The 138,700-nt window shown below is 33.9% G+C and overlaps 8 protein-coding genes across 10 annotated transcripts; 5 read left to right on the top strand and 3 right to left on the bottom strand.

Annotated features, from left to right (window-relative positions):
• The first annotated feature begins 24,580 nt into the window (after positions 1-24,580).
• On the top strand, positions 24,581-26,554 carry LOC142608057 (E3 ubiquitin-protein ligase PUB23-like). The gene has a single exon (XM_075779765.1). The coding sequence runs from the start codon at positions 25,031-25,033 to the stop codon at positions 26,243-26,245; it is 1,215 nt and encodes a 404-aa protein (XP_075635880.1). The 5' UTR covers positions 24,581-25,030; the 3' UTR covers positions 26,246-26,554.
• Positions 26,555-42,118: 15,564 nt separating this feature from the next.
• On the top strand, positions 42,119-42,884 carry LOC142606282 (uncharacterized). The gene is made up of 2 exons (XM_075777662.1): positions 42,119-42,605; positions 42,766-42,884. Exons 1-2 carry the CDS (start codon positions 42,119-42,121, stop codon positions 42,882-42,884), a joined length of 606 nt encoding a protein of 201 aa, XP_075633777.1.
• Positions 42,885-49,065: 6,181 nt separating this feature from the next.
• LOC142606281 (uncharacterized) lies at positions 49,066-49,719 on the top strand. The gene has a single exon (XM_075777661.1). The coding sequence runs from the start codon at positions 49,066-49,068 to the stop codon at positions 49,717-49,719; it is 654 nt and encodes a 217-aa protein (XP_075633776.1).
• Positions 49,720-53,945: 4,226 nt separating this feature from the next.
• On the bottom strand, positions 53,946-55,454 carry LOC142607919 (E3 ubiquitin-protein ligase PUB24-like). The gene has a single exon (XM_075779587.1). The coding sequence runs from the start codon at positions 55,316-55,318 to the stop codon at positions 54,080-54,082; it is 1,239 nt and encodes a 412-aa protein (XP_075635702.1). The 5' UTR covers positions 55,319-55,454; the 3' UTR covers positions 53,946-54,079.
• A 9,406-nt stretch (positions 55,455-64,860) lies between these two features.
• LOC142606280 (uncharacterized) lies at positions 64,861-66,210 on the top strand. The gene is made up of 3 exons (XM_075777660.1): positions 64,861-65,193; positions 65,356-65,642; positions 65,772-66,210. The coding sequence occupies exons 1-3, from the start codon at positions 64,861-64,863 to the stop codon at positions 66,208-66,210; spliced, it is 1,059 nt and encodes a 352-aa protein (XP_075633775.1).
• Positions 66,211-66,228: 18 nt separating this feature from the next.
• Positions 66,229-67,075, top strand: LOC142606279 (uncharacterized). The gene is made up of 2 exons (XM_075777658.1): positions 66,229-66,575; positions 66,763-67,075. The coding sequence occupies exons 1-2, from the start codon at positions 66,229-66,231 to the stop codon at positions 67,073-67,075; spliced, it is 660 nt and encodes a 219-aa protein (XP_075633773.1).
• A 7,956-nt stretch (positions 67,076-75,031) lies between these two features.
• LOC142605605 (uncharacterized) lies at positions 75,032-96,271 on the bottom strand. 2 transcript variants are annotated; one of them, XM_075777029.1, is made up of 7 exons: positions 95,643-96,271; positions 95,495-95,559; positions 95,327-95,392; positions 93,433-93,678; positions 85,746-85,907; positions 76,444-76,533; positions 75,032-75,577 (listed from the first exon to the last, which is right to left on the bottom strand). In XM_075777029.1, exons 1-7 carry the CDS (start codon positions 95,879-95,881, stop codon positions 75,381-75,383), a joined length of 1,065 nt encoding a protein of 354 aa, XP_075633144.1. In that variant the 5' UTR covers positions 95,882-96,271; the 3' UTR covers positions 75,032-75,380. The 2 variants fall into 2 exon arrangements, with proteins under 2 accessions (XP_075633144.1, XP_075633145.1); XM_075777030.1 differs by lacking the exon at positions 85,746-85,907 and having other exon boundaries at positions 95,643-96,110.
• Positions 96,272-111,593: 15,322 nt separating this feature from the next.
• On the bottom strand, positions 111,594-115,980 carry LOC142607557 (BEL1-like homeodomain protein 1). Of its 2 annotated transcripts, XM_075779094.1 has the most exons (6): positions 115,700-115,980; positions 114,199-115,249; positions 113,266-113,645; positions 113,037-113,097; positions 112,066-112,877; positions 111,594-111,939 (listed from the first exon to the last, which is right to left on the bottom strand). In XM_075779094.1, the coding sequence occupies exons 2-6, from the start codon at positions 115,090-115,092 to the stop codon at positions 111,936-111,938; spliced, it is 2,151 nt and encodes a 716-aa protein (XP_075635209.1). In that variant the 5' UTR covers positions 115,093-115,249; positions 115,700-115,980; the 3' UTR covers positions 111,594-111,935. The 2 variants fall into 2 exon arrangements, with proteins under 2 accessions (XP_075635209.1, XP_075635208.1); XM_075779093.1 differs by lacking the exon at positions 111,594-111,939 and having other exon boundaries at positions 111,987-112,877.
• Positions 115,981-138,700: the final 22,720 nt, after the last annotated feature.

The following is a 138,700-nucleotide window of genomic DNA, read 5'->3' as shown; positions in this document are numbered from 1 at the left end:
CAACTAACCACCTGTGACTTATTGTGAAAATGTTGCGGACGTAGCATCTCTCAAAAAAGAATATTCCTATAATACCGGTTATGCATAGGTCAAAGTTTTACACACTTTTTCCATTATCCTTTACTGTTGACAGTGTTGAGGCTGCTAACAATTTGTAGGAAATCAATTAGTGAATAGATTGGTTGAAAATCAACATATTTTTAGTAGCCATTGGAAAAATATCTAGGTTTAATTTCAAATTTTCCTACTCGATATGACGTGAGAAGTCAAATGAGTTGCCTCGTGTATGGAAGAATTACAAAAATATTTTTGGACTATAAATATAAAGAAATAATAAACGTACTTTGTGGACCAAGATGCGCTATTTATGGACACTATATATATATGGTTGTGTGAGTGATACGTGCATTTGAAGTGCACACCAATTTTCTTTGTCCTTTTTGTAAGATATTGAGGTGTACATAATAATAATAATAATAATAATAATAATAATAATAATAATAATAATAATAATAATAATAATAATAATAATAAATTTGATGTAATAAAGAATTTTGGTGAAAAATAGTGTAGAATTGGTATTTTCTTTCCGAATAAAACAAATGAGTAAAATTTACTTTGATCGGTAACTTTCATTTTTGTTGTTGATATTATTATTATTTTTATTTTTTCCTCCTATGCTCCATAATAATGATGATAAATTAGCCATACAGTCATTAAGACATTCATGTACATTTATTTTGACAAACACTTTTTTTATACAAAAACACTACCATTTTTACTATACAAAAAGGCACTGAATATGATTGGTGTTAGAGTGATATTTGGGACACCGCAAATTTTGTGATTGGTGTTAGAGTGATATTTGGGACGCCACAAATTTTGCTATTTAACCCTTTCAAGCAAGTTGTCACCAATATTAGAGACGCTACAAATGTGCTTGGCGATGTGAATCTATGCTCCATATTTCTCTGGGTTTTTTCTTTTTCTTTTTTTGAGAAAATTTTTTCTTTTGTTTTGTATTTCAAACTAGACACATATGTGTAAAGTTTAATTTATTTAGTAAAATTTGTAATACATTCTTATTACCAATATTTCTTTAGTAATACAATGGAGAATGAGTTTGATTAATTAAATTCATAATTGGGAATCCAAACCGGAGAGTGATTGGAAGGATTTCATGGGCGCTCTTTTGAGAACGTATGGGACAAATATTCAGGACAAAAAAAGACGCTGTGACCGGATGATGACAGTTTCATTCTGATGCTTTTCTAATACAATAAATAAATAGATATAAAGGGGAGAAGATTGACGCTTCATCGGAGAATTTACTTGAAAATGGAATATCAGAGAAAGATAATTCGAAGATAGTGGAAGACACATTAATTTAAGTTTTTATTTTTATTTTTTTACGAAACATTAATTTAAGTTAGTTTAGGCCTTCTATGCTTTTCTAGACCTTCTCCATCAATATCTTTGCCCCTTTTCATTTTCTTCTACTTGGTTATCCCAATTTTAAAATTTTGATCTTCCTCAAAAAAAAAAAAAAAAAAAAAATGAAAATTTTGATTAGCACAGCCGGAAAAAAGGATATATTATATTATTACTAGTTTAAAAAAAAAATTAAAAGTTAGAATATTATTACTATATTTTTTTTTGAGAAACAATATTAATTGTTACTAGTTAAACTAAATATATCTAGTCAAATGAGAAGGTATTTATACCCAAAAAAATATGATGCAGCTTTGTTGTGGTCTTCCAAAATATTAGTTCGGGTTGTATAGAAAATCATAAGTTGTGGGTTTTGGATATACATTACTGTTAGTACTTTCTTTAAAACTTTATTCTTTCTTTCTTTGTAGGTATATGTTAAAATATTTAATATTTTCAAAAAAAAAAAATAGTGGGTTAATCTTACATTGAAAAATTAGTGTAAGTTAAAACCTTGTGCTATGTATCCAAAAATTAGGCTCTTTTGGATATATACCATTAACTAACCAATATATATTTTGGCTTGATGAGAAAAAATAATCATTATAAAGTGGATGCTATAAATTAAAATTTTATCTTATGTATTTATAAAAAAAGAAAGAAAGAAAAAAATCATAACTCGTACAACATGATTCACAATGTTCCGCTAAAAAATTGAATTACAATTGTCTTACACCTTCTATAAGTCAACAGGAATTTGATTGTGTGAGTCAACTAATTAACGAGCTAATATGAAATCAATTGGAACATAAAAATACATGAAAAGGATAGAAATAGAGATTGAAAAATAAAGGAATCGATATATGATGAAATTGTTTATTTGTACGTACATATATAGGTAGCCCACTCTAAGGGATGGATCGATTCGGAGTTGACTCATTGAAATATAAAATGATTACCAAGGAATCAGAATTTTACTTTGAAAAGTTATTATATTATTATTACTATGGCCATGGATCACGAAATTTGAACATTAATTAAGTTCTTCAACATAAAGTATGCATCATCATTGTGTAGGGTAGTAACCAATCAATTTGGACCAAACTCTATTTCAAAAAAAAATTTGGACGACCAAACTCACCCTACTTTCCTTTTTCTTTTCTCTTAAAGACATACTAGCCCCATGCATTGGTATAATTTACTGCATTAATAGCCAACCAACATGTAGGCTTGTAGCACTTAGTGATCAGCATTTGGTCATAATTAATATCATTGCTATCCTTTAATTATTCCTTAGGATTCCGTCATCATATGCAATTATCTTTGTTTAGTTATAAAGGCATTGGATTAGAATGCATTACTACTAATGGACCCAATTGTTGGAAAAGGAAAGCTAAATTGACCATTTGCAACTTTGTTTTTAAGAAAACAAAGAGAAAAAAGAAGACCCATATGCAACTTTTCTTGAGTTTTCTTTTACCCATAAAAAGGTTTAAAAATAGTGGATAGTGTTTGACCTACTATTGGGTTAGGGTTAGGGATATGAGGGAGAGTTTCAATGGCCTTCAGAATTATATACAATTTTTCTTTGCCTTTAGCAACAATTCCCATATCCTTGTTTGAGCGTCAAAACCTGAAAAGACAATGGAACAATACTTCAGCCATTTTGTTTGAACTTTGAAAAAAAACTATGAGTAGGATTCGATTTCGATTAACTAGCTAGGATTAGTTTATTTTGGGAATACTAAGATTGAGTTGTAGACTGAATTCACTCAAAAATCACTATCTAGTTTAAGTTAAAGTAATAATAACTTAATAAGTTACAAACTTTAATTAAGGGGGGAAAAATGTGATTAGCAATTCCTAATTAAACACGACGACTTTGCATTGACCAAAAAAAAAAAAGCAACCATACCACCACTACAACCACTACCCGCACAACAACGGCACTACATTGACTGCACTTTTGCCCATGACCCCACCACAATATTGACAATTTTTCAACCCATCATTACAATTTTTCTAGTTTTATTTTATCTTTTTTTATTAGATTTCACAAAAAAATTTGTTCATACTTTACAATGCTCCATTATTGCTATTACATTTTGAAAGAATACATTTTTTCTAGTGAAAAAAACAAAAAAAATTAAACACATCTGCATACTACAGTTGAGAGATTTTTATTTGCGTGGAAAGGTTAAATAAAAAAAAGAAGAAAAAGAAACATATAATATAATATATAGATTGTTATCTATATATTTATTAATTTTTTTGAGACGAAGGTAAGCCATATTGTTATTTTATTTTATTTCTAAAGAATGATCATGATAATTTATTCGTTGGGGGGGGGGGGGGGGAGGGGGAGATTATAGTCCAAGTGAATATATATAATTTTAAACAAAGTGTCCGTACATAGTTTGATTTCATTTTCCATTTTGGTTAAAATCTTCAAGCCTCTATATTTGTTCACTAAAAATAACTTCTTTTTTTCAATTTTAGAGGACCTTCGACTTGCCTAATTCTTCACCAAGAAAGAATCGACATGTGTATTTGAGTTTGGGAACTTTCCTGTGCTTATTTTATTAGTAGTTTTACTTGTTTTGTTTTTTCAAATCGAGAAGTGGTTAACCAAGAAATACTTTGAGGTCTCTTTGTAAATGTATTAAAATAGTTAGAAGCACTAACTCGTGCAATGCAAGAAAATATTTAACAAAGTATTTTTTTATCTCTTTTATTTATTTTTTATATATGGAATTTGATAATTATAATTATTATTAATATGTTTTGTTTATAATTTTTTTTACATCCAATTTTTAATTTTTTTTTCATTTAAAGAAATCACGGCTTTGTAATTTTCTAATGGAATGTTTAAAGATAGATAACTTGCCAAATTTCATATTAAGTAGATATTATTTACACTCTAATGTGTTAACTCATGTTCTACTTATAATCTTAAAGTATAAAATTTCTTAAGTTTAAATATATTTTTAATATGAGATTTAACAGGGGCAGAGCCACATAGCTCCTTTGGGGGCGGGGGATGATCCCTCCAAAATTTAAAATTTCTTCTGTAGTATACATGGCAAAATGATATGGGTACACTAAAAAATTATAACTAGCCCTCCATTTGTTTCTCAAAGTTGTACTAGTCCAATAGTTTAAAGAAACTTGTCCTCAAATAAAAAAATACTTGACCCCTTCAATTGTCCAAACACTTGTAATTAATCTAATAGTCAATAGCTACTCTCTCCAAATAGTATAGATGTTAACCTATTAAACATTTCAAAACATGACTTTACTTTTCTCCCTGACAAGGAAACTACAGACTACAAGTGCTTTTGCTTGTTTTCCTCTATAGTGTTGCCAACTCATTGTTTATTTCTTATCAATTCATCTCATCCCAATATTCTCAACATAGTCAAACAAAACCATCAAAGTTTGTATTGGTGTTTAGATTTTTAAGAATATGCTTTGTTTATTAAGGCAGAGTTGTTCATTTTTTCTATAGTTATATGATAGTATATTACTATATTACATTTCTCTTTTAGTTAGTATATCATAAATTTATTTTTTTGGGTTTGAAATTAGGTGCCAAATAATTCATTAAAAAAAATATATATATATATATATATATATATATATATATATATAAGAAAATTTTAATAATATGAATAATGATGGGTTGATAATGCTTAAAATAAAAGCAGAATTTTCAATAGATTTATGAATTATAATTTTGTATCAACACTATAACTCGGCCCTCCAAGCGAACATTCCTGGTTACACCCCTAATTGTTAACATCTGATTATTTTAATAGTATATGTGGAGCATATAAGAAGTTGTGAGCTTCTCAAAAAATACCTCCATATATAAGAAAGTTATTTGGTGATGTAACACTAATAAAAGTTACACACAACCCCCCACCCGCCCCCGCCCTTTCCACACGCATGCACACACATATTGAAAATTTGTATGCATCTTATTATGCATATCATACGGAAAGGAGGAAAAATATGTATCTTGTTCTTATGACATAAGAACACATACTATCTTTGAATTTTCAATTAGGGTTCAAAGAAAACTTACCTTGATGCAATAAACCTTAAATAAAAATAAAATTCTAGCAACTTTGATCTTGAGATCTCCTTGATCTTCACCTTAATGACCATGAGGTTGGTCAAGAGTGTGGGCTTTCCTTGTTGAGATATTAATAACCCTGCACTCTACAAGATAGAGAAAGCTCTTTTCTTCTCCTTTTAGTAGGCGTGTAGCTCCACGTAGGTTTTTTCTCCTTTATATTATTTAATACTTATAACACATAGAGACTCTCAATAATATATTGCTAGTCCACGATGGGCTTTAGTATATGCGGCTTGAGATGAGATTAAAGGAAAAAATAATACCCTAGCTTCAATGGGCATTGGGTCTCTTGATATCTCATTACAAGCCTAGAGTTATTGCTAACCATATTTTATTGCATTATAAAAATATGGCTGCACTCTCAAGACTTTATTAAATTGATTTTAACCCATAGTGAAACAAAATTATAAAATACTGTCACTTTGTAAATTATTACATCTTAAGTCATTGGGTCCTAATTTAATCTCATGATTGTTATTATATTCTTGAAATCTAGATTTATGAAATATAAAATTTAGTAACTACTTATTAAAATGGTTGGATCTAACACTATGAATAATCTGTTCGTATTAAACCTATCTCAAAGGGATGTTTCAAGTCTCAAAACGAGATTATGGGTTCTTTCTTGAGAAATAGTGTTTTCACAATACTACATGTGATTACCTTACATATTGAGCTATTGAGATCTCACTCCGGCATAAATCAAAACAATAAACAATTCATGCTTGAGTTCACCATCCTCTTAGGATTTAGAGTTGATGCGCATAGTAGTTATGAGATTGTTTTTTCAAATGATTGCAGTTAGTAGAATAACATCTTATAGTGGTCTAATTCAGTGTATCTTAAATACACTAACATATCAATTAGAAGTCTTTGCTTTCATAATTAAGATGGATCATCAAAATTAATATGTTATAATCTAAATAGATAAGATGCACAATCTCATTATAGACTATGAACTAAAATATTTTGAGTTTACAATGACTTATGATTTATATTTTTTCGTATGCAAAACTTATTTCCATATCTAATTCACAAATAATTGGATTTTAGGGCACTAAATCAATTAGGTTCTAGGATGCTAGCTAATCCTAACAACACATTCCTTGCTGTACCCCATCCATTTACCCTTCTCTTATATCTCTTTAAATGATACACCCATTAAAAATGGCAATTTCTATAGCAACCTAATAGAGAGCAAATAGGAATTAGACACATGGTAAGGTGCAAGAAACTTTTCTTTTTGAGACCACTTCTATGCATTCCTCAATAAACAAATGTCATAAAAAGGGAGACCATGCGTGATGGAAAGAAAGCATATGGTTCTGTCTGTGATTCCCACTTGCAGTGACGGGACGAAGAGAAAGAAATAAAAAGATGATATTGGATATCTAGTAGGAGAGGCGCTTCATATGGTTATAAAATTATTATGTAATTTTCCTATGACACTCTGTTTGTTTTAGCATTAGCGTTTTCTGGAAAATGGTTCATTTTCCAAAGAGTATTTTCTGGAAAACTATATCATTTTTTAGTGCTTAGTAATGACCTTAAAAATGAGTTTGAGAATGTTTTCTGGTGTTTGGTATGCAAATTTTTATTTTTTATTTTTATATTTCTTGTGTAATTTAAAACATGTGTATTATGTAAACCAACTAATGTAATCAATATAAAAAAAAAAACCAATAATGAATTTGGTTTTCATACTAAATTTTTGACAATAGATACAATCAAAATTAGTTGTCAAATTTTCATGATCTCCACCACTCATCTTGCTCATATATATGGACAGAAACGTTCACATACACACACACACACACACACACATAGGAGTGGCAATTCGTGTTCGCGTGTCAGGTTCGTGTCGTGTTAACTCATACATATTCGACTATATGGGTTAACACTAACTCGACATGTTTATTAAACGGGTCAAGATTTTTCAACCCTAACACAACCCATTTATTAAACGGGTCAGTCGTGTCGACCTGTTTATCTGATTTTATCAAAATGAAGAAAAACATTTATGGAAAAACAAGCAAATAAATATTTTAAATATAAATTTTAGAACTAATGAGTAATTATATCACAAATAATCATTCAAAACTAAAGCATATCTCAATATCATAAATAATCAATCACTATACGTCGAAGAAAATAAACTACAACAACTAATAAGTTTATATACCTATAGTTTAAATGGTATATTAGTAAAATTTCATTTAATTAAACGGGTCAGACGGGTCAAACGGGTTCTATAGGTTGAACCCTAACCCAACCCGTTTATCAAACGGGTTCATCGTGTCAACCCGAATATGACACGAACCCATCAAGCCTTAACCCATAACCTGCTAATTTCATGTCGAGTCGTGTCGGGTTTGCGGGTTGTGTCCAATTTTGCCACCCCTATACACACACACACACACACACATATATATCAACCATTTGTCTATATACATAAAATTGACAAGGGAATACATCTTTAATAAGTGCAAATAACAATAACTTTTAATTGTCTACTCTTTTTGCTGGTATACTAATTGTCTACTATAGTCAACCACAAGTCTTTAATATTACTCAAAATTATGTATTAATATAATGTATCTACACAATATATCATCACTACATAGAATCTGCATAATGTATCTATCAACAAAAAATATTATCCTATGTAAAAGCAATTTAGAGCCATATAGGCATTGTGTTTAAAATTTTCGTCTTTTACTTCATTCATTCATTCTTTCTTCTTTTTTATTTTTTATATTTTTATTTTTTTAGCACTTTTATGTGCAAAAAAAACTTCTACATAGAATCCATCAAACCAAAATTTTCTTAGAGAAAAAATAAAATCAAGTTTGAAATTCAAAGTAAAGAATTGAGATTTTGGTAGAGAATAATGAAATAATTACCGCTGTAAATATGTTCTCTTTTGCAAGTTGGTAGAGAGGAATGAAATAATTATTGAGCAATGAGGGGAAAAAATCTATTCAGAAAACTATGTTATAAAGGAGAAGAGAAATATGGAGAGAGTGAGGGAGAGAGATCTATGGAAGAGGAGAGACCAGAGTTAGTGACAGTGAAGGTATGAGGAAAGAAAAAGAAAAGGGAAGAGAGAAAGAGTGAGAGAGCGTATTGTGAAAGAGAGATTGTTTTCCAATTTTTTTTTTTTTGGAAAACAACCTATAAAAAAAAAAGCTTTATTTTTATTAGGATTTTTCATTGACTAAAGATAATTTTCTGTTGACTAGTTTTTTTTTTGTGCTACCAAACACTGAAAAATGTAGAAAACTATCTTTATAGAAAATTTTCTAGCAAAACAAACAGAGCGTAAGAAGCAACTTCTTACAAACGCCATCACTCATGCATAATGTATATCACATACCCGTATGGACATCCGTACTTTGGGGGACTACGACATTTTTGGCCAGGTTCTTTTGCCATTTTTTTGCTGTTTTTTGCTTACTTTATCTTTATATACCAAATGATCAAAAGCTTGAGGAAAGAAAAAAAAAAGAGCATTTGGTCACTTGGTCTTTTACCTTTCAGTGTCCAGTACCATTGGCTACCATACGTTAACTGATCTTTTTGAGAATTTTTTGGGCCTGCCATCAACATCAATGATTAGATCATGTACCACCGTTGTTCATAATTAAAAAAAAAGAAAAAAAGAAAAGTACCACCGGCCTCGTTATCATTATTAACGTACAATATTATAAATCTAATGATACACCAAATTTCACAAATAATAAGATAGCATGCTATGACTAGACAATTGGAATACAATGTGAGATTGTATGAAAGTGATTTTACACTAATTACAACTTAACATATTAATAAGTTGCGAAAAAAGTCGTGAACTATTTTGTGTCTTTAACATTGTTCCTAATATTTATTGTTGGGATACTTTTAGATGAAATTAAAGGATTATGGTGTGAATTTAAAATTTTCGAGAGTTATTAAAATTATGGATGTTAGGTTTAACATTATGGGTGTTTGAAAGCCTCAAAAGAGGGATGCTAGCGATACTATGCATTATGAATTTTATTCTCTTGTATCTCACATGTTATTTGGATTGCAACAAATTACACATAAAACTAGTTAACATTCCTTATTGGGTCTCACCTACAATAATGGTCATGCAAGTTGTTCCCCCCCCCCCCCCCCCCCCCATTAACTAAACTCTCAACATTTCTACTACTAGTTTCTTAGTTCCTACAGAATATTGAGATCTAATCTCTCAATGGTTCAAACAGTAATGAGTTAGAGTTCATAAAAATCTTAAATTTTCAAGAATTAAAAATACTATAATATGGAAGTGGGGAGACTATAAGACCAAGGGCAAGCCTTTCTTTGGATAATTATTAATTGAAGTTACACAATAGATTTATCATTTCCTCTCTCTAAATATATTTTAATAAGAGCACTTTCATCAGACTAGTTAAACTAGCGCCTTTAGTTAAAAATTCGACTAAACACCAATAAAAGCATCGTGCATCAGCCTCAACAATTTGATATTCTCAAATAACAAATGAACAATAACTCAATACCTCTATTGAGGTTACTGTACTCATCAACAAAGTTAAATTAAAGAATTAGTTTTTTTATTGCCTTCACAGTCTCTCTTCGTCTCACTCTATGCCTTGTTGGATTCAGCTAGTCTCGATGGCGGTTGTGTTTGATCTGGGTTTGATATTTGACAATTAGATCTAATTGGGTTGATGTTTGATTTAGTTGTGTTTGCTTGATTTGGAATTGAAAATACAAATGATATTTGGAAAAGGAGAAAAAATTTAAATAAAATATAAATAGAGTATTGAGTATTGCCGTTGGTGTATTTGTATGAGAATTGCTAGTTAGCTAAAGTAATATAAATATAACTTTTTGGACCAATTTAGTTAAAATTGAGTTCAGTTTGATACTAAAATCTTATTTAGTAACTGTAGTTAAATAACGAAAACTATTATTTAAATACCACAATACATATTTTTACATATTTTTTTATCTATCCACGCATAACGTTGCTAAATTTTTTTTTACAAAACACAACCCTAAATGATCTAGGATGTTCTGCTACTTGTCGAGGAGCTATCTTCTATATCTTCTTCTTTTTCCCGAATTCTTGGAAGAGGTAATTTGATTAGACATGGCTCCAGTGCATTAAATGACTTTATTTCCTTCATTACACGTAAGTAAGGCCCATTTCAAAAGCTGTGACCCAAAGCTTACGTAGGCTCATGTGGTTTGGGAATTCTTTTCTAAAGATATTATCATCTTTTAACGACTCTCTGCCACTGTTTCATGCACGTACGGCTACCGCCCCACAAGCGCAAAGTTTTTCCATTGGTTTACAGTTTTTATCATCACATCAGAAAAACATAATTTATGAGCAACTAATCTAAAAGTTTTTCTATCTGCCTTAATTCATTAATTCAATAACTTCTTCACACTGAACCAAAAAGTAAGTTCCCAGCTTTTAGCTTTCGATGATCTACACGTAGTCATTAGTCATTGGGATTATGTGTCTCTAATAGGGGTTCTTGACCAGCTCTAAAATAATGGGCCATGAATGAAAATATTGGTGCCCTACCATACAAAAAGAAACTAAAGTTTATTCATAAAGACATGATCATCAGGAAATCCCATGATGCAAAGGCTAGATCTCATCAAGCTTTCAAAAGCATTTAGTTTTCCATTTATCTCCCGAGAGGCCTCAACAAATGCTACGTGAATCATACTTTTCTCAAAGGATTAATTTGAATGATCATGAGGAAAAGAACATTTTTGTGCATCAATACAATAATGTCTATTAGCATAAGACTAGTCTTGTCCAATACCCTATTTCATATACTTTGCCTCGAAGGGAAGCAAACATTTTTTTGGAGTTAACCGGCTAATAATTTCATTCTTCAAAATAAATAAACAAAAGAATGATCTATTATGAAATTTGATATTTTAATAATTAAAAATCTAATAATTTACATGGGTCGGTTTGTATTCAAATCTAGCTGATCCAGTGTTGTATTCATTCAACAAGTAGTGTGTAAGCAACATGCTAAAAAAGTGTGATCATGCGTGTTTAATTTAAAGTATTCAAAGGCCAATGGCTTATTGGTTTAATGGTTAAAGAAAGTTATATAACTGTAAGGTTGCAGATCAAAACTGTTTAAAATATATCAACAACATAGGTTAGGTGTTGAACAATCAACGCATGCATTACTCTGCGCATGGGTTCTTAATCAATGTAGGATAATTTGATCCAAAAGTTTAAATAAAAAATCTAAATCCAATGCGAAAAGCTCCAATAATATGTTGAATAAATTCATATTTATGAGGATAGTGGTTTTTTAAATGAGGGGACGAAAGTAGGAGCAACACCTCTCCTTTCTAGAAAAACAAACTTTTCGAGAAAATAATTTTTAAATTGAAAAATCTTTGGAAGGAAAAGATGGTATGTGAGAAAGAAAAAGGGTTGGGAAAAAAGGGAAATATTCGCAACCAACAAGTGTTGCTTTATGAAGCTTTATAATAAAGGTTTAAAAACCACCTTTATTGTTCATTTGTTCTCATTTCCAGAAGATCTCTTCCCATTGTTAACACTGATTGATTGGATGATGTATCCGATGGCACAGAAAGAAAGAAAGAAAGAGAAAACGAGTGGGGAAAAAAATGCTAGAATATGTTTGGACAAATTCCATTTTCCATGTACATGAACAATATTTTTGGAGCTGGCCAATATTGCCTATGAGGGTTTGACACATGGTGAAGTGGGATTTGGACACGTATTAGGTAGCTTGAGCTAGGGGCCTTGTGTTATAGTGGTCCAACCGTCCAAGCCCTTTTAGCCCTTTGGGGGACTTTGAAACACAACATGATGGTGAGACCAGCGGTGCATATGGGTTTGCCTTTTCAATCAATGTGGTATTGTATTGGTAGCCAGCCTTGCAAGAATCTTGGTATATTCTTAGGGTTGGGTTTGTACATGTCCCTGGCGTACACGTGTGCATGCAGGCCTTTTTCTTCCATCTTTCTCTGATATGAATAATGATTAAATGAATTACAGGGGATCCTGTCTGAGAATTTCTGAATATTACATAAAGTTTGTTATTCCCTTGGGCCTTCCTTGAGGGAGTATTTTGCTGCATCAATATCCATTACTATCTTCTTTTCTCTGTTTTTGACAGGAGATTGATACCCTTATCTATCTCCAACTGGTTGTAGAATGTGGGGTGACTATTTTTTTGGGTGAATTTAATTTGCAAGTTGGATATTTCGATGAAAATATAGATCTCTGTGTTTTTAGCAGTTTAACACATTGTTTTTGCATGCCAATTATTGGAAAAGATGGTTTTTGCAAGCCAGCTATTGGAAAAGATGGGATTGGAACTTTAATTCTTATTAGAGAGGTACTCCCTCAACCTCCTAAAAAGAAAAAGAAAAGAGAAGCAACAAGAAGAAAAGAATGGAAAAAGATTATAATTCTGAAATGATTAATTTTTTTTCGTTTTGTTTGAATAATTTTCTGTGAATATATATATATATATATATATATATATATATATATATATATATATATATGTATATATTGTTTAAGCTTTCATTAGTTTTCTTTTGTAGGCAATTAATTTGGATGGTCATGGTTAATATATTGAATGTATCTTCAACTAGCTTTGCATTTTTTTTTCTTTTTTTTTACTTTTCTGCTTTTGATTTTGTTTATCTTATTATAGGGTAATTAAATTATACTACTATCTCTTGAGATTTATCAAAACGATAGTCTCCCAATTGTTTTTATAAATGACTCTCCTTATAAGGTTTTTATAAAAAAATTCTTACCTAAATTATGGAGGAAAAAAATACACTCCTGTTTCTTGAGATTTTTATAAATGAAAATGATACTCCTTGAGGCATATTAAACTAAGTAGGAATCTTTTTATAAAGATAAAATATTTTATTAGAGAGTAACAATGTGAGACGACATGAATTTATTTGATGTATTTATAAAGATTTCAAGAGATGAGTGTTATTAATTATACATAAGTTTAAAAAAGATTATCAATTTGATAATGAGATTTAAAAAAAAAAAATTGTTTTTAACTTTTTAAATTTACCCTTTTCACCTGCAAAGGATTTTTTGTTTGTCTAATTGATTTTTATTCTGAAGATGGCTCAATACAGTAGTTCACACTTTACAGTGGTCTATGGTGAACATTTATTAATAGGACATTTTTTACCTTTTAGAACTTATTTTATGCTTGGAAGGCGTAATTCACACGAAATGCTAAGAAAATCCAAAAAAACACTGTCCTCACGTTTTGGCTCAGGTGAAAGAAGTGTATCTTATTCCAAAGAAGCATTCTGTATAAGACAAATTTTAATGGTTTTCCAATTCATTGTGCATATCCTCGCACATTCTTTGGTGAACAGTTGTTTTGAACTAGTGTACCTATTATATAAAAAGATTACAGGGTATTGATCAATCAAAAGTGGCTGCTATTGTAGCGTAACAAATAGAATTTACAAAAGAATTATATATATAGATTTATCATTATGAAAGAGTTGATGATGCAATTACAGTTGTATCAAGGTACAAAATGGGTCACACGCAGTAAACTTTTAGCATTTATATATAAAAAGATTACAGGGTATTGATCAATCAAAAGTGGCTGCTATTGTAGAGTAACAAATAGAATTTACAAAAGAATTATATATATAGATTTATCATTATGAAAGAGTTGATGATGCAATTACAGTTGTATCAAGGTACAAAATGGGTCACACGCAGTAAACTTTTTAGCACTTATATGTATCCTATGACATTCGCTCTTGATAATAACTCTTTATCATTAGACCAAAACACCAATCAGCTTTTGGTGTAGGCGGAGATTGAATCCTAGATATCTTATTTAACCATAAGAGACTTTACCAGTTGAATTAACTGAAATTCACATGAGAATTAGGATACCCTTAAAGACTAAATTATGCTGAACACATATTATTCGTGGTCGATTGGCTTGCATTACATATATCTCTATGCAACATAGCATTTCCAAAGCTTAATAAATTAAACAGTTTGCCGACACTAAGAATGGATGACCTCACTTTGTTTTTTGGGATCAAATTGTATGATTGACTTTCGGAATCAATACAAGTCGCCTCAGAAAAGTTCAAAAATAAATAAAAAAATAAAAGGCATAACACTATCAGTGCGCAAAACACTGAACCATATACATTTTCCACCATCTTTGTTGGTCCATGAGGATTTTGGTTTTATGTTTAATCCGGTTTGGACCCGACGAGAGTTGACCTGGAAGCATTATCAGGCTTAGTTTATAGAGTGGAGGTTTGAGTCCCCTAGTAGAAATTTCTGGTCTGTTTTTGGGTTATAAATTTGTCGCTTCAGAATTAGGGTTTGATGTACTTTACTGTCACTTTTATATAGTATTCTCTCTGATATAGTGATATTTGCTACAACTCTGTGTAAATAGATTTATGGTCAAACCACACAAATCTTTGTGTTTTGTAAATGTTCTTTTCTATTTTTTACTTCTCAAAGATTTTTAAGGGATTTGAGTAAATTCCTATAAATATTAGCGTAATCAAAACAAAGTGGATAGAGTTCCCCATTACGTCAATAAGAGAGAGAAGAAGACTAGAGCTGAATTGGGGCCAGACCATGATCATATGTTGGGGAAAAATTAAACTTACAAAATCCATTGCAGATATCAATTGGGATTAGCCGCTACTACTGTTAGAACATCATCCATAAAAACAACGGTTGAGTGGCGAAAAAAATGGAATTACGTACCATAAATCAAGCCTATGTTTCCGAATCTTACTCAATGACCTTTTTACTCTAAACTAGACAAGAAAGCAAAGGTTGTGGAAAAGCTTTGGGGTCGGTGTGGAACATGGTTTGGGGGGAAACAAGACCAAGCAAAGGATATGATGTGGTTGGATTTTTGTCTACCTACTGATCGCCAATATGTAGACGTAATTGTGAGCTATGAGACTGCTTAGGAATTTGGATGAGACCCCACTAACTTTGTTTTGTTGGGCTTATGGGGCTTAATATCCCAAGAAGCTTGCATGTCTATTACATTTCTGTGTCCACTGTCCAGAATCCAAATGCTCCAGGGGACAAGGCAAAGGCTAGGTGCAAAATCCAAGCCAGCCCAACCATGACATTTTTAACGGATTAGTTGGATTTGAAAAAAAAAATTAATTAGTATTAAAATTTAGAACTCTTGTTTTAAATTTGGACTGATAAAGAAGATTTCAAGTGTCACTAAAATGTCTAGTGAGTGGAGGAAAACAATCATATGGTAATGCTTATTTACAAGAATATGGAAGATATTCAAAACATTACAAAGTGCAATAGAATAAAGCTTATAATTATGAGTCACATAATGACATTTTGAAATAGATATCGGAGAATAAATTTGGTTCTATGTACAGTAAGTTATTTTTTTTTTACTTAGATGTCTAATGGAAAAATGTAGAGAATCCTGTCAAGATCTTCATATGATTTTTATTCACCTAAAAAAGATATATGATAGAGTACATAAACAGCTTGTGTGGCGTGTTTTAGAAAAGAAAAGAGTTATTTTAAAGTATATTAAGTTGATTAAGGATATGTATGATAGATTTGTAATTAGTTTGAGAACAGGTGGTGCATTACATCTAATTTTCCTATCTCTATGGATGTGCATAAAGGAGCAGTAATATATTTGTATCTCTTTGCACTAGTGATGGATGAGCTCATGACTAGATTGTTTCAAAATAAAGTCTATTGATGTATGCTTTATGCGAATCATATAGTTTCAATGAATGAAACTACACATGGAGTTGTGTCTTTTTTGTATGTTTGATTATTTTAGAGTTGGGGATTGTTATTTGAGACTCGGGCAATTGCAAATGATATAATTAGTAAATACGTCCCTCCCAATGTTAGCATATTTTATTGTTTAGGCAAAATTACAGATAAATGATTTAAATAATGAAAGATCCAATATTTAAAAATTGTATCTAGAATGAATGGAAAGATAGAAACACGACCTAAAGCAAAAGTAGTATTTATATTATTTGTAATTGAGACTAATTCCCCTTTAGATAATTGAATGATTTTTTTTTATGTAGGCTTTTTAAAGGTAAGTGAGCAATGACCAATTCGAGGACATGCTTTTGCAAGATGACTAAACACCATAGAGTAGTAGCACTTTTGAGGCTTCCATGTATACTCCACCTCAATTGTAGTCACCCTTTGTCACTCCTCCCTCAAGAGTAAATATGACCAATTTAGTCACATTTTCATTCATTTGGAATTGATCTAGTCCTAGACAATTAAACCTAATTTCAACTATTTTTCCTAGAGGTCTAGAGAAAGCTGCAATCAAAATAAGAGATGTCTCCGGTTCCTTTTTCAAGTGGCTACCATTTGCGCGTGTCCCAAGAGTGCAAACCCCCTTGCATATCTCCTATTTGGTTTAAGTTTTCTCTTTCTTCACGTCTTTTTTTTTCTTCTCAAAATTATTAAAAATTTGGAGAGATGCTTTAGAATTTAAAGGATTTCAACTAAATATAAGTAAACAGATAGAGGATCTGTTTGAAATTTGCTTATTTTGCTGAAATTAAATTTTTTTTTGCTGAAAGTACTATAAATAAAGGTAAAAGTTAATTGAAATAGTACAATGAGACTCATGAATAGTACTAAAAAGTGTAGTGAGGCTCATGAATAGTAGAAAAAATAAGTTGAATAGTAAAATAAGTTGGCAAAAAATAAGCTAGCCAAATGGACACAGAGTATGTGGAAAGTAAGTTTAGTAACACTAGAAACAATGAAGAAGGATTTGTAAAACTTGATGTTCAATAAATACTAAGAGTACCAACTTTTGATATCTTGAATCAATAATTCAAAATGAAGAGATTGAAAAGGATGTGAGTTATAATAAAAACTCCTAATAAATAAATAGTAATAATAATAATAATAATTTGTGAACCTATAATTAATCTTATCAATTGCAATTTAAGTAGAAATTATTAGGTTCATTTTAGATTGAGTCAACAATGGGTAAGCTTGATCTTGAAGGTTCACAATAAATTATTAAATTCCATAATGATGCCCCATCTTCTTTGCATAACCTTTTTTTTGTTTTTTCAAATTTGTTTTTATAGAATTCCAACTTATGTACGTTTCTGTTCTATGATGATTGTTCTTTATCATCATGCCAAAACACCAATCAGCTTTAGGTGTAAGTGAAGTTTGAACTCCAAATTTCTTATTTGACAATAAGATATTTACTAGTTACATAACCTTTTAAAAACTAAGCTTGCTGGCCTCAGCTGGTTCTATCATCTATGTTAGCCATGGTTGTTGCGAAGCAAACTCTGTTGCACAGTACTCTTTATTCCAGTTTGCTTTGATGATGTTTTTTGGATTGAAGACTCACCTCCTCCTGCTATGGAGACTTTGTATTTCAATTTGGCTTATATTTAATCATAAATAAAATTGTTGTTCCCGTTTCAAAAAAAAAAAAAGTTTACTTGGCTGAATATTAAAAACAAAACCAAAAGTACCAGCCAGCTTTGGGAAGCCCCTTCCGACGATTCTGACCCAATATTTTCTGCTCCAGTTCGACCAATTCAAATATTCCATAATGAAACTGGGCCTTGCATATTCTTCCAATCTAGGCCCAAAATCTAACATTTGTTTAGAATTTTTTTTTTTAAAGAAACAAGAACATACAGGCAACTATATATGCAAAAAACAGAAAAAAGAAAAGAAAAAAGGAATGAGGTTCTAATATAAAGATTACATGCTTCACTCAAAAGTCATGATAACTATTAACTTTTAAAAAAAGATGAGACAAATGATACTATACATAATACACTTTCTTAAATAATGTGAGACAATTATCAATTTTTTTATAGAAATATACACACTTTTTCAAGCAAAAAAAAAAAAAAAAAATTGATATCAATTGTATCTCCTTATAAAAAATTTTGGGTGAAGATAAAAACCAAAAGTGAATTTGTTTTTAGATCTTGTATTGTCAAATTATTCATTACATTTGGTGTAATTTAATACACTATCCTCTTATATAAAGATGGATATCATATGTGGATTTACACATAGGGCCCACACTATATGAAAAGAGGATATAATCCGCCGAATGTACTGAATAATTTATCGTAGCAATATGTCAATTACCATGATCACTAGTATGTCAGTAAGTTTTAAAACAAATTGAGTTCAATTTATCGTTCTCAAAGACTAAATTAGCGAGGGAGTAGCATTTTCACCAACGAAATGCATTATTTTTCGATAATAGCACTTTAGCTTGGGATGTACTATGTAAGTAGTAGTTCTCACATGAGTCAATTTGCATTGCATTATTCTCGTCACCCAAATTCTTTCCAAGATTAGAGGACGAGTATTCGTATGGGTATTCCAATTTTTACTACATTGTACTTATAAACTGATACGAAAATAGCAGTGACCTATTCAAGTATTGAGTTTATGCCAAAATTTCATATTCAAGGCCAAATTTACAACCCTAAATTAAGCAATTATGTGCCTTTTTCAATCAAAACTTTTAAAATTTTCTAAGCCATGCTTGCTATTGAAGTTTCTAGGGCATGGCAAAAACCAAAAGGCATTTATATTGAAAACTTCGGGTACAATAATTCTATTTTAGTCCCACACAAGCTAGGCACTTGTTTATGCTATATGACATGCTTTGATAAAATTTGGTAAACGGTTCAGGTCAAGTTAATCAAGCAATATATGGATTAGAAATGGGTCATATTAAACAGGTTGTAAGTGGGTTGGATTGATCAGGTTATGGGTTGATCGTATTTTTCAAGTGAATAATGATAATAATAATAATAATAATCATCATCATCATTCATTTGTTTTCCTAGCTTTCAATATAAATAAGAGAACAAATAAAAAATTACTTAGAAATAAAATTTAAAAAATACATAAAATTTTAAGTTTACAAAATCCATAGTTCACAATCACCATAAAAGAATGAAAAAAAAAAAAAAATTGTTGTGAACCATAAATACTAAATGTGCTTGTGAAATCGTTAAGAATGAATATACATACTGTCTTATCTAAGTTTGATATGTGGGGGAAAAAATCACTTAAAAATGGGTTGGGTATGGGTCAATCCTTTTTTACTTTGAGTTAATAAATATGCAGGTTGGGTTGGGTATTTTCTTTTTTGGATGAGGTCAGGTTATCAAATTCGGTTCCAATTTTGCCAAGTCAAAATATGTGAATGTATAAATTGTACATATTTGAATTTCAAATTTTTTTGAAAAAAACTTTTGATGTCATTGTCCTCCGGGCTAAAATATCAAGAGCTATAACAATTCAAAATAAAAATAAAAATACAAATTGTACATATGTTTCTTTTGGGAAATTTAAAAGAATTCATTGAACTAGCAAAGTCACATAAGAGATATATAGATCAAATCCCACTTATATAAAAAATAAACTTCTTTATGTCTTAACATGATGGCAAAGAATAACACCATAAGTTTTAAATCTTATCGTTTCAAAAAACAAAAACAAAAAGACATGATGTACGTAGAGGCATGATTGTCCATGGGTTAGCAGATGGACTGTTTGTGGTTATAAATGGGGCTGAGGAACGTTAGTGCTTTAAATGTTGTGAAAAAATGTCTCAGGTCAGTTCCTTGTATGTGCAAATCACAACACTATCAGCAGTTTTGGTTGACCTCCGAAAAATGATGTGGGTGAAAGTTGCACACACATTGAAGGGTACCTCTTGTGGATTGTGGTCCATGTAATTTCCGGCTTTGATTAATTAGCAACTTTTTGAACAATTGGTTTCTTTATTCAAAATCCAGTGTAAGGGGTTAACTTCAAGTCGCCGAATTCAGACTGAGCTTGATGAGGTTTACTTGTATTAATTATTCCTTATAGACCATTAGTTTTGGAATATACATATATATTTTGGATACATCGATAATTGAGGAATTTGATTTAAAATATCTCTTAAAAATATCAAGAAGTACCAACCGGTTAAAATACAGAGTTATTGAGCTAACTATACATTAAACGCGTTCCAAGTCAATTAAGGTAACAGACAAATCTTTCCCACTCAAATATTATTCCATTTAAATACCTTATTATAAATCGGTTGGTGTGTCTAGATCAAGATTTGATTGCGTTAAGCTGCCACATACAATAACTTTAGTAGAATAGTTTTGAAAATTTTGTGTATTTTTAATTATGACCCATAAAAAATAAGAAAAAACCAACAGCATGCTCTAGGATTCCCTGCATAATTAATATAATTGAAGTTTGAAGCTTCCCAGTACATCATGGTCTGGCCTGGTCTTGCACTCTTACGTTGACATAGCATGAGGAAAAATAAACAAACTAGCTAAATAAATATACAAATCAATTAAACAAAAATAAATGCTGGCCATTAATATATATGAAGCCAGTCTCTCAGTATTCCAAGACGTACAGCCCGAACCCACCATATATAAGCTTTCTCGTATCTTAAGCTAACACCGCTAGCTGTTTTGACTGCCATTAATATGTACCCAAAGCCAACGCCTACCCCACACGATGCTCAGCCTTTCCCTTCATCCATGTGAAACCAACGTAGGAAAGTGGGCGATGTTAGTAATGGTTATGCATGGAAGGAAAAAGAAAAAGGATAGAAAAAGAAAGGGAAAAGAGAATTTACCTTTAAGGAAGGTTCATCTCATTATGAATATGTTACTGTTGACACACACGTTTTCGGCTTTCAAAGGTCTAAGCCTGAACCTAGCAGCTTTTTTGTTTTTGGGTTGAGAATCTGAACCTGGCTAGCAGCATTTGATTGTGGAATATGTTACCTATTTGAAATTATAATATTCATTACCTCTTTCGGTCTTTCGAGTCCTCTTCTTTTTCCTCTTACATTTTTGGGTTATAACTCCAATCATTTTTCATAACCTTGAGTGATTAGATTATTGTAATTAGTAATTACTGATTAGGTTAAATTCAGGTCAGAACCTATTTGCTCCATTCACGTCACTCTCATGGAGCAACACGCTCTTATTTAGAACTGTCCAGAGTACCTGAAAACCCGCCAGGATCGATCAGCCCAACTAGAACTAACCCGTCACGGCCGGACCGACACCTCTGATGGGTCGGTGACGGGTCCTAATCTTCAGAACCCAACCCCGGTGGGTCGAGTAGCTGGTTTCGTCCTCAAAAACCCGATCTACCCGACCCGCCCTACAAAACCTCAAAAAGTGGCCGAAATCCGGCGACGTTTGGGCTTCTCAACTTTGATCCAGCCACATTTTGGCATTCCTTTACTCAGATCCACTCAAATCCTCACTCAGATATGCTTAAATCCGGCGAATCTAGGCCAAATCTACTCAAACTCGGCCAAACTCTGGTAAGCTGGACTCTAACTTGGCCTAATCTCGTTAGATTTCATCCAATCTTGGCTAGATTTCCATAGATACGAAGGAATATCGGCCAAATCTCGTTAGATTCGGCCAAATCTGACGAGATCCGACCAGATTTCAGCCAAAATCCAGTGAAATCACAAAACCCGAAACCGACCGATTATACCCGAAACCCGATACAACTCGACCCGGTTGATCTGAAACTTTCGGCGGGTTGGTTGTGGGTCGAAATTTTCCCCACCCGAGAAGGTCGAGTCGAGTTTGGGTTGGGCACAAATCCGACCCAACCCGTGGACACCCCTACTCTTATTGGGTGTGGTGAGTTGGAAATTAACAAAATTCTTCTCTAAATCAAGTGTGATGGTTTATAAAACCATCAACATTTATTTATTTACAGAATTTATTAAATTATTTTAAAAAATCACATGATTTTTTTGGTTGTTGCATCTCAATTTGTAATTAAGCTCTTGAATCAATTAAAACATCAATTAAGTTTGGACTAAACAACTACAACCACAATGAAAAGCCAAATTTGAAAAATAAGCAAATAGCACAAAAACACCATATTTGGCGATGAGGTGAAAAACTAATAAAGAACCAACTCCAAGGAAAAAAACTCTCCAAGTGTAGCTCTACCCCAATAAGGAAATCCACTATATAGAGAGAAGTTTTACAATCTAGCTAGTTCATACCCATGACCCTAGCTCTACTTGATAGACAAACTTACTAATGTCAACAGAAAATAGCTATAGACATTCTGAACTCTTTGTATATGAATCCTTTCTCACAAATTAACCTCATTCATGATCACAATTGGATCCTTTGACTGACTCCAATGATCCTCTTTGAAGGTTTGATCTCTGCAACAACAATATTGAGACTATAGACACAATGACTTTAGCTCTTGGTCACCAAAACAACAACTTTGTTGTGTATATGGACTTTTGAACTCACGAGTTAATTAATTCTAGGTTTTGATTTTCTCTTTGTGAAGAACATGACTGTAGCCTCCAAAATCTCTAAATAGTTGTGCTTATAATAGGGTATGAAAACCTAAATAACACAGGCTTTAATGAGAACGCATTGAATTCACTTTTCACAATTCTTGATTGATCAAGTTTTAGTTAAAGGGTAATCATAGCTTTTCTTTTGGTTGATCAAGCATGATAGTCGAAACCTTGAATAGCTCTCTTCTTTTGATAAAAATCTTGGACTTTTTGAATTTGCTCACATTACAAACAAAAACAAATCTTTTGTATCACTTTTTGTGTTTGATTTTATGTTTCACCAATTACAACTTCTCATATGTCTATTTTTTTTTTCCATTTTAAACTTTGATTATTTTATAAAGAAAGTTAAGCAAATACAAGCTTTAATGAAGAACATGACTGTAGCCTCCAAAATCTCTAAATAGTTATGCTTATAATAGTGTACAAAAACCTAAGGGTCTGTTTGGTACATGTGTTTAAAAACTGAAAATTGTTGTTTGAAAACATTTGTGAAAATACGTGTGGGTGAAAAAGTGTGTAAAAATACGTGTAATGTTGTTTAAAAACTAAAAATTGTTGTTTGAAAACACAAACCAAACACCCCCTAAATAACACAGGCTTTAATGAGAACACATTGAATTCACTTTTCACAATTCTTGATTGATCAAGTTTTGGTTAAAGGGTAATCATAGTTTTTCTTTTGGTTGATCAAGCATGATAGTCGAAACCTTGAATAACTCTTTTCTTTTGATAAAAATCTTGGACTTTTTGAACTTGCCCACATTACAAACGAATACAAATCTTTTGTATCGCTTTTTGTGTTTGACTTTATGTTCTATTGATTACAACTTGTCATATATATGTTTATTTTTTTTCATTTTAAACTTTGATTGTTTTATAAAGAAAGTTAAACAAATACATGATAGGTTGTAATTGGTGGAGTATAAAGTGGAACACAAAAAATGGCACAGAAGATTTGTATTCATTACAAACTCAATAAGATATTATGAAGTAATGAAACTTGCCACTTTAAAATCTAACATTAATGTCTGAAGTTTTATAATTTAACTGGATAACACTTCTTAATATTCTATATTTAAGGTTTAAATTCCTAAGTCCCCAACAAGCAAGTTAAAAAAAAAAAACACTTACATAAATAAATTTAAAAAGTGAGTTAAGGTTAACAATAATGACAGGTAACGGTAATCAAGTTAGTCAAAGACGAAAGTCCTATATTTAAGCTAATTCCAAACTCCCATGCGTGATACATGTTACCAAATCGCTATAAATTGACCCAGTACCTTTTTTTTATGAAATTAATTAAGAGTAGAATTTATAAGCCGATTCCAAACTTCCATACGTGATACATGTTACCAAATCGTTCTCAATTGACCCAGTACTTCTTTAATTGAATTAAATATGAATAGAAAAATATAGCTGCGGCCAAGAAATGCGTGGAAGCCCCGTTTTCCCCGTGAGAAGCTGTCGGTACCAGCTACTGCAACATCAAGATCTAGAACCATAAACAATGGCTATCTACTACTATTAATGTTTTTGGAGATACTAGAAAGTCAATAGCTCAATACCCAATTGCTTGGCACTCTTTGCAACACCGACGCTTCACCCAATATGCCCATTCTTTCATTCATACATTTATTATCTCCTCAGTAAAGTCTCAGTCCATTTATTTGAGCTTTAATTTCTTCTTCCTAAACTTTGGAAAAGGTCCTAATTAACACACACACCCTCTCTGCCTTTCAATTTCCGTGTGTTGACTTTCCTATAACGAACAGCTTTGTATAGCATATCTCCTCTTTTTGGTATAAAAGCCTTAACACAATTTGAGGTCGCATAAATTCTTGCAAGTAATTTCTTGTCCTTCTGCTTTCTTTGAATCCAAAACCATTTATCATTATTGGCCAAACCTTTCAGCTTATAATTATTATCCTCATCTTCTATTGAAAACCACTTCCTATTTTGTCTCACAATTATACTTGACTTTGAAGATCCAAAACGTACAGGCTTGTCTGAGATGGAAGAGATTGACGTTCCTGCTCATTTTCTCTGCCCGATTTCAATGCAACTTATGAGAGATCCGGTCACCCTCTCATCTGGGATAACTTACGATCGGGACAACATTGAAAGATGGTTATTTTCTTGCAAGAACAACACTTGCCCGGTAACAAAGCAAGTTTTGTGTGATACGGAGCTTCTTATTCCAAACCATACTCTACGCCGGTTGATCCAAGCATGGTGCACCCTCCATGCTTCTCAAGGTGTTGAACGCATTCCAACCCCGAAGCCTCCAGTGGACAAAGCCCAGATCGTCAAAATCCTCAACGAGGCAAAGAAGTTCCCAAATATGCAACTCAACTGCCTCAGAAGACTTAAAAGCATTGCTTTTGAAAGTGAAAGGAACAAGAAATGTTTAGAGGCAGCTGGTGGAGTTGAATTCTTGGCTTCAATCATAGTAACAGAGAATGGAAACGATGATATAATGATAACTGAAGCAGCTGTTGATGTTCTTTCTAATCTTAAAATCTCAGAAACAGATCTCAAGAATCTCATAAACAATGATGGTGAATTTGTGGAGTCTTTGTTGCAAGTTTTGAAGCGTGGAAACTATCAATCTAGAGCATACACAACCATGTTGTTGAAATCCGTTTATGAAGAGGCTGATCCGATCCAATTGATCAGTGTCAAATCCGAGTTCTTCTCTGAAATAGTACGCGTTTTGCAAGACCAAATCTCACAGCAAGCCTCTAAGGCCGCATTGAAGCTTCTTGTGGAGCTTTGTCCATGGGGAAGAAACCGAATCAAAGCTGTCGAAGGTGGTGCAGTTGTAGTCTTGATTGAGCTCCTTATTGAGGCATCAGAAAGGAGGGTGTGTGAGCTTGTGCTTGTTGTTTTGGACCAGCTCTGTGGTTGCGCAGAAGGGCGGGCGGAGTTGTTGAAGCATGGAGCGGGTCTGGCGATTGTGTCAAAGAAAATTCTAAGGGTTTCTCATGTGGCAAGTGATAGGGCAGTAAGAATTTTGTCCTCAGTTTCTAGGTTTTCTGCCACTTCTAGGGTTCTTCAGGAAATGTTACAAGTGGGTGTTGTATCCAAGTTGTGTTTGGTTTTTCAAGTTGAGAGTAGTTTAAAGACCAAGGAGAAAGCTAGGGAGATCCTCAGAATGCACTCTAAGGTTTGGAAGAATTCTTCATGTATTCCTGCTCATTTGGTTTCATCTTATCCATCTTCTTGATAATAGCTACTTTCGTGTACATAATGGAAATTAGTCGTGCAGAGGAAAATTAAGCTGCATGTGAATTTCTTGAATCATATACATATGGCTTTGAAGTGGCGTCCTAAAAAGAGAGAGAAATGTTTGAGAAGCATCTCGGCTGTTTTGTTTATTTTATTTCAAATATATATTTATTAGATTAGATTAGACATCAATTGTAATTAGAGTTTTAATTCAATAAGGATATAAAAGTGTTTATTTACACCCTCCAATATCATTGTGTCATATTAAGGTCAAATACATACAATCACACCAATGTTGCCATGTTTTACCCAGTGTGAAGATGCAACTTAAACAAGTCGATCTGTGATAATTTCGATCGTCATTAAATCATTCAAAATCTAGGTTTCGGCAACTTGTTGATCGAGGTCCAATCAATCAAAAAATGTTGAATTTGAATCTAATGTGTTTTAATTGAAGTTGGTGTCATGCTCTTTAATCCCTACCAAGTCTAATATATAGACTCTTGTGTTGTATTCTACTTATGTTGGTTGAGAGAGGCAAAAACTCAAAGCAAATAGAGAGAAAAGTATAGCCTCCATCCCAATGAACCCGCTAGTACAAAAAGACATATTTCCTTGGGCGTGTATCGATTAGTGATCAAGAAGTTGAAGTCACAAACTTAGCGTGTTAGTGCTGTAATTAAATCTTTGAGAGGTTCTTGGAGTTGGTTAGAGGTTCCGTTCATGAACGTAGATGCATCATTTGTGAAGGTATTCATATATCAAACAATCTAGAGAGTTTGAAGCTGTAAAAGGTTTCTACGATAAATTTATCTATTGGGTAGAGTCTAGGATTAGAGGTTTTAATCTAGATTGTAAAATTCTCTTGATATATTGTTTTATCGGGGTAGGCTTCATTCATAGTGGTTTCTTCCTTAGAAGCATTTTTTTTTTTATCAGTTTTTCACTTGACCACTATATCATGTGTTTATTGTTTTATTTGGTTATTACTTTATAATATTGTGCAAGTTAATATGTGATAATTGATGAAATAATATAGTTAATTATTATTAATAATTAATCTAATAATCTGCTGCTTAGTCATTTTAGAGTTGAAATCGGTCTTTTCATATAACCCAGTTACTCAAATTAATTACATATGATAAGATATATACACAATTTTTTTTCTTCCTTATAGACATCATAGAATTTGAAGAATATAACATTTTCTCTATAATGATTACTCTCTATCATCAAACCAAGATATTAATGATTTTCTTTTAGTGTAGGTAGTTTTTAACTTAGGTCACTTGTTCAAAAGTAAGAACACTAAGTGCAATCACAATTTTTAGAACTCAAATTTTATTACATAGTATTGGATATAATATAACATAATATATATTTTTTTGTTGGAGCAATCTTTACCAATAGGCCAAGACACTAATGAGATTTTTAGAGCTCAATTTTAATTATATATATGATAGAAATTTGGAAGTTATGGCATTTCCTTCTAAATGATTCCTCTATATAATTAGGTCAAGAAACTTTCTTTTTTTGGCAGGATTTGAAGTTAGACCAAGGCACCAATGAGTTTAATTTTTTTTAGTGTAGGTAAGATTTGAACCCAAGTTCTTTATTTAAGGACAAGAACACTAAACGCAACCACAATCCCAAGAGACTTATGGGTTTCTTTTTGGTGTATGCATTATTCAAATTTTAGAACTCAAATTTTATTACATTGGCACACACGCCCACCCACCTTAGAAATTGAAACTTGTATTCTCTTTATTATCAAACTCAAAAAAATTTCTTTCTTTTTAATTAATACAAATTCTCTGTATCATTTTTTGTGTTCCACTTTATGTTCCACTGATCACAACTTGCTATATATTTATTTATTTTTTCCGTTTTAATCTTTTGCTATTCTATAAGGAAAGTTAAACAAATACATGACAAGTTTTGATTGGCGGAATATGAAGTGGAACAAAAAAATGGTATATAGAGTTTGTATTCTTTCTATGAGATATTTACGCTCTGTTTGTTTCAACAATGATGTTTTTTAGAAAATGAGTTTTTTTCTAAAAAACATTTTCTATAAAACTATATCATTTTCCTATGTTTGGTAACAACTTTAATTGAGTTGAAAAAAATTTCTTAACTTCCCTTATTTAGCTTGTTGTGAGATAGAGTTGTTTTCCAAAAAAATTTAATGGAAAACAATCTCTAAAAATAAGCCATACTTTTTATGTTGACCAAAGATAGTTTTTCTTTAACTCATCTTTTTTTTATGCAACCAAACACTGAAAAATAAGGAAAATTATCTTTACACTAGGTTTTCCATTGAAACAAATGGAGCGTTAATGAATTGAGCTAACAAACCATAAATGACATGCACAACAACATTAATACTCTTGAGCTCCTTCTCAAAAAAAAAGAAAAAAAGAAAAAAAATACAGCGTTACTCTTTTGCTGGGGTATATACTACAAAGAAGAATGAAAAACCCCTAATTTATATATACTAGTAGTAAACTTAAGTGGTGAGAAAGAATATATAATTATTTTGTGTGACAAAGTTTGGTTTTAGCCTATGGATTGCAAGCTCTTTATGTTATTAACACATATGTCAAATTTGGTGTCAGTCAGATATTATTTACTATTTGATTCATAAACTTATTTTTTATACATAATTTAAAACTACAAAAACTTGAAATTTAAATATTTGATTAATGACATAACTATTAATCTTTGATTTTTTAGAAATTTTGCAAGCATAGAAGATATAAGAAGAAAATATAATCCAATATTGGATTTGTCAAATTTCATATTCTATAAAAATATATTAAGTGAAGTTATAGCCTTAGGCTACAACCAAGTTTGTAACTAAATTTTTTCTATGATTTATTCTCTAAATTTTATTGTATGTAATTTGTTCTGCCTAAAAATTAAACAATTTCTAAAAGTAATTTCTATTTCTTTATTTTAACAATTATATAATCTTATATTTTTGGAGTTTTTTGAAGTGGTCCATATTCTTCTATGTTGATACATCTAAAATTTTTAAGTTTCAAATTTATTATTCAAATTTCTCATCCTTTAAAGGGGATTATCATGATAATAAAAATTTAACATATAATTACATTTAAAATTACTTAAATAATTGATAATACTCTCAACTCAAACCTGTCATTTCCCATTCTTAAGTAAGTACACTACAATGGACCAAAATAGACTAAATGCACCCAAGTGGACCAAACTGGACCGAATTCAAAGTAGTAGACCAAAGTGGACTGAATTGGACCATAATGGACCAAATTGACTCGAATGGACCGAATTCCAAACCTTAATTAGTAAACATATCTCAAAAAAATTAATAATAATTGTATAATAAAGTGATATACAACCATGCATAATCTATGATGTGGAAGTAGCATAGCCTAAAGGAGTGAAGTTTCTAGGTTGATTCCCCCAATTTATTTGTATTGTGGGTCAAGAATATCCAACAATGGGAGGCCCAAAAGATGGCGGTACAGTTTCTACAAAAAAGAAATGAGAGTTATGCTTTCATTAATGAACCTAAGACGTAACAATGTGACCAATCCTCTTTTTAAAGAAATCCAGACTAGACTCCTTTCTTCCCTGGAAGCTTTCCTACTTACTACACTTGTATCTCTCTCCTCAAAATTTTCCAACCCCTTACCCTCTACCCATTGGTCTCTATTTATAGACTTCCCTTAATGGGGTCATCATGATGAGAGGGTGGTTTCCCATGCTGATGGGTCCTTCTGAGCTATATTCCTAGCTAGATGAGACCCACTATTTGTGACTAACATGACTCTCTTGGAACTTGCACCAAATGCCAATAATTCCTAGGCAGATGGATTCTCCCAAGACATTATCCCTTGACCTTAGTATGGTAGAAGCTGTTCGGTTAGGTTGGGAGCTCAAGCCAGGCCGATATAGGGAGTGGGCCAGGTGTTCAGTTAGTAAGCAGTGCAAGATGGGCTCATTTAGGAGATGTGTCATGAGTTTGGTGCAGGCCGATAGTCGTGGACCGTACATATGATAAGTAATGTATTCCAATGGAATGGAAGTGGTTTGTTTTTGAAGTAGCATTAATCAAATTTGTTATCACATTAATATTTTAAACTAAATTATTATGAATTCATCTATGATTCTATGTACTTGTTGAAAGTTTTATTCAAGTTGAATCTGGGACCTTGTAAAGAAAGTTGGTATATTACAAAAAAGCATATTAGGAAAATCATTTGCATGTAATATTTTATATAAAAAGAAAAAGAAAGAGGAAAAAAAACCTTTTGTTATTAGGAGAATTATTATCTCTATCTCTTGAAGTTTATGAAAATGAGATATGATCCTCTAAATAAGAGCGAAAATGGACTCTTTAGCCTGGCCTTAAATACTACATTAGCATACGAATATGAATATAGTGGTGGAATGTGATTTTTTTTTTCTTCATGTGAGTATGAACTAAAAATAAATAAATGGTATTTTTGCTCACGGTATTTTTATTACATGAAATTTTTATTGTAAGTTACATTTTGGTTCAAGAATGTATAAAGTCATAATAGTGAAAAGCGATGGTCATATCATAATTGATAAGTTATAATTAGTTTTGATAATGAATAAAGGAATAATGCATTATTATTGCATATATTAATATTTATATACATATTTTTTGAAGAAATGATAAAAAGAAATAATGACGTGGCCACTACGTGGCTCAACAGAAAATGAATAAAGGTATAATGCATTATTATTGCATACTATTGTGAAATGATAGAAATATATAAAAGAAAGTAAAAGAAACAAGAAATATATATTGATAAACTCTTATATTCAAGTGGTCATCCACAATTCTTTTGATCTCTCTTAGATGTGTACAATAACAGTAAAGTAATCCTACATACATATAGGACCTTAGAATGCTTGTAGAGTTTACGAGATAAAGTTGTTATAATGAGTACACTTATGGATATACATCTCCCCTATAGGTTTTATGCATTTCACCATTTGCACATCCCAAGTAACCTTTTCATTGCCCAAAGTTTACACATTCCAATCAGACTTTATTTCTAACACTCCCCCTTGGATAACCACTTTCTAAGAATATGCCTTGTTAAAACCTTACCAAAGAAAAACCCTATGGGAAAAACATTTTGGCTAAGGAAAAAGAGTACAATATTCTTGTATAACTTCTAGTGCCTTAGGATTGCGTCATTAAAACCTTGCAAAGGAAAACCCAGTGAGAAAAAACCTTAGCAAAGGAAAAAGAGTACAACTAACACACATCATTTAGAAAATTTACTTCCTCTCATGAGTACATAGAATTTCCATTGTTCATGGTAAAATATCCTTAAGCCGACGCATACCAATGTTGTGCACCATCTTCTTAAAAGTCGCAGTTGGTAATGGCTTAGTGAACATATTGGCCAAATTATCACATGATTGTATCTGCTTGACATCAATATTGCCACTCTTTTGGAGCTCATATGTATAAAAAAAATTTGGTGCAATATGCTTTTTTCTATCACCCTTGATATAGCCTCCCCTAATTTGAGTCATACAAGTGGCATTATCTTCGAATAATATTGTTGGACTATTTATGATTGATGATAATCCACAGTTCTCACAAATATGTTGAATTACCGATCTCAACCAAACACATTCACGACTTCATGAATTGCGATAATCTTTGCATGATTTGAGGAAGTAGCAGAAATTGTATGCTTAACAGATCTCCATGAAATAACAGTGTTTCCATAAGTAAATAAATATCCTGTTTGTGATCGGCCTTTGTGTGAATCAGAAAGGTAACCTGTATCAGCATATCCAACTAACTGTGGTTTTGATCAATTTGGATAAAATAATCCCAAATCAGTAGTCCCACGAAGATAACGTAAAATATGCTTAATTCCATTCCAATTTCTTTGAGTTGGTGCAAAACTATACCTTGTAGTAAGTTAACTGCAAATGCTATATCAGGTTGTGTGTAATTTGCAAGATACATCAAAACACCAATTGCACTAAGATATGGTACTTCAAGACCAAGAGTTTCTTCATCATCTTCTTGTGGTCGAAACAAATCTTTCTTGACATCAAGTGACCAACCCACCATTGGAGCGCTCAAAGGATGAGCTTTATCCATGTAAAATTGCTTCAGGACTTTTGTTGTGTACATTGATTGATGAACAAGAATTCCATTTGGAAGATGTTCAATTTGCAGGCCAAGACAATTTTGTCTTACCAAGATTTTTCGTCTTAAATTCATTCTTTAAACAAATTGCTATTTTTGTTAACTCTTCTGGAGTCCCTACAAGATTTAAATTATCAACATATACTGCAACAATAGCAAATTTGGATTCTGATTTTTTGATAATCAGAATGTAGTTGCGTCCATTACAGGAGCATGTGGAAGATGTTCAATTTGCAGGCCAAGACAATTTTGTCTTACCAAGATTTTTCGTCTTAAATTCATTCTTTAAACAAATTGCTATTTTTGTTAACTCTTCTGGAGTCCCTACAAGATTTAAATTATTAACATATACTGCAACAATAGCAAATTCGGATTCTGATTTTTTGATAATCAGAATGTAGTTCCGTCCATTACAGGAGCATATGTTTCCTCATAGTCAATACCAGGTCTCTGTGAGAAACCTTGTGCTACAAGTTGCGCTTTTTACCTTATAATTTCATTTTTCTCATTTCATTTACATACAAATACCCATTTGTATCCAACAGGCATTACACCTTTAGGTGTTCGGACTACAGGTCCAAAAACTTCATGTTTACTTAGTGAATTTAATTCTGCTTGAATCGCCTCTTTCCACATTGTTCAATCATTTCTACGTTGACATTCATCAACGGTTTATGGTTCATATTCATTATCATTACTTCTGGTAATATCAAGAGCAACTTTATATGAAAATATGTTGTTGACAACAATTTTATTTCTATCCCATATTTCTCCTGTATGTAAATAATGTATCGAGATCTTGTTATTTTTACGTACCTGATCCTCTTCAGGAAATAACTCTTCAAGAGGTTTATTTTTAGGAGATTTTTATTCATAAGGTTTGGATAGATCAATTATTTATGTAACCTGTTTCTTGGGTATAGTCTCTTTATAGGTTGCAACTTATTTTTCTTGTACTTTTCTCTTCCAGGGAATTTTATCTTTAACACTGATAGGTCTTCCACACTTCAAGTGTGGCTTTGATTCATTTGCTGCTGTATTAACTGATTGTCCTATGTGGACTTCAATTCGTGTTGGAGTATTAGCAGCTGAAATGTAAGATTTCACTATTTTCTTATTGTCGGTGAATACATCCGGTAATTGATTTGCAATTCCTTGCAAATGAATAATCTTTTGAATTTCCAGTTCACATTGATTTGTACGAGGATCAAGATGAGATAACGTCGAAATATTCCAAGTAATCTCACGTTGTGCTTTAGGCAACGACTTTTCTCCCCCTAATGGTAGGAAGATTGTTTCATTAAAATGACAATCCTCAAAACATGCCTTAAAAACATCACTAGTTAGAGGTTCAAGATATCTAATGATAGGTGGGGAATCAGAACCTATATAAATTCCAAGTCTATGTTGAGGATCCATCTTAGTGCGTTTTGGGGGTGCAATAGGTACATATACAGCATAACCAAATGTGCGCAAGTGAAAAATATTTGGTTGTTTTCCAAGTACAAGTTGCAATGGTGAGAATTTATGATAAGTAGTTGGCTTAATGCGAACTAATGATGCAGCAGAAACTGGTAATTTTGATTTCATAAGCAAAGGTCGAGCAATAATTTGAAGTCTCTTGATAAGTGATTCGGCTAAACCATTTTGAGCATGCGTATGGGTAATAGGATGCTCAACATCAATTCCAATTGACATGCAATAGTTATTAAAAACTTGAGATGTGAACTCAGCAGCATTATCTAAATGAATTTTCCTAATTGGATAATCAGGAAATTGTGCTCGCAACCTAATTATTTGAGCAAGAAGCCTAGCAAATGCAACATTTATAATAGAAAGTAAACATACATGTGACCATTTGGTTGATGCATCAATTAATACCATAAAATACTTGAATGGACCCCAAGGTGGGTGTATTGGTCCACATATATCACCTTGAATTCTTTCTAAGAAAGATGGACACTCAACAACAATCTTTGAATGTGATGATTTGGTAATTAATTTACCTTGAGAACATGCACTACATGGATAATCACTAGATAAAAGACTCTTTTGATAAAAGAATCTCCTGGTTCTTTAAGGGATGTCCGTGAGAGTTTTTAATAATTCGACGTATCATTATTGATCCTGGATGTCCAAGACGATAATGCCAAAGCATAAAAACCTTTGAGTCCAAACACTTCTGGTGTATTACAACATCTGTTTCAACTGTTCTCATTGTAATATAATACAATCTAGAAGAGAAAATAGGCAGTTTTTCTAATATGAGCTTCTGGCCCGATACTATTGAAATAATATAAAGAAATTCTTCACTGCCTTCGTTATTAGTTTCAATATGATAACCATTATAACGTATATCCTTAAAGTTGAGTAAATTTCTGTTTGATTTAGAAGAATACAAAGCATTATAAATACAAAGTTTTGTGTCCTTTGGCAACATGATAATCGCTCTTCCAGAGCCTTCAATTAAGTTTGATGAACCTGATATGGTATTGACATTGGCTTTGCATAATTTTAAAATTTGAAATTATTTTTTATCTTTAAGGATCGTATGAGTTGTTACACTGTCTGCTAGATAAAAATCTTCTCTATTCATCTTGGAATTGATTTTACTAGTATGACCCATGCATCTTCACATATGCAAAACATAAATTAAACTTTATTACTTTAAATATAAATAAAATATATCAAAATAAAAATACTTATTTCAATGCCATAATATAATGAAAGGAAAATAATTAATTGGTATGGATATTTCCATCACCAATCATACTTATTAGAATACGATAATATAATAAAAGAAAATATTTAATTGGTATGAACATTTCCATCACTAATCAAATTATCAAATATTCTATCAACGACATATCAAGATGAGTCATATCCACTTAATTTGGAAAAATCAAGATAATTCATAGGATCTTCAAGATTATTATGATTAGCAAAGTTCGTTTCAATTCCCTTTTTCATTTATGGTGGCTTGGTACAAATCTACCAAATATTTAGGAGTACAACAGGTATGTGACCAATGACCTTTCGTACCATAGTTATAACACTTAATTTCATGGCCTTTTGATGGTTTTCAGCAACAACTCATTATTTTGTTCGACCACTAGAAGATAAAATATTAGTTCATAACACTTTATGAACATATGCATTCGATATTGCTACTGCAGAAGCACATTCGAAACATAATATATATGTTTTCTATTATATAATTTTAATTGTGGGTTGATTTTAAAGTGCCAGATTAACTCACTTCCACCTTTAGTTTATTGCAACTTTAGTCATACTGAGCTTTTAGGATGATCAAGTTCTTCTAGAACCTGTAATTCTCCTAATGGATCCTTCATAGTAAAGTACTTAGTTTTTATGTAAATAATGACAAATAAAAATTATTGCTTTTGAATGATCCTTTTGGGATACTCTGTTGCCATAATAATATCTTCAGGATTTATTACATCAACATAAATCTCATCAAGATTCATTGCTTCAAGATGAATCTTAGTATCAAGGATCCATGATATCCATGGTAAGAAATTCTTGCCTAAGATGTCAAGGACAACAAATTTAAGTTTTGTAAGGTTTGACATTTATATCAAATATATAATTACGTAAGTAATTAAATAAACAAATATTTTTATCATACAAAATTCTAATGAAAGAATGCTACATAGACATATCTATTCAAAGTTGATTCATACACGGTACAAATAACTATAATTAAGTTGCTTTATCACAAACCATTTTTAACAAAATATTTTTAATCAATTAAATGTGAATCTCATAACATGCATCTCATAACAATAGAATAACGTGAATCTCATAAATTTTTTAATCAATTAAAAATTACTAAAATTATGAGCGTAAAACGTAAAGACAAACAAATAGGATAATTACTAATTCCTTAAAAAGAAAACTTACCATGAGTTGAGAGAACTACACAAATAATCTTTGATGATTGAAGAACAATAGGAGGACAACTTCCTTTCCAAAGATTGGGTAGAAGTTCGTGCTGATAACGTATTGTGAAATGATAGAAATATATAAAACAAAGTAAAAGAAACAAGAAATATATATTGATAAACTCTTATATTCAAGTGGTCATCCACAATTCTTTTAATCTTTCTTAGATATGTACAATAACAGTAAAGTAATCCCACATATATATAGGACTTTCGAATGTTTGTAGAGTTTATGAGATAAGGTTGTAATAATGAGTACACTTATGGATATACATCTCCCCTATAGGCTTTATACATTTCACCCTTTACACATCCCAAGTAACCTTTTTATTGCTCAAAGTTTACACATTCCAATCAGACTTTAATTCTAACACATACATTAATATTTGTATACATATTTTTTGAAGAAATGACAGAAAAAAAATAATGACATGGCCACTACGAGGCTTAATAGAAACGTAGCAATAATAAATATTATATTTCAATTTTTAGATATTATATAGATAGCAACAGAGGCTAAGACTAAAAATTAGATAGTATAACAAACTAACTCTTAAATATCTTACCCATGGTATACAAAATTTGTAATATAATCTATAACTCAATGGATTTGGATATAACAGAATTCGTAACAAATTCTATATCCAGTACATCGTTGCATTGAATATGTTAGGATACAGACACGTGTTCAACTTTGGACATGTGTCCACATCTGCACTAAACATAAGCCTTGTCCTTACTCAGTGAGGATAAATTTTACTGTTCATCACTATTGCTTTTTTATTTTTTTATTTTTTATGCAACATCACTATTGCTCAGTATGACACAGTTTTGCTTTCTTCTCTTAAATCTTGCCTACAGTGCCGTTTTGATAATCTTCTAATAAAAGGCTGTAGTGCTACACTGTCGTTTAGCTTATTATATTCAACAGTGCTATCACAATTAACACAAACATATATGGCAGTAGCAAAGCTTCTTCTGTTTGCTATTCTTCTCCTTCTCGTCCCGCTATTTTCTTTGCATTCCTCAAGGGACCCCTTTGGTATCTCTCTCTCTCTCTCTCTCTCTCTCTCACACACACACACACATGCACAAGAACACATACACAGTAGATATTCATGAATTTCATTATTGTTATTTTTGACAAATATCTCTACAGTCTACACGCAGAATCAAATCTCTATAATTTTGATGATCATGCAGATTTGGATTTCTTACCCAAAACAAGTGAAATCGATAATGGAACGTGTCATTTTACTAGTCGTTGCAACAATGCAGAAGCTAAGTTGCACCGACATAGACACGGACACAGGGATACAACGATTTTTGAAAAATAAGGATACGACACGGCGTGGACACAATAATTAAATAATTAATTAAATTTTATATTTAGGCATATTTTTAAATATTTTTAGACATAAAATAAGTTTATGTCTAGAATTTAAATTATATAAGAACTACAAATAAGTAAACTAACACTCAAAGTAGTACAATAATACAAAAAATGTTTAGAGTACAAACCAAGAGTAGAGAAATTTTATATATATATATATATATATATATATATATATATATATAGTATAACACAATGACAGTGAGAGTGGGAATAAAAAGAAAAAAAAAAGCTTTATAAGTAACGCAGTGACAATGAGGTAAGGTTGGCCAAAGCACATCTGAAAGAAAGAAAAAAAAAAAAACAGAGAGAGAGAGAGAGAGAAGAGAAAAGGTCGGACTTGTTGCCTATCAGTCCTATTCCATGCCGAGAGAGAGAGAGAGAGAGAGAGAGAGAGAGATCGGAAGGCATGGCGTTGACGACGACTATCTATGGAGGTCGCCGATTCGCTGATCGGCCCGATCTAGCACTGGTGAGAGACCGAGGGTAGCGGGGTAGAGGCCAAAGGGAGGGTTGATCTGTGATTTTCTGTTTTTTTTTTTTTTTCACTGCTAGCGTGTCCACCGTGTCGGAGCCACATCGGCGTTGTGTTAGAGAAGCGAAGAAAAAAAAAAAAAAAAAAAAAAAAAAAGAAAAAAAAAAAGGAAACCACTCGGACACTGGAGTTTGGCGAGTCGTGCCGGTATCCGTGTCTGACACGTGTCAAACAGCGACATGTCGCCAAAAATGGCAGTCGGTGCAACCTAGTGCAGAAGACTGGGATGTGCGGCCCTTTGACAAATCCATCTTGCTGTAAAATATCTTCCCAACCTTACAGGGGAATATAAATGTTGTTGTATGTTCTCCTAAATCCTAATAGTACTCGATTAATAAATAAGGTCCAGCTAATGTATGCCTTTAGGGCATACATTAACAAATCCGTTTTTGAAAAACTTTATCAGGAATTGAAAAAGCTGTCAAAACTTTTTCAATTCCCGATAAAACTTTTTCCAAAAATGGTATATTATTGTGTGCAAAATTCTAATAAATAAATGAATCAAACAATAATAATAATACCTAATCAGACAACTGAGGGCAGAAGATAAGGCGATATGACCACGCTATATGCCTTTAATTTCCTATTTAATCTAATGTTGCAGCATGTGTCATTGTGTCAAGGTTGGCATTTTCATGCAAGTTACACTTTCACTTTTGGCTCTAGACGAGGAATAAGCCATGAGTTTTATCATCAAAATAGTCTTGTATTACTACAGTGTGAATTTCTTGGCTCGAATGAAGTAGGGTGAGTGAAGATATATTGACACTAAGGACTTCAAGACCAGTAACAAGGAAGCCTCAACATCGAAATAAGTTGATGTTGAGACCACACCCATTATTCAACCATGCTATGGTTTGTCGCATGGTTTGAGATTCTCTTCACAACATAATTCTTGGTTTACACCAAGGAACTGGCTTTTATCCAATTGGTTGTGAAATCTAAGTAGCTTTAGGTCCCTCGAGTTCATTGTTGTCGATCTTCCCACCGTAAAAGAGAGAAGTCTAGAGTATGCAAGGGACACCCAAAATTATAATAATGCATAGAAAGATTATCCTTATAGCACGTGTGTTGCCAAGCACCTAGGTGGATCAAAATGGCAACACATGGGTATTGCTATGCGGCCATTATATGTGGATAAGGATGGCTATATGCGGCTCTAATCAGATACAAAACCTTTTTATGTTTTAGAGATGTCAACTAATCTCAAAATATGGCATTAGTGTTATAAACTAATTTAGGGATTATGCTACGTCTCAACTTAGAAATTAAGCCAAGTGTAAATTTGTCAAATATATAAGCATTTCATGTGAACCTGAGGTATTATAACTCCTTCGTCTTAAAAAGTGACAATAGTTACATTGTGAATGATGAGTTTATACTCTTAATGGAGTTCAACATATTGTGAAAGCATATAATAGGAGCATTAGGAGGAACTTTACCTATGTAAGCATAAAAGTGGTGATGTTTCTAACAAAGAATTAGTGTTCTCTGTTATAAATTCTCATGAATCTAGTGTTTAGTACAATGCCATAATATAGTGCTAATAAGATGTGAACTTTCAAAATTTAGGATGCTATGTGTATGTTTTTTTCTTTTTTTTGATGAATATAAGATAAAAATTTTGGTTTAAACTTTAGTAACAATTAACTTCTTGGAGTCTTGAGATTGCTAAACTATGGGGAGGTTTAAGTTCAGACACTTTTAACCTAGTGGGGTTGGCCGAGTGGCTGGGTTTGACTAGGAGTTCCCTAGTTCAAGTTCGGACACCAGTACTTTGAAAAAACTCCCTGGGCCAGCGATTTACCCCGCTATGAGCCCATCCATCACGAACAGTGATTAGTCTCTGATTGAAAGTTTTAAGAAAATACTGTGGAAAACAAAAAAACAAAAAAAGTTAAAAGACTTTTTTTTATGCATGACAGAGTATACCAACCAAGTTTTCTCCCACCTGATGTGATTGGGTAGAGTCCAGGTCTGAGTGTTCCGCATGCAATTAACAATCTACAGATAATGCTTCCAACATAAGAATTTGGTATCTTCTAAACCTTCTAAATGTTGATATTCAGAAACTTCCGTTTTTGTCATCCCTAACCTCAACTCTCCTCTGTTGTGCTTTATTTCATTTTTTTTGTTTCATTTATGCATGACAGAGTATATCAACAAAGTTTTCTCCCACATGATGTGATTGGGTAGAGTTCAGGGCAGGGGCGGAGGGAGGGGGGGCGAGGGGGGGCGGGTGCCCCCCGAAATTTCAATTTTTTTTTACTAGGAAATACCAAATTGGCCCCCCCCCCCCTTACAAAAAAAAAAAAAAAAAGAGCTAGAAAGGAAAAGTAACGTGACTTAATTGAGTTCCTTTTTTTTTTTTTGACAGAAGTGATAAAACTTTTCCTGCTTTCCTAGTAGTAGTAGACTTCTACCCCTAGAAGTAGTACAATTCTAATGATCTCTATAACAACTTTGCTACACCTACCCGGATTAGAAGTCAGTAGAACTGCGAAAAAAAGAAGTATATATAATGCAAACAAGGCACGCCTCCCATCACAACGAAAAAATTTCTTTTCAATCCAATTTCTTTCTTTGGATCTCGGAGTTAATGTGATTTTTAAAAGCATTCAAGTTGGGTTTTTAAGTTACATTCAAATATTTATAGGTATGCATACTCTTAATACTTTTGCTTTGATTTATTTATTTATTTTTTTTTAAAGAATCAAATTATATGTTTAAACTGTTTATATTTAGATGGATCTCTTAATTTGACTATTCTTAACCATAAATTTATAATTCAAATTATATGTTTAAACTATTTGTATTTATAATGATCTCCTCATTTGATTATTCTTAATCATAGATTGTAATTTTTTTTTCTTTATTTTAATGATATGACATATATATTTGTAGTTAATTGAGATTATGGAGAATCTTGATCATAATAATGAGTCCGGATCAAATCCTAAACGAACTCGTATCGAAGTGGATGTTGCAAATCTTCCCACGGATCCTGGTTTAAGAATAAAAATTTGTAACTATCATCCTAATGAAAGAGATCAAATTAGAAGGCATTATCTACAAAATAAACCTTGTCAACCAGTTGATCATGATTTTCCACAAAGTCAATTTGGCAAAACAAAGCGTCGATTTAATCCAGTGTGGTTCAAAGACTATCCTAGTTGGTTGGAATATAGCATTACGAAAGATGCTGCATATTGTCTATTTTGTTATCTATTTCGACCGATCTTGGTGATCGAGGAGGGGAAACTCATTTGTTCTTGAAGGATTCGAAATTGGAAAAAGAAGGAGAAATTACGGAATCACGTTGGGGACCACAACGGTGCACATAATATAGCTCAAAGAAAATGTGAAGCTTTGTTAAACCGGAGACAAAGTATTCAAACAGTTATAAACAAGCAATCGGATGTCGAGAAAGGGAATATCGAACTCGTTTGAATGCATCGATTGGATTGTATTTGTTTTCTACTACGGCAAGGATTAGCATTTCGTGGCCATGATGAATCTAAAGACTCCAATAATCAAGGAAATTTTCTTGAATTATTACGGTTTCTTGCAAATCACAATGAAGAAATTGATAAGGCGGTCCTCGAAAATGCTCTGAAAATCATCAAATGACCTCTCACGATATCCAAAAAGAAATAGCAAATGTTGCAAATTTGTTGAGACAATAAATGCTATTATTAAAGATATTGGAGACTCATTATTTGCTATTATAGTTGATGAATCACGTGATATGTCTACTAAAGAACAAATGGCGATTGCTTTGCGCTATGTGGACAAGCCCAGGACATGTGAATGAGCGCTTTTTAGGCATTACACATGTTAATAATACATCAGCAGTGACACTAAAGAGTGCAATTGAGGAGGTATTTAATAAACATAGCTTAAGCATTAGTAGATTGCGGGGACAAGGCTACGACGGGGCAAGCAACATGCGAGGTGAGTTAAATGGACTAAAAACTCTTATTTTGAAAGATAATCCTTCTGCCTATTATGTCCATTGCTTTGCACATCAGCTTCAACTAACATTAGTTGCAGTAGCAAAAAATCACATCCAGATTGCAACCTTTTTTAACTTGGTTGCAAAGGTATTCAATATTGTTGGAGCATCATGCAAACGTCATGATATTCTTCGTGAAAAACGTAATGCTGAAGTTATAGAAGCACTAAAAAATAATGAAATTTCAACTGGTCGTGGCTTGAATCAAGAAATGAGTCTAAAAAGACACGGAGATACACGTTGGAGTTCTCATTATGGTGCACTTGTTAATATTATTCACATGTTTTCTTCGTAATTGATGTGATTGAAACTATTATAGAAGATGGTTTAGATTACGATCGAGAGAGCGAGAAGCATATATATTAATTGGTTTACTCCAAACATTTGAATTCGTGTTTGATTTACATTTGATGAAAGGTGTGCTTGGCATAAGTAATGAGTTGTCACAGGCATTACAACGAAAAGATCAAGATATTGTGAATGCTATGAAGTTGGTTGACATTTCAAAGCAACGTTTACGGAGTCATGAGAGATGATGGGTGGAACTCTTTGCTAGAGGAGGTTTTACGCATTTTGTGCAAAAAATAATATTGATGTTCACGATATGGATGATTTTTATCAACCTCGGCCACGACGAAAAGCTCAAAACATGAAAAATTCACATCATTATCAAGTGGAGCTTTTTTATACTTGTTATAGATATGCAACTTCGGGGAACTCGATAGTCGTTTTGAAAATTCTGAATTATTACTTTGTGTTGCATGTTTGAACCCAGATAACTTATTTTCGGCATTTAACAAGGAGAAATTAATTCGGCTTGCTCGGTTTTATCCAAGTGATTTTTCAACGAGTTCAAGTTTCTTTCTTGGATAACCAACTTTAGACATACATCCATGACATGCGGTCCTGCGAAGAGTTTTCGGCACTTAAAGGAATTGGACGACTGGCGAAAAGATGGTAGAAATGAAAAAGAATGTTTCATATCCATTGGTTTACTCATTAGTGACTTTGGCATTGATCTTACCGGTTGCAACTGACTCTTGTTGAAAGAGCTTTTCGGCAATGAACATAATTAAAAATCGATTACGCAATCGAATAGGAGATCGATGGATGAATGATTGCTTAGTCACATATATTGAGAAAGATATATTCAAGACTATTGAGTGTGAAGAAATTATGCAGCGGTTTCAAAATATGAAAAATCGTCGATGGCAATTGAGTAAAATAAGCTAGGTGTGAAAAAATAAATTAAAGTTTACATTTTATGTTAGATTCTGTATGACAATTACATTATCATATAGTTGTTTACTTATTTTGTTATTAATATTGATTAATTTGTTTAGATTAATTTTTTAGTTCTAATCTTGTCTTTTAATCTTGCTGACCTAAATTCACAGCTCCGCCCCTTTGGTTCGGGGTGAGTGTTCCCTACTCCCCCCCCCCCCCCCCCCATCTTTTTTATCAAAAATTGTCTAATATTCCCAAAATATGACAAACAAATGTATCCCAAGAGAGGGTATATATATACATATATAAAAGAAAAGGAGAAATCGTAAGTGTCAAATCTTCAACTATAGCTAAGTGGATTTTTTTTTTCAAACGGGATAACTCATATGTCTTAAAATGTCTTTTCAAGCTAATCTTTTACAAAAGAAAATGAAATATAATAAGATCAAGGAAAATGTTAATTATTGCATTCATACTTTTTATTTTACGTATTTCCCCTTATGTGGTTGTCTTTTTCAATTTTTTTTATAAGCGTCTTTTTTCAACCATTTATGAATTGATGTTCATAGCTATTCAATCCAAATAGAAATATGGTTTTAATATATCCGCATGCAATTAACAATCTACAGATAATGTTTCCAAGTTCCAACATAAGAATTTGGTATTTTCTAAACCTTCTAAATGTTGACCTTCAGAAACTTCGGTTTTTGTCATCCCTGACCTCAACTTTATCTCTTCTCTTTTGCGTTTTATTTAATTGAGCAAATAATACTCCCCTTCCTTGAGGTTTGAGAAATTGACACTCACCCTCAAACTTAAAAGGGAAAAACATTTTCCTCCTTTGACATTCATTTGACTAAACTTTGTTAAATTAATGTTAAAAATGTTGTGTACTAACCACCCTTTAGTTAAGAATGTATTTCCAAAATTGCCCTCAGCTTATTTTTAAAAGTTTTACAAAATCCAAAATTTTCCCACTCATCCTTTTCCGCTTCTTTGTAAATCTAGATTGATGTTAAGGATTTTTATTTACAAATTCACAATAACAAATACACCTCAGCTGGTCCCCTACAATCTCTCATCCCATGGCCCAACAATGATTCCACAGTGAATACGACAAAAGCTGAATTACCAGGTAAATTTCGACAAAGCCTTCAAAATTTCTTTTATTTTAGCATAGTTGAGCCATGGATTTTTAGAATTTATGTGTAGATAGATTATTATGTGCACAATGGTATAACATTCACAAAACAATTTGTAAAGCTTTAATTTTTTTTTTTGTTTGAAAAAGCTCGATTTTTGTTGTTGTTAATGGTTTTACTTCAAAGTTCAAAGACATTCCGTTGATGGATTTTGTTTGAAAATGCTTGATTTTTTTGTTACACAATGCTTTGGATATTTACTCATGCTCTATTATCTTATTTCTTCTACATTTTTTTTCAAAGATTTTATATTCGTTGAATGTCCTAAACCAAAATTTTGAAATTAATATAACTAAAAAATTAGTTTTTGAGAAGTAGTTCTAGTATTTGGAAAAAGCCCAAACTATCTCCCTTGTGTCTATAATGCTTGAAAGGTAATTTGCAATCCAATAAGTGGATGTAAAAATGAGCTAGAAAGTAGAAGCCAATAGCCATTGACACCTTACCTGACTTGCATGAAGAAAAATAATTGATTTGAACTTCTAGAGTTTCTCTTGTACTTTGAATAATTAAAACTAGCTTAATAAATTTGTTAGGTTCTAAGTACTTAAGAACTAATGTATTAGAACTCTAATTAGTATTGTTGGCAAACCATGATCAAAACAGGTGTTTAGTCTTGTTTTAGATTTCCTCAAAGTATGACATTCATGTAAAGTTGGAATTGAGTTAACTGCAAAAGTTACTGTGTAAATCTGTCTGGCTTAATCGATCGAGAATTAGACTCGACCGATCGAAAGTCGTGCAGATTGTTTTTTCTGCAGAATTTTCAACTCAGCCCTAAGCTCATGTGATGTGTAGAGTTTTATGTTTTGCCCTAGGTATAAAAGGCAAACCCTAGTCACGTTTTTGAGGTTGCTTATATTGCTGTTTGTGTGAATCTCTTGTGAGATCTGAGAGGTGCTTGTCTTCACACAAGCTTAGGATTATCAAGAAGGAGATTGCTTCAAGAACTTGATGATCATTTAGTTGCTGCCATAAGAGTTTAAAGATACACAAGCGGGAGTGCTTGTACTTGCTAGAGAATCCAAGAAAGAAGGAGTCTGTGGTCTTGGAGCTTGCACGTGGTCGTGTCAGTAAGTTTCTACTAGTGGGTAGCAATAGGATGTTAGTGGTCTAAGTCGCTATTGTACAACTTCGATTCTTTCATAGTGGATTCAGGTTTACCTTCAGGATAGCTAGGTTAAATCCTCCCTAGGTTTTTTACCGGTTTGGTTTTCCTAGGTCATCATATCTTTATATTTTTATATTCCGCACTTTGCATTGATATGATTATTTGATTGTGTTAACCTAGACCTGGAATTTGGCATAAGTAATAACTTGTCTTGTTAACTAGGTTAATCCAATTGTTGTTTAAGGGGTCTAAATAAACTCTACAAAATCTATAAGTAGATATCCTGTGTAATGAAAATGTGGTTTAACAAAATAAATTGCAATGAAATAAAAATAGCAACACAACACAACAACACTTTGATAAACACACACACACACACACACATGTATGTATGTATGTATGTATGTATACACACACATGCACCTATGTAAATTCTATCCAATTCACCTATGTCTAAAAGTTTTTTATATTGATAAGTGACTTTGAAAATTTCAAACTCATTTTTAAACAATAAAAGCTTGAAAGCTTCGACAAATTGTTTTATTTCATAAATTTTGATCCAAAGAGTTGGAGAAAGGTGCGATTAAAAAATCTATGAGGATCATCAATCTTTAAAAAATCAATTGGAAAGGTGCTAGAAAAGACTAAAAAATCCACTTAAGCAACATATTTTATAATTTGCTATTTTCATTTTTTATTTTATTTTATGTGAATGCTCTTTTCACTAACCATAATTAAACTTTGGTAAAGAGAATCTTTTGAAAAATTGGAATATTTCGTTACTAATATTAATAGAAAGGGGGGAGTGTTATTTTTTTCAAATCTCAAGGAAGGGGAGTGTTTTTTCCTTTCAAATTTGGGAGTGAGTGTCATTTTTCCAAACCTTAACGGAGGAGAGTGTAATTTGCCATATTTAATTTCTTTTGTTTTATTTTGATATACTTTTATCTCTATTCTTACAGGAATACTTGTAAACATGTATCAATTCAAAATATAGATATAAATTAGTATTAATGAAGAATACAAGACTCTCTTCCACATTTTCAAATTATTTTAAGGGAAATATTAACGAATGCCCTTAGGGCATTGTTTAATAATTTATTTAAAGAAAGTTTTTATGGAAAAAGAAAGAAAAACAATTAATGTTTTGACAGTTTTTTTTCATTTCCCATAAAAGTGATGTCAAAACTTTTCTAAAATGAATTGTTAATTAATGCCCTAAGGGCATTCGTTAGTATGACTCTTATTTTAAAACCGTAGTAATAGACCTAGTATGAAAAAAATAAAAATAAAAATAAAAACTAGATTTCACAAAAATAAGACTTATTTTGGTGGTTTCAAACTGTCGTAATATGTATACTTGCTTTAGAACCACTGCTAAAGAATTGCTATAAGCCTTTGTTTATAGCGGCAGTTACTAAAACCACCGTAATAGGAAACTTATAGTGGCGGTTTTAGAAAATGCCGGAAAATAAAAACGTTGGTATAGGTTGAATTTTTTTTTTTTTTGTTGTGGCTCTCCTGACACAAACACAATGCAAGACAGACCCTAAAGCATGTGTATACCATGATAAAAACAAGTGGATCAACTGAAGCCAAAAACAAGGCTGGCTCTCCTCCTAGGCCAATTAGGCAATTGCCTAAGGCCCCCAAGTGAAAGGAGGCCCCAAAATCTTAGAAAAAAATGGGTAGTAGGGGCCAAAAAAAAAAAAGTTTCAAATGACTTAAAAATTATCCAGCACATCCTTTTAACCAAAAAATAAAAATTTTGGTAGATCCGATTAAACATTGGTTCTAAACAAAATCATTGTCTAAAAATAATAATATTATCCTCTAGACAAACCAAAAATCAACAAGCTAAACTACAAATCCTGTCTAAAGAGATTAACCATAAAACAATCACAAATCAAAACAAATAAAACAACTCAAATCCGTAAAATTTTTAGTTTTACCGTTCCCTTTGTAGCTCTGCTTCTTTCTCTCTGCTTTCCGCCTCTCTCATCTTAAGCAAGCTTGCCTTTCTTCGCCTCTCTGATTCATTGATTCCTTCTCTGCTCTCTGCCTCTCTCAACTGTGTGCTCAGTGCTCTACCACCTCTGCTCTATAGCTCTAGGTTTTGAGTTCTCTATTATCAGGTATTATTTCATTATTTGGGTTTGGGCGCTGGGCTTTTTTTTTTTTTTTTTTGATGATGAATGGGCGCTTGGCTTCACTTTCAGCCTTTCTCTTCCTTTTATTTGCTAAGACTTAAGATAAAAAGATTGGGCCTCCTGCCTGGATGTTTCATGTTTGGGCCTTCAAGTTTTTTTTTTTTTTTGGCGTTATAGATATTAGATATGACTTGTTTTGTGCTTTTTTTTTTAAAGGCAGGTCTTATTAATAATCTTTGTGTTATGGCTGTGTTTAAATTTTTGTTATGCTTGTGTTTAATTTTTTTTTTTTTTAAATTTTAATCTTGTGTGTGTGTGTGTATATATATATATATATATTAGTTAGTGGTAATATATTGAATAAGTCTTTATTCATGTAGGTTGAGATTGCTAAAAATTTGTTATTGTTCAGTAAAACTACAACAATACTTTTTATATAAATCAGGTTCTATTTCTCATTTGCTCTGCAATTGAAAGTTATTTTTTATTTTACTCTTTATAAATATATTGTTTGATTAGAAATGTCTACTAAAAAATATGCATCTGGATATGAAAAACTTAAAAAAAAGAAAAAAAGAAGAAAAATTAATTGAGTCTCAAAAATGATCAATGGATAAATTTGTTATTAGTAACAAACAAAATATAACACTAAATTTGGATAAAAATATCTCAAATGAGCAAGAAATTCACCAAAAAGAGTTAGAAGATAATGAAATAATACAATTGCATAATAACAATGATGTTCAATTTTGCAATACAATAAATCTTGATAATGAACTTTAAAATAATTTAGAAGAAAATGAAAATAATGATGTTAGAAGAAGAGATGTTAGCTATATTATCGATTGAAAAAAAATGTTAAAAGAACTTGAATATAAAAACTTAATTAGTCAATTTGCATCTTAAAATGCAAGAAAAATGGATTTTAAATAAAATATATTATAATATAAGAAAATTAAATAAACATTAATTTAATTAATATAAGTATAAAAAAAAGAACCACATTTTTAGTTCTCTAGGCTCTAAAATGTCTAGGGCCGGCCATGGCAAAAAAGCATGGTGGTTGGCAATTCAAAAAAAAGTCAGAAATTTTCTTTTGAGGGCAATTCGTAACTCCATAATAGCAAAAACAAATCTGGTACATAGGAAAATTCTATTGGAGGACACCTGTAACCACTGTCAACAAGCCCCGGAAGATGTTCGGCATGCTCTTTGGCAATACCCTCTGCTTTCACCTGTTTGGGACTCAAATCCTTGCTGGAACTTTCGGTCCTGCACTCACTTCAATCGGTTTGGTCATGAGTTAGTTCAAAATGTGATTATAGAGGGGAGCAATCTCGACCTCTTTGCACAGATCATCTGGACTTTATGGCATAGAAGAAACCTTTTGAGAACAATTGATAAGTTGTTTCCCATTGAACAAGTCACTCCTGATGTGATTGCAGCTAATGAGAATTTTCTTCGAGTTTTTCCTCCCAAAGCTTCAGATGCAGTAAACCGATTTCCTCAAAGGGTAAAGTGGAAACCTCCCCCAAACAATTGCTTTAAGGTTAATTTTGATGGTGCAGTTTTTAAAGATGTTAAAAACGAGGGAGGTCAAGTAATTGCTTCCATGGCTGAAAAGATTTCTCTTCCTAACAAAGTGGCTGCTGTTGAAGCCTTGGCAGCTGTCAAGCTTTAATTTTTGCTAAAGACATTGGACTATCTTCTCTCATTTTAAAGGGAGATTCAGAGTTAATTATCAATACTTTGAAGACTGAGGGGGCTTCCTTTGCTGCCTACGGCCATTTGATTGAAGAAGCTAAATTGTTAGCAGTCTCTTAAGTTGTTTTTCTGATGGGATCCGGTGCATCAGAAAAAAATTAGTCTTCTTCTAAAAAAAAAACGGAATCCAAAAGAAAAGAAAAAAAAAAAAAAAAAACCAATTTACATTTTTGTCCATTTCTTCCAAAATTGCAGGATTGGTATCCACTTCCACTTGGGTAGGACAACAAACAATTAGCGGAGTCAGCAGCGTATTATTTTGTCTAGAGAAATATATTTGAACGGATAATAGAGACAAAAGATTTTTCAAATGTTGCATCTTCGTCAACATGAATAAAACCGTTATTATATTCCTTGAGTGCCGGTTTTGATTTGATTAAAGGATTTTCTTTAATTTTTTAATTATCTTTTGATGCATGAGTTTAGACGTAAGAGAGAAAATAATATGATTTCAAAGTTTATTGAGATGTGTCATGAGTAAATTAATGTATATTTTTATTGATAAGAGAAGCCTGCCGATCCAAGTAGCAATGATGGACGGGGCCTATCTACTCTCTCGATTTTTTTGGAACTATATCTTATTTATTAATTCACACATACAAAAAAAAAAAAAAAAAAAGAGTATACATCAACCAAAACCCATGTAGTCATAAGTCAATCAAACAAGATATAAATAAAATTAAGGCTTTTCTCTTTTGATTTTTCATAAGTTAGGTAGAACAGTCAAAGCTGCCAGTTTGAGCAGCCAATTAGATACAGCGTAGTTGCATACGATTAAAGCATTTGATCTCTCGTTGAAAATATTTCTAGCCATGTGGTTTAAAATTAAAAGATGTCACTTTCTACTTTTCTACCCTGAGTAGATCGAACAACTTGTTTTATGTATGTTATATTTTGTAAGAAACAAAGTTGCTGGTAATCCGTCTATATTCATGTAATCTAAGTACCATTTCAGCCTTTTGTGGGTTTAGATCCAATGGTTCCGTTTCATCCTATTTCTGTTTTACTAGGCTTAAGAGTTTTGTAATTCTATTGACATAATTTAATATTTTCAACGTAGTTTTCAACCGGACTAATGAAAGAATTGTAGAAGGGTTTGGTCTCGGCTTCAACCAAAAATCCGATCGATCTAATCATCAAATCTGTTGATCGGCTTAAATAATAATAATTTGTTTTCTTCCCAACTCGACGTGATCAAATCAATTAATAAGTTGGCAGTAAATCAGAACCAAAATTACCTGTGGATAGCCTGAATTATGGCTTTCACCCAAACTAATCCTTATTTTCTCCTCCTTTTACTAGGTAGAAATTCTTTTTTTTAATTTGTTCGTCTCAGTCTCATGAGACTTATAAATTATCTTTATGAAATTAGATCTCCAACCAATCGAATTAGCATCAATTAAGCCACTCATCAAGACATTCTTACTTCATAAATGATTCACCAGTCATTCGAGCCCTTTGTATTCAATTTGGCTTCCAAAAGAGAGTGATGTGGAAAAGTATCTTGACTTGAAAACTCGGTAAAAGAGTGACTAATATATGGTTTTGTAGTAGCCTCCACTCTTATTTTGCTAGGACATCCGTATTAAAAGATCTAAGATCCCTAAGCCCGCCTTCATATCTTTTAGCTTTTGACAATTCACATCTCACTTGAGACGGTAACTTTTCCTTTCACCTTTACAATTTCTTCCGTACTTCTTCTTTAATTTGTAAGAATGTTTGTCTTTTTCATCTTCCCATTGTGATGTTTAGCCTAGATTCTTCTTATGCTATTTTATAATTGGGATACAAAATGCTGCCTTAATTGTCTCATGTATCTCCTTAATTTGTTGTATTTTTGTTGAAAAGGAAAAAGAAGTTGTAAAAGACAAATTTGTTACATTTAATCTTTTGGCCTAATGAGTCTTCGTCGATCTATAGATTTATTGTATCCTTTAACACTCCTACATAGTAGCTAAGTAGAAAAGAAGGCAATCATCTACAGAAAATGTTGTGTAATTCTTGGATCGATACTCCTCTTGGTTTCCCTCTGACTCTGCGTGCCTCAGTAGAACCATGAGACCCTCAACACAACGAAAACAAGGGGAAAGGGCATTTCCATGATGCAATCCCTTAGATGGCAATTTGCATCCTTATTAAGGAGGTGGGAATCCGAGTATGATGAAATGCACTTCATAATCAAGGCCATCCACTTATCAAGAAACCCCATGTTTAGCAATTAGCATCATCTTCTCTAGAAATGCTCATTCTACTTCTTTTTTTTTTTTTTTTTTTGAAAGGAAATTCTACTTTATCGTATATCTTACTCAAATCAACATGTTTGATTCAATTTGCCTATCTGTAAATTTTTCATATGGTGTAAAGTTTCAAAGGCTATAAGGAGATTATCAGTAATCAGCCTATACAAAGGCAATCTAACTATTTGAAATAATTTGGGTAATTAAGCATCTGTTTGAGCCCGGCCATTAGCCAACACTTTTAATGAGCCTCTAAGTGATTTTATAAACACTAATCAGTAATATTGTCTATATATCATGTGAATTTTTTTTGGGCATTTAACTTTTGGTATTAGTGCAATATGACTATATAAGTAAAATTAACATCATTCATTAACAACAAAACTTTATTTAGAAAGGCTTTGCACCTCTATACCTGTATGTAAATTAACTTTATCTGTTTGTTGTAATAGCATTTGGAAACCTCAATCTATAACTTAACTAGTCAACTCCATTATCATCTAACCTTTTTTTTTTTGCGAATCATTATCATCTAATCTTGACTCCATAAGAAACAAGAAGTTAGGATCTTCTTACTTCACGTAATCTGATTAACCAGACCCAACCCAATTCGTTTGTCGAGCCTAATGCTAGTAGGTTGTGTAGCTTAGATGTTGCAACATAATTGTAGTTATGGAGCGTAACTTTGAGATATTAGACTAAAGAGGGATTAGAGATACTTACTAGTATGCGTTTAACATTAGCTTATTTGGCTTTTTGCTAATTGTATTTTGTTGAAAATAGGCTGAAATATACTTATTATTTGCAAAGTGAGGGGAAAAAAAAGTTTTTAAAAAACTGTTGCATTAGTCAAAAAAGCTAAAAGCCAAATGAAAAAGCTGGACACAAATGAACACTTAATCTAATGTGACCAAATGAGTAGGACATAATGAGACAGTTATAGAGATGTCACTATACTTGTTTCCAACAATATGCTTAGTCTTATAGGGCTGTCCAAATCAACCGCCCACCCACCCCATCCGCTCAAACTCGACCCGAAACCACCCAATCCGATGGCTTTGGCGGTCGGACTCGGGTCCCGACTCCAAAAACCCGACGCCGACGAGTCAAATTTCGGATCTCTTCCTCTAAAACCCATAAAACCAAACTTGTCCGAAGTCCATTAAAATTTGGCCATTTTTTCCAGATTTTAGCCACTTTTTCACTTAAATCCATCAATTTCTGGCACAATAAACATCGGATCTGACCAACTCATCACAATTTGGTAGAAATCTCTCTGGATCTGATAAGATCTCACCGGATCTTGGATGGATCTGGCAAGATTTCACCGGATCTGGCGAGCTCTCCTCATGTTTCGGCGGATTCCGATGATTATCGGGTTCACCTGAAACCGACGACCACCTGCTAGCAACCCAAACCGATGAATTTGTTACTGTTACGGATTGGTTGCGGGTTGAAAAACCACCCACCCGATCTTGTACGGGTCAGTTGTGGATTGGGCAAAAACCCGACCTGCCCAACCCATGGACAACCTTACTTAGTCTATTGCTCCCAAAATTTTCTTACAATGTGTTTAGTGGTCATATAACCTATTTAATAGCCCTAACACAAATTCAAGATATGCATTTTTCTTCCAGAAAAGCGTCAAAAAAAAAAAAGAAAGAAAGAAAGAAGTTTAACACTATCACTCTCTGTAGAAGGGTTTTTATGCTATAGAATTCGTACGCAGGGCCCTTTTTTCTCTCTTTTTGTTCATATACGAAGTTTCCCTTTTCACACGTTGATTGACACTCACATCACATGATTTAAATGTGAGGAATTCGACTCTTCCCATATCTTTGTTAATGGTCGGTGCTTAGTTGCAAGAAGATAATTTGAAAGTAAGAACAAAGACATAAAAAGAGTAGAAGAAGAAGAAAATTGACACCCAAATTAAAGGTCAACAATTACTATAGTATACAGTTGCTTGGATACAGATACAAAGAAAAAGATAATGGTAAAACCAAGAAGAAAAGTCTAAAAATTAAGTTCCAAATATTATTACCTCTGCTCCCTCGTTAACAGATATACAGCAATACATGGAGAATTATTCCACACAACAGAGTGTAACTTAAGTACCCCTCTTGCCTTTTCTTTTAGATATGTTGCACAATCTGCTTGCATCACCATGCAAAGCTTTGTCACAGCTCCAACCCTCAACATTTCTTGAATAACATCATTTCTTGCTGAGAATTTTGCAATCAATGAAAGTATATGAAGAGCTCGGTCGTCTGTGGCTGGAGAAACTCTGAGGATTCTTTTAGACAACACTGCTATGCTTCCTGCATGTCTTAGAAGCTGTTCTCTCCCATCAGCGGTTGAGCATAATAGTGCCAAAACATTAAAGATTAGCTCAGTGATGTTCTTTTCATGAGCTTTTTCGAGTTCGAGTTCAATTAGCTGGAAAACTGCACCGGCTTCCACGATTTTGAACCTGTTTCTGCCCAAAGGGCATGTTTCTGTTAGCACAAGCAAGGCTGATTTGATAACTTGCTGAGAAAGTAGTTTTCCTCTTAATACCATTATAATGGTTTTGAAGAATTCAAGCCTTAGCCGCTCCAATCGACTTGTATTTGCAACTTTAATTGCTTTTTCCAGAACTATCATTGCTTCTTCTTTCACAAGAACATGATTATCAATTTCACAGTGCAAAGCCCATGTCAACGAGTCGATAAAATCACAGTTTTCATTAACAAGAATCTTAACCTCCAGTTTCGGAATTGAACCCCAAATAAGATGAAGAATTCTAAGAGCTTCTTCAAGGCCGATTGTACTCCCTTCTCTAAAACATTTTATGATTAACAAGCACAACTCCTTAGCCACACCAGCCTCAGCCATGCACAACTTGTTGCGTTGATTCTCTGTTGCCAGGGCTTCCAGTTTCTTCAAAGCGTTTACATACAAATGAGCAACTCCAAGCTCTCGCACAAGTTTCAGTACATGGGTTTTGTCGAGAGAAGCTTTCGGTGTGGGAATTCGATCAACACCCTTTGTTGCATTAGCTGTGCACCACGCCTGGATTAGCCGACGCAGAGTGTGGTTTGGCGTCAAGTCTGAGTCTCTATGCAATGGCTGGTTTGTGACAGGGCATGTGGTTGTGTTGCGCTTTGCTGATGATATTAACCACTGCTCGATGCTTTCACGCTCATATGTGATGCCTGTCACTGCCGTAACTGGGTCTTTCATGATTTGTAAAGATATGGGACAAATGAAGTATTGAGGTATCTCAATTTCTTCCATCTTAGAAGTTTATTGCAACTTTGATTAAAGAATAGGAAAGTTCTAAAGCTATATGGAGAAAAAGTTTGAGAATAATGGAGGATAATAGTTGAAGATTGGGGAAAGAAATTAAAGACTATCTGATACGTTTGCAATGTTGGTAAGAGAAAGCGGCTAAATATTTAATATTAATGGCAGTGTTTGAAGTTGGAAGTTTGAAATTAATACACAGTGACAACGTCAGACACTAAGTTCTTTGTACACTTTTTCTTTGTTTTACTAGTCATAGTTTCTCGCTGCTACTTGGATGGTCAACCCCACGAGAAACAATGTAAATCACATTGGCAATTGCATGGGATAAGACTAGTCTTCCAACTTCCCACCAAGAACCACATGGAACACATTTTATAATGGTCACCCTGTGATGGTCCCACATGTTTTTTTAGTCCTTTTTCTGAGTTTATATTTTTGATCCACTAAATCGCTTGAATTTTAGGTCCTAAAGTTTTAAAATTTAGATTTAATTCTTAAAGTTTTATTCTATTTGCATTAGTAATTTTTACGTCCACATTTTCTATTAGGTGCTATTTAAGTTTGCAATGTGTGTATAGTTCATTCGATAAAATGATATCATGTCATTTTTAATTATTTGATTTTTTTAGGCTATAAAAATGATATCATTTAATTGGAAAAACTAAATATGTGTGACAAGTTTATGTGGCACTTAATGAAAAATATAAATGAAGAGGTTGCTGATGAAAACTAAATAAAACTTCATAGAGTAAAAATTCAAATTCTAAATTTTTAATGTATAAAATTTAAATACCCTTAAACTTTAAGGGTGTAATTTACAATTTAGTGTTTTTGTTCCAAACATCTGACCAGTTATTTGTAAATTTAACGAGAGAATGGCCCACAAATACAATAGCCTTTGGAATTTTCAGACTTTTCAACTAAGAGACCGGAGAATCTGGCTAATTTTGTAGGCGGGACTGGTTTTGTTTGGGGGCGGCATACGGTTGTAACAAAACTACCAAACCAAAACCCATTTGCCTGACTAATCTGTACATTGAACTACTCTATTTTTTTTAGAGGATGCTTTGAACTAATTTTCATGCGCTTGAGCCTCAAGCCTTCCTTTTCTGTCTTTTTCTGACTTATAATACCCTGCTGACTACTTCAGGTGAAATTCAAGGGATGAATGATGATTTTATTAGAATTTGTAATGATTTCTATGAAACGAAACAAGTAGCTAGGAAAAATAAAATTTTAACTTGTCATATAGCCATAACAGATAAGAAACGTTGACCAAGTGCTCAATAAAAAAATAAGTTATATCAAAGGTAAAATTACTCTATTTAGGCAAAATAAATCAAAGAAAATTACTCTTAACCCAAAATACTTTCTAATAAATGAATTTATATTTCATTGTTTTATTTAATTTAATTACAAGATCTGTAAAAATAGAATGTAATTAGATAAAATGAGGTTTAAAAGACTGTTTATGATAAGCAAATAAACCAAATGAGTTCGTCCAAATAGTTTATTCATACTTCATTGTTTATAAGTTAACTAAATTATTTTCTATTAACCTTAATTAGAAAATTAATTTCAGTTCAATATTATGTTTCAAGATCAAGTTAAAACAAATAGTTTTGCTAATTTGGGTTCAATTTTTATTTTTATTTTTTGCTTATTACATTTGTTTAGTCTTATAGTGATGGCTAATTCTACGACAAATTTTGATTGTATTTTGGTGCTCAAATTTTTTTTTTTTAATGTATTTTTCATGACTTTTACTTGTATTAGGCTTGTGGAACGAATCTCAGTCAAAGTGCAAAACTGCAAAATTGCAAAGTTTAAAGGCAAGCCAAGATTCAAACTTCAAATTTGAAAATGAATTGAACAATCAATTTACCTCTTGTTTGTATTTAAGCACAAAAACCGAGATTCGAACTTCAAATAAGAAATCAGTTGGACAATCAATTGACCTCTTCTTTGTACTACTCTCGCAAATACAAATTTTCACTTATTGGTATGGAAAAATTCATATCACTCTTGACATCTAGATTATTAAGAATGTGATGTTTTGCAATCTGGATGCCTAGAAATATAACTATTCATATGTTTAGTTTAACTGAGAATTTAATAAGATTCTAAAAATATGAAATTATAATGTTTAGTTTATTCTTAAAAATCTTAAATGAATCATTTCTTTTTCTCATACTATCCTTACATTTGTAAATCCAATATCGAGCCTTTTTTTTTAATTTTAAATCTTCCTCCAAATAAATAATGACAAAAAAATTGTAAACTATAAATTATAACAAATACATTAAAACTATAATCTAACATTTCAAAATGACAAGTACAATACAAAAATAACTATTTAAATTCTTATTCTTTATGAAAAATCTTTTTAATAAAAATAAATAATTTAATTTACTTTAGCATCTAACCAATCCCCAATAGGAGATATAAAGAGGGGAAAATTAATTCTTAACCATAATTTTAAATAGAGCTTAAGTCATAACAAAACAACCTAACAACGTTTAGGTCTATAAGATATTAATGATTTGTTTTATATTTTATCTCCATTGCTTAAATGATAAGGGAAAATAGTTAAAATTGTCAATAAAAAATACAATTTCTTTTAAGTTTGGGAATCTGGATACTTACCTATTTTAAAGAGAATTGACATTGATACAAAAAAGGGTTAAGAGGGAATCAAGATATCCCTAGCATCTAATTCTCTGGTGTGATTTGCAACAAAACATGAAAATCTTTAAACATTTTTAGCAATCTTAAAACATTAGAGCATTCGTATCAAGCCTTCTAAATTTTTTAGCATTTGCAATCTCAAAAAACTACTTTTACAATTTTAATACCTCATTTTATAATATACCAAACATCAAACATTTTTTTTTTTTTTTACAACTTCATTTAAATGATATTATTTTTATTTTACCACTGTGTCTCTCTCTTTCTCTGATGAAACCCACCACATTCTTCTCAGTCCAAGCAAACCCCAGTCACAGCCACACCCACGGCTAGCCACTACCACCATAAAAAAATAAAAAATAAAAACCCACCAGCTGACAGCCACCACAATCCCCAACCACCAAAATCACAAACCCAAACTCACAACCTCATCACCAACCAAACCCACATCCTCATACCACCATCAACCAAAAAAACAAAAACAAAAACAACCCAGAGACCCACGACTACCACAACTAGTACCGCCTCAGCCATAGCAACCACGCCTCAGCCACAACAACCACACCTCAGTCACGGTCAACCATTGCCATAGCCACGGTCACACCCCCAATCACCACAATCACAGTAAATTGCAACCCACCACATCCAAAAAAATTAATCACCCAAAACCACCATCAATGACACCCACAACCTGCAAATCCGAACCCCACCACCGCAGCCCAGCCTCACCCAATATCAACAGCCACCACAAAACCCGCCACCCACCCAACTCTCTCAACCCCAACCAAAACCCACCACACCGATCTCAACCCCATCAAAACCGTTGCCGAGGCACCACCAATACCCACCAAATCATGACCAAAATCGCCGAACCACCACCGTGCCTCATGACCACAATCACCGACCACAAACCCTTGAAGCTTAATGTAGAGCAGATGGGTTTCAAAATGGAGGCAACGTGATGAAAAGGGAAGGGAGATGATGGCTGGGTTGTGAGGGAGAAGTAGAGAACAAGAGGGAGAGTCTAAGAAAGTGAACGAGAGTGATGAGAGTGAGCCGTGTCTGAGGAGAGAGAGAATTAGAAATCAATAAAATATTATAACATATTGCTACGGTGCGCTCTCAAAAATGAGAGTGCACTGTAGCAAGATGGCAAATCTTTTAGCATATGCAAGTTTTGATGGAGTGGATTTTTTGGGTTTCAAATGTTAAAATTTAAGTTTTAGCATTTTTGCAATCTTTGATAAAAATGCTCTTACTCGTACCAAACGCAAGGTTTAATGTAATTAATTCGGAGTGTATATATAAGAGTTTGTGTAATCAACTCTTCTTTTCAACATAATGATTTTTGCACGTACCAATGATAGGACCTTCAGTGAAATGTCGCCTAGCAATGATGCTTTATTTATACGTGTAAATTAGAATCAAACCGATATTCTATGAAAGATACAACGACTTTCTTCATGGGTAAGAGTTTATAATAAAAATGATTATTAGCATATAATTTACTTTCTTGTTGGGTGTAATGACTTATGAAGCAGATACGAGTAGAAGAAGTGAAGCAGAGAATAGTTAATGGTGCCGGCTAATCCGCTCTGCACTTGTCATTAATTTTGACCATAGCAGCAGCTCTAGATTTCAACATGATGAATATGTCTCTCATGAATCCTGATCCTTTCTCTCATTGCAATAATCACGTCTTCTAGATATACCAAAAAAACAAAAGAGTCTAATCTCTAATCTGTTCTCACAATTGACTCACATAATTTGCAACCTTATTAAAATTACCTCAATTCATCACAAAACCTGATATATAATCTTATTAAGTTATGAGTGGTGGATTTTCTCAAAGAGAGAGAGAGAGAGAGAGAGAGAGAGAGAGAGTTATGAGTGGTGGAGTCAGGGACGGAGCCACACTAGGGCTTGGGGGCAATTTTATACATTTTGCCCACTTAATAATATCATTGATTTTTTTTAAGAGTATTGTTATAGTCACAACCTTTTTTACAACATTTCTACAAATTATTAAGGTAATAAATTCTTATTGGTTTGCATTTGGAGCCACAACTTACATTATTTTTTTTACTTACCAATAACTACTCATTATATTAGCAATTTTCTAAAAAAGTTTGTAGCTCTAGAAGGTTTCTCATTTTAAAGACCATAAAAAAATTTATAAATCTAAAAGCTAAAATAAAATATACAAGCCCAAAAAAATTAGCCCAACAACAAAAACAAACAACCCGGCCCTATAACAAATTTTAAACAAAATAATTTTGTTCTTACACATCAAAGACCAAAAAAAAAAAAAAAAAATCCTATGCAGCTAAGCAACAATAGAGTTAGATGCCAAAGCCGCCACACACACAACCAATAGCAAAGTCGCTCTCCTAACTTAAAGTACTGGTTCTGTCCCTAGGTGGAGTAAAAATGACGAGTCTATATGGGTCCACAACTCCATCACTCATAACTCACCATATGAATAAATTGTGGATTTAGTTGTAGTCTTAGCATTTTTTAGAGAAAAAAAAAATAGAGACTAAGCTACCTACTAATCACGTCTCTTAGAGCCTGCAAAAATCTCTTTGATTATAACATTTTTTTTATTATTATTAATTTGAGCTTTAATTGAAAATCATTATAAAGAAGATCGTTGTGGGATTTCTCCATCTTGCTCATGATTATTCTCTCCTTCTTTCAAATCAGTATCATTATTATGGAAATATTTTAAAGGCATAGCACACTGTTTTTTTGTTTGTTTGTTTTTGTTTCTTTTGTTTTTTTAACGCATGCCTCTTCCTCCCAAGGCATTACACGGTCAATAATAAACTGAATATTTTCTTCCCTCTTTCGTTGGAGCTAAAACTCATTAAAAAAATGTTACCTATGTCAACATATGAAATCTAACTTGTTTGAAGATCTTGAATAGTCTTAAGTTAATTTATTAAGTGAATTTAATCCAATGCGGTTACCTGACTTTGATTTTCAACTTAAGATATTTATTAATCAACTTTGCTTTGTCTCCACATTAATTAATATATAATACTTGTTGCTCATTGGAGCTAAAACTCATTAAAAACAGAAATCGTACCTGTGGGGGGCCGAGGACCGAGGATGAAGATCAAGGGACGAAGGAGATCTTAGCTAAGGATGAAGGCTGAGGGCCAAGGGAGAAGATCAAGGGACAATGGAGATCTTAGTTAAACAGCGAGGGCTGAGGACCCGAAGACGATGTTGCATGAACAAATACCAAGAGTATACTAGTGGTATATGGCAGAGAGAAAATATCTGGTTTGGTGGGTGACGGCCTGTGGACTCTGCATTGAATGCTCTACACCTAGTTTCCTAACCACATTAAATGAGAAGCAACAACTTTATCAACCGCATTGATGTGGAGGTGACCTGAACAGTATGAATGACAGTTAGTCAGTTCCATTCCACCACCTTTTACAATCAATGGGACAAGTGCTAATAGAAGAAGAGAGTTAGGTGGGAGATGGACGTTGCCGATGCAAGGAGGAAGGAGTATAGATAAGGATGAAAGAGGCCAGAAGAAGGGGGTCGAAAGAGAGAAAAAAAAAAGAGATATTGGACTGAAATGTAAGACATTGCTCCTCGGGCAAAACTGTTTATTATTCCTTTGATGTTAATTGCAATCCTCAGGACATTTCACTCCGCTGTTATTGTGTTCCCTCTCTACAAATTCTTTGTTTAGGGCCTTGGGTGATTGGATCCACTTCCATTTTTAAGTGGGCTTTGATACCTAGTTGGATTTTTGGTCCTTACAATTGGCGTCGTCTGTGGGAACAGTAAAGCGAGAGGTTCTGTCTTGAGGATAAATGGCAAGTGAAAGCCAAGATAGGGAAGAATCAGTTGGTTCACAGAGGGAGAACCAATCTGTAAGCATGCAGTGGGGAGGTGATAGACTGCGCACCCCAAGTGTGGTTGTGGAGTCGTATCATAGTGATCGTGCAAGAAGAAGTCATTCACACTCTGGGGATCGTGTTTCTCGTGAGGAAGAAGTGCAAAAGATGCAGTCAGAAATAAATCATTTGCGCAGAAAACTAAAGCGAATGAGGAGTAATAGAAGGATTTCTTCCTCTTCATCTAGTGATGGCTCGGAGGTTGAAAAGGGTTGGGATGATCATCATGGGTCCAAATCCCCCCCTGGCGAATCCCATTCTGTTTCTACTTCTTTGGACAAGTTTAAGAAAGGTGGGGGTAAACGAGTAGGGGGATGGTCTTATCAAGGCACGAGGAATGATGCTATGAGTAAGGCCTTAAGGCAAATTTCTAAATCACTTTTCGTAAGTAGGATAAACAAGGCAAAGCTTCCTCATCGTTTCTCTCAACCTACTTTTACTATCTATAATGGCAGGACTGATCTCATGGAGCATGTAAGCCACTTTAATCAAAAAATAGCAGTTCATTCAAATAATGAAGCTTTGATGTGTAAAGTTTTTCCTTCTAACCTTGGGCCAGTAGCCATGCGCTGGTTTGATGCTTTAGAAGAAGGCTATTTAGGATCTTTTGAGGAGCTAACAAGAACGTTTGGGGCTCGGTTCATAACGTGCAGCAGGGTCCCTAAGCCTTTAGATTCGTTGTTATCTATGGCAATGAGGGAATGAGAGACTCTTAAAACTTATTCAGATAGGTACTGGGAAACCTATAATGAGATTGATGGCGATATTGAAGATGTGGATATAAGGACTTTTAAGGTGGGGCTCCCTACTGAACATGGTTTGAGAAAGTCCTTGATAATGAAAGCTGCCTTAAATATGCGCCAGCTCATGGATCGTATAGATAAGTATAAACAAGTTGAAGAAGATCAGATTCAAGTTAAAGGTAAAACAAAAATGCTCCCGAAGAGAAAAGATCCTCGGGGAGAGGGTTATCAGGGCAATCACCCCAAAAGAGAACCCCCAGGTCATTCATCGCCGATAGGGACTCCTTTGGTTAATTCATTGTTCAAAGAGTTGGTGTATCAGATATTAGAAAAAATATAGAATGAGCCTTATTTCAAGTGGTCTAATAAAATGAGTGGAGATGCATCCTTGAGAAATCAAAGCCTTCATTGCCATTATCATCGAGATAAGGGACATACCACGGAGGAATGTAGAACATTACGTGATCATTTGAGCCAGCTGGCAAGGGCGGGGAAGCTTAACCATTTCTTATGTCAACCGGGAGGACAATTCGAGCATCATGGGGCTGGATCACACCGTGGCAATACTCCTCGACCAGCATTGGGCACCATTAACGTCATTTTAGCAAAGCTGGGGGGGGGAGAGCTTGGGACATCTTCCAGGGTCATGTCCGTGCGAAGTGGCCTCGGAGATGAGGTCGTGGAGACGGGTAATCAAATTGTTAAGAAAGTTAAGTTGTCGGCAATACCAACCTTAGGTTTCTTTGAGGAGGATAAGGAGGGAATATGCCAATCACATGACGATGCTTTAGTAGTTACTGTTCAGATCGGGGGGTATGATGTGAAACGCGTCCTAGTTGACGAGGGAAGTGGAGCAGAAATTATGCATCCCGATTTGTTTAATGGATTAAATTTGAAAGCCGAGGACCTTGAAAGGTATGACTCACCGTTGGTAGGCTTTGATGAAAAGCCGGTGATTCCTCAGGGGATGATTAGATTGCCCGTGCAAGTTGAGGACGAGGAAGTACAAGTTAATTTCATAGTTGTAAAGGCTTATTCACCCTACACGGCCATCTTGGCTAGGCCATGGCTTCATGCCATGGGTGCAATCTCGTCGACGTTGCATGTAAAGGTCAAGTATCTCACCCGTGGACGGGTAGGAGTGTTTGGTATCTGCGATCATTAGGACAACTGAGAGTCCGGAGATAGGAGCAGATCAGAAAACTCTATAGCAATTAAAGAATCCTACCCAAGGACATGGTGCCGAGACGGGTGGAGATTCGATTGAAGACCTCGAGAAGGTATTAATAGGGGAAGATGAGGAAAAGTATTTCCAAGTGGGATCCCATCTGCCTATTTTGGAAAAAATAAAGTTGTGAAAGTTTTTGGAGGCCAACATTGGTGTTTTTGCTTGGACGATGTATGACGTCCCGGGGGTTGACCCTGAGTTTATTTGTCATCAATTAAATGTCAATCTCGAGGCTGTGCCTCGCAAACAGCCTTCTCGGCGTGCATCTCGAGATCATGCCGAAGCTATAAGGGTAGAGGTAAACAAGTTGAATCAAGCTAGAACTATTAAAGAGATCTTTTACCCTGAGTGGCTTGCTAATACTGTGGTAGTTAAAAAGAAGAACGGGAAGTGGAGAGTTTGCGTGGATTTTACTGATCTGAACAAGGTGTGCCCAAAGGACCCTTTCCCCATTCCAAGAATCGATCAGCTGGTAGATGCTACTGTTGGACATCCTCGGATGAGTTTCCTGTATGCTTTTCAAGGTTATTATCAGATACCTTTATCATTATCTGATCAGGAGAAAACAGCTTTATGTGCCCCCAATGGCAATTATCATTATCGGGTAATGCCTTTTGGTCTCAAGAATGCGAGATCCACTTATCAGAAATGGTGACTCGAATGTTTGAGTCACAGTTAGGGCGGAATATGGAAGCTTATATTGACGATATGGTGATTAAGAGCAAAAGGGTGGAAGCTCATTTGGCAGACTTGGAAGAAACATTCTCAGTCCTGAGAAGGCACAAGCTACGTCTAAATGCCTCCAAGTGCACTTTTGGGGTCAGTTTAGGGAAGTTTCTTGGTTATATGATAACGCCTCGAGGAATCGAAGTTAATCCCGACCAGATTAAGGCCATAGTTGGCTTACACCCGCCTCGGAATCCCAAGGAGGTGTAGAGGTTGACTGGTATGGTGGCTGCATTAAACAGGTTCATCTCTCGATCCGCAGACAGGTGTCGTCCTTTTTATCAGCTCCTGCACAAATGGAAAGATTTTCAGTGGACCGAGGAATGCGCTCTGGCCTTTGAAGATCTAAAGCGATATTTAGCTAGTCCACCGATACTTTCTAGACCTGAGAAGGAGGAGGTGTTGTACGCTTATCTGGCAATCACAGATTATGCTATCAGCCTTGTCCTCGGACGGAATGACGATGGCATCCAAAAACATGTGTATTACGTTAGTAAATCTCTACAAGAGGCTGAAATGCATTACTTACCCTTGGAAAAGGCAGTGTTAGCTATTGTACATGCTATGAGAAAGCTTCCGCATTATTTTCAAGCCCACACGATAGTAGTGCTCACCTAATTTCCTTTACAGGCTCTCCTGAGGAAATCAGATTATACAGGCCAAGTGGAAAAATGGGGAACAAGGCTTGGAGCTTATGATGTCATTTATATGCCTTAGACAGCCATCAAAGGACAAGTCCTCACTGATTTTGTGGCGGAGTTCACTGAGGATAACCTCAAGAAAGAAGAGGTAATCTTAACGGTGACGTCTACCGTACCCATCAATGTTCCCCCGTGGGAAGTCTATACAGATGGGGTGTTTAACCGAAAAGAAGCAAGAATTTGGATTGTGTTGATTACTCTCGAGAGGTTGATCATGGAAAAATCATTACGACTGGGTTTCATAGCCACCAACAATGAGGCCGAGTATGAGGCTCTTTTGGTAAGAGCTCTAATGGTTAGACAGTAAGAGAGAGAAGTGGTAGAATTATATTGCGATTCCTGGTTAGTTGTCGGGCAAGTCAATGGGGAGTTTGAAGCTAGGGATGAGAGGATGCAAGGGTATCTCAATAGGGTGAAGTGTGCTTTAAACAGGTCTAAGAGTTTTGTAGTGAAGCAAATCCCTAAAAGACAGAATGCTCATGCCGATTCATTGGCTATGCTAGCCACATCCTTGGGATCGAAGCTTCTGCGGGTGGTATTGGTTGAGGATATGATGAACTCCAGTCTCGCCAGCATACCAACAATCGGTATTCACAGTATTCAGGTGGGACCAAGTTGGATGGATCCTATTGTGACCTTTTTAAAACAAGGTATATTGCTCGAAGACAAAACTGAGGCAAAAAAGGTACATAGAAATGCTCCTCGTTATTGGCTCTCCAAGGAGCAGAAGTTATACAAGCGTTCTTATTTGGGTCCGTATCTTTTGGGTGTACATCTTGAAGTAGTTGAGCCCATATTAGAAGAATTACATGAAGGCATATGCGGGAGTCACACTGGTGGGAGGTCCTTAGCTCATCGGGCTCTGACCTAGGGATATTGGTGGCCAAATATGCAGAAAACCTCCCAAGATTATGCAAAAAAATGTAACCAGTGCCATAGGTATGCACCAAATATTCATCAACTAGAGGGAGTCTTAAATCCGTTATCCAGCCCATGGCCATTTGCTCGGTGGGGCTTGGTCATCGTCGGACCTTTTCCTCGGGCAATTTGTAATAGAAGATGGCTTCTTATCGGCACAGATTATTTTACTAAGTGGATAGAGGCCGAAACACTAGCTAACATCAGAGATGTAGATGCAAAGAGATTCATCTGGAAGAATATTGTTACTCGTTTTGGAGTCCCGCATACTTTAATCTCTGATAATGGCCTTCAATTTGATAGTAAAGCCTTCAGAAGGTACTGTGGAGATTTAGGAATAAGGAATGGGTATTTGACACCGACTTATCCTCAAGGAAATGGTTAAGCCGAGGCCACTAACAAGGTCATCTTGGTTGGACTGAAGAAGAGGCTAGATGATGCTAAAAGGAGATGGGTAGAAGAGTTGCCTAACGTGTTATGGACCTATCGCACTACCCCCCTGTAGATCGACCGATGAGACACCCTTTTCAATGACATATAAGATGGAAGCGGTAATCCCTCTGGAGTCAGGATTCCCAACCTTGAAATCTGAACAGTATAGCGTTGAAGGAAATCATCGCATGTTCCTCGATAATCTTAATACTGTTGAGGAAAAAAGAGAAGTAGCAAGCGTGAAGATGGCCAACTATCAGCAAAAGCTCAAACAAACATATGATAAGGGGGTGAAATTGAGGCCATTAATGCCAGGAGATCTTGTATTAAGAAAGGTAGTGGGGACAGTAAAAAATCCTGCATGGGGTAAACTGGGTCCTAACTAGGCATGGTCGTATAGAATCACGTTTGCAGCGGGTATTGGGGCTTATTATTTGGAAGATTTGGATGAAAATGTAATTCCTCTCCCCTGGAATGTAAACAATCTGCGGTGTTACTATTATTAATGCTGAAATATCCTCTTTTGTTGTGTACTTTGCTTATATGTCTTACTTTAATATTTTTGGTTGATGTATTGAAGTAATTATTCTTACAGCATAATCTTCAAAGTGTTAAACTGGACCTAGGCCTTGTTTGGCTCCTCGGGCTACAAGCCTAGAGAAAATTAACACATTAGCAAAATCTTCGAAGTGTTAAACTGAACCTAGGCCTTGTTCGGCTCCTCGGGCCACAAGCTTAGGGAAAATTAACACATTGGCCAAATCTTCGAAATGTTAAACTGAACCTAGGCATTGTTCAGCTCCTTGGGCCACAAGCCTAGGGAAAATTAACACATTGGCAAAATCTTCTAAGTGTTAAACTGAACCTAGACCTTGTTCGGTCCCTCAGGTCATCATCCTAGGGAAAATTAACATGAGGGCAGAATTTTCTAAATGTTAAATTGGATCTAGGCCTTATTCGGCTACTTGGACTACGAGTTTAAGGAAAGTTAGCATGGCATAGAAGCATTCTAGGGATAAGGCGTAATCGAGTCTTAGCTTAATTGTTGGGAGTCATAACCCTAGAGCGTAACTAAAAAGCATATTCTACAAATTCCAAGTCCAGTTCCAGGTAAATATTATGTACTGGTTTGCTTAAATTCTATAAGTTAATGTAATAGTAAAGTTGTGGTAATATGATAAAACCCCATGAATTGATTATTAAGCAAAAAGGACGGGAACAAAATATGTGAAATAACGAAAATGAAGTCCATGAAATAAAATGTATGTACAAAACTATCTATAATAATAAATAGTGTAAATAGCAAAAAATAACTTCAACGGATTGTTTTTGTTATTAAAACTAGAGACCGGTATAGCGCAAAAAAAAAAAAAAAAAAAGGCACCATTAATTCCTTGGCCCATTACAAAAATGTCATTAAGTTCCTCGGGCTAAAGATTCAAGCAGTTGATTGTTTTTCCTTAGCTTCTTTCTTCTCTTGCTCTTTGTCTTTTTTCTTCCTTTTCGACTGCACAACCTCGACTACATCCTCTTCATTCTCCACGACAACCACATCCGTTGTTGGTGGCATGTCTTCTCCTTTTCCTTTGCCTTTAGCAGAAGTGGAAAAAGGATTTTGATCTGGAAGAACTATGGAAGAAGGAGGAACAGAGCTAGAGTCAGCTGGAGGCTTTGGAGGTGTGGGTGCCAATTGTAATGCGGAAGGGTAATATACTTTGTCTGGAGCCCGAAGCTCAGAATCAGTAGATACTCCCGCAGCATCCAAGGCATGGCCCCATACTTCCAGGCAGAATGCACGAGCAAAATTCCTGAGTTGGGCAATGAGGCTCTCTGCTGTTTTCTTCATCCCGGCATCATATGCTGCTTGTTCAGCCTCAGCTTTCTCCTGGTCTTTAGTCTCTAGTTGTTTCTGTGTTTATTTCAACTCTACCACTATAAAAGCTAGTCTATTTTAGGCTTTTTTTGGGCTTCCAGTGCATCGGCCGCTTGTTTCTCATAGCTTTGGAGTGCGGACTTTGCATTCCTATAGGCCTTTTCAACCTCAGACAACTGGGTGAGGGTGTCCTTCAGTTTTTGCTCCGCCTCAATTTGAGCCTTTACTGCAGCCTCCAGACTGTTTTTAGCCTTTCTTGCTAAGTTCAAGGAATGATCTACCCACTCCTCGGCCATAAAAGCAGCTTGGATGGCCTACCAAGGACACAAGTTGTAAAAAGAACAACAATGTGAATGTTACATTTAAAGAAATGAACTTGTGCTAGTACGGAGATATGGTGTATTACCTTAGCTAGGTCCTGTTTCAAAGATAGGAAGACTTCTCTTTCCAGAAAGACCTTAATTCAGCCATATCCTCAGGTAAGCATAGCGCTTTCTCCAAGCATTTTGCCACCAAACTTGAGCTACCCTTCTTAGGGTCCCTCGGGTTGGCATCATTAAGCATTGGATTACCTGAGCTCAAAGTGAAGATGGGTCTCCAAATCAAAGCCTTTCTAGATTGGTCTCCACTTGTCTCTTTAGAAGTCCCAGTGTGTGCAGACTTCTTGGGCTGCCCTTTTCCCGCTCGAATTTCTTTAGCGGCTGGCTCGGTGGTCTCTTCTTCCTCAGTTTCTACGGAGCTTTTGCCTCCTTGACCTTTTTTCCTTTTCTTGTCTATAACCTCGGCAGGCGAGGCGCATGTCACAACCGGAGTGACTGGGCGGGGTGGTACTACTACAGCTGGGGAAGAGTCCCCGACATGGGCTTTTAGCAAAGCAAGGAGATTTGGTTCTTTCTCTTGTAAACCTATGTCTCTTGAAGAGTGAGGTGCGGAAGTACTAGGAGCGTCTTCGTGATAAAAGACTTCGAAATCTTTTTCTGTCACCTTAAGATGAATGGGCTCGGGGGCAGTCTCATTTCCTCGTCCTCAGATGGGATGGGGGGTTCCTAGGAATAGAGGAGTCGGGCTGCTAAAGGTGCTGGAAGCTGGGCGTCTTGGGTCCCCTCTAAAGGAGGCTCGGTCAATAGGAATCCTGGTACGGCCATGTCAATTTTTGCCAAACACAAATCATTGGCTCTAATAACGTTTTTTGGACTCTGAAAATGCTTAGTAGAGGGTTTGTAGCCGAGAATAACGTGTGCCACTTTGAGTTGTCCATCTGTATGCAAAAATATCTCCAACCTGAGGATTTTGTTTAGGTCTTAGAAGTTTACCAAATGTTTAGCTGGAGCGGTGTGATATTTGTCTGTCACAAAGGGTGAGTACCGTTAGTGAAATTTATTGAGTGCATAATCATTATGTAATTAAAAATCCTGAGTCTTGCTTCGGTCATCGGGAACCCTACTTGGATCCCCTTCTTGGGTAGGGCAATGTAATCCGTCGTACCAATTCCCAGAGACAATAAGGAAATCCTCGTCCATGCCTTTGCTCGAATCAGGCAGGTAGGAGATTAGCCTAATGGCAGGAACCCTACACTTCATATAAGTACTTAATTTTCTCTCCCTTTTGGCAATTGTACACCCAATTTACATTGTGCCAGGAAAGGTTAGTCCCCATCTTATGGTTTATGGCATCTACGCACCCCAAAATCCTAAAGATGTTGGGAGAACATTGGATTGGGGTTAATCTATAGTTTAAAAGGAAGTCCCGGGTCACCCTCTCCATAGGAATTTCCATCCCACCTTCAATAAAGGCGATCATTGGAATTACCACAAACTCGGGAGGTCGTGGTAGGACTAACCACTCTCCCTCCTCACAGTGTTGAATTTCAACACCGTCAGGGATTCTATATTAGGCCTTAAAAATTGTCCTCGCCTCATCAATATTTACTAACTTAGCGTATCTACCCATTAAATCTTATAGAAAGAATAAGGAAAAAATAATCAACAAAGAAGAATCAATGAGAAAACTAACACACCTCTGAATAAACGCTAAAATTGCTCCTCGGGAGGTTCCTTTCCTTTAAAATGCTCAAAATGAACATCAGCCAGCCCCAAGTCTTGCTTATATAGAGGTGAAAATGCGCGGTAACTTTCCCGCTCGTAACTAAGGGGAAAATCAGAGCCATACAATTCTGATCAAGCCGTAGAACGTGGGGAGACAAGGAGCCGCCTAACTCCATAAATGACCAATCGTGGATTCCGAAGCGTCAGGATCGTGTCATAGGAAGCGAAAAGACATTATCACGTGGGAAAACGAGTGGCACGTGGATAGCTCATTTGCAAAGTTTAAACTATGCTTTTAATTCAGAATTAATAGCACAAGTTTTAAGGGGCTATTGTGGGGGGCCGAGGACCGAGGATGAAGATCAACGGACGAAGGAGATCTTAGTTAAGGATAAGAGTTGAGGACCCGAGGACCGAGAAAGAAGATCAAAGGGACAAGGAAGATCTTAGTTAAACGACGAGGGTTGAGGACCCAAAGACGATGTTGCATGAACAAATACCAAGAGTATACTAGTGGTATATGGCAGAGAGAAAATATCTGGTTTGGTGGGTGACGACCTGTGAACTTCGCATTGAATGCTCTACACCTAGTTTCCTGGCCACATTAAATGAGAAGTAACAGCTTTATCAGCCGCATTGATGTGGAGGTGACTTGAACAGTATGAATGACAGCTAGTCAGTTCCATTCCACCACCTTCTACAATCAATGGGACAAGTGTTAACAGAAGAAGGGAGTTAGGTGGGAGATGGACGTTGCAGATGCAAGGAGGAAAGAGTATAGATAAGGATGAAAGAGGCCAGAAGAAGGGGGTCGAAAGAGAGAAAAAAGAGAGATATTGGACTGAAATGTAAGACATTGCTCCTCGGGCAAAACTGTTTATTATTCCTTTGATGTTAATTGCTGTCCTCAGGACATTTCTGTCCGTTGTTGTTGTGTTCCCTCTCTACAAATTCTTTGTTTAGGGCCTTGGATGATTAGATCCACTTCCATTTTTAAGTGGGCTTAAATACCTAGTTGGACTTTTGGTCATTACCGTACCTATGCGGCTATGCCCATTTGCCTACTTATTTTGTCAACATATGAAATCTAAATTTGTTTGAAGATCTTTAATAAACTCAAGTTAATTTATTAAGTGACTTTGATTTTCAACTTAAGTTATTTATTAATCGAAGTCTTTTTGTTTTTTATCTCCACATTAATTAAGATATAATACAGGTTGCTCTTGCATTAAAAATATATATATACAGGTTGCTCTTAATTACACAGCAAAGTGCAATTCCAACTGAAATAATTATATTGAAATACAATTTTCAAGCTGCGATTAAATAAAAGGCCCAGTAATATATTTGACATTAATTAAGATAGAATAAGCCTAGAATTATAATTTTCAAATTCCTATACATGCATCTCAAAATAGACAAAATATTTTTAAAAAATTATATTGCAATATTTCTATTCATGAAAATCTCTCTAAGATATTTGAGTATAATGTTCGGATATTCAAACTCAAAACAAGATTCAAATTTGGAGTCCAAAACCGAAGTTTAGATTTCTTTTTTTCTTTTTTCTTTTTTGAGAAGTAGTAAAGTTTTTTTCGAGCTTTTATCTAGAAAGTCAAACAGGTCAAGAAAAATGTTAAGTTTTATTATAGTAGAGTTGTTTCGAACATTTATTATTATGTTTGAGCTTGACTCATTTAATAGTCAAGCTTAAACTTAGACTTGAGCTTGGCTTCTTTGCTAAACAAATGAACATAAATAAGTTTTCCCTAAACTGAGTCAGACTTTTTCATAAATTGTTTGGTTCATTCATAGCCCTATAGTTAGTTGGACAAACTGATAAATATAATTATGACACCATGTGAAAATAAAAATAAGAAAAATTAAATCTTATAGAAACAAAGTGGAGCAAGACTCTTGCTGCAAGAGAAAGACAGGAAGTTAGCGTGATTTGGATTCACAGCTTACATCTAAAAAATTATAAAATAAAAATAAAAAACTCTTAACTAACAAAATAAAATGGGAAATATTTCACCTAGTACCTCTAGAGTTTTGTCCAAGAATTGTCCTGCCAAGCTTGTTGACCATTAGCAATTACCTTCCTCTAATGCTACCTTCGGATTTCTACCATTGCTCCTCTCTAGATCAAATTACGCAAGATATGCAATCTTCCCTATGCTTTCTTGAAACAATGACTGCCAGTCAAGCATTATCGGGCTATTACACATATCTTGCTAAAGTCAGAGAATGGGCTACGTATTTACCAAAAAAAAAGAATGGGCTACAGATGTAAGCCAATAGGACAAACTACTTTATATTCTTTTCCCACTTCATCTGATACAGATTCTCACTATTTCGGTAACCTATTCTTCTGGATGACTCGCTTCATGGGAAAAACTATCTGACCCAAACTGGTGATTGCAGTCAGATTTGGGCCCGTCAAGCAAATTGGAGAATTATGGTCAACACACCCTCTGCCTAAATTTGCACTTTACACCTCTTGGGGCTAGGAATGTAATAAACTTCCCAAAGAAAGAACAAAAAACTTGTAAAGAAAATAAAGTTTACAAGAGTAAAACTAAATTTGCGAAAAGCCCCAAAATTACACAAATGCAATCACAAAACTAAAACCACAAGACAAAGAAACAAGATCTGTGGAACACAAAATCAAAGTCCAAAACATTAAAAGCAAAACAAGCACTTGACGTAGAGCACAAAAACTTGATGTAGAACACAAGATGGAAGCCTGAAAAACAAAAGGGACAGAATAACATGACTGATTACAAGCTTATAGCATGAAGACCATCACAGCAAAACCCGTGAAGAATGCGAACAAAATCAAGGAAGATCCCGTGCTTTTTAGGAAGGCTAATATGTTATCCTTGTTTTTTAGGGAGGCCAATACGTTTTCCTTGTTTTAGTTCTTGTTGCTACTGCTATTTAGAATTTGGGATCCCTAAATGAGAAAGAAACAGGTGCTGGCTGGCAAAGAGACGACATTAAGGGTCTGTTCCGTTAGAGGAGTGGAAAAGTGGGAGGATGAAAAATTGTGGGAGGATGGAAAAGTGGAAGAATGGAAAATATTTAGTTTTCCCTCTTGTGTGTTCAGTTGGAGGGATGGAAAAGTGGGAGGGTAGAAAACTCTTTTATTCGGTTGGAGAGAAAAATGAAAGGATGAAAAATGTAATTTATATAAATTGACTATTATACCTTTGTTACATAATATGTAAAAAAAAAAAAAAAAGATTTATTTGTACTCATTGCATAATATAAAATTTATCACATCATATATATAAATTATTATTATTATTTTTGTTATTATAATGTAAAAATTAGATTAGGTCACGAGGAAAAAAAAAAAAAAAAGAAGGAGAAGAGAACGTTCAGGTAACGTTGAAAAAAAAAACATTGAAGATCAGGTCATGTTGGAAGGAAAAAAAAAAAAAAAGAAGAGAACATTGTTTCAAGTCACAATGAAAAAAAAAAAAGGTGGGAAGAGGGTATTTTTGTAAAAGTGCTACCATAACACTTTTCTCTCCAGATTTTCCTTCCGATTTGGAAGAAAAAAAAAAAAAAAAAAAAAAAAAAAAAAAAAAAGAGTAGGCCCGAAGAGAAAACTTTCTCTCCAATTTTCTCTCCTTCCTATTTTCCTTTTCCAAACGAACAGTGAAAAATAATATTTTCTACCCTATTTTTCTTCCTCTATTTTCCATCCTCTCTATTTTCCACCCAAACGGACGGACCTTTAGGGTAAGTTTGGCATCGGTTTTAAGTTTTAGTTTTTATGTATAGCTTTTTAAAATCTCATTTTTTCCTCTTTTTTTTTCATTTTTTCAAATTTTTTCGAAGTCCAAGTATATTTTAGCACACTTTTAGCAAAAAGTGTGACAAACTGTTCCTAAACGGACCCCAAATGTAAATGTGGTTAGACACTACAATTTGGACCATCCTTGTCTGTGTGGACAAATTTTTCTTTCAAACTCGATTCTAGGAATCTCATCAAACTCATTACGAGGTGGTTCATAAAAATATCCACATATAAGAATATATGTCTTAGTTCTTAGGAAGATATATGAAAGATAGTTTATGATGATGATTTTATAAGTTCAAGCGTCACTACTTTATTATTGGCTAATTAAGTTGTTTGTCAAAACTAAATCTAGTTTAAATGAAAGAGTTGACAAGTTCAATTTATTCAAAAACACAAGGAGGTTTATTGTCAGTTTCTAAAAGTTGAGGTAAATTGAAATTTGGCCATACAGGGAGATAAATTGTAATTTTTACAAGAACATTTTGGTCTCTAACTTATGGAAAGCTATTACTACTAGAACAACAATCAAAATAGATGAAAATAGAAAAACAAGGATTCCTCAATTGACCATGGCCTGTATCACAACAAAATGCAGCTAATGAATAACACAAAGTTTTGAAACTTTTGAGGCCTATTTATACAACGATTACTTTACCAGTAGGGCATGCTTAAGCAATCATCCAACAAAAATCTTCTAGCAACAAAAAATTGTAATATGCACAAACTTAACATACCAAAGGATTTTCAGATACAAGGAAATACCAACAATACAGAGGCAAGGACATCCAGCATGTATTTTAAAACGAGAATCTATGGGTGATTTAAGGGGTTGATTGAAATCATCGCCCCAAACATCATTTCTCAATTTTTGCCTTGTGATATACGGTTTCTTCTAACAAGGATGTCTAGCACGTGTACAAAAACAAGAATCTATGGATGATTTAAGGGGTTAATTTAAAATCTTAATTTAAATCATCACCCCAAGCATCATCTTTCAATTTTTGCCTTGTGACTATGCGATTTCTTCTTTCATTTTCCTGTTTTCTAAATTCTTTGGACCCAACGGTTGCGGAAGGCAATTTCAACCCCATCCCCTGAGCGATCAACCTCTGGGCAGTTCTCGTTGATGTCTGTGGCCTTTGTCGGGGAGATTCCAGGTCTGGAATGAATAGTAAAATGTTTCAGTGTCAATATTTATTTAGAAAGCTACATGAGACAACTTTTCCTCAAAAACTAGAGAGTTAAGATGCAATAAGCTCTAACTCAAATGGCACTTCCACCTCTCACAAGAAAGGGTGGCGTTTAAATGCACACATACACAGATGATCCTCAACACAACAGAAAAAAAACCCTAATATATTTTAAGCTAGTGACCAGAAGAAGAGTAATAGAGAATGGGTAGAGCAGCTCAGATACCAGAGGCAGCAAAAATGGTTGTATCCAGACTAACCCTAATCTCAAGGAAGGCTCTAGGTGCGAATAGGAGGACAACATGATAAGTTTAGAGCATAATGCTGCATATTTCTTTCTACTTTAAAATAACAGTATGTAGAGAAACTGATTTTCAGTAACAGATGAGGATAGTAAACTAGTTCAATTTATATTAGTCCTGGACAAGAGATATAAAGAGATCGAATGACTGAGGAGAGCTATTATGAAAAAGGAAAAGAAACAATATAATATCAAATCCAATGACAACTTACAATAAAAGCCTAACTGCTGACCAACACTGGAGTCCAGAACAGAATTGATTCTCTTCATTATGTAGGACAAGGCACTTTAAATGACATTACTGAGAATATTTTGTAAAGCATGGTGCCAATCAGCATAATGCCAATGGAAGTTTCTATTATAGTATTCTTGACAACTATTTGATAGAGAACACGCCAGAGCCTTAAAGCAGGAAAACTTATCATGGCTTCACGTTTCTTTAAATTTCAAAAAGTGCATGAGAAACTGAATTCCAGAAAAAGCTAGCACATTTTATATACAAGAAAAATAAGTTTCAGAAAAGACATAATTTACCTTTCGGCGAAATTGAGCTCATAAGGGTATCATCCTCATCAAGTATACGTACAGTGAATGGATATTGAATGTGATTTCTGGCCTCAAGCGCTGCATTAAAAAATTGAGATTGTAAACAACTAAGCTAAAATTTTAGAGCATAAATTAAATTTTACAAATGCAAATGCAAACAAAATATTCTGATCGCAAATAAAGGGAGGTTGACTTTCAAAAGTTGCACAAGATTGAGGGGAATCACTACTCTCTGAACTTTTGATAAAGGAAAACCATCAACACAAAAGTCAAATCCCCATTCCCAAATGTCACCTAAGAATAGCACAAAGCAGACCACCCTACAATAAACATTAAGATAAGATTAAAGGTATCTAGAATATCGTTTTGTGTCCCTCCCACTCTTAATAGGAGGAAAAGGGGCAGATCATTTAATTCAAATATTCAAGACATTGAACTTTCATGGAAGTGAAAACTCTCTCAAACAACAAGAATGAAGCTATACAGAGGCAATATAAATATCTAATTTAGCTTCTTTTTTCAAGTATAAAAGTTTAAGTCTTTAATATTCTCAATATTGTATAATAATTTTCTTTGAGCTTTATATAATCTTATCCTTTTCTAATAAAGAATCACTTAAACTATTAAAGTAAACACATACGTATGAGAGGTGGCCAGAGGTAGTGAACGAAGAAAAAGAAAAGACAAATGCTTATGTGGGGTATTTGGAGGGAAAGAAATGCTTGGACCTTTGAAGGGAGGGAAAGATCGATTCAGGACTTGACGGCTGACGCTTTCTTTCTTCCCGATTCTATTCGAATGGAAAAATGCTTTGGAAATTTTTACTTTTACTTCCCTACCAAATTTGCTAGATAGTTGTACTTTTTATGCATCTTAGGTTGCTTTTTATTTTTATGGTTCTTAGCACACTGCCTGTGTGCTTTGCTTTTTCCACTGTACCTTTTCATCTTTTTTTGGAATGAAGTATTATTTACCTACTGAAAAAGAAAAGAACAAAGACCAGATCTGAATGACATGAGAGGAAAAAAATATGAGAGAGAGAGGAGCTTGATGGCCAGACCTGAATCCCAAGACAAGAAGTTTGAATTTATGGTCCACAAAAAATGTTGGGACTTCTATTCATGTTGGCCGAAGTTCAAAAGTAAGCAATCCCTTCTACCAGCAATATGAACATGAATAAAAGCACCTCCCCCCCCCCCCCCAGGCTCTCCTTGATATCAATTTCTCTTCCTCGCTTTCATCAGCAATCCCTTCATTTTTTTCTTTTTTTACACCAAATTTCTATAAACCTCTAATATAAACCTATTTTTATTTATGATCTAAATCACCAAAAAAAAGTTTTTTTTTTTAATAAAAAAATTCATGGTAGGATTCACTATTCATGTGAGAGAAGGGAATATCACGTCATTGTACTTCCAGAGTGCTGAATAATTGCTCTTTAAAAGGCGGCTCTTGAATTAGATGTTAACTTCATTTTTGTTGGAAGACAACACTTTGGGGAAACTTCAAAATATAACATATAGGGACACCACTTGACCAAAAGCTTAGGCCATCACCAAAAATTAGTTCTAGTTTTTTTTTTTTTTTTTTTAATTGAAAAAATAAAAATAAAAACCCAAAAGAAGGTAAAATCAAAATATTCATGAATTTGTGAGAGTTTGCAGCTGGTTTTGTGGCCTTGCCGGTGTCATGGTGGTAAATTCAGTTAACTGCCAGTATGGGTTGGGGTTTATATGGCATTTTCATGGGCGGCCCCAACTTGGCACAGCAGCAGCAATTTAAGGCTTGAAGGGGATCAATAGATATTTTTGGGAGTTTTGTATGTGGGTGGATTTGTTCATGATTGCGATGGTATTGATGGGTGGCAGGGCCATGGCTTGAGAGACTTTGATGATGTTGTTGTGAGGTGGATTGGTGGTTGTTTTGGGTTTCAACTAATTACAGTTATCCATGACAGAAGAAAGAAAATAAGGGGCATTGGCAGAAAAGGAAAGAGAACAAGGAAAAGACATTTATCTTTATTTTTTATGGTGAAATATGATGAGGTATGCAGAAGCTAACTGTTCCAAATGAAACCTCAAGAAGGTAAAGTTCTACCTTTTAAACCGCAAGTAGAGTGAAACCATCCCAAATGACAATTGGGTAAACCATAATAACCTTAACTATATTTGATAGTACAATCCAAACCCAAATAAAACTTCCAGGCTCTGCCCCTGCATATATCATTAATCCAACTACCACGTCGATGTAGAAGACTTTAAGCCTAAAGAAAAGGACCATTAGTCTATTTTTTTCAGCTCATTTACTATCATAATATAAGTCTTTTATTTCTCTATGTCATGTATTGTTTATTATTATGCGTTTAACATGCTAAAAGGTTATGTAAATAGCATGTGACTTTTAATGAATTTGGATGGTTAGCATTCAATTGTAATATGAAAGATAAAGGACTAGAATTCTAGGGTTACTACAGGCTATAATAAATAGTCTCTTTTAAATCATTGTAGTCAACCTCGTTTTATTTTATGAAATTTCATATTAGATTATTTCATGAACTCTTTGAGCCTAGAAATTGATATTTTAATGATCAAACTTCAACCCTATTATCTTTTCTTAGCTATATTTTGGTTTTGTTGCTGGAAATTCTTCTTTAACCCGTGCAAGCGTCAATTTTCTTGAAAAGTGGCATCTTTTGATCCATTCATCTTAGATCTATGCCAGATCTGTGTTCTTACCGCATCAACTGCAAAATATCCTAGACCTAAGCTACGAAAATTCAGATCTGAGTCAAAGGTGCAACTTTAAGTTATGGTTCATCATGGTAGAGATCGTGGGGAAAGAGATAATCAACACCAGCAAAGAAAGATGGTTGAGATGAGATATATCATTGAAAAATTGTCACAAATTGTACTCGTTCTTCAATGATGAGAACCGATGCAAGCCTGTATAGAGATTTCAGAAGGCTACTGCATCCCCTTGGTCTTGAGATAAGAATTTTGATAGTTAATGTAAGAATATTATTAATAATAGAAAAAGTGCCAAGCCGAGTACATTGGGATGTACTATGGGGGCACAAATTAGGAAACAAAAGTATAACGATCAAGAAAAATAGGAAAAGAAGAACAAAGAAAAATTAGAAAAGACCACACTTCATTCAAAGAGAGTGTGCAAGAAACAAGACTTAATCTCTAGCAAAGAACGTTCACAACCCTCAAAACTTCTAGAATTCCTTTCACGTCAAATACACCATATCAAGCAATGAGGCACTAATCTCCAAACATCAATGTGACAATGTCGCACAAACTTTCATTGCCAAGCCTCAAACAGCTCAAGAACCATATGAGGCATAACCCATTGAATACCAAACAAGCAAAAAACCAAAGACCACAACTCCCAAGCTATAGGGCAATGAAGTAGAAGATGATCCACCGACTCCCCACATCTCTTACACATATAGCACCAGTCAAGCATTAGCACACGTCTTTTACGAAGTTTGTCTGTTGTTAAGATCTTACCTAAGGAAGCAGGCCAAGAAAAAAAAGCTACCCTTGGAGGAAACTTCGATTGCCATATCATTCTCCATGGGAAGGAAACAAGAGTAGGAGGGTAGAATGAGCTATAATATCCTCTAACCTCAAAACCTCTATTCCTTGCAAGATTCCAACAAACTTTATCTGGGCCAAACCCCCACACTGTCGAAGAATAAACCAACCCCATAAACCGATCAAAGGCTTCTTCTTCCCAATCTTGTGGTGGACGACGAAATAGCACATTCCAGTGAAACCTCCCAGCAGACCAACCCATAACTTCAGCCACCGAGGAATCCTTTGACCTACTAAGACAATAAAGCTCCGGAAAGGCCTTTTGGAAAGTACAATCCCCACACCACACATGCTTCCAAAATTTCACTCTAGTAGCATCCCCCACATCATATACAAGAAGTTTAGAGAAGTTCAACCAACCACTTCTAATGAATCTCTACAGGCTGACCCCATAAGGACTAGTCACCTTTTTCATACACCAACCACCCCAAATATTTCCATATTTTGCCTCTATAACCCTCCTCTATAAAGCATCAGTCTCCATGTCATACCTCTATAACCATTTTCCTAGCAAGGCCGAATTAAAGCTTCCCAAACATCTTATACCCAACCCCCCAACTTGCAAAGGCTTACAAACCTTGGCCCATTTAACAAAATGTATCTTAGGTTCACCACCAATCCCATTCCACAGAAAATCTCTTTGTAATTTCTCCATACGCTTTGCCACCTTACCCAATAAAGGAAGAAGGGAAAGGAAGTATGTAGGTAAAGACGAGAGTGAGCTTTTAATGAGTGTCACCTTACCCCTTTTAGATAAATACAGTCTCTTCCAACCTGCTAAGCTTCTCTTCATTCTCTCTAAAAGATAGGATTCCAAACAGATAAATCCTTAAACTTACAACCTAATGGAAGCCCCAAATATTTCAAGGGCAGAGAAGACTACCCACACCCCAACAAACCCACCAAAGCCTCCACATTTTGCACCACACCAACAGGTACCAACTCAAATTTCCCCAAATTAATACGAAGTCTTGACACCTCCTCAAATCTAGCAAGAATCGCCCTCAAATTAGCAATCTAAGAAGGTTCCGCATCACAAAAAATCAGAGTGTCATCTACAAATAAAAGGTGAGACACTATCACTAATGGACCAGCTGGACTACCCGCAAAAAAGCCCGAGAATTGCCCAGCGGAGGCAGCCACATCCAACAAACGACTTAATGCCTCCATCACAATATCAAACAACAATGGAGATAATGGGTCCCTTTGCCGAAGCCCCTTAAAACTTCCAAAAAAATCAGATGGACTACCATTGAGCATAATGGAAAACTTTACAATTGAAATGCAATACCTTATCCATTTTCTCCATTTCTCTGAGAAACCAGAGCGCTGAAGCATATACATTAAAAAATCCCAACTCACATGATCATACACCTTCTCCACATCCAATTTACACAACACACCTGAAATTCCTAATTTCAATCTATTATCAATACATTCAGAAGCAATCAAGACGGAGTCCAAAATTTGTCTGCCCTTCACAAAGGGATTTTGTGAATCCGAAATAAGCCCATGCGCCACCCTACGAAGCCAATTTGCCAACACCTTAGAAATAATCTTATAAATCCCACCAACTAAGCTTATAGGCTGAAAGTCTTTTACCTCCACAGCATCCACTTTCTTGGGAATAAAAGCAAAGAACGAAACATTAAGACTCTTCTCAAACACTACCTAAGTATGAAAATTGTGGAATACAGCCATAATTTTTGTTTTCAAAACACACCGGCAAAACTAGAAGAACGCCATGGAAAAGCCATCCGGGCCAGGCGCCTTATCACCATTAAAATCATTGATCACCCCAAATACCTCTTCCTCCTCAAAAGGCCTGTCTAGCCAACTTGCATCTTCCACTGAGATACTAAAAAAGTCAACATCATCTAAGACAGGTCTATGAGCCACATCCTCAAAATAAAGCTGCATATAGAACTGAGAGATACAATCTGCTATAGCTGCCGAGTTCGAAGACAACTCCCCATCCACCATAAGCCTATCAATAGAATTAACTCTCCTGTGAGAGTGAGCTATACGGTGGAAAAATTTAGTATTCCTATCTCCTTCCCTAACACAGAGAACTCTAGATTTCTGCCTCCAACATATTTCTTCCAACAGAGTAGCTTTTTCTAACTCATCACGAATTCTTCCCACTTCTACCATTTCCTCCGCTGATAAACCCCGACTATCCTCAATATTCTCTAGAACACTCAGGTCCTTCCACAATTTTTTAATCCGATCTTCAACATGACCAAACACCTCCACATTCCATCTTTTCAAATCATTTTTTAAAAGTTTTAATTTATTGGCTGGAACAAAACGCGGTGCACCTTGAAACTGATAGGATTCCCACCAAGACCGAACCCTATCCACAAAACCCTCATCCTTAAGCCACATATTCTCAAATCTAAACAGCCTACTCCCTCTCTAAAAAGATCCACCCTCAAGGACAATTGGAAAATGATCCAAGCACAACCTGGACATCCGTCTTTGAGAAACTGTTGGAAACTTATCCTCCCAATTTGCAAAAAACAAGAAACTGTCCAGCCTAGCCTTCGAAGCAACTTCTCAACAATTTGACCAAGTAAAAGTTCCCCCATGCAATGGCAGATCAATGAGACCCTATTTCGAGATAAAATTGGAAAACCCCGCATAGCAGCAGTGAAAGAATTAGACCCCAATCGTTCAGAAGGGAACCTAACCACATTAAAGTCATCACCCACACACCATGAAACACTCCACCAGCTATTCAAACCACAGAGTTCCTCCCATAAAAACCTCCTATCTCGGTGTAGATTAGGACCATAAACACCAGTAAACGCCCAAACAAACTGATCTGACACCTTGTAAACTTACAAGAAACCGAAAATCTCCCCACTACTTCCTCCATTTTATTCACTACCCGAGTGTCCCATGTCACTAACACCCCTCCAGAAGCTACACAAGAACCCAAGACCGACCAATCAACATGTTGGCCACCCCACAAGCTACAAATTATCGCTCTATTAATTAGCCCCATTTTGGTTTCTTGAAGACAAACCACATCTGGCCCCCATTTCCTAATCAAATTTCTAACCTTGAGCCTTTTATCCTGTTTATTCAACCCTCCAACATTCCAAGAAATAATCTTCAAACTCATTGATAAGGCACAACAACCCGCTTAATACTTGCACTCCTAGCTTTATTTGGACCATACTCAACATTCAAGGATGACAACAAATATTTCAACTCTCGCTGACCTTTCTAGCCTGACTTGACCAACTTCATCTGATCACCCACCACAAGTTTCTGTTTATATTTTTTTCTGGCCTCTATAGCTAATAACAATCTTGTAATTTGCTCCTCAAAACCTTCCAACGAAGCGCCCACAGATTTCTTAAAAGCCTTTATCCTATTGGTTACCCATTGTGATAGTTGACAATTATCAACACTCTCCTTACACCCACTCTCCTTCACATGACTAGACACCAACTCCAAAGGACCTTCAGTGGAGCTTTGGCGGCATCCACATAGGACCTAGCAACACGATATTTTGGGGTTTGCTTAGACTCGTACAGTACAAAATTCAATCCACCCAACGCATATTGGGAAGGTTCACCGCAGCCCACCTACCTTAAGCTCTGTCACTGATAAGTACTGCCCAAAGACCCCTGTTGCAAAATGTAAGCAATATCACCTTCAATGAACGTGAAAAATTGCTTAGGATTAACCCCAATCACAGTGTGTTCTAGATTCCGCATTACCCAAAGTGTTGCACTCTTGCTCATAAAAACCGATTACATGTAGTATTTTCCCCGTTCAAAAATCTTAAGGGAGAAAAAATTCCCTCTTTCCTCAACCACCAACTGAAATAGCTTAGATTCAATAAAATAAAATAAAAAACTTCTAAATCTACCCATACTGATCCTAGGAAACGTAAACTAAAAAAGGATTTTTGGCTAATTCGAGGTAGCCGAGAAACCCATTTTTCAATGACTTAACCACACACTTTTCTATATAAAACCTCTTTTTGTAAGTACTTATTTTTAAGAAAACATAAAGAAATACATGCACAAACAAACAACACTTAAGTATCTTAGATTTTATTTTCTTTGAATCGAAGTCAGTATTTTATGTTATTATCTTATTAGGTCTTTAGTTTATTGGTCCAACTAGTACAAGAAAGACTCTTTATACTAAGTATGCTCAATGTACTTGAGAAAAAAGATGGAGTTGATCAATACAATATTGAGAGTTTTGAGTATAAAGGCACGTTGGCCTTATTGTTCTCTCCCTCTCTCTCTCTCTCCCTCTCTCTCTCTCTCTCATATTTCCTTGTCTCATTTCTTTTTCTTTGGTATTTTGCTACTATTAATAGTACTGTTCATAAGCACTGTTCACAGATTACAATTAAATTCAATTTCCATTTCTTCTTACCTTTTTGTTTTGAGTCTAAAGGCACATTGGTCTTATTGCTCTGTCTCTCTCTCATTTGTTTTTCTTTGGTATTTTGCCATTGTTAATAATAGTACTGTTCTCAAGCACTGTTTCACAGATTATGAACAAATTTGATTTCCGTTTCTTCTTACCTTTTTGCAACCTAAATCAAATTATTTTCTCTTCCTGACAAAAACCTAGCAATTCTTGAACCCTAGCCCTTCTCTCTAAAGATTGTAAACCAGACATTTACAAATCCTCCTAATCTGAAACCTACCAAAAGATCACATACACAATTTCCCAAATTTGTCCTGTGTCAAAAAGAGCCCTTGTAATTTAACCATTTTTTCCCCTACCATGCATTATACACCAGCAGAGTTTAAAACCTGTAATAGCTTCAACAACAGTACTAACAACATATAGACACCCATAGCCAAATCCAATTCATACAGGTTCTGACCTCAAAGACACAGAAAAAAAACCAACAACAAAAAGTAGAAATTGCAACTAGCGTTGATGTAGGAAAAATTGGGGAATTTGTGTACGTGTGGTTGTTGAAGAAAGGTTTATGGGTTTGTATTAGGAATTAAAAGGTGTTTTAATGAGTTATTTGATGGCAATTTGGTAGAAGAAAGTATGTGGGGATTTAGGATTTTGATAGTCAAAAGAAATGGCATGATTTAGGCTTGAAAAGAAAAAGAATAAGAGAAGTTTTATGAAGTTCAAAGGCCGTATGAACAGTATCCTTTAACAGTAACCTATAAAAAGAAAAAAATAAGAGAAAAGGAGGAAAAAAAGAACCCACAAAGGCCAATGTGCTAATGACCATTTCTTGTACTAGTAGATTAGGACTTTTAGTTTGACTAGTAAATTAAAACCTAATAAAATACTAACTTAGACCCCAAAAAATAAAACTTTAGATAATTAGGATCTCCTAGAAGATTCTAGACCCAAATAAATTAACAAAATAGAAATACCCTTAATTTGCAGGAATTGCAGAAGTTACAGATTTTCCCCTAAATATAAAATTACTCATAACCTGCACCAGATGTCAGCTCTCACCAATTTATTTCAAAGTATAACTATTCGGTAAGCCAATATCACACCATCAGAATAAAACTTAATGACCAGCACTGACAAATGACATGATAACATGTGAATGTGCCACACTAGTGTGGAACAAAAGATACTTCTCTGATATTTGATTATTTCATTATGCTCAATATCCAAAAATTGATAAAACTAATAAGATACAAATGAGATTAGTAGAGATAAAATTACCTACTGATGGCGTTCGAAATACTGCAAGTGCAGTTGTATCATTGATCCAGCGAATAACAAATCCCTGATCCTTGAAGTCCTGAAAAAGCTTCTCTAGATCTATTGTCCTAGTACTCGGTGGGAAGTCAGCAAGAACCAGAACATGACGCTTACCATATCTTGCTGAGTTCAAAAAAAAATTTCAGATCCCACATGCTATTTGACATAAAACTCATGCATGTAACACATAGTAACAAGCAAGAGTTATAAACATCTAATTGGCTATGTGTAATCTTGAATTAGCTTTTTAACCCATTTGCTTATGTACAACTTTTTAAAACTTCAAATTTTTTAAACAACTGTACTTTCTGTTCTAGTCTAAAGGCACACTAACTTATAAAGGTGAGAATAATAGTTTTCAACCTGAATACATTCATAAACAACCCCCCTTCCCCCCCAAAAACCCCAAAAAAAATAAAAAAAATAATGCATTGATGGAAGTTTCATGTGGAACAATTGATTGCTAAGAAAACATGAAGAAAACATCTAAATGAGCTTCATTGTGGTAAGGCTTACCGGTTGTGGGTACTTTGATTCAGAGGGGTTGAATTTAGTTGTCATCTAGAGTTTAAGTTATGGGTGGTTCCACCTTTTTCTTCATTGAATCCAAAACTTTTGAGTTTTCCATTGTAGAGGGGGGTTCTTTTTTCTCTTTACGGATTTTTGAGAGAGGACATTCCTCAATGCGCTCTGTGTTTCTGGGGAAGGAGAGTGCACATCGATTCATGATCCTTCTGGAGGATTTATATTCTAAGAAATCAACTGATCAATATGTTAGAACATTTAGAGAAGGTAACTTGGTGTACATCCTTCAACTGGGGTCAAATGCACATGGTAAGTTTCTAATGGTATCAGAACTTCTTCATGGTCGCCGGAAGGGTACTATTGTGATACCAGAAGGAAGATTGGGATGTGGTTGGCACTATTTCGGCATTAATCTGAGGAAAATATTGAGACCAGCCTCTCTGGTCAGCCAGGGATCTTCTCGGAGATCTCAGGGTGCTATAGAGGTGGAGGCGCCGGCGGAGGGTTACAGCTCCATGATGCATGGTGGTGAGACAAACAAAGGGAAACCAAACACAGATATCTCATCCTATGCATCAGTGGTGGTGGGGCAGCGGAATAATACCACCATCAGAGGGGTTGAAGGGAAGAAGAAAGCTGCGTTGGGAGGAGTGAAGATTTGGTCAGAAAGCAGTCGCAATCTCAGCAAGAATAGTGTCCTAGGACAGAGGGAGCAGGTTGGAAAGAAGATTGTGTCAGATTCAAGATGTGCTTACCGTGATCCTTGCAAGGCTAGTACTCTCGGGCAGAGGGAGCTTCTAGGGGTGAAGATTTTGTCAACGGCAAAGGATATTGATAGTGATGGGAAGAAATCTGAGTTAGCGTTGGACCTCTTTATGCGATTGGAACGTGGGTTAGACGGGAGTTGGGCTATTGTGTGGTCTAAGGTAAATGAAGTGGGCCCAAACTCAATTAAACCCTCAAAGCCCATTAAGCATATTCCCTCCAGCCCCAAAGTTCCAGCCAAGCCCAGTAGAGAGTGGAGGCCATGTCAAAATCCAAAAATGTTGAACCCAGCCCACTGCCAGAGCTCTGATGTAGTATCGGGATCCAGAATGAAGATGTTGATGGAGGATCGGGTTCCGAGAGTGGGTCTAGTGGGCTTGTGTTCAAGGGAGGAAGAGACGTGGCCGGCGACGGAGTGTGGCGAAGACCCAGTGACCGGAAATGATGGTGAGGCCCCTTGCGGCGCCGATAAAGCTATTATCGACGCCGGCAAGGAGCTGACTGGGCTTTCGAGCCCAGATTCTAGATCGCCTCATCGGATGGGGTTTTTGGAGCTGGGTGTCACCGGCGACTTGGTGGTTGGCTCGGACTTGGTTAGGAATGGGCCGGTGAGTAATGGTCTGATGCCTTTTGTAGATTTGGGTAATATGTTGGAGGTCCAGCTTGGGGAAGGGGAAACAATTGTGGAAGAGGTGGATTCAGTTGGGGATTTTCAGGCAGATTCTGGGCTCTCCATTCTTCCTAGGGAGTCCAATGGGGGGGTGGTCAGTGGTGGTGGCAGTGGAGAGAACGATAATTGTGTGTTGGACTGTGAACCTCTGTCTCTTTGGGTTCCTATTGATCCAAACGTGGGTACTTTGATTCAGGATTTTGTAGAGGGAGCTCAGAGGAATGTTTCTGGTCCACACTCGGATTGGGTATCCAAGCTGATGAAAAAATTCTGTAAATTGGTGGGGTTCCCTATTGTGAAACATGAAGCTCAATGTTTGGCCCTTTTTAGCATACTAGAACAGGATTGCCTCAAGGTGATTGACGAAGAGGTGGCTAAGAGACCAGTTAAGTCAGGGACACGAGGCCTTAGGGAGCTTAAGGGGCTGATTTCAGATGTCAATTATGAGGGGGCCATTGCTAGGAGTAAGAGCAGAGACTCTTTGACTGACTTGGGGGGTGCTAGTAGGTTTAAATGACGATACGACTGCTTTCTTGGAATGTAAGGGGGCTTAATAATCCCCGGAAGAGAGAGGTGTGTAAGAACCTCCTAAAAGAGTGGAAGTGCGATTTTGTGTGCATTCAAGAAACGAAAGTTTCATCTTTTGATGGGGTCTTTGTTCGGAGTTTATGGGGTAGCCCGTTCACGGATTGGGCTGCTTTGGATGCTGTGCAGTCTTCAGGTGGGGTCTTGCTGATTTGGGATAAGAGGGTTTTTGAGAAGTTGGATATTAGTGTGGGTCAATTCTCTATCAGTGTTTTACTGAGAGGAGTGGTGGATGATTTTGTGTGGGCTTGTTCAGGTGTGTATGGACCTAATGACAATGGGCAACGGCCTAATTTGTGGGGGGAGTTGTCTCAGGTGCGCGCTAGGTGGCCTGTGGCGTGGTGTCTGGTAGGTGATTTTAATATTATCAGATATCCAAGTGAGAGACTTGGCTGTGAGACTTTCAGCCCCGCTATGCACGCATTCTCAGATTTCATAGAGAATAATTCCTTAGTTGATTTACCTTTAGTGGGGGCTTCGTTCACTTGGTTTAGAGATTCCGGTCTTCCCTCTATGTCAAGAATCGACAGGGCCTTGGTCTCTCCTGATTGGGAGGAGCACTTCGAGAATGTATCACAACGGGTGCTTCCCCGTATTCTTTCTGACCACTGCCCTCTTCTGCTGGAAGCTGGTGCTGTTCGGCGTGGTCGAAGTGCCTTTAAATTTGAGAACATGTGGTTAAAGGAAGAGGGCTTTGTTGATAGAGTTAAGCAATGGTGGGGTAGCTACAGTTTTGAGGGCTCTTCAAGCTTCATCTTGGCCCAAAAGTTGAAGGCTTTAAAAGCAGACTTAAAAAAGTGGAACAGAGAGGAGTTTGGTGATTTGGCTTTTAGAAAGAAGAACTTGCTGACTGAGTTGATGGGGTTAGATCTGAGAGAGGAGCTAGTGGGTCTTTCTAGTGAGGATCAGATTCGGCGTCTCCAACTCAAAGGGGACATTGAGCACTTGGCTATTCTTGAGGAGACTTCCTGGAGGCAAAAGTCGAGAGCCTTATTCGTGAAAGATGGAGATAATAATACTCGGTTTTTCCATAGATTAGCAAACTCCCATAGAAATGCTAATCAAATTAAAAGGATGGAGGTGAACGGTATCCTTTATGAGGAAGAGAATGATGTTCGCTCTCAAATAGTCCTCTTTTACCAAGAGCTGTATAAGGAAACTGAGGTGGGGCGTCCTTCTATGGATGGGTTAGAATTTGCCCGTATTGAAGAGGGGGATCGGGTGTCTTTAGAGAAGGAGTTTACAAAGGAGGAAGTCTTCCAGGTTCTAAAGGAGATGGAGGGGGATAAAGCCCCGGGTCCCGACTTGCTTACCATGGCCTTTTTCAGAATTGTTGGAGTGTCGTGTAAAGGGATGTAATGGATTTTTTTGAAGATTTTCATCGGCATGCTTCGTTTGAAAGGTCTTTAAATGCTTCGTTCCTCACTTTAATTCCTAAGAAGTGCAGTGCCGTTAACATCAAAGACTTTCGCCCCATTAGTTTGGTGGGTAGTGTTTATAAGGTTGTTGTCGAAGGTCTTGGCCAATAGGATGAGGAGGGTTTTGGATAATCTCATTTCGAGACTCGAATTCGTTTGTTGGCGGAAGGCGATTCTGGATTACTGTGCTTATTGCTAATGAATGTTTGGATAGCAGGCCGAAGAGCAAAATTCGGGTGTGGTTTGCAATTTGGATATTGAGAAAGCTTATGATCACGTAAACGGGAGGCCTTGTTTTATTTGTTGGGCCGGATGGGTTTTGGGGAGAAATGGAGGAGGTGGATTATAGCTTGCGTTACGTCCGTTCGATTCTCGGTCCTTGTAAATGGTTCCCCCGAGGGTTTTTTTTGGTAGCTCTCGTGGGTTGAGACAAGGGGGATCCGCTATCTCCATTGTTATTTCTTTTGATAATGGAGGTTTTAAGTAGGCATTGCGAGAAGACAGAGGAGTGTAATCTTATTCGGGGTTTCCGGTGTGGGAGCTGTGAATTCGCCAGGGTGAGTATTTCCCATCTTTTATTTGCGGATGACACCATCATATTTTGTGAGGCCTCTAGGGAGCAACTCTGTCAATTAAGTGGTGTTGTCTTGTTTTCAGCGTTCACGGGTTTGAAGGTCAATGTGGGGAAAAGCGAGATTGTCCCCGTGGGGGAGGTGAATAATCTTGATGCTTTGGCTAATGTGCTTGCAATGTAGAGTAGGCAAATTGCCTATGAAGTATTTGGGGATGCCTTTGGGTTCTTCTTTTAAGTCCCCCTTGATCTGGAATCCTATTTTGGAAAAGATGGAGAAGAGGCTCGCTGGGTGGAAGCGTCTCTATTTATCTAAGGGTGGGAGGCTCATGTTAATTAAGAGTACTCTCTCATGTCTCCCGACTTACTTTCTATCTCTCTTTACTATTCCTAAAGTTTGTAGGCGGCTAGATTGGAATATATTCAGAGGAAGTTCCTTTGGGGGTCTTCGGAGGGGGGATTCAAATATCCTTTGGTGGCCTGGGATAAGGTGTGTATTCCCGTCGAGAAGGGTGGTTTGGGGTTAAGAAAGGTGGTGTCGTTTAATCAGGCTTTATTAGGGAAGTGGTTGTGGAGATATGGCCACGAAGATACCCACTTGTGGCGTCGTGTTATTTCTTCTAAATATGGCGAGGGGCTAGGGGGGTGGAGGACTAGGGCTTGCAGGAGGTCCCATGGGTGCGGCCTTTGGAGAAGCATTAACGAAGGTTGGGAGAACTTTTCTAAGCATCTTTCATTTGTAGTGGGGGAAGGCACTCGTATCCGCTTTTGGCATGACAGGTGGGTTGGTGATGCTACTCTAAAAGTTCTCTATCCTGAGCTTTATGAGTGTTCATCGGTCAAGGATGCTTGTATCTCTGAAGTTTTGTGGATTCCAGAAGGAGGTACTGTTAGAGTGTGGAATATAACGTTTTATAGAGCTTTTGAGGATTGAGAGTTGGTGGCTTCGTATTCTCTTCTCCGGCTTATCCAAGCTCGTATCCTCGAGTAGTAGGAGAGAGACATCCTATTGGAGGCTTAAAAGGGGATGGTATGTTTGATGCTCGGTCTTATTACCTCGCGATCCGGGGTGCTTCGGATTCTTGGCTTCCTTGGAAGGGGTTTGGAAACCTAAGATCCCTAAGCGGGTGGCGTTCTTTACGTGGTCCGTGCTCATAGCCGGATTCTCACCTTGGATAACCTCATGCTTAAGGGTAGGCCTTTGGTTAATAGGTGTTGTTTGTGTCGCATGGATGGGGAGTCGGTTAACCACCTTCTCCTGCACTGTCCTGTTACCCACTCTCTATGGTCTTCGATGCTTCAGGCCTTTGGGATTCCTTGGGTTATGCCATGATCGGTGGCGGATTTGATCTCTTGCTGGCATCAGTGGCATGGAAAGGATAAGTCGGACATATGGAATTTGATTCCAGGGTGCTTAATGTGGACTGTGTGGTTGGAGCGGAATCGCCGTTCCTTTGAGGACAAAGAGAAGACCTTGTTTGAGCTAAATCTTTTATGCCAGCGTAGTCTATTAGAGTGGTCTCGGTGTTGGGGGTTTACTAATTGTTCTTCTCTCTCAGTGTTTATGTCCTCTCTTAGCTTTGTTCCCTAGTAGTTTTTCTTATTCTCTTGTTGTTCATCATCATGAACTTCTTGTATGACTTTCTTTATCTCATTTATATAAGCTTTCTGATTACTTATCAAAAAAAAAGGTTATGACAGCATATAATGGTGTTACATAGCATCTTTTTTTCTCTACTATTTTATTCATTCCAGTCTCAACTCTCAGCTACACATGAAGTATACCTATCCCCCAAAATACAAGTCCCCTTCAAACATGAAGTTGGAAGACCAGCTGGCATTAGCACCATTTTTTCAAATAGCATCAAGGACCACATATCAATCTCACAAACCACAGCTGGCTTTAGCAGCACAGGTGAGCTAAACTTAACAAGTAGTTATTGAAAAAGAATTTCTATTAGTGTAGGTCTACATCAAAAATCAACATTAAATCTATCCCTTTGCACTAGTGATGGATGAGCTCGCTAAATAGATTCAATAAGAAGTCCCTTAGTGTATACTTTTTGCAAATGATATAGTTTTAATGGATGAAACTAGACGTGGAATTAATGTTAAGTTAGAAATTCGGTGAGGCACTCTATAATCTAAAGGTTTTCAGTTAAGTACGACTAAAACTGAGAACATGGAATTTTAGTAGTAAAAGTAAAAAACAAATATGAAAGAGTTGTAAGACTTTATGGTCAAGACTTAGGCTCAATAATTCATAAAGATGAAAAGATTGAAAAGAATGTGAATCATAGGATAAGAGCGAGGTGAATGAAGTTGAGAAGTGCATTAGAAGTATGTAGAATGCCTATTAAGTTAAAGGAAGAATTTTATAAGACTACTATAAGACCAGATATGCTCCATTTACTAAAATTTTAGGCCATTAAGAAGCAACCTTTTTCGTATCATGAATGTAGTTGAAATGAGAATGCTTTGATGGATAAATGGTAATACAAAGAAAAATAGAATTTGAAATAAAGAAACTTGCTTAAAAATTGGGGTGGCCCCTATTGATGAAAAGATGAGGGAAAATCTCTTTAGATGGTTTGGTGATGTTTCGAGGAATGCGATTAATGCATCAATGAAAAAGATTGAGTTCAACTTGAGAGAACAAAAAAAAGTAAAGGAAAACCAAAATTAACACTAATAGATATAGTAAAAAAGAACATGTCAATTAAGGAAGTAACAAAAAGTATGACTTCAGATAGAATGGAATGACGGAAAAGAATACACATGATCAACCTTGATTAGTTTATTGAGGATCCATAGCTAACCTCAAAATTTTGGGACTAAGACTTGGTTATTGAATCTAAAAATAATTTCTATTTTCTTCTCTTAATACTAACATTGTATATAATTGTAGCCTTATAAAATATTATGAGATGCCCACAAATGAGTATTTGAGAAATTAATGTTTGATTGATCCCTATTCCTATACACCATCTAGTCCAATGTAACACAAGATAAGTAAAACCTATGGTACAAAAACACCAATATGAATATTCAAACTAAACAAATTACATAATTTTGGTATTGAAGACTTGAATTGAAGGAAAATATATGACTTACAATTTCTTGTATCTCTCTTCACTTCTGCATTATCACATGTGTCATCTTCATCTTCTGCATCATTAATAATCGACTTATCAGATAACTGATCGCTATACAGTTCATGTTTCTTATATGAGAATGTTCCCCTTCCACGCTGCTTAGGGGCCTGGACTTTGGTATCCTGCATCAAAGGTTCTGATACTCCAGGCAAACATTGTGAGGAGAGTAATTCATCAGGTGCACGATCTGCCATAGCTTCCCAATCTGTAGTTTTTCAGCTTGTCAATTAGAAAATAATCAACTTATTCTATTGTTAAAAGGATAAATCTTGACATCATCTGGCTATATAGTATGATCAAGCCATATACTTTTTTTTTTTTTTTGATAAATAACGTAAGAACTTTTTTTTTAAAGAATAGGATCAAGCCATATCCTATATGGTATAGGTTATAACTATGTCTAGCATATATAACCCAGGAATTTTAAGTGCTGCCCTTTCTATACTTAGATCAAAATCATTGGAATCAAAAACAATCATATCAAATAACCCATAATAAATATTTTTGGAATCTCAAGCAAAACTCCAAAGAAAATTGCGTACAATAATTCGATAGTTGGTGGAGGAGATTTGAACTCTGGATGTCTCTATTAGAAACACCAGGAGGTGCCAATTGAGCTACAAGGCTCTTGGCTCTAAAATCTAACCATCAGGCCAACATGTTAAGTCAGCAAGCCAAAGTGTGAAAGTGTATTGTCAATCTATCTCAACCTTTAACCATAGACATGCATCTAAGAAAAAAATGTATAGGTTTCAATACTAGGAAATTCCAAACAAATCCCCAATTTGATCACATTACCATTTTGTTTGCCCAGTGGTTAAAGACTGCCCTGTCTTACCTGGCAACAACACCAATGAATAGCAGTGTGTTTCTAGCAACTTTTTAGGAAGTTCCATGTCCACAAAAGGTGCTAGACAGCTAGATTCCATTTATGGGTATGATTGGGTGAAGGGATTTGGGAGCATTTCTTTCAATATTTTCTGCAGCACTGAATTCTACAACCTAGCCTTCTAATTAAAGACCATAAAGGGTAACTGCAGTTCCACGACTCCATCCTATTTATACAGTTGTACCATAAGCTTTGACAACCTAAGGTAGTACATTTAGTCAATTTCCCAAATAGAAGCAAAAGAATGGCCAAATAAGAACCCTGAGCAGCTTGAGTAATCCATGCTAGACACTTGTAAGGTAAATGAACATGAAATCAATCTAGTAAGGGTGAGACATTGTTTCATTCACACTCACAAATAAACTGAATTAATAATCCGTTGCAATAATTCAAAATTTCTGCCCATATGCTAATTTATAAGATTAAAATGCGCACACACACATTTATCATACTAAAATGTGAGGTATAAAGGCCCGAGACAATCAATGTTTGTCCTAATAGAGATTGCATTGAAAGAGATCTCAGATAAATCCATTTTGATTGCTAGAGAGCAGGCTGATTTTATAAAATTGAACTTCCATAATGAACCCAAATGGGGTGTAGTAGAGTTTAACCCTTTTTTATTCATTGGTGAGTTACATATGCACCCAGTGGGTCTTGAACCGACAACCTCAATTATTACTGGAGAAGGAAGTGCAAATTAAGCTATAACTCATCAGCCCTAGTAGTATTTACCTAGAGAATGATAAATAAATAAAATGTCACAAAAAACCTAGGAGACACAGACACTTCATTAAGGGTGTCATTCCCGTGTCATATCGACTTTGTTATGGTATAATTTTCCATAAATTTCTCGTGACGTGTTGTCGTGTCAAACCCATGTCTGTATCTGTGCTTCCTAGCAAAAAAACTAATGCATTCTAATTCTAAAGAAAAGAAATGTCAAAGGCAACACAAAAAGTACCATCATCTGAAGACCCATTGCCTGGATTTTTATCCTCAGTAGATTTTATTGGTTTCCCAAGATGCCCTTCACAAACAAACCAATATTTGAATGCCAGTTTAGAACCACAGTTTTTTTTTTTTTTTCCATCAAAATAACTAATTGCCTATTATGTAAAAGAAAATGCACCTGAATTGTCACAAGGCAAAGCAACATCGGGAGGCGGAATTCGATCCTCATTTGGCTGATTATCACTGAAACAAGAAACAGCAATCGAGGTTTCAGGTTTGTTTCTCCAACAACCAAACAGAGGACAGAGAACGAGAGAGAGAGGTACCGAGAGAGAGGTTGGAGTTTGAGAAGCTGAGCCAGAGAGCGAAGGCCGTCGGCTTTGAGAGAGAAGCCCTTGGAGGAGTAGAGAGTGGCCAAGTCGCCGAGAGCAGAGGCCAGTGCAGAATTGGAAGAGTTTAGGGTTTGGAGCTTCGAAACCTGCGTTTCGAGGAGAGAGATTGCTCCGTCCGTGTCTCCGGCGTCTAATAAGTCCTCAACTGCCTCGCTCCAGTTTGCTTCTTCCATTGCAACTCCAAATCACAATCCAAACTCGCCTCTGCTCTGCTCTGATTGTAAGTTTACTGGGAGAAACAGAAAATGGATTCCGATTTACAGGAATCTGAATTTTATTAGCTTAGAAAAAGTATGAATCCAAATATAAAAATGACGCCACATGCCACAATTAAAAGAGATCATTCATTAGTTTTTTTTTTTTTTAATGAAAAAAAAAAAAAAAAGTAGGGTAAAGTAGGGTAGGGTGATTGACGTGTAATCCTACTTAAATATGATCATAGTAATACTTTATTTGTTAGGTCTAAAGCCCTGTTAGGGTGTAAGAGAACCACTGTAAACCATAACTTCACAGCTCCACGAACGATATTAGCGATCTTGGACGGTTAAGAGAGATCATTCATTAGTTTTAATCACATAACTTTTTTATATATATATAAGTCATCAAACACTTATTTAAATTGGCACATAATAAATTAAAAAAATAACTCTAAACATTTTATAGCCAATTTTTGTTCTTTTCTTTATTTTATATATACATATTAAGAAAATAACAAAGTTTAGATTAAAAAGAAATGTAATATATATATAATTTTGGACAAATATATAGGTTTTCAACTATCTTTTCTAACTCATTATTAGTAGTTTATAAAATTATCTATATATTTTATATAAACAAGTTATATAACTCATTAAAAAAATTATGTGGCTGCAACATTATATATACTAGCCTTTGAGCACGTGATCATGCGCGTGCTCAAAGGCTCTTCTATTTTTTAGGAAAAAATTAATAATTTGCATAAATTATAATTTGAAATTAATAGATTTTCCAATCACAAAAAATAAACCTTAGGGTGTGATGAAAAAATTATTTCACCACAAACGTTTAACACTCATCATACCTCTAGGTTTTTTTGTGATTGAAAAATATATTAATCCCAAATTATAATTTATGTAAATTATTAACTTTTTCTCAAAAAAATAGAATAGCCTTTGAGTAAGCACATGATCGCATGCACAGAGGGTAGTATTTTTTAATTAGATAGCCACATGGCCAAATTTTAAGAAAAGAACTTAAGGAACAGCACCTAAGATACTGTACCTAAGTTTTGTCTTAAAAAAATATACTGGTCATAAAGTGTCACAATTATCAATTTTTTTTTTTAAGTGAGAGTTATCAATCGTTTTTTTTTTTTAATCCTAAAAGGCAGCCACTTAGTCATAAAAAGGTAGCTAGTTATTGCACATCCATAACAAAATTTTCAAAAAAAAAAACCCCATGTTTTAGGTATTTTTATTCCTAAAAGTTTGCATATTATTTAAAAGCAATTTTTCCATGATTTTATAATTTCATCTTTAAAGAAAAGAGGAAAAAAAAAAACACGTTTTAGGTTTTTACCCAGGTATTTTTATTCCTAAAAGTTTGCATATTATTTAAAAACAATTTCTCCAAGATTTTATAATTTTATATTTAAAGAAAAGAGAGAGAGAGAGAGAGAGAGAGAGAGAGAGAGAGAGAGAGAGAGAGAGAGAGAACCCCCACATTTTAGGTTTTTACCCCTAAAAGTAAGTCTTTTATTTAGAAGCAGTTTTCTCCACAATTTTTGAACTTTATCTTTAAGGATAACTTCCCCTGGTATCATTTTTGTTTTTGCAAATTTATGTATATAGCAATTGCTTACAAAATCATCAAATATGCAATAAAAGGCATGTGTAATGAAAGACACAATAAAAGACAATATTAAATTTCATATTGTAGGATATTTACAAAAAATAGTCTTTAACAACTACTTGATAGATTGATTACCACTTCACCCACCCGAATTCATCTAATGTGCCTACTATGCAATTTAACCAAATTGTTGATATGTCACCCTAAAAAAAATGCCAAAAAAAAATATAGAGTAAGACTCAAATTTAAGAAAAACAACAACAACAAAAAAGGGGGAAGAAGAGTGAGCACCACTTAGAACACATACACTAAAATAATGAGTCAATAAACCCGATAACCACAAAAAAGGCAAAAATATATATCATTCCTACTCTTTCAAAATTACTCATTAATTAGAGAAAATATTAAAAACTCATCAAACTTACCAAATAAAAAAAAAGATTAAAAAATAAAAGATAAGACAAGATAATGAAATGGAAAGGATAATGATAATGAAGTAAGGAAACCAAATATGAATCAAATTCTACCATAATATTGTAATCAAATAAAAACAAACTTATACGCATACAAACAAAATATATATTTGAATCAGAGTCAACAAAAAGGCTAAACGTGACGGTTAAAAGAGATGTAACCTATAAATTTTGAGTTTCAGTACACTTCAAGTCTGCTGAATGTGGTGGTTTTTAGTTTCACTACACTTCAAGTCTCTTCATGTGAACATGGTGGTTAGAAGCTATTTGATATTTGAAGCAGATAGAGGCTTTTTTGTGGAAGGAAAAGGGCTGATTTAGATAATGGAGCAATGGGCATGTGTCTCCACCATAGTAAGCCTTAGCATAACAAATATCACAAATGAACACGTCGTTTAAGAGACAAATATCACAAATGAAGGAGGTTAATTTATAGGGAGATCCAAAGAGAACGCTTACCTTTGCATGGCTACGTGCCTATGGCTTTTTTCTTCTTCTTCTTCTTGATATAAATGATCACGCATTCCTTGAAGAAATATGTGAAAGACATTACTCAGTACACATTCCCTAAAGAAATATATGAAAGAAATTAAAGATGAGGTTGAAATAGAAGGGCTATTTTACACAAATATTTGATTTGTTTCTAGAATATAAGAAGTTGTTCAGGAATTAGAAAACCAAAATACAAAAGATCAATGTACATTGACATACACATACCGTTGAGCAAGAGCAAATTTGAGCAGAGCAAATAGAAAAAATGATGATAATGGTGAAAAGAAGATTAACACGGAATTAAAAGAATTGGAGAACTGAAGAAGAAGAAGAAATTTGAGTTTGAAAACCAATATAAGTATACTAAGAGTGTGGTCATATTTTGTAAATAGTGTTTTACGTGAGAGTTAAAGAACCATTTTTACCCAATTTTGCCCCTACTTAAATGTAGGCCGTAGGAGTATTTTGGAACCAAAAAAAAAAATCCAACCCAAACAAGGAAAGCCCTTTAAATAGTAGTATAGATAAAGTTAGATTGTGGGTGGCATAGTAGAGTTGGATTGGAAGAAAAGAAACGTCGCCGATTTGGATTGGAAGAGAAGAAGCGCCGCTGAGTTGAATTAGATATGGGTGCGTTGCCGATTTGAGGTTGGATTGGAAGAGAAGAAACTAGAGAGTGGCACCGCCAAGTTAGATTGGAAGAGAAGAAGCGCAGTTGATTTAAGGCTATGGGTGCGCCGCTGTCTGGTTCTTCTCTTGTGGGTATGGTTTTGATTAGCAACTGTGTTCTTGTGGTTGGATTAGAAGAGAAGAAGCTAGAGAGGCAAACCTGGAAGAATATGATACTGATTATGGAGCCTAGAACCACAAACGTGAGAAAAGTGTAGATTGAATGTTGATTTGTTATTTTATGTTATATATATATATATATATATATATATATATATATATATATATATAATCTGCTTAATTAGTAATCAAAACAATATTAAATTAATGGTTTAGATTTAAGTGGGTACCATACTCCTACTTTTTTGGGGGTACGGTAGAATGACCCATAATTAGAATGTAGGTTTTTTTTTTGCTATAATTGAACAATGTTTAACCATAACAATAAACATAAAACCCAATATAGTAATGCATGTTAACAGGGATTTCTATATGAGATTTTCAAGTGATATCCACTTCCATATCCACGTTAATTCTTTTCTTGTTTGGAGTAATTCCAAATAAAAAAAAACATATAAATAAATATTAATTAAGTTAAATAAGGAAAATACCATATTTTATATCAGTAAATTTCATTAAAATTAATCTTTTTAAGCATAAAAAGTAGTTATAAGTATATGATTTTATTTATTTATTTATAAATAATGAAAGTACAGACAAGTATAAGCAGTTCTTTTAGTGGAAATAGTGGATAATGTGAATAGTTATTATTTCAAATGATTCTTTTAATTATATTTTTGTTTGTATTATGTTTTAAATTTTAAACATAACTTAAATACTCAGCTGATGTATGAAATCTAAAAGGCTACTTACTCTCTTTTTTAATGAATAAAAAGGTACTTACTTGGTGCCATATAATTATGAAAAACCATTAATGTTTCTTAAAGAACCATTTATATGCTTAACAAATATTTTATTTCCCTTTTAACCTCCATAAGAAAATTGGATTCAATGTAACTTAATCTTAATAATACTTTTCATTAAAACCACCATGGCAAATTGTTCCCTATTAATTGAGTAGATCGCGTCACGCAACTCCCTGTCATAAGTATAATACAATTGCATATTAGTATGATAATTTTTTGTTATCCTATTATAATTACGATGCAACTGGCCTCTCATATTTGACCATTTTCAAGTTATCGCTACTGTTGTCCTTACAAATACAATTCAATTGACCTCTCATATATTAGACTACCATTTTCAATTTTTTGTTTTTATTATTTTACCGTAATGACACTTCAATTGATTTCTCATGTACTAGGTAGTCATTTTCATTAACAACAATGATACAATTTTTTGTAAATAGGTGTCTCAATAACAACAATGATGAAATTGAAGGCAACAACGAGTGAGGAGAAGAGATATTTGATTGGGAGTAAAACTCAACCAAAATTTTGATCACGTATGTTGCAATTATATATTGAAATTCTAAAATTTTAAAGAAATCATAAATCTATTTTTTTTAGAAGAAAGCAATAATTCATTTGATTTGTTAAAATTATAATCTTATTAATATTACATGTGTATTAAATTATATATTTCGTGAATACATATATTTTGATATCCTATATTGTCATTACAAAACTTTGTGTAATATTACAAATATGTCAAAACATAAATAAACATATAATTAAACTTATTTAGTGTATGTTTATAAATACGTTTATGTTGTTATGCATTAATATTCACATACTATTTTGTCCATAACTATGTATGAGTTTTTTTTTTAAAGTTTATTTTGGGAAATATATATGTAGTATTTTTCTATCCATGTGTTTCAACCAATTACAAGATACCATGTGCTATTTAGTGGGTCCCATTGTAATTATTCAAAGGCCAAAGAAAATATCCCAAGTGTCATTGAATTGGAATTACAAAGAATAGCTAAAGGCCAATTACACGTTGACACATGTTGATATTTAATTTAAGCAGACAACTTAAATACTACCATGTGTTATATATAGAGAAACAAACACACACATAAGGGAGAAGGAAAATGAATTTTAACACAAAGACATACTATAAACTTCACTAAAAAACTATTGTAGTCAATTAACACCTTTGGATATGCCATAAAAAAATGCCACCTAAACCCAAATTTGGATTTTTTTTTTGGCAAAATAACATCATTTTGCTAACAATTTCATTAATTAATAACGTTTCTAAATTATTTAGGAAATTAGCATTTTGAGTCTCTTAAACTCAAGTTCATTGTAGTAACTCGAGACTTAAAGACTCGAATTCCATGCGCTGGCAAAGTCGAGGTGGAAAATTTTTCCCTAAAGAACGAAGCAACCCAAAGTTCCCTAAAGAACGAACCTAGAGAAGCAATAAACCCAAAGAAGCAACAACGGAGCAACCCTACGAACCCAGATCTCCCTAACCCAAACCTCTCGGTTCGAACTGAACCCAGGCGGTGAAGGCTCCAGGTGAGGGAAATTAGCTCAGACTAAACTTCCATTCCCTCTGCTCTCTAAACTTCCATGGCCAAGCCTCCTTGGCCCTTCCTCCGACCATCATCACCACCGTCGACGGTGGTCCGATCTCAAGCTCATCTCTCTGAACTTAAACCAAAACCCTTTTCTTTCAAGCCGACTCTCTCGATCTAACGGCAAACCCAACCACCACCATCATAAGGATGACTTCTCCACCTCATATTCTCATACACACACACTTTCCCTCAAGGGAGTGAATTTTGTACCGCATCGGCCAATATGGCCAAAAATTTTCCGCACCGAAGCCCAAATCGGTACAGAAATAGCTATGATTCATACCGCCTCAGATACCGGGTTCTACTGGTCTATTCAGGCCATTTCGAGACATTTCGGTCGGAAAAGATATTTCGGACTGAGAGTAGAGAATAAAAAGAAAAAAAAAAGAAGGAAAAGAAGAAGAGAAAGAGAAGAATGCGTTAGCCACACAATGCCTAATTTGTGGATTCTAATCTGTGCTCCAAATCTTTCATTTTTCCTTCTTAAACATTTTCTTATTTGGTTCTTGTTCAGCCTCCATAGCAACTTATCATTGTAGCTTCTTCTTTCTTCTCTTTCTTCTCTTTCTTCTTCATTGCTTTCCCTTTTTTGCTAGCAATGCATGACAACTTTGTGCTTTTGTGTATTTTAAAATTTCTCACTAAACTATGTCAGATGGTTAGGTAGGAGTTGGAGTGGTGTGAGATTAAAGCATTTGGCTACATCTTTTGAGAAGTCACGTGTGCATCTTTCTTTCTTTTTTCTTTTTTTTCCCTTTTATTATTGTAAATATACTATTTATGTTAATATATTGGAGTAATGTATAGTGACTAATATATTAAACTTATGAACTCATCAAAAAAATATATATTAAACTTATGCAAAAATATGTAAATTTTAAGCATTTGTGATATATAGTGGTATCCCTAAAATGGTACACTGGTATTAACCAATACCAAAATATTTCGTTTTCTTGACTAAACCAAAACCATTTCTGGTATGGTATTAAGTCCATTGCTCTCTCTCTCTCTCTCTCTCTCTCTCTCTCTCTCTCTCTCTCTCTCTCTCTCTCTCTCTCTCTCTCTCTCAACCCAATTTGTAGGAACTCGAGCCTTTGGGTTTGGGTATTTTCTGAATCCCTGATTTGGGTCTTAAGAAAGAAAAAAGAAGGAAGAACAAGAACTCAGTTTTGCAAGAACTAGAATTCGAGTCTCTAAGACTCAAGTTTTGCGTGGATTTTAATCCACCTTAGCTCTACCAACACATAGAACTCGAGTCTTAGAGACTCGAGTTGCTAAAGTGAACTCGAGTTTAAAAGACTTGAGATACTAATTTCTTAAATAGTTTAAAAACGTTGCTAACTAAAGAAATTGCTAACAAAATGGTGTTATTTTGCAAACAAATCTCCCAAATTTTTTGTAGTGTAGATTAGAACAAAATAACTACAAACATGCGAAATATTATTAGTCAACATATTTTAATTCTGATTTCAAAATACTATAAATATATATATATATATAATGATTTCATATTTTATTTGAAAATATTACAATTTGAAAATCTTATTCACATAATGAATTTCACTTAAAAATATATATAATCTTTTTAAGTGAATTAATTTAATAATAAAAAGTTAAACATCAAAAACAAAAATTTTCTCCAAAAAAAAGGCAAACTACAATGTTAATCATAGATGATAGAACTACGTGTCAATTTCTAATATTATTCCCAAACCCTCCATTATATTAAGAAAAATATTAAAGCTACTATAAAAATATTACAAATTAATGTAACAATGAATATAATTAGTAGATTTCAACCCCTAATAAATGATATTTGAATTTTTTTTTTTTTAATTTATGATATGTCAATTTGTAAATTCTATATAATAAGCTTGTTATTTTTATAATATCACTCTTATATTAATATACTTCCTTTAAAAAATGATTCATGGCTATTCTTATCCCCGCTTTCCTTCTCAAAATTGAGTACCTTTTATAATTAAAATTGGTTTGCTTATCAAGTGATTCAACTTGTGTTAGCTCTTATAGTTGTTGATAATAGACTTTCACTGTGTTTGGTTGCAATTTTGGGAAGGGAAAAGAAAAGAAAAATAATAAAGATAAAGAAATGAATCAAATGATAAAGAAAGAGGGGAAATGAATCAAATATATATATATATATATATATATATATATATATGAAATAGAGTAGAAAAGAAAAAAAGATATTTATCTTTCATTTGTTTGGTTTATAAAGAAAGGAAAATGCATGAAAAGAAAAACACATGGTTCTACTTATAATATCATATAAAGTAGAGAAAGATAAATGAAAATTAATGTAAAAAATGACGTTTTATAAGCCATAAATAAAAGTAAAAAATGGTGGCTGCTTTTTTTAAATGGACTTTTTATTATTATTAAATTTTTGCCTAAATAGAGCCGATCACAGTATGTGTGTTTGGTCACTAGAGTAATTTATAGCTTGTTTGGATAGTATCAAAACTGAGTGATATCACTCAGTTCTCATGATCTATCATCCAAAACGAGTGGGTCTAACACATGATAAAGTGTTTGACTTGGTTTTGGATGGTTGTTTTCATCACTCAGAAACTCAAAATTTTGAGTTTGGATGATGGAAACTGAAAACACAATTTTAGTGCTTTCACATTTCCAAATTATGAGTTACATGGCATTTTGGTAAATGCATAAAAATTACGGGACCCACCTCAAGTATTGTCACATCAATTCTCTTTCTTATTTTTCTTTCTTTCTTCCTTTCTTTTCCAGCCTTTCTTTTCCAGGTCGCATGTCTGGTTCTCTCTCTCTCTTTCTATTTTTTTTTATTGTTTTTTTTTTTTCTTTCTTCCTTCTTCACTCCAACGCCATTCTTCTCTTCTCTTTTCTTTCTTTGTTTCTTCACAGCTGCTTCTTCTTTTTTTCTTCATCTCTTCACACCGATTTTTTTCTTTCTGTCTTCACACCGATTTTTTTTTTCATTCTTTTTTCTTGATGGGTTGTTATAGTCTTTTCTGGGCATTTTTGGCTTTGATTTTCGGACTAGATTATTTTAGATTTTTTTGGGTATTTTCTGGGTTTGTAATGTTTGTGCTACTTACTAGGTTTATGATATAAGATCAGAGCTTCAAATATCAACACTAAACCCTTAAAACTGAGATCTTTTGGCTTCATTTTCTGGGTTTATTTCATGAGATCAAAGCTTTTTTTTTTTTTTTTTTCACTTTGCATTCTTCTTTTATCTTCAAGTTGTAGCCGTTGGGTTTTGTTTAAAGAGATGAAGATGTGAAGGGGAGATAATGCATTTTGCTAAGCATTAATTTTTGTGGGTCCCACAACTTTACTTAAAATTGAGTTTTTGAATTGAAATACCACTGAGAATTTCCAACCAAACACACTACCAATAGATCTATTGGTAGTGTGTTTGTCTGGAAATTCTAGAGTACTGAGTTAGAGATATGAGAATTGAGTAATGAGTTTAAGTGATGAGATTTGAGTGTTGGGATATGAAAATTGGGTTAGCACCAAACCAAATAGAGTCTTTCACTTCTCTCCTCTTCTTTTTCACCCTTTTGATAATAAGATAAATTGCAAATTACATCACTAAAGTTTGAGAGTGTTTAAATTTTACATCTTAAAATTTCAAAATTTAGATTTTACCTTCTAAAATTTGGGGGTTTTTAGATTTTACACATTGACGTTTCAGAATTTAGATATAATCCTATAAAGTTTGGTGGTATTTAGATTTTACACCTCCAAATTCTAAACTCTAGGGTGTAAAATTTGGAGGTGTAAAATCCAAATACCTCAAAATTTTAGGGAGTAAAATCCAAACACCTCTAAAATTTAAGAAATAAAATTCAAATTCTAAAACACCAGGGTATAAAATCCAAATATCCTCAAACTTCAAAGGGTAAAATTTAAATTCTAAAATGTCAGGGTGTAAAATCCAAATGCCTCCAAATTTTAGGGATGTAATTTGCAATTTATCCAAGATAATATTAAAGAATATGATAGAGCTTCATGATATGTACAATTTTGAATAATAAATTGACCGATGATGGGCATAAAAAAATAGAGAAAGTTTACAAATTAACACAACAAATTTGACAAAAAGTTGACACATCTGATATGGTAGATTGTTAATAATAAGTAAAAAAATAATATTAGTAATAAGTCCAAATAAAAATTATTCTAAAAAATAACACTACAAATTAAACTTTTAAAGTCCAAAATAATAATTCCAAAAAAATGGAACGATATATTTACCAACTCCATATAGTTTGCATTTGATGCAACAAAGGAACTGATCCAAGGCCTCGTATGTACCTTCCACTTAGTTTAAAAATTGTAGCTATCAAAGCATTCATATTGGAGTTGCTAAAATTCCAATAAAAGTTATTTTAGCAACTCAAACATCAAAAAGGCTTCTACATGGAATGTGGAAAAGTTAAAAAAAATTGGCAATGTGCTACTTGTAGTAATTCATTGTAGCACAGTGCTACTTTCATTCAATTGTTTTTAATTCTATTCTTTTTGGTTGTCATTAGTTGCTATGATTTTTTGTGGTAGTTGTTTTATATTATTTTAATTGGTTGTTTATATTATTTTAATGAGTTGTATGTTAAAATAGGAGATGAGATTTAGAGTGTATTGCTAAGTGAGATGTTAAAATAGATCAAATAATTTTTTGAGTTGCTAAAACTAAATTTTTTAACATCACTAATATGAATGCTCACCATGAAAGTTGTACACATGTGCATACATACATATATATTGTGTGCGCACATATAATTGTTGCATTAGCTATCAAATTTGTTTAATGTTGCATCACATTTTACTAATTCATGTCAAGTTAGTTATGTAATGTATGTGTTAATATGTCAAAGAGTTGTTAAATATAGGAGTTCAAGTTATAGTTCAGTAATAATTATATCTTTTGTGATGTTTGATGTATGTGTTTCGAACTTCATCTTCCCCCTCTCTCACTATTTATCAATTTTAAAAAAGAAATAAGAGTTGTTCAATGTGCAACAATATTGAACACTCCATTTATTTTATTTACTTTTGTGGGAGGAAAGGTGGGGAGGGAGTAGGACGGAAAAAAAGAAAAGAATGATAGAAAGTAATACCATTTCTGTTTTCGACAGGGGCAGAGGGAAGGGGGGCACTTGCCCCCCGGCCTTCTCAAAATTTCTCAATCAGTAGTGGTGTAAAATGCAGTAAAAGTCTCCACTTGACAATTGACACAAAAGACAATCAACTTTTTCTTTTTATTTATATTTACTAGCTTGTCAATAATTGTCAGACAATTTTACATTTACATGGCAACACTTTTTTTACATAATGGGTCCCATCTAATAGTACTTTTTTTGCACGCTACATTGCCAACTACGATTGAAAAAAAAAAAAATACTGAATTGGACTTTGAAAGAAAAAATCTATGTTTATGTGTAATGTGCCTACTTTAGCACCTCACCAGTTGGTTTCCGGCTTACAATTTTTTCTCTAGTTATCAACCTTTTCAATATCAAACTTGAGTTTTTGCTATAAACTCGAATTTTAACGACATAAAAAAAATAAAAATATCTATATGAAATTTTAGAAGCAGTCATGGCATTGAGTTGCGTATAACCGAATAAAACTTCATAAGCATATTGCTATATTCTTAATATTTTTACATTGCTTTATTTTTTCAATTTATTTTAAAGATCCAAATTACATGTTTAGATTGTGTGTATTTAGTATCGATTAATTTATCTTAGATTAGTTCTACCTTCAATCTTGTCTTTTAATCTTGCCCTCCTTAATTTGAAATTCTAGCTCTTCCACTGGTTTTGGATGAATGGAAGTAATAGCATTTTCGCTTATTTGATTATGTAAAAAAGTGGAAGGAAAAGGGGAAGAATGGACGTTTGTAATTTAGCCCATGAGGAGACAAACGAAGAGAAAACACCATAAACGTCATGCATAGATTCCTTCGTAATATCCCTCTAGTTATAATAAAAAAAATTAATCAAGGATATAATAAGAACTTAACACAAAATACTTTTTATCCACCCAAAATTATAATGAAAAAATGGTAAATTCTTCTCTTATATTTTAGATATCTAATCTCTAACAACCAAACATTAAAACCATGACCACTTAAAATAATTTTTAGGCATCAAAGTTGCTCACTCTAAATTTGAGATTTATTTGTCTCAACTCAAATATGAATTAGAAATTTTACATGATGTAGGTGTTCTTGGCGAGCCTAATGACTTTCCTATGGTGCAAAATCAAGTTACTTCTTCCGATGATGGTGAATTTCTTGAGTGATCTTAGTCAATACTGTCGTCAGGTACCGTCTCATATTTCTCACCATCACTAGACGTCTAGAACTATTTTTGGCTATTCAATTTAGATTTATAATCAATTTACGTCTCAACTTTGCAAGGCTCATCGTAATGCAGCAATGCTACTCATCGAATCGTAGCATATATGAAGTCTGCTCCAAACAAAGGTATTAATTCTCTTGTCTTTTGTGTCAATCAATCATACATCCTATGGCCTTTTGTGGTTTTGATTGGTGTACTTGCCCAACTACTCCTTCATCTGTCACCGAAAATTGAATTCCTCTTGGAAGACAAAGAAGCAAACTATTACTAACTCTTGCTCCTCTACTTTAGCTAATTATTGTGGCATTGGCCTCCACCACATGTGAACTCATTTTTGCTTCAATGGCTTCTCAGGGAATTTGGCATCATCCAAAATGGCCTTATGTGACAACAAAGCAGCATTCCACGTTACTATTAATCACATTTTTCTGAGAGTGCACAAACATATCAAGTTTGGTTGCTACCCCCATTCGTAAAAAGATTTATAACTGACAAATCCAAACTTCTTATGTTGCTTCTATTGATCATATTGCTGATATCGTCACTAAGCCTCTGGTAAATATCAATTTCATCATTTTAGTGGCAAGTTGGGACATTTGTGCTCCAATTTGTTTGAGGGTATTGGGAGATCCAAAGAGGATTCAGATCTCAACAACCAATATATCAAATATTTCCGAATAAATTTTGTTGACTTTTAAAATCAAACCTTTTGATTTGTAGTACCTTTTTTGGTTACCATGATTTGATGTACTTAAAATCATTAAAAGCTCTTATTGGTTTGAGGAAATCAAATATCTAAAATCTCTCCCATTCAATCTCTTGATTATTGTATCAAATCTCTAAAATCTTTTTTTTTTCATCCTTATTGTCCTATATTACAAAGAGACTTAAAACTGTGTATTTGTATTATTAAAAAAAAAATGGTGAAGTGAATAAGAGAAAAGGAGCCTTTGAGTGCTTTTTTCCGTTTATGTGGGTGCATATTGTGCTAAACCACTAAAATGTTGAGTTCTATCTTCTCACCATATTTTACAACCTCTTAGCCAAAGAAAGGAAGATCAATTTTCCCAAAAAAAAGAAAAAAGAAAAAATGAAGAAGAAGATCAACCATTTTATTTATTTATTTTTATATAAGATAGAAATTCTATTCTAGCTTAATTTAAGTGTATATATGTATGAATCTTCTTCTTAGAGATTTGAACCCAACATTAAACCATTCTAAAAGCTCTCAAAATCATACAGAAATTCAAGAGAAATTAATGAGTGAATTTTCTCGCTCCTCATCCTACAGCAATGTTATCAAATACATTGAAAGTGGATTTAAAATCTGTCGGTCCCAAGAAAGACCTTTAACCGTGGGACATCATCAAAATAACTAACTCGATCGATCATTGATTACCATATATATTTTTGTTCAACTCGACAAGGGTTGGTCCATACTCCATATATGTTATGGGCTATACTGATCCATGGCTTCATGCACTTGCGAACTTTGCATGGTAAGCTGTCAGCCACGCTTGAGTAAAAGTTGAATCAGTACTACTAATGTTGAAAATCAAAACCCTAGAGAGTTGTCAACTTAATTATCATCAGTACTAATGTTGGTGTACATATCCGTATTAAATGATTTGAAAAGTAACTGTCAAGGCATTGACATGAGGACAAAATCAATGAATGTCCATTAACAAGGGTGTCCATTGATAGACATACATATCAAGATTTGGACGAGTTTCTTAAGATCAAGGTTACTTGTCTTCATTGTCACTACGTACCCTGGTTTGAAAGCCATGGTAATTCATAATTGGCTTACATCCTGGCCCTCCATGTGAATACAAGTTCTAGTGTCAGTACTCAGTAGTGTGTGTACTATGTACCTCTCCTCCTTCCGAGTTTGATGGCTCAATGAAGAGCAGGACAGCTAGCGTATGCTCTCAGTCTTTCATGGATGTCCTTGTTGAGAATTTAGTTAGCCCTGTCCAGATAGCTTTGGTCAGCAATATGGTTAAAAAATGGAGCCTGATAGGGATTCCATATATGAGCAGATTTATATGGCAGTCATCTAAGAGTTTAAACCCTAAAAAAAAAAAATGAATAATGCTAGAGATACAAATTATTTTATAAATTTTTTTATAGACTGCTAATGTGTTGAGTGATTATTGGTAAATGAAAAAAATGATATTAATTGTAGATTTAGATGAAAACCAATAAGAGGTTGGCCACATCAATATCTTGTAAAAATGTTGTAAAATAGTTTGTGACTGTAGTATTACTAAAAAAAAATTCACTATATAATTTAGAATAATGCTAGAGATATAAAATATTTTACAAAAAAATTTACAAACTGCTGATGTGGTGAGTGATTATTGATAAATGGAAAAGTGATAATAATGGTGGGTCTAGATGAAAACTAATAAGAAGTTGACCACATCAACATCTTGTAAAAATATTATAAAATAGTTTGTGGTCATAGCATTAATAATTTAATTTCCTTTGTGATTTGATTTCCGGATTGGTTTAACCAGTCCTCTAATTTACTTTAATTGTTTCGCTTATTTTCTGCCACACAAATATAGGAATTCCTTATCCTCTCTTGAAAGCACACTATACTATCTATTTAAAGCAGGAAAGTGTCATATGTAAATGTTTTCATGCCCCTAACGTTGTTTTGGTCTCGATTAATTTCGTTTGAAAAACTTTTTTTTTTTTTGATGAGATTTGAAAAACTTATTTAATTTAGATGAAAGTATTTAAAATGACATTCAACTTTGGGTTTTCTGTGAAAAATCATTGCATTCTTGTAAGTGTCGTCCAAACACTTGAAAAGTCACTTTCTCAACTGACATTATTAATTTTCTAATCCCCACAATCCACACAATCCACAAGCACCTGGTGTCCTAGAAAAAGGGGGGAAAAGAACATAAATAAAAAGACAAAAAAAGAAGCAGTAGGAACTCATAATTGTATTTTTGCATTAATGCAATACATGATAATAAATATATATAGTGATACTATGAATATTATAAATTTTGATATACAAGCCTTACAAACCGTTATGTCACTAATTACCAAAATATAAGTAGATATTAGATAATGAGGGAGAAAAATGTGAAGTTGAAACTACAAATATATGAAACTATAAAAAATATCATTACGACTAAGTTATCATTTGAAAAGAAGAAAAAGTAATTTAAACATTTATTTTTTATATTGTTGAAATCTATTAAATATATTTATTGTGACCTCAGTTTGTAAATATTTTATTATAAAATTGATAGTATCTTTAATATTTTGCATGTGTTAACATTTTATAAAAAAATTTATAGCATCTTTTATATTTTTCATGTGTTAAGCACGTACAAGGATACATATATGGTGCAAGCTCATAGCAAAAAAGAGCTATTTATTACGTGAAGAATCTATAGATTTATTTCTCCATTTGTACATAAATATCCTATTCATATATTCCACCACCACTTCCAAGACTGCAAACTCAAAAAAAATATACACACATTTACAGGAATAAAGTTTTACAAAGTCTGTGTACCAAATAGCTAACTTGCATATTCATGAAAATCATCAATCAACCTAGCTATTTCAAGAAGTATCATTACAATATACAATCCCAACATCAATTATGAATTCAACCACTAAGCTTTGTATTATTTTCTGCAAGTATACCCCCCACAATAACTTTCTTCTTTCTCTAGAATAAGAATGCTTCTCCTTTTTCACTAGGATCAATGCACTAGCAGAGAGTAGAAAGTGAAACTGAAAAATTACTACTTTCTCCGTTTCCTTTTCTTGGCCTGTTAAGTCATTTAACTAGTTCTAGTTACCTGCAGTATCAAGAGATAACACTTGGAAATGATTTGGAGAGCTAAAATAAGAGAATTTGAAAGTGGGCATGCAATTATATCCAAATTTATCAGGCCACAAAATCTGGTAACAATTGGGCAGCAAACCTCTTTCTGTTTTGAATGTCAATGTTGTCATAGCCGGTGTTAGAATGAGAAGGCTGTGGGGTATTAATGCCACAAAAGTCAGTTTCACCTGTCCCCATTTCCAGTCTCCTTCCCATATGAATATTCTGGTGCGTGAGGTAGCTTTGCTGAGTTCCTGATAGAGATAGGTTCTCACAGTGAGGAAGGCCAAGAGTGAGCGAAACAGCATTTCCATGAAATCTTTGTGACAATTGCTCAGGATTAAACCTTCCAAAGTCTCCTATTGGATATGCACCAAACCCACCACCATGAGTGCCACTAATTAAAGAGTAATCATCCTTGGCTTGCCTTTGATCACTTCCAAAACTCGTACTAATTTCTCTACTTGTTTCTTCAGGTTTCATTTCCATGTCCATTGAGAGGAGATTATTTGGAGAATATTTCTGAAATTCAGAAGTACTCCTTGGCTTCTTTGGACTTCTTTCCATGTCAGATAGTCCTACTAGGTGGAAGCCTGATGAATTATGAGCTTGAATGGATCCTCCCGCGGAGGATTTTGACAATGAAGAAGAATTTGAGATTTCATTAGGATCAGAAGCCATTTGGTTGGTGAAGTTTTCTGCTTTTGATTGGAGGGCTTTCATTTGATCAAGTCTAGTGGCAGCAGTACTGTCTGCGGGAGCAATTGTTGTTGACCCCTCCTTGTTGGATTCTCTTTTGTTTATATTGTCCTCAGAATCATTTCTCTCATGTTCCTTGATTTCTTCTAAGTACATTTCTTCAACCATAGGCTTCCAGAGCCTAACTCGGGCATTTATGAACCAGTTAGACACCTGCAATATTAGACATTTTATCCAATTTAATCCCTTGCTTTAATTAGTTTGGTTTTCCTTTACCATGGAGTTTGAGGAGGTGAGGAAAAAAAAAAAAACACTACAACACTTGAATAATTCAAAATATTTCTCCATAATCCATTATATCTATATATATACCTGGCTTCGAGTTAGCCCAGTTTGCTTTGCAAGCACAACTTTATCTGAATCCTTGGGATACCTGCAAACGCATGTAGAAATTAAATATTGCAGTAAAAACCAAACGTCATAACATATACATGATATATACTGTTTGCTAAGTGAAAATAATAAAAAGTACTATTAATTTTACTACAAAAATGATACAAATTGATATAATAAGGAATGTGATATAAAATTCTGAACATACGGGTGTAGAAAGTGGTCGAAAAGCCAAGCACGTAGAACAGAAACTGCTCGTTCAGGCAAACCTCTTTGGGGTCTCCAAGCATTATGTTGCAACATTCCTAACTGTTGTAAAGCCCGCTGTTGACGTAGCTGCTGATCCACATACTTCAATCTAGAACCACCCTCAGTCTTTACTCCTAAGCAATCCTGATCCTCACCCAAGCTCTTGCTTGTGGCTTTTATTTGTGAAGAAATTGTATCTTTGAGACATCGGAATTGCTTTGAGATTGTTTGTAAAGCAAGGGCTGTGTATGATCTTGCTGAACCTAAACCTGCTGCCTGCTCAAATGATGAAACCACAATATGCATCTGGTGGTGGTACTGTCTGTATCTCTGCTCCACCTTTTAAAGTTCAAAACAAAGAAAGCGTTAAAAATTATGACACTTCAAAGTTCAAAGTTGGTCTTACTCTTTGATGAGTTTGGATACTATATGTGTGATACTACCAGTCCCCCTATCTTTTTCCCTTGCCAAATTTATTTTTTTACCAATTAATAAATACAAAGTCAGCAGGATAATCCTGAACGAGCTTGAAACTGACCTGAATGGGCCCAAAACCCACCAATGATTCACATTCTCTTTTATATTTAAATCTAGGAATAATAAAAATATAAAATATAGCAAAAGATAAGGCATAGATTTGCCTAGTTCTTACAAATAGTGTTGCAGAGTGAAATTTCAAATTTATTTTTTCCTTAATCTTAAATGACAGGCTTACATAGATTACATGTTTTCACAGATTACCCGAGTTTCAGTCCTGACTCAATTAAAAATAAAACCAAAATTCAACTACAAAGTGTTTCCAATTTTAAATATCAAACACAGTTGGATTGACAAAATCTGGATACACATAACTCTATTACCAAACAAGAAAGAAAGAAAAAAAAAAATATACCTCATCAAGCATGGTAACAAGCTTTGTCTTCTTCATCTGAAGCTCCTGTCTTTGCGCGGTGGAGAGCTCAGCTCCTTGCTTAGCTCCGCTACTTTCACCCGGATCATCTCCAATCACAGCCGTTGATTCTTTATTCATCTTCATCTTATCTTTGTTCCCCTCCATGGAGTCCACTTTGATTTCGTTTCCAACATTCACAACATCATCAAGAAGCTCCTGTGCAGCCTTCAAGTACTTAGACCCCAAAATAACACTCTGCACACCCGAAATCCCATTCGACACGGCCGACACTGAGGACGGAGAATTCCCGGACACCCTCAAATCTTCACCACTCGACGGAAAATCATGCTGGCCTCCGCCACTGCCGCCGCCAGCTGAAAGTACTGACCGATTATTATAAAAAGCGGTCTGCTGAGATGACAGGCTGAGCGACAAACCCTGCTGCTGCTGCTGATTCAGACTCGGCCCCAGGCCTCGAAAACCCATCTCCGGGCCACTACCGGAGCTGCTGGCCACCGTCACTGAAGCCGCGGGATCCATTAATGGACCCCACAAGTTGTAGTGGACACGAGGGGCCGAGATGGCATGAAGGGCCGGAATTTCTTGCTGCCCAAGCAAGGATTGACGGCTGGGATCGTCGGAATTGTTGGCGGCTAGCGGGATTCCAACCAGGTGTTGGTTCTGGGGCGGCGCGTGAGACAGGGTGGATGGGTTGAGCGCGTTGGTAATGGAAGCAGCGGGGTTGAGGAAGAGAATGTTGGGTGCAGAGTGTTGATTTTGGGTGTCAGAGTAGGGTACGTAGTTGGAGTTGGGGTTTGGGTTCATGAGGTAAAGTGTGTGTAGCCCATCAGAGCCAGTGTTGGCTTGGATTTCTGAGTGAAAGTACGTCGCCATGGATTTGATTTCTGACAAAAATAAAGCTGCGCAGAGATAAATTATTTTCACAGTAACTGTACGGACATACCAATAAAGCTGCACAGAGAATCTTCCTTTCTCTTCTTATACATGTGAGTTGTACGGACGCTATGACTGACGGCAGAACGTACGGATCCTGTGAAAAAGCAAGGGAGAAAAAGCTGATGATCAATCCCTGAATTACTCTATAGATCGCAAACATTTTTTATACAAAAAACCCATCGAGGAAAAAAGTGTTTTGAAACAATGATTTTTGGAAAAAATAAGCAAATCTTTCAAAGACTGTGCAAAGAAGATCCGAAAAAAAGAAGAAGAAGAATGATGTAGATGTAGATGTAGATGTAGATGTAGATGTAGATGTAATATTTGTAACTAAATGGATATATGTTGTTTTGATATATGGGGAATAGGGAATAGGAAGAGAAAGAAACATTAGTTTAAGGAATTAGATGATGATGATTTAGACTGACACAAAACCCATCAAAGATCATAACGAAAAGAAAGAAATAAAATATTGTAAAAAAAAAAGAAAAGAAAACCCATCAAGATGCTTGAAGACTAGTAGTACAAGGCGCAGAGTACCAACCAATTATGGCTAAAACACACACGAGGGAGAGGATACATCTGAGCACATGTCAGTCTATCTCTCTGACTGTCTATCATGGGATTGGGAGCAATATTCTCTCTAGGCTTTGAGAGTTTGCTACTTTGCTAGCTCGTCATAGTACTAAAACAAACTCTGCAATTCTCTTACAAATGAAAATGATATAACAAATAAAAGACAGAAAGAGTTTTTAAGTGTCTCACAGAAAATTCTTTGAATCTTAAAAAAAAGAAAAAAAGAAAAAAAAAAAGACAGCTGAAGATATTAATAGCTTTTTTTTCCTTGTTTACCCTTTTATTTCTTTTATCTCTCACTGTTTTGTGATAGGTGCCTGATCAGATGGATTAGAAAAAAAAGAAAAAGAAAACTTGAGGGATCCCTTTCAAATCATTTGATGCAAGCACGTTTGATGTAAAACTATAAAATTTTAAAAAAAAATCAAGAGAGAGAGATAGAAGTAATTTTTTTTTATAAAAAAAATAGTAAGGGGAAAGTGGGTCAACAGGACATTACAAACAGCTGAGAAATGAGGAAACGTCGACTTCCACCAAGGCATAATAATAGAGTAAGAACGAGTGATCAGGTCTTGGTGAAGTCTCTTGGCCTTTGCTTACTTTATAATATCTGTTTGTCTTTCATTCACTTTTTCTTTCCAAATTATTTTTTATTATATTTTATTTTTTTTGTGGTTGCCTGCAAGAGTTGGAAGATAGAAGTGATACACCTCAACCAACCATCAACACACAAGTTTGTTAGATGAAAATGATAACACTCCTTTGGAAAATAAATACCAGTACTTTCTCTCTCTTTTCACCAGCCGTACTCTTAAGAAAGACCAGGCTATACCATTAAGCTATTCCTAGATTGTCCTAGGCTATATCATAAAAATACAAAATTCTTGACACTTTGAGAGTGTTTGGTATCGTTGTTTAAATAACAGTTTTCAGCATTTAAACAATATTATATGTATTTTCACATATTTTTTTACCTACACGTATTTCTACAAAATAACAAAAACGTTACTAGAAGTCTCTTACAAAACGGATCCTTTATTTTTCTCTTTCATATATTGTTAATAGAGTACATGAGCTATAAATTATGACACTGTCTATCTTCAAAAAAAAAAAAAAAATTGTAAAATCATTAAATTTAAATCAATACAAATTTTACTATTTACAAATTTATGTGACATTGAAGGTAAGTGATGGATTTCAACAGTATTATAAATGAATGTTAGAATTTATATAGTGTAGAATTTATGTTAACAAACACAATAAAGTGTTTTTTAAGAATGAGTTATTGTGGGGTTCAATTAATAAAATATTAGCCTTAATTAATAAGAGGTGCTGAAAATATGGTTGAAATAATAAATGAAACTCAAAAAGTTGGCTTCACTAGTTCCACACCCTATAAAACTAGTAAAAAAATTGACTAAAAAAACTAATAGAAATCCATGGGTGGCACTAGCCATAGCCCAGGGGGTTCAAATGAACCCCCTGACTTGGCCAAAAATATATATATATATATATATATATATATATATATATATATATAATATAAAATTTTTATTTGTTTTGATCCTCTAAAATAAAAATTTGAACGCTCTAATCCTATATATTTTTTCCTAAGCACAACTAAATTAACCTTAATATAATCCAATTACCAATATCTAGGCATTTTTTAAACCAAAAAAAAAAAAAAGCCCAACAACAAGCCAATTTAATCTAAAACCTTGAAAATAACAATTAGTTGTTGAATCTGAAGTGCTTTTAATTTGTTCTTTGTTTTTTTTTTATAAGAATATTTGTTATTTGCTGACTGAGGACCAGGCGTGTGGGACGGGCCAAGAGTGATTGAGTGAAGGCAAAAACAAATGTTAATACAACAAAAATTTTCATATGACCTATTTGAGAATAGTTTATCTGACTTTTTGCTAAAAATATAAAATAAGTAGGAACTCACATGAAACCCGCAAATAGTAGGAAAAAAAATGAAGTAATAAGTTGGCTTATAATCAAGACCCAAACACACTTAATACAATTACCAAGAACAATAGTTGTCAAAGTTGAGTTGAATTGTTAAATACAAGAATTGTAAAGAGTTAAAACAAACTAATAGATAAAAGAATTTTGGGCAATAATAATTAAATTAAACTTAGCAATAATAATTAATATATTTATTGTATTTGAAAACAATGGACGATTTTCAAGATTTTATCTTAGCAATAATAATTAGTATGTTCATTGTATTATGAAATCATATACCAAATAAACTAATAGTTTATATTTTATTTTTTTTGCTAATACTATGGACAAATTTGTAATAAAAAAACATTGTAGACCACAAGATTCATTTTTGATCTAAGATTTATCTTCTTATTAACTCTCTAGAAAAAAAATCCTGAAGCCGCCACTATAATTCGTTAATAGGCACCCCACAGTATCCATTAACACTATCCAATTATAAGTATTGCTCAATTTTCTTTTTGTTAATTATGTCGTAAATCAATGGAAGTGGTGCACGTAGACATATGAAGGGTGTTATACTTTTGAACTACAAGTTCCCGCTACCCAAAAAAAAAAAAAGGAAAGAAAAGAAAGAGCTAAATCAACTTTTGAACGGTCACTCACTTATGGATTTCCCTTTGCGCAGAGAAAGGTAAAGTCGAGGTGTTGACAAAACTATCATTAACTTAAGGACTTGTCCTATCTCCTATGGTGCCTAGACGGCTCGACTCCCTGTCCCTCTAATAGGAGGTCACCTCTATTTTGAAATGTCAGATGTATGAAAATGAAGTTTGCTTTATATGTACACACCTGTGTCAGTATTTTGAGAATAAACATTGTCTTTTACACATTCATATGTTTGATCACAAAATTTTATGTAATGGATTTTTGTTAGGTGATTGGATTTGTGTCTTAAATTCATATAAGATTTATATAGGGCTAAGAGCTTATGAGAATAAAATTCATCATTATGCATTGGGAGATTCTGAGGTGACTTGATCTGTAAATATTTATATCCATGAGTAAGAAAAACTATAAAAAAATAATAATAATAAATATATTTTTACAGGAGCAATTTCTAATATATTTCTATATAATTTATTAAATTATAAACTCAATAGAAGGTCCAAATTAGATTCTAATTTCATTGTAAATTTTGTAGGTTTCATTGAAATTAGATTTTACATATCTAATTTTCTGCCAAGTATCACTCTAATTTATATATTTACTTATAAGTTATATCCAATTTAAAACACTTTCAAACCTATTTAAAATTACTTTCAAAATATTTAAAATTAATACAATTCTATTTATATATAAAAAAAACATATCATTAATTTAACTACAAATTTCAGTTTTCAATACTTGTTTGAATAATGTAAATGTTAAATAAATTTATTGCATTGTAGAAACAAAAATATTATTGTAAGAAAGAAAAACTAAGTATATCAGTAGGTCAAAAATATCCTTCTTTTTGTTATGAAATCGGAAAAAGAAAAGAATATAAGTAATTTTAAACTTAAATATGATTCATATGAACGTGTGATATGTACTTAATTAGTTATGTTTTTTCTTAAATACACTTGTGCATATGTAGAAGTTATAAACTAATTGTTGCTCAAAAGAGAACACATTTTTAATAAATTGTTGCAAAACTTTCAACAAAATTGCCTAAACAATAAGAAAGACAGATCTTCTTTCATTCCGGTGTGATGTGGCCTTTCAGCACCAACAACGAGAGCCCATACAAAGACCTACATAGAAAACACCAACTGAATCAGCAAGTAGAAGCATCGTGATAGATTTAGACCGCTGGGAAAAACTGTGATTTAACCAGTTTTAAGGCGAAGTGATTAATTAGGTCAATTATACAAACCTTAGATTAAACATATAATCAAGCATATCGTGTATCATATAAAATTAAAAAAGACAAGATATGATAACCTAAAAAATCAATGAAACCAAACCAGTTTCACAGGAAAAACTTGGGGGGACCAATTCCAAGATGAACAATCTACTATCAAACGAAGATTTGCAGTTAAAATATCAATTCATGAAAAATCTAACTAAAGTTAACAAAATAATTCTGAATCCCACAAACTTCTCTGATATAGATCTATTCCAAATGTGAACCTTCAATCCATGTACTTCAAAATCTCGTTAAAGCTTTGGATCAACGTAAACCTCCTGTCTATGACTTAAAGACCACTCTTAAAGACCAAATCTTGAGTTTCTTCAAACAAATCACTGGTAGTTGATATGAGAGAGCTTTGGGTACAAAGTTTTAGATCTAAAAAAGGAAGCACAAGAGGCACTCTTCTCTCTATCAAAAAGCTCTTTAGGACTAGCTTATAATGTCTTTTAAATACTACAACAAACAGATCACGAATTGGGTTTGAAGCGGACAAGTTATGGGCTTTTATGTTGGCTGATTTTTTTTATCCGTGACCTTCGATCGATCGAACTTCAATTTTGATTTGTCAAACCTGATGAAATTTATGTTCTTGTATTAGCAGCTTTTCTGTTCTTGCACACTAAATGCCAACATCTTGAGTATTATCTAATCAATTCTCTAGGCTCTACAAGTTATATTTAGTGTCAATAAAACTATATAAGTATAGAACCTAGCACGTGGACACCCAAGGATGGCCGGTAATGTTGAAGGTTGAAGGAATCAAGATCAAGGGCAGAAAATGGTGCGGCATTGGGTTTTAAGCTATCGATGCAACAGGCCGGCAAGCAACTCTTCAGGGGAAGCAAGAGTTTCAGAAAGACTGACAGAAGGAATATTAGGCTGTAGAACCTATACAGTGCCAGATATCATCATCAAATCCACCTATCTTTTAGCTTGTCAAGTTTCAAAGTCCTATGTCAATCTTCTTCAACCTTGTACTGCTCATTATTCTTGTCTGATCTTTTCTGCAATGGGTATTAAAAAAAAAAAAAAAGTTATGGTTACCTAGGTTTCAATAAATTTCCCTCATTCATTTAAGAAAAGAAAAGGTCTTAGGAAAACATTGTAGCAAGATATTAGATTCTTCATGTCTAATGATCTACTCAAAATTTGAGCATTCAAAATTTTATCTTAATTCGATTGATTCTGTCAGGATTAGTGTCCTAAAATTCTATTTTATGCTATGTATGACATTATGTTATATTTAATAAAATTATTCTATTATTATCTAAAATAATAGTAATATGAATATGTGGACATTATCATATAGTCCTTGAAATGTATAGTATATGATTTAGTCATAAAAAATATAAATTGCAAGTTCTTTGTAAACTCAAAATCTTAGTTCGTAGTCGGTAATGAAAATGAGCATTTCATTTACAAAGACTATAACATGTCAATTAAGATGGTTTGTCTTGATCATGGAAGTGAAGACTTCTAATTAATATGTTAATATGTTTTAAGACATATTGAACTAGATTACTGTGAGATTTATTATTTTATTAAAGACTGTCAAATAATTAATAAATGTCACAATTTTTATTTACATAAACTCTCAATCTTGAGGGAATAATGAACCCGATCATGAAATGTAGGTTGCTTTAGTATATCAAGAGTGAGATTTAAACAAACGGTCGAGATTTCAGTATGTTGGACAACCACACATAATTTTGTAGGAACACATATTCTTAAGATGAAATTCATAATCTCTTTATAGAAATATAAAATATTCACTTAAGATAAATTTAATGGGTTTGATTATTTAGAGTGTTAGGCCTAACTATTTCAGTAAAGAGTTACTAAAGTTTATATTTTTTGAAATTAGATTTCATAAAATATATATGAATAACTTAAAGGATTAAACTAGGTACTCAAGGATAAAAAAGTAGTAATTTTCAAAGTAACAGTTATACATTATGACTTTGTATTATTACGAATATTTTCATGATATATTTATTTTTTGATACAAGATATAATTTCTACTATAACCTAATCTAAGTGTATATGTGTGTGAAACTTCCTCCTAGACAATTTATTAATAAGGCGTAGAGTGCAATTATATTTATACAGTGGTATTAAATATAATTAATGATAATTTTGAATTTGTCAAAAGTTAACAGATAAGTCCAAAGCCCATTGGAGTTAGAGTTTTATTTGTCCTTTTTTGTCCCACTCTAAGCCACACATTAAAGCCCAATTGTAGATCAAAGTCCTCTCCCTACTTTATACTACATTCCCCCTTTTATCTCTACCCTCCACGTGTAGATTAGATTACTGGTGTTGATCTTTATCCCATCAGCACCTTCCGAAATCTTTGGAAGCAGCTGTAAGGCTGAAAACCACTGTTCAGGTATCATTTTCTCATTAATGCGGCTAGAAAATTAGCTACAAAGTATTCAATCTTTCTCCTAGATATTTTATAACTTTCTTTTGTCCTGTGTTCTCACGATAAATATTCTTATCAACAGAGTTTCCTAGAACGTTGCTTCTGGATGGCAGACCGTACCTTTTGAACTCTACTTTGCTCAATCGAGGAGGCATCTATCCTCGGACCCCCTTCTCGAATCATCATAATTAAACCCATTTCTTTATTCATCAATGCCGACCTCCATGACAATGTTTACCCGTCTTCGAACAATTAGGCATCCTTGGACCAAGCCCTCAGCCCAATATATACTAATGGGCCAATCCTCCCTACAATACCTATTTGGTATAAGTAATTAAATATTGTCTAAAGAGTTTTTAGTTTTGTCAGCCTAGTTCCAATAATTCACTTTTTGGACTATGTGTCAATATACTTAGTTTTATATTTTCATTATTTTCTTGAGTATTCAAATATTTTTTTCTTCAATTTATTGTTATTTTTCTAGTAATTAATTTTTTATCTTTGGAATAAAAAAGAGTTTAAACTACAAAGTTACAAGAGATGTCAATTGTAAAGAAAATTGAGTTTTTTGAAAAATTGGTTGTGAATTATAGCTTCCTAAACATCTAGTGTATTCCACAAATTTGTTGATATTGTGAGAGGTAAATGGTTTCTTTTTTCTTTTTTTTTTTAAATAAAAATTCAAATGTTTAAAAGTTTCACTCATGCAAAATTTATCTCAAAACACGTTATTAAAACTAAAAATATATTACAATTACAACATAAGTGCTCAATTTAAATTCAATTTTTTTATTATATAAAACTTATGATGCATCACTAAAAATTTTAGTCATTTATCTACATCCTCACTGCTCCTTCCAAATCTAGATTGCTATCTCCACCGTGGGGATTATGGATTTTATTTTAGTTTATACTTGTAATATTAGCTAGGACTTTGGCATGGCATAACCGAATTTTTTTTCCATTTGGCCTTAAATTTTTAACAATTTTGTTAGTGGTGATTTTTGCAAAACAATGTGGAAGAATAGCATCTTGAGTTTCTAAGACTCGAGTTTCATGATAGAACTCGAGTCTTAAATGCTCGAGTTCCTAAGCTAGCAAACAAAAATTATCCATGTGGAATCCACGTAGAACTTGAGTTTATAATACTCGAGTTCCTCTGTTTTTCAGTTTTGCTCCTCTATTTTTCAGTTCTGCGTTCTCAACTCCAAATCTCTGTTCAGATCGTTCTATGTTCTTCGGATCTGCGTTTTCCATTTCAGATCATTCTGCGTTGTCCACTCTAAATCTCTCTTTTTCTTTTTCTTTTTCGAATCTGCGTTTTTCGGATCGTATTTTCCAGATTGTGTCTTCAGGTCTTCATTTTCCAGATCGTTCTTCTTCTTCCTTCAGATCTGGTTCTTCGGTTCTTCAGATCGTCTTCATCTTCATTCTTCAAATACTTTTTGAGTATGAGAAACTCAAGTTCCACGTGGATAAATTACTCCATCTCAACACTAGAACTCAAGTCTTTGAGGCTCAATTTTGTCACCTAACTCGAGCTTCAAAAACTTGAGATGCTAGTTTCCTAAATAGTTTCAAAACCTTACTAATTAACGGTATTATCTCCCAAAATTATGCTAGCCTACAAATTACTTCTGGCATAACCGATGGGTTTCTTCCTTGAGTTCCCAGTCTACCAAAAAGAATTTTAAATATGAATGAAATCACTCATTCGCGAACCTATCACTGATCCAAAGTTAGGCATATGCCAAGGGTGCATCGTTAAAATAAGTGAGAATCACAAAGCCCCAAGACATCTAAAGGAGTTGATGGCAGTATTTAAGGCCACTATTGCTGGCTTGGTGCCCTTAATTGTTGACCCTTAATTTGCTTTTCTAATTAAATCTTCATTTATATTCTTTTTGCTCATATATATATATATTGGTATGCTTGAATTGACCCTAGATCCTCCTGTGGGGGACGACCTGATGGTCATACTAGAGTTCTAAATCACGTTTATCATCACAAAAGCTTTCAATATATATATATATATATATACACACACACATATACTATACTTTCTTATGTAACATACACTATTTTTACAAAAAAAACACACACACACACTCTTAGAAGTTTGGTGATGGTTAGCATTTAGGAGCTTACTTTCAGGATTATGACGCCACGATCAAGTGTGGTCAGGTTTGAGTCGTTTGACCAAATGAATTTTTTTTTTAATTATTGATAAACTATTTGGTCGATGTGTAGGCAAAAAGCATATACCAAAGAGTTGTGTTAACCATTGTTTTAAAAACTTTGATTGGTTAAAGAACTTGGAAAATAAAAAAATAAAAACTGGTTTCTAAATTTTCTGGTCGTAGTAGGGTCCAGATGATGGTCTTGTAATAAACAATTATTTCAAAATAGAAATAAATAGAATAAATTTATATGACCTTCTATTTTATTTTGGAATTCACCTAAATATATATGTTAAAGATAAATTCTCATTTTGAACTTAGGAGCAATATTTTTATTTTATTTTATTTTATAATCTTCTTGTTAATTATCATGTAAATTTTCTATGTGGGACTTTTGCTTTTCAAGAATAAAAAAAAAAGGTGGCGCATTTATAATTAAATACATTTTAATATTATTTTACTGTTTATTAATTTTGGATAAGAAGTAGTGGTAAAAGGCTAAAATTTAATTTTGAAATAAAATATTTTATATGCGATACACGCATGCAAACACATGCACATGGGAATTTGATGCCAATTTGAACAATAAAAGTCCATTCAAGTGCATACTAAATGTTTTTTTACAAATATATATTTTGTGATTTTTTACACATGAAAACATATTTATTACATAGTATTTAACTGTAAAAAAATTTCATATAAATGATAAGCCATTTTGTGATTTAAAAAAAAAAAAGTTCCAAGTTTCACTTACGATTCACATGAAAATATTTTTAGTAGTTATACAAACCTCATGTACAACTCATGTAAATTATAAAAATGATCAAATTGTAATATTTTTAAAATTATTTTTTGAAATTTGATGTACTCGAAATTTAAAATAAGTTGAAAATAATATTAAGCATAGGGTCTATTTTTCAATCATGCTTATATCTTTATTACTGTATTACACATACGCGCGCGCGCACATACACACATATATTTTGAAGAAGTATAAATCATTACATTAGGAATATGAGCTTCTTTAATCATTTTTTTATCACTTTAAAAATAATAATTAATGATGTTTTTTTTAACCTTTCGATTAAAACTCATGCTTCTTTATTATTTCTTATTTCAACCTTTATTTGCCTTTTATACGTTTTGACCCTTTAAAAAACCAAATAATTATAAATAATTTTTTTTCTTTTATAAATGAAGTTTTTAATGTAAAATAAATAAAAAATCCATTAATTATATTGTATAAATGAAAAATGAAATACATAAAGCAAATCTAAAAAAGAAGAAGAAAAAGAAAAAGAAAGTAATAGGTTAAAATTCGAGTTTTACATGGGAAGAGGGAAGGGGTAAATTGATTAAGACACTCATAATATTCTTAGCAATCTTGGAGGGGAGGGTAACCTTTGGCTCCATCCATGGTTGGAAAGATATTGAAAGATGATGCCACACTTCCTACTTTACAAATATCACACTAATGTGAATGTATGGGCTAGCTTTTGAATGGAAATAACATATAAGATTAAATCTTTTAATTTCTTTAGACACTACAAAAAACACGTTTTGTAGCCGCGTTTTTGAGCTGCGTTTTTCAAAAACGCAGCTACAGGGTTGTATTTGAATTGCGTTTTGCAACCCTTGGTCTATAGCCGTGTTTACTAAACGCGGCTATAAACCAGGGGTGGAGCTGCGTTTTCCAGATGTTGAGGCTACGTTTAGCTGGGTAGGATTGAAGCCGCATTTTTAAAAACGCGGTTCTAGACCCATCTGGGGAATTCTTTTGCTTTATTTTTTTTTCAATATGTGTGGAGCTGCATTTATGAAACGCAGCTTAAAATATGCTTAGAGCTGCGTTTGACTAAACACACCTTAAACACATCTGGAGCTGCGTTTATTAAACGCAGCTTCAACATTTATAGAGCTGCATTTAAGAAAACGCAGCTTATATGTGTTTGGAGCTGCGTTTAATAAACGCAGCTTCTATATGTCTGAAAAAAAAAAAAAAAAACCTATAGCCGCGTTTTTGAAAACGCGACTACAGGAAATGTCGGGGTCTATAGTTGTGTTTTAAGGAACGCAGTTATAGGGTGTCTATAGATGCGTTTGTAGAAATGCAGCTATAGGGGGGTCTATAGCTGCATTTTTATATACACATCTATAAACACGCTATGTTGCGTTTTTAAAAACGCAACTATAGACCACCCTATAATTGCGTGTTTTTACCCTATAGCTGCATTTTTCGACTCCGTATAGATGTGGCACCTATAGCTGTGTTTTGTAAAAAACGCGGCTATATACCCGGTTTGGATTGCACATAAAACGCGGTTATAATTTGGACCTATAGCCGCGATGTAAAAAACGTAGCTCAAACAATGTTTATAGCCGCGTTTTTTACAAAACGCAACTATAGGCACCGCATCTATGGAGAGTGGGAAAACACAGCTATAGGGTGGAAAAACGCTGCTATAGGGTGGTCTGGAGTTGCGTTTATAAAAACACAGCTGTAGGGCCCGCAGGGGGCTATTGTCGCGCAGGATAGGCCGCGTTTGAAAACGCGGCTATGAGAAACGTGGCTCGGACCCTAAAGTTGCGTTTTTAGGGTCTATAGCTGCGTTTTTCAAACATGGCTATAGCCCTCTTTTTTGTAGTGAGATAAATGAAATTTTTTTAGTAATTAAAAAAGGGGTAAAAAAATCATTTAAAACTGAGAAACAAAATTGATTTTGATGGTTAAATTGCTGATTTGGTCAGTTGTAATTGATTTTGACTTATTTTCATTGTTAAATGTGGACAGGATTTGTATATATAGATCTTCGTTCATGAAAAAAGTGGTTGGACGAATGATCTAGTCGAATTTTTAAAACTAAAATTGGGACCCATAAACAACCCCCACCCCTCCTATTAATAAATAAATAAAATTTTGCATAAAACACATTTGGCTCATTAAATCATTTTGTATTTAAATTTAATAAAAATAATTTCACATAATTGGGGTAAAAAAGAGAGTAGCTAAACTGAAAATACACCATGTAAAGAGATTCAAAGATTTAGGGCTCATTCATTACTATTGTTTAAACAACAATTTTCAGTATTTAAATAACATTACACGTATTTCACACACTTTTTCACCCATACGTATTTCCAAAAAATACAAACAACGTTATTAGAAATCTCTTATCAAATGAGCCCTTAAAGATTTGAAGGTTGATGTTCATATTTTTATTTGACTAAAATGCCCTCTAGAATATTCTCTATGTTTAGGTTAATTTTGATTTTGATTTTTGATATTTAAAATTTTTTCATTTTCTTTCCTAACATTGACACCATTTTTAAATGTATATATCTTCCTTAAGGTTTTTATTTTTTTGTTGAGAAGATCCTTTAGTTTAGTTATTCTCGTTAATGACATGATTTTTTATTTTAGTCTAACTCAAACCAATATAGTTTCAATATACTACTACTCATTTTGACCACTTAAGGGAGGGAAAATCATTTACGTTCAAAATAAATGATTATAGGTCGTGTTTAGATGTTCACCAAAATTTAAAATGCCTCAGTTGTTTCTCAATGTTAGTACTTTTTTTCCTTATTAAGGCATACTTTGGTTCTTAGGCCCTGTTTAGTTGGGAGAATGGAAAAATAGAATGATGAATAATGTTGGGAGAATAGAAAATATTATAGTTTTTCATTATTTGTTTTTTGTAGAGAGAGTTAAAAAGTAGAAAAAATAAATCTAATTATTATCATTCTCTTATGGTAATTTGAAACAATGGGACAAGTGTTGTCCATTGAGACATGTTTTCATTTCTGCTCGTTACTTTTCAAAAAATTTATTTCGCCTCTTTATGTTTGTTTTTGTTTTTGTTTTCATATTGGCTCTATTGTTCATGTATGTAAGTAATTTAGCCGTTAAGTGCCAAATAAGTATTGTTCATTAAGATATGTCACTCATAAAATTAATTGCCACCAAATTACTAACAAATTATATGGACAATAGGGCCAATATAATAATAGAATCAAACATAGAGGGTCAGCTGCAAGTTTTGAAACATAAAAAGCTTAAATAAAAATAACTCCAAACTTTAAAGTTTAAAGATTAATAAGTGTAATTTAGTCTTCTTTATTTTTTTTCTCAACCTCAGTTAATACTAGTAAGTCGTAATTATAGAGTTTGGTTACTTTATTAGGATAAGATGAGGAGTGAAAATTTTGTTCTTTTTTTGTTTTTTAAATACTAATATTAGCTGCATCCTATGGTGGTGTTTCCGGCAGAGGTAATGAGGTATGTGAAATGCATATTGAACTCGACTCTCAATTAATTTCAGCTGGGTTTATAACCGCGTTTTTAAAATGCGGCCTAAGCAAAAACGCGACTACATAATTGATTCATAGTCGTGTTTAGCAAATAGAGCTATACGTCTAGCAGTGAAGCTGTGTTTTTAACAAATGCAGCTCAAAGCCGCTCTATAGCCGTGTTTTTTGTAGTGATTGGATTCCCAACTGAGTTGTAACTTCAAATGGCTTTTATTTGGAAACTTTTTAAAATTGGAACCTCTTCTTGTATTAACTATTAACCAGCAGGCCGCTCCAATTTTTTTTTTTAGGGAGGTCAGTAGTGGTAGAGTTAGGAATTTGTCATGGGGCGATTAAAAAATAAAATGATCAATTTCTTTTTATATATACAACTTTCATATTATATACAATAATCTAAAATAAATACAATTTAGTATGCAATACAACTATATCGTCTAATAGTCTAAAAATTTATTAATAGTTTAAAGATTAGTAAGACAACAACCATTAAATGCATAATAACTTATTATATTTATATGTAATATTAATTAAATAAAAAATATGATAAAGAAGAATAATAACAAACCTAGGAATAGGCCTAGGAGTAAATGTGAAACTAATAAAAAAAACTAATATAAATTTTTGCTTTTGAAATGTATGACTTTTTAACCATACACGTGGTCACTCTCTAAGAATTGGAGCAAATAGAGATAAAAGCTAAGAAAACTACTTGATCAAACAAAGATAAAAGCTAAGAAAACATAGAAGGGAAAAAGAGAGAAAGAGAAAATAAGGAAATAATTACAGATATAAATATAGATATGTTGGTTGGAACGATAGTGTAATTTTTTGCTGATGAAGAAGAAAAGTGCAGGGAAAAACAGCTTCATTTTGCTGTCAACAGAAAAATAAGTCAAAGTCCCAAATAGAAGGTTTATTATTATTATTTTTTTAATGAATGAGCAAAAATTTGCAATATTTTTTTATTATAAAATTAAATATTTTAAGAGTAGTGTTGTTGACACAACACTTATACAAAATTTTCACAACAAAATATAGGTGACAAGTTGTTAAAGGTAGGGAAAAAAAAAAGTGATATATTAGCAAAAAAAAGAAAGGTAAAAAAATGACATCAGTTGTGAGTCAAAGTAAAAACTTGTCAATTAACCTTTACTATGAAATTAATTATTGTGAAAATATTGTCAAATTAGCATTAAAATGATCATATTCAAGTTTAGTTTAGCCGAATTTAAACAAAATTTAAGGTGTGGGTGTTCAAATATTTATATTAGGGGAGTCAAAATTTTTTTTTTTAAATTTTATATATATAAAAAGTTGCCAGGTGAGGGGGTTCATTTGAGCCCCCTGGCCAGCACGTAACGTCGTATTAACTCATTAGCTATAGCACAGTGGTTGGTGTTTATGGAACAAAGTCCCATGGGAAGTCTCTTTGGTGATAGTCAGATAGAAGATCTCAAACTACTCCAAAGTCAAGGGTCAGTCCCAGGAGTAGTGATCCTGTTCCTAGCAGAAGCAATTTCTTTGGCAAAGTTAGTGTTGGGTACTTTTTACGCTTTATTACGTGTTAACCATTGCATGGCTGGCCTTGTTTGAGCTAAATTAGCTTTTGAGAGTCAAACTTTAAACTCACATTGGTCCAAGCAAGATCAAAGGCTACCATTGTATTTTTACTTTTTAGGCCTCCAAAATGAAATAAAGTCCAAAATCTAAGAAGAGTATGAACAATAAAAGAACTTTCACTTACATCCAACAATAAAGTAAAAAACATAAGTAGGCATACATTGGTAAGATAAAATGAAATGAAACAATTTTAGTGATTAGTACAACTTTGAATCCAATGGTAAAATGTTAGTAAGTAATATATATAAAATCAGCACCAAAAAAAAAAAAAAAACTATAATTTTAGGGATAGAAATCTATACACCATGGTAAAATCTCAGGCATGAAAGTTTCGGATCAAAAAGGAAAACTTAAGTGTGATGGAGATTGGAGGGAGAAAGTGTTGACAGCCGTACACGAGAGTAAGTTGACTAAGAAGATTTGTTGATTAATTACTAGCTTAGAAGGATAAGGGATGAGCACTTTGCTTGGCTTAACAATGGATTTGGTTAAAGGTATTTTAGCAAGCATGGAATATTAGGGAGGGAAAAAAGAAGAGAAAATGTCATTTTCTTTTATTTGGAAGAGGGATAAAACATTTTCCTAACTTGTAAAAATTCTCTCTCTCATAAACGCTTAGCTCACAAACCCTCTCTCCCCTCTTGCACAATCCATCACGTATAGCCCCTCCCCCTATTAGTGACACCGCCCTTCCCTTGTTTGGACCACCTTTAAGACACACCAGTCGACAACATACCAATTTGTCAGCTACAAAAAAAAAAAAAACACCCTTTATGATCATCAAGATCAACATTGCTCATCAAGAAGATTTCCACTTGCTTTGAGATCATCAATGTTATGATTCTAGTGTCCTACATGGATTAGGTATAAGCTTAACTCTGTATTTATAAACTCTTGGATACCCTCCCCTTACAAGCCGGTTTTCAAGGGTGAGTTATACCCATGGGTTCCTAACATTTGGTATTAGAGTCAACCACCACGTCGAGTAATCAATCATAGATTATTGAGTATGAGATCAAATGAGTTGCGATTTTGTAGTCGAATCTCGAAGGAGGCGACCTAGAGGTTAGATTAAAATTACTAATAGGTGAATGAAGCCACCAAAAAACAGAAAGGGTTACCATCAAGTCAGTGTCTCTAGAATGAGCCATCATGGATGTCGGCTGCGGAGTGTGATGATATGTTATGATCTTAGTGTCCCACATAGATTAAGTATAAGCTTAACCATATGTTTATAAGCTATTGGGCACCATCTCCTTGTAAGCTGATTTTCAAGAATGAGTTCTACCTATGAGTTCCTAACAATCAAGTTGGGTTTTTGAAGGTTAGCTTTATGGCGGATTTGGTGATTTGATTATTTTTGGGTTGATGGGTTGTTTGATAGGTTTTGGATATGGTTTGTTGCGTTTAGGTTTGTCGACAATGGCGGTATGGTTTTTAGATAGTGGTGGGGTGATGGTGGCTTGACAAATGGCAATGGCTGAGATCTTTTTTAAAATAAAATTTTTAAAAAATTGCTTTTAGGTTTGGATTGACTAGTGATGCTCAATAGCTCTAAATGGACAAAACTTTGCTTTGATCCAGTCATGTTTGCATCAATTCGATAGGTTATGAGATAGGAAAATGTTTTACGATGCATGCCAAACACCAAAAAAAATGTTTTCAAGGAGCATTTTCAAGAATACAACCAAATCTTGGAAAAGCAATATTTAATTTCCTTGCAAATGTTTTCAAATCAAAACTTGTTACATAAGAAAACGTTTTACAACAAAACAAATGGAGTATAAGAATATAACTAGGGGTGGCAAAATTTGACATAACCTGTGAACCCGACACGACTAATCCATTTATAAATAGATCATGGGTTGAGACTAAACGAGTTCGAATCATATTCGGGTCAACATGGCTAACCCGTTTAATAAAAGGGTTATGTTTGTGTTTAACATGTAAACCTGTTTGATCCATTTAGGTTATAAGGTATTAAAAAAAATTTTATTGCTTAATTTTTTTTTGTAATTATATGTTTATTATTGTATTTATGGTTGTAATTGTATTTTAATTTTAGATATATGGAAATTGATAATAAGTTATTCAAGTTAGGTATGACCTATAAATAAAAAATGTTATTAAAATGGTAATTTGTATTGACTTTTACATGACTTGTTAATTAAACGAGTTAAACGTGTCATGTTGGGTCATCTGTTTAATAAATGAGTCGGCTTAGAGTTGAAAATTATTGACTTGTTTACTAAACAAGTCGAGTTCGGGTCAATCTATATAGCTTCATGACTTGACTTGACATGACACAAACTCAACCCGCGAACGCGAATTACCACCCCTAAATATAACCATAAAAATACATAAAATCCATTTTGCCATTGGACTCCACAATAATATGAATACAAATCATTTGTACCTTTTTTGTGTACCACACTCTATGTTTCACCAATAATAACTTGCCATGTATTGATTTTACTTTCCTTATAAAGTAACTGAAGTTGAAAATGGAAAAAAATTACAATTATAGTAAGTTATGATTGATGGAATATAGAATGATACACAAAATATTGTATAGAAGATTTATATTCTAATAATATGGCTCTTTTTCTTGCAAGCCAATGTGATAGAAGATCTTATACATTTAATGCGTGGATCCCACATTCAATGAGCACATTTAGTCTCATCATATCCATACTCTTTACTATAAAATAGATCAATTTTAAATGGAATAGATCCATTTTAAATGGAGAGAATCTAATACCTTGGGACTTGTAGGAGGGATTATGCTAGTCTTGTGTTGGATTGGTATCCTTCTAGTATCTAGGTGCAGAAGAAGCTGACCCTATCCAGATTGAGGTGGTGTATGCATGATCCCCACCGTAGTCTTCTTGATGATACCTTGTTCATGCTGATTAGAGTTCACAGGTCGTGGCTAATTGTAAATATTGTAACCACAGTTATTTGTGCCGAAGCTGCAGGACCACTAAGGGTTTGCTATTCCTGTGAAGGTGACTGTTGATTATAATAATCATAACCATTATCCTGAGAAGTCTGTTGAGATGGTGGGACAGTTGAGTCAGTTGACTAGTCCCAAATGGAGAGATATCCACTAGATGCAGGTTGGGAAGTATTGACTGGATAAGAAGGCTGAGACATTTTATACTGTTATTTCTTTTTGAGGCTGTGACTGATCACAGTTTGCTCTGCTACCACATTATGAGTTTTAACCTATTATTTCCTTTTGTTACTCTGAAAAGCTTATGAATGTTAATCATTTATGTCTTTTTCTTACTCGTTTAGAGAGAGAGAGAGAGAGAGAGAGAAAAGTAAAAGTAAAAGGGAGGAACAAAAAACGTATGAAGGGCCATGAAGGTTGCATCTATAAATCCGCATATCTTGCTTTGGAACATCAACTTGAAGCTGACTTATCATAGAGACATCCCCAACAGTGCCAGCGCTTTGATTAAATGGATTTTCTTTTTTCTTTGAAAATGTCTGATGTGGGTGTTGGTGTTGGTGGGGAAGATAGATGCTTTAATCACTCTAATTCAACAGTGTCAGCAGCAAGGTAAAACCTAATCCATTTTTATGGCTCTTTAAAGTAGGTTTTTTTTTTTTTTTTTTATCATAAATTTTGTCAACAAGGATCATTATGTGCTATTTCAGTCGCTCTAAATTCTCAAAGGTTAGTGAATTAAAGCAACAAATTAAACTTTGAAAGTTTTACATCCAATAATTTCCACACATCACTTGTAAACTGATGTGTGAATGTAAATACATGGTTTTGAAAATTTTGGTATTGTTTGTACTGTGTAGTGTGGAACAATATTGTTAAAAAAATAGTGTGAAACAATAATTTCCCAAGTAATATTGGATGATTTTTGACTTATTAATCTGGTTGAAATTATACTTATAAGCGCACAATTAGTACCCGGACTCTAACGCTTGATGGGTTCAGGCCTAAATGGCCTTATACAATCAAATTTGTAGAGTGTGGGCTTGAAACTTAGGTCATATGGATATTGGACTACAGATGGAAGGCTAGATTACCGCTTCACACACAATCAAAGGATGAAAATAGTGAGAAATCCTCCTCGGAAGTAAGTCGAGGAAGTCTTATATTGCTATTATTTCTTTGAATAATAGACTAAAATTGAAGGTGAAGTATACAGTACTCTCTTTCTCTCTTTTCTTTTTTGTTCTCCCGTCCCCCCTTTCTGATGCCCTTTTTTTTCCCTTTTATATCATTCTTCTTCTTCCCTTCATTCTCCACGTGTATCACAAATTACCCTATTAGATACTTGTCATATCCATCACCTTCTTGGTATCTTCAAACAATAGCTGGAAGGCTGAACATTATTGCTCAAAGGTCATTTTCCTATTAATGCGGTTAGGGAGGTAGGTGCAGGGTCTTTAATGCGGTGATAGCAGCCTTTTCCCTAAATATTTCTTCATCTCTATAACTATGTGAAACACATCTTTACCCATTAGGCCTTCCAGAATTCTCTATCCATACATCACGACACGTCACGCGATCTTTACCTGACCTGACCGAGGAGATGCCTCTCCTCGGACAATCTCACCAATCTTTCTAGCACGAGTTGACTTGTGGGTCTTGAAAGTTCTGCTCGGACAGGCTTGCACCAACAAATCAAGCCCAAGACCCAAATATATATTTTGACCATTTTACCCCCACAATACTATATATGCTAATTAGAAAATTATAAGATATTTCGTTCATGTTAATAAATCCCAACATAAATATAATTTGTGACAGAGCCATTGAGAGAAAAGGGGTCCATGTAGGTATATTCTAAAATATATGTGTGTGTATATATATGTATATATGTATGGATGTATGTATGTGTGTGTTAGGTGGCCCCTTCAAAATTGTTCAACGTGTGTATGAAGATAAATTTTAGTATTTGAAATTCATGATCTCTTAAATTATATCATTAATTTTTTTTTTTATAATGGTTCATAACCCACAATCTTATTCCAAAATTTAACTTTCCAATCAACTAAAATATTAAAATACAATAAAATAAAATAAGACTATCACTCTGTTTGTTTCAGCAATGATGTTTTCTAGAAAATGAGTTATTTTCTAAAAAGCATTTTCTATAAAACTATATCATTTTCTAATGTTTGGTAGCAACTTTAATTGAGTTGAAAAACAACCTCATAATTTCCCTTATTTAGCTTGCTGTGAGATAAAGTTGTTTTCCAAAAAAATTTAATGGAAAACAATCTCCAAAAATAAGACATACTTTTTATGTTGACCAAAAATAGTTTTCTTTTTACTCATATTTTTTTTATGCTACCAAATACTGGAAAATAAGGAAAACTATCTTTACACAAGGTTTTTCATTGAAACAAACAGAGCGTATAATAACATAGTTCTCTCATGACTCAATCAAAAAGTCATATAAAAATTCACATTTTGCTTTAATTTTATGCCTAGGAGATTAGAATGAGATAGGTGGATTTCGCTTTCGCTCAAAGATTGTTAAACATAAAATATTTTTAATAATTTTAACGCATATTTATTAAGATTGATTGACACTTTTTGTTATACATCTATTATTTGCAAAATACTTTATTTGCATTTTAAAAATGTTTATAATTTTTTTTTCATTCTTATTTTTATTTTATAATTTTGCAAAGAAAAATTCTTTCAACCCAAAGATGTTGGTTAAGAGTTTTGAACTCAGGATCTTATGAAACTTATGAGGTTTTCAGAACCACTAGACCAACTCTCTATGATTTTATACACTACTATATATAAGATATGGTATATAAATGATTTAATCGTCATATTTTAATTTGTTCCCCTCAAATATAAATTTCTAGTTCGGCTATTGAATTTAGTTAACAAAACTCACTATTATATAAGATCAAATAGTACCCATATATTATATTCTCGTGCTCGATTAAAACTTTTAGAATAATAGATAAAATTATATGATAAAAAACCTCCCAAAAGTCTATCTTTTTGGACAACGAAGATGCCAACAAATCCAACGAACTTTGTTATAAGGGGTGATTATGCCATTGGACCACAAAATAATAACATTGCTCATTCATTACCTCTACAAAAATGTGGGGGTCTTAAATATATGTCATTTTCTTATAAGAAACCCCGATAAACACGCAAGCGAAGTCTCCTCCGGCTTTTTAAAGAAACCTAGCAAAACCCTAACGGTGGCTCCTACAAATAAAACAACTAGTGCCATTAAAGCATACCCACTTATCGCTTGCCCTTTTTCAGTGCACATATTATGGCCACCGGCCTACCATACCACCCACCTTGTCTTTAAGCCAATGTATCTAGGGACGTAACTTTGATCATAATAACCTTCCAATTTTGAAATTTCCCCAACTATTTTTTTTTCTTTGCCAAATATACCTCTAATGTGTCGTATGCACATGCTAATCAAAAGGAATGGTAGTAGCGGGCCATACCACCTTTATTATTGAGTTCCTCTAATGTTTTTAACATGCTAAATACTATCTACTATCAATAATGAAGAAATGCTTTCTTTTGAGCATAGTTTCGAGTTAGTACAATTGGTAAATTTTCTAATAATTGAATAAGAGATTTGGGATTCAATCCCCTTTTACACCAAAAATTGATTGGTATCTTGGTCTGATAGTAAAGATCTATCATCAGGAGTGGACACCATAGGTTGAAACTCTCTCAAAAAAGAAAAAGTAATCTTCATTTATTGACGGGTTACTAGAAACTATAAAGAACGGAAAATTATTGAATACTCTGAGAGTACCATAATACGCACTCTCTTTTCACATAATTAGTGGGACCCAAAAAGAACACTATATATTGTTTCAAAAAAAAAAAACCCCCAAATTGACCCAAATGAGTGAGATAAATATTTATGGTTTTTTTTTTTTTTTTGAGAAACAATAAATATGTAAGTTTTAGGTATATATCTTACACTGTAAATTGAATTTTTATAGAAAACTCAAAATGAGGGGCGACTCAAACTTTAGGCTATTTAGTCAATGGCCTAAGGCCCTCAAATTAAAAAAGACCCCGTATAAAATAGACTATTTTATATTTATTTGTCTTATAATGTAGCAAAAACGTAAGACCCCTCACCTAGCCAAAAGAAGAAAATTTAAGTTCCACTTTATTGGCCAATAAAATGCATTGTCTATCTATCTTACCATGTAAAATATTAATTAATAAAATTACTTAAATTTTTTTTTTGAATGATGCACATTTTATTATATACCCTTTGCATAATTTGAAGTAGTTTAAGAGTGTAATATTTTTCAATATCTCAAATACATTGAAGGTGCATAGACTCTTCCTTTCTCTCTCTATAAAAATAAAATAAAATAAATAGTTTTTTTAGAAAAATTCATTACTTAAATTTAATGTTTAATATTTTAAATCTAACATTTCCAAGAGAGAGTAACCATCCCAAACATGATATTTGTTATGATATTGATGACTTAGATTTCTTTTATATCCTTAAAGGTGTGACACCCTAGATTTGATTAGATATTGATTGAGAGTGTATTGTGTAGGTGTATTCTAAGTCCCACATCGGGGACATTGATTTGGGATTTATTAACAACTACAAAGAGTCTCACTTATGACTATAATAATCCTTTTATAGTAGAACATAAATGTAATTAACGCTTTTCCTTGGGTCGTTACAAATAGTATTAGAGATGGCCCAGAAACCTCGTGTGGGCTTAGGGACACTACCCTTACAAAGTAGGCCTTGATGGAGATGTTAGAGATTTAAGTGGGGAGATTAATTGTGATGCTAGAATTGATTAGCTATTGTTTGTGTGTGTGCTGTATGGGTGTGAGATGAGTCCCACATTGGGCAAATAGTTGATTGATCTAGGCTTTTATTAACAACTATAAGAAATCTCAACTGTGACTAGATTAGTCATTTTGGGATGTAGACATAGTTAGCGCTTTTTCTTAAGTCGTAACAAAAGGCTTTTAAAAAAGTTTTACAAATAAATGAAAATACTCCAATTAATCTACTAAATTATATAAAAAAAATACAAGAAAATGCCTCACTTAAAGTTGTCACCTTAAGCCCTAAAATGCAATGAACCAGCCTTTAGTGCACAATCGGAAAATATTTTATGATTTTAATGAATCAATTTCTTTGTAATTGATACCCTTGTTGCAAGCCAGACAATTTTCTTCTTATAATATCTGATTTAAAAGAAATAAAAGATTACAATGCAGTTTTCTCCATCTTTATCCATTCTATATTGTCCAAGCTTTTAGAACATGTTTATTTTGAGTTTTCAAATAATTTAGTCGAAAATATTGTCACTTGAGTCACTATCATTAAAATATAAATAAGAAAATAGAAAGAAGTTGAATGAGTGGAAGCAAAAGGAAGAACAGAATTGATAGTGGTTCGACCTAACAATGTATATCCACATCAAAAAGCCTTTAGCAGCTATGTCTTCTTAGATTGTTGTTTTATAGTGAACCCTAAGTAAGGTATATATAAGAACAAAAATTGA

This window comes from Castanea sativa, chromosome 8 (genome assembly GCF_040712315.1).
Source record: "Castanea sativa cultivar Marrone di Chiusa Pesio chromosome 8, ASM4071231v1".
Classification (NCBI taxonomy): domain Eukaryota; kingdom Viridiplantae; phylum Streptophyta; class Magnoliopsida; order Fagales; family Fagaceae; genus Castanea; species Castanea sativa.
This window is presented reverse-complemented; position numbering and strand designations above follow the sequence as displayed.

Bases quoted from the DNA above. Each gene is read 5' to 3' on its own strand.
- LOC142608057 (XM_075779765.1), top strand. From the start codon at position 25,031: ATGGAAGAGATTGACGTTCCTGCTCATTTTCTCTGCCCGATTTCAATG.
- LOC142606282 (XM_075777662.1), top strand. From the start codon at position 42,119: ATGTGGACAAGCCCAGGACATGTGAATGAGCGCTTTTTAGGCATTACA. The intron at 42,606-42,765 runs GTGCACTTGTTA...ATTTGATGAAAG, and splicing joins ACGTTGGAGTTCTCATTATG to GTGTGCTTGGCATAAGTAAT.
- LOC142606281 (XM_075777661.1), top strand. From the start codon at position 49,066: ATGTCTAGGGCCGGCCATGGCAAAAAAGCATGGTGGTTGGCAATTCAA.
- LOC142607919 (XM_075779587.1), bottom strand. From the start codon at position 55,318: ATGGAAGAAATTGAGATACCTCAATACTTCATTTGTCCCATATCTTTA.
- LOC142606280 (XM_075777660.1), top strand. From the start codon at position 64,861: ATGGTGGCTGCATTAAACAGGTTCATCTCTCGATCCGCAGACAGGTGT. The intron at 65,194-65,355 runs GTACATGCTATG...TATATGCCTTAG, and splicing joins AAAAGGCAGTGTTAGCTATT to ACAGCCATCAAAGGACAAGT. The intron at 65,643-65,771 runs GTAAGAGAGAGA...TGCTTTAAACAG, and splicing joins AGAGCTCTAATGGTTAGACA to GTCTAAGAGTTTTGTAGTGA.
- LOC142606279 (XM_075777658.1), top strand. From the start codon at position 66,229: ATGCAGAAAACCTCCCAAGATTATGCAAAAAAATGTAACCAGTGCCAT. The intron at 66,576-66,762 runs GTACTGTGGAGA...ACCCCCCTGTAG, and splicing joins GATAGTAAAGCCTTCAGAAG to ATCGACCGATGAGACACCCT.
- LOC142605605 (XM_075777029.1), bottom strand. From the start codon at position 95,881: ATGGAAGAAGCAAACTGGAGCGAGGCAGTTGAGGACTTATTAGACGCC. The intron at 93,679-95,326 runs GTACTTTTTGTG...GAAAAACTACAG, and splicing joins CAATGGGTCTTCAGATGATG to ATTGGGAAGCTATGGCAGAT. The intron at 85,908-93,432 runs GTAAGTCATATA...TTTTGAACTCAG, and splicing joins GAAGAGAGATACAAGAAATT to CAAGATATGGTAAGCGTCAT.
- LOC142607557 (XM_075779093.1), bottom strand. From the start codon at position 115,092: ATGGCGACGTACTTTCACTCAGAAATCCAAGCCAACACTGGCTCTGAT. The intron at 113,098-113,265 runs GTATGTTCAGAA...ATGCGTTTGCAG, and splicing joins TTCGACCACTTTCTACACCC to GTATCCCAAGGATTCAGATA. The intron at 112,878-113,036 runs GTATATATATAG...CTAATATTGCAG, and splicing joins CTGGGCTAACTCGAAGCCAG to GTGTCTAACTGGTTCATAAA.